This window comes from Acartia tonsa, chromosome 13, assembly GCF_053477335.1.
Source record: "Acartia tonsa isolate MP-2025a chromosome 13, ASM5347733v1, whole genome shotgun sequence".
NCBI lineage: Eukaryota > Metazoa > Arthropoda > Copepoda > Calanoida > Acartiidae > Acartia > Acartia tonsa.
Genome location: NC_137272.1, coordinates 8,149,628 through 8,293,806, shown reverse-complemented (window position 1 = coordinate 8,293,806; position 144,179 = coordinate 8,149,628). Strand labels below are relative to the sequence as shown.

General features: G+C 33.5%; 4 protein-coding genes and 1 pseudogene across 16 annotated transcripts; 1 reads left to right on the top strand and 4 right to left on the bottom strand.

Annotated features, from left to right (window-relative positions):
* Positions 1-59,506: 59,506 nt before the first annotated feature.
* Positions 59,507-73,403, bottom strand: LOC145335463 (uncharacterized). Of its 3 annotated transcripts, none has more exons than XM_080181222.1 (19): positions 73,281-73,402; positions 72,648-72,691; positions 72,245-72,303; positions 71,304-71,363; positions 70,974-71,018; positions 69,967-69,986; positions 69,602-69,665; positions 69,212-69,266; positions 68,299-68,383; positions 67,885-67,945; positions 66,662-66,699; positions 65,450-65,523; positions 64,838-64,896; positions 64,381-64,449; positions 63,764-63,823; positions 62,594-62,643; positions 61,074-61,166; positions 60,542-60,675; positions 59,507-59,868 (listed from the first exon to the last, which is right to left on the bottom strand). In XM_080181222.1, exons 3-18 carry the CDS (start codon positions 72,280-72,282, stop codon positions 60,575-60,577), a joined length of 972 nt encoding a protein of 323 aa, XP_080037348.1. In that variant the 5' UTR covers positions 72,283-72,303; positions 72,648-72,691; positions 73,281-73,402; the 3' UTR covers positions 59,507-59,868; positions 60,542-60,574. The 3 variants fall into 3 exon arrangements, with proteins under 3 accessions (XP_080037348.1, XP_080037349.1, XP_080037350.1); XM_080181223.1 differs by having other exon boundaries at positions 59,507-59,846; XM_080181224.1 differs by lacking the exon at positions 59,507-59,868 and having other exon boundaries at positions 68,299-68,379; positions 69,208-69,266; positions 73,281-73,403.
* A 687-nt stretch (positions 73,404-74,090) lies between these two features.
* Positions 74,091-90,583, bottom strand: LOC145335461 (pseudouridine-5'-phosphate glycosidase-like). Of its 2 annotated transcripts, none has more exons than XM_080181221.1 (14): positions 90,529-90,583; positions 89,953-90,006; positions 89,406-89,504; positions 89,059-89,138; positions 86,769-86,860; positions 86,312-86,371; positions 84,044-84,129; positions 83,569-83,677; positions 83,205-83,248; positions 82,847-82,923; positions 79,406-79,458; positions 79,046-79,125; positions 77,993-78,059; positions 74,091-74,204 (listed from the first exon to the last, which is right to left on the bottom strand). In XM_080181221.1, exons 1-14 carry the CDS (start codon positions 90,576-90,578, stop codon positions 74,106-74,108), a joined length of 1,050 nt encoding a protein of 349 aa, XP_080037347.1. In that variant the 5' UTR covers positions 90,579-90,583; the 3' UTR covers positions 74,091-74,105. The 2 variants fall into 2 exon arrangements, with proteins under 2 accessions (XP_080037347.1, XP_080037346.1); XM_080181220.1 differs by having other exon boundaries at positions 74,091-74,208; positions 77,997-78,059.
* On the bottom strand, positions 90,578-126,393 carry LOC145335457 (acyl-coenzyme A synthetase ACSM3, mitochondrial-like). Of its 5 annotated transcripts, none has more exons than XM_080181210.1 (26): positions 126,332-126,393; positions 124,212-124,333; positions 121,604-121,688; positions 119,043-119,113; positions 118,388-118,450; positions 117,782-117,862; positions 116,835-116,873; positions 114,899-114,974; positions 114,364-114,402; positions 113,000-113,068; positions 112,269-112,346; positions 111,419-111,512; positions 111,037-111,141; positions 110,609-110,717; positions 109,948-110,032; positions 109,057-109,149; positions 108,495-108,540; positions 106,238-106,345; positions 105,521-105,562; positions 105,326-105,360; positions 104,893-104,973; positions 101,286-101,339; positions 95,638-95,710; positions 92,709-92,790; positions 91,968-92,097; positions 90,578-91,421 (listed from the first exon to the last, which is right to left on the bottom strand). In XM_080181210.1, the coding sequence occupies exons 2-25, from the start codon at positions 124,271-124,273 to the stop codon at positions 92,010-92,012; spliced, it is 1,758 nt and encodes a 585-aa protein (XP_080037336.1). In that variant the 5' UTR covers positions 124,274-124,333; positions 126,332-126,393; the 3' UTR covers positions 90,578-91,421; positions 91,968-92,009. The 5 variants fall into 5 exon arrangements, 3 of the variants coding, with proteins under 3 accessions (XP_080037336.1, XP_080037335.1, XP_080037337.1); XM_080181209.1 differs by having other exon boundaries at positions 90,578-91,395; XR_013885225.1 differs by having other exon boundaries at positions 91,344-91,608; positions 91,927-92,097.
* On the top strand, positions 91,277-91,353 carry LOC145305073 (small nucleolar RNA U3; annotated as a pseudogene).
* Usp30 (ubiquitin specific protease 30) lies at positions 126,371-143,108 on the bottom strand. Of its 6 annotated transcripts, none has more exons than XM_080181214.1 (18): positions 141,541-143,108; positions 141,305-141,402; positions 140,533-141,067; positions 140,120-140,194; positions 138,603-138,735; positions 137,996-138,129; positions 137,539-137,602; positions 137,001-137,066; positions 136,718-136,811; positions 135,943-136,073; positions 135,373-135,456; positions 134,675-134,737; positions 134,213-134,281; positions 131,396-131,452; positions 130,545-130,651; positions 130,171-130,432; positions 129,088-129,243; positions 126,371-128,338 (listed from the first exon to the last, which is right to left on the bottom strand). In XM_080181214.1, the coding sequence occupies exons 3-17, from the start codon at positions 140,554-140,556 to the stop codon at positions 129,098-129,100; spliced, it is 1,509 nt and encodes a 502-aa protein (XP_080037340.1). In that variant the 5' UTR covers positions 140,557-141,067; positions 141,305-141,402; positions 141,541-143,108; the 3' UTR covers positions 126,371-128,338; positions 129,088-129,097. The 6 variants fall into 6 exon arrangements, with proteins under 6 accessions (XP_080037340.1, XP_080037341.1, XP_080037339.1 ...); XM_080181215.1 differs by having other exon boundaries at positions 140,533-141,046; XM_080181213.1 differs by having other exon boundaries at positions 141,305-142,092; positions 142,280-143,108.
* Positions 143,109-144,179: the final 1,071 nt, after the last annotated feature.

The window sequence follows — 144,179 nt, the reverse complement described above, 5'->3', positions numbered from 1 at the left end:
ATACCATCGTATTATTGCAGATTATACCAACAACGAAATTATTTCAAAAAAAAATAAGACACAAAGCGTACGAAGGTGCTTTGACTTTTGTGTCAGAACCTAAATTGGGACATGGTGCATTTCATTCTAAAATGCAGCCGTTTTTGAGAAAATTAGATTTGAAAATTTCAAGTTCAATTTTCATCCACTAGGAGTTACCGCATAATCATGACAAGAAAAGCAAATATTATTTATTTAAAATTTTAACAACTTTGCTTTTATAAAGTCTGTCTTAAAACCTCTCTGTCATAAATTTCCGTGACCTTAGCAAAGCAACTGATAAAAATGGCCATGAATCAACTCACTTAAGGAGTGGTTTTATGAAGAACTTTATAAAAACAAACTTGTTCAAAATTTTAAATAAATAATCTTTGCTTTTCTTGTCATGATTATGCGGTAACTCCTAGTGGATGAAAATTGAACTTGAAATTTTCAAATCTAATTTTCTCAAAAACGGCTGCATTTTAGATTTTATTAAAAAGTGAAATGAAGTTACATAAACTAGGGTAATGGAATGCACTATGTCCCAATTTAGGTTCTGACACAAAAGTCAAAGCACATTCAAACGCACTGTGAAGAAACCTAACCGCTATTTTCCGCTGTCATTAGGGGGTAAACACTTATTAAAATTAACGAATTCTTATCTACCCCGCGCCAAAAAAAAAAAAATTTTTAATGTATTTTCCATGTTGTTTATAACTTACCCATTTACGATGTCATTATATCGATAATATGTCAGCCATTACCACTTTTATCAAAAGCTTTATGGACGATATGAATTCTGTCTCATTAAGTTTCGCGGATTTTTTCTTCTAGGGGCAATTTCTCATGGGAGGGTGGCGTTACCCAACCCTATAATTATTCCTCTCCTTGACCTAAAAGAAGATTCATTTCATTATAAGGGATAACCAAAACGGTCCAGTGGTTAGAGAGACACCTAAACATCCTATTACTTTAATACTTGGATGTTCAATCCATTTTTCCCTGTTAAAAACTGCAATGCAAAATGAGTAAAATATGCTAGGTATTCAAAAGAGAGTCCAATGGTTATTTTTGTATAAAAAAACAAGATGTCTTTGTGTCTGTTTGTGTTTAGTGAGGAATTTCGATAACCGTAGGTCCAATATGGTTCTCCTTTACAGCAAAGCTTCTGATAGGTCCAGGGTAGTCTTATTACTATTTTGGGATAAGTCCACCATTCCAAGAGAAATCGCCACATAAAAAATTCTTCCCTTGCCTTAAGAAAGAAAAACTAAAATTGAAAGTTTAGGGTTGACTTTACAAAGTTTTCTTGAATTATTAAACGTTCTCACATTTGTTGGCTTAAAATTTTGTAAACTTTTATTAAATCTTGTAAGTTTAATTCGAACCAGCTGTGTCCCAATTTTTCAATAATCTTAATCGAAAAAAAAGAGGAAACTTTGTTGTCATCACTGGGGATGATTTTTTTCCGGGCAATTGTATTATCCTTTAAGATTCCTGTTAATTTTCAGACACACCCAAACAAACTATTTTTGAGGTTGCTTAATTCTTTCAAAACTGCGAAAGATTAAAAGTTAATAAAAATAAAAAGTAGTCTATAATAAAAAGTGGAAAATATATTTTGGATCATGGAGAGAAAACAAAGTAGCGGGTTTGTTGTATTTTCACAGAAGCCTTTCTTCAATTTCTTGACCCTTCGGGGGGCTCTAACCATAAGGTGCAATCATTAACATTTAAAATAATCTATCAAAAGCTACTGTTAAAATACGACGAAACCCATTACTTCGTTTTCTTTCCATGTTCCAATATTTTTTTCTGTATCAAAATATCTCTGAAATTGCAAGACTGGTCAAGAAATAATTGTTTTCAAATCTGGAATCTCTTTACCAATAAACAAACGTGATAATATACACTATAAAGACTTCCAAGAAAGTTTCGTGCAATCAAGGGGTTGTTGTGAATCTACACCTGAGATACTAATCAAGAATATACTCACATAAATTTTAAAGACCTATAGAGTAGCCTCGCTAATAAATACTACTTTTTTCTGTTGGGTTATAAAAACTTTTTTTGCGGTAAGCCAAAAAGGCAAAAAAAGATTAAATTCGGTGCAAAATTTTATGGTCAAAGATAGCAACAGTAGGGAGAGGGATAGGGATTCGATATTTGAAATACTATTTATGGATCTTAAGGGATAAGACAATGAACGATAGATTGGTCAGTCGCGTGCACAGAAATTCACCATTAAAGTATGAATTTCTTTCTTACATCTTGTTTTTGAGAGGGTATTGTCCTCCAACCCTCCCCCCCTTCCAACAATCCTCTTACGCACGCTACTGGATGGATTTATAAACCTATAATAATGATAAACAAAAATACCCCTTCTGTAAATTGAAATTAAAGGTGGAAAAGTTTGAACACAGCAAGTTTTAAAAGCAAAATAAATTTTAAAAGTTAAATGTCAAAGAACATGACAACGTACATATAAAAACTTTGGGGACTTATTTAATTTACATTGTCCAATGTCCCCGATCCCTCCCTAACACAATGAAATATTTGCGATGATAAACATGAAATTAAATTTACTACTAGATATTTCAAGTTTGATTATGATAATGACGTTTATTTCAACAAATATACTTTTCTAGCTATTATTTTCAGTGTACTTGAATTCAGGGAGGGATGGGACATTGGGCTGTTTATTACACTAGTCTTCAAAGTTTTCCATAACGTTTTCTTATTCGTTGCCTCCATAACTTTGGGGACTTTAATTGAATTTTAAATAGTTGGTTCAATAAGTTTAGTAACTAAACATTTCAACACTAATTGTAATCTACAGAAAGGGTAATTTCGTATATTATCATTGGGGATTAATGTCAATTTATCAGCCATTGTCGTATCCCTTTATATCCCTGACTTAAACTGCTGGATAATAATTTGGTGTTATATAATTGTGTCTGAAAATATTTTTAAGATTGCACATTTTTGCGTCTTTAGCGTTGCAGATTTTATTTTGGTATGCACACATTTCCGCAATTTATACTCGCAAAAAAATACAATTATATAAAGTAGTAAGTTTTTTGTCTGTAGCAAAAGATCTCGCGAATCGCCGAACCGATATGGATAAATCGCCCCTAGAAAAAAAATATTGCCTCTCAAAATTTTTTTTAAAATTAAACCAAAATTTAAAATTAATGGTAGGGGGTGGGGGTGTATACATATAAAGTTTTAATTTTGGTTTATGGTCCGTTACTAACCACTGAACCGAAATGATGTTTTTAATCAAAATTTGTTTGCTCCATAAGGATCTACTAACTAACTACTGAACCGAATGAGTTGTCCATTCTAGAGAGGCTTTACATAGGTCCCACGATAGTTTTAGACTATAAAAGTTTATTGTGTTGAAAATATGCAATGCGTAAATTTTGATACATGTACGAAAGCGAAGGAATAACTTTAATATTTTCTATGGTGCCTTAGTTCAAGCAATCTGTCTTTCTATCTTTAATAAGTTGATTACTATTTTATTCTTTTTCGTTTACTTGTTTCTCATTGTGTGGTGGTTGTGGTACCCTCCCCAATATATCTATAAACTTTCCTAAATTTTAAATTTTTAACTGTGTTATAAACCTTTCGCTGTCTTTCTATCTTTCGTTAAAGTCACTATGATATCTCTATTTTAGAAACTAGTGGCTACGTCATTAGATGCCTTTAGGGGCACTTAAAGTGGGGAAAGGGTGTCAAATTCCCTCATTTGATTTAAAGATTTTTAAAAATTTGGGGAGTGATCAATTTTTTCTAGAGGCGAATTTCCCTCCCCTAAAATAGTTATAAACCGTCCCTTTACCATTGAGAAGCGACAATGTAAAGGAAAACCATATCAGTTCAGCGGTTAGCGAGAGCCTTCGGTACATACAGACACACACAAACCCTTAATATAAGGATTAGAGAGATAGATTTATATTCCATTGTCTTATCCCTGTATCAGCTGGCATTCTTTATTTTAATTATTGTTATGTTCAATCTTGTTTGAGTAGTTTAGGTCTAAATTAGGGGCGTCCACCTGTTTCAAAATAATGGATATAGAATATGTGGATATTGTGACAGATTCTTGCTTACCCTGATAAAATGTTACTTCCAACTGGCTAATATATCGATGCCCACCTCCCCCCCCCCCCTTCTACCTTGTGACTTTACCCTAACACATCCCCTGACCATAGAGAAAAGTATTGACCAATATCTGAGCACTATATTAGCAAAAATGACGACAAAAATTCCATTGTCCTAATATCCGTATATTCTATATTTATTTTTTAAAATATATAGCATACATACATGGTGTCTCAAAGAAAATGATTTTACTAAGATTAGCTCTACAAAAAAGTTATGCCTTTTTTACGTGAAAAAAATATAAAGTATGTCAACAATTTACAAACCCCATAATTTTATTGCATGGGAATGGCTAAAATTCTCAAAATTTTGTGTATACAGACATAAAATCATTCTACTACATTGTCAGATAGACATCCAATTACTGCATAGAAAAACTGGAGTAGTTATTTCTCGCATCATATTATAAACAGCTTTATAGACATTTTTATATCCGATGAAAGCTATTTATAATATGATGCTATAAATAACTATAACTTTGCTTGTAGCTCAAAAAAAGAAAATAAGTAAAATCGGTTAAGATGAATTTTAAAATGAGACCAAATATATTTGAGACTATTGTTCTAGAGGTCCTTGCGACCATGTAAATAATTAGAAATCAGTTAAAATGAAGTAATGGAAAATATAAAACCTTTTTCAAAACAGCTTTAAAAGAATTTAAATGAAAATTTTTGATATATTACAATATTTCATTTAAAAACTTGATGTAAAAATAAATGGCTCAGAATAAACATTTTATTTAATATAACTCTGAATCATGTCGATTTACCACCTTTTACATTAAAATTGCCTTCTGGTGAATTTTTCTCCATTTTAGTATTTAGGCATTTTTTTCATTTTTTCTGAAATTAAAACATGAATATAACAATATCTTCAATATAATTATCACAATGACCAAAGTCTGTGGATGGTTTAAGGCTATTTTTCTGCCCCCTTCCTCCCCTTCCAAAATATTTTACTACTTAACTTTCTTCGAGAAGGTCCTGCGATGGTTTCAGGCTATTTCATTTTGCCTTCACTAAGTTCATAAAACCACTCGATTGTATGGATACAGCTAATATGCGCCATTACAGAAAAACATTAACAAAATTAAAAATTTAAAATAAATCTTTTTTTTTGTGTACACCCTATAATTACTATTCATAGGTTTGTTTATACATTTCTGACTTAACATGAAATAATTAACTCATATTTTCGGCCAGGGATCTAAAGGGATAAGACAATGGCCAATAAATTGATGCTCATCTCCAATGTTAATACACAAAATTACCCCTTCGGTAGATTTGAAACTACTTTACCTACATTTGGACACTCAACTTAATAAACTAACCAATCAAAATTTATTAAAATATCCTAAGTTGTTAAGTCAACAAATAAGAAAACGTTATTATAAAATTTTAGGGACTTGTGTAATAAACAGCCCATTTCCCCTCTCTCTCTGTATTTTAAGGCTAGAGAGATGAAATAACCAGGTATATTAAAAGATAAGACAATGAACTATAAATTGATATACATCCACAATTATAAAAAAAATACTGTAGATTTCAAAGTTTTTGACCTGGCGAATATTACAGTTATAAAACTTTGGGTACCAGTGAAATTTACAGAGTTCCCTCCCTCTCTGTTAAATAATCAGCTACAAAAGGCATAACTTAATACATAATTATTATGGGGTAGATCAATTCATTATTAATTGTCTTATCCCTGCATCCCTGAATATTTTTTAAAGCTTAACTGCAACATAGTTTTAGTTATGATATAACTTTGAATTTATAAATTTACTGCTAAAATTAACCAAACTAGTATTGTCCAACTTTTTCAGTCAATAATTATAATATACAGAATTTTGTTTATCATCTTAAAGGATATATATTAATTTGATATTTATCGTCCATTTTCGTATCCCTCGCGATCCCTGACAAAAAAAAGAATTTACACAAATGAAGATTTCTATAACTATAAAGCATATTCAGGATCGGATGAAACAGTTTTGCCAGCCAAACGGCTTTTAAACACACAAGCAGCTACGCCTCTAGGGACACATGAGGTATGGGGTGTGTAGTCTACCCACCCCCCCTTCTCCAATTACTTTTTAAGTTTTAAAAACAAAAGGTGACTTTACTTGGGATGGTGGTGGTACCCTCCCCTAACATTTAAACCTTTCCAGGACCTATAAAATTGTACACTGTAATCAGAACCATATGTGTTAAGTCATTAACGAGATCCGTTTGTCCCAACTGACAAAGAGCACAGATCCTGCGCTATTCACATCCATTGTTGTTCTTGTTATACAAAGGATGTATTTTTGGGTTATCTTTGTTTTTATTTTGACATTTTCCTCCTTTTTATTTACCTCTAGCTACTATATCATTATCGGGATATAAAGGGATAAGACAATGTAGGAAACATGGTTATGAATCCCTATTAATATTACACATAATATTCCCTTCTGTAGATTACAATAAAATGTTGAAACGTTTGGACACTCAACTAATAAACCCAAACAATCAAAAAAAAAGTTATTATTAAACTTTGGGGACTAGTGTAATAATAACACTTTTCTCCATGCATTTCCCTGGCTTCTATACATCATTATCATGGATCTGAAGGGACAATGCAATGGCGGAAAAATTGTTGTGCATCCCCTAAGATGGAAAACAAAAATATCCCGTCTCTGGATTATAATCATTGTTGGAAAAATTTGTACATTGGTCTGTGCAAAGGGCGGGTTTTGGTCTGTAAATTATACTGGTACCCAAAGTTTTATGACAACGTTATCTTATTCGTTGGGTAAATGCATTTTGGGTACCTTTATCTAATTGTGATTGGTTGGTTCCAAACAAGTAATGTCGAAAGTAAGAAGGGATAATTTTGTTTCGGGATGTATTTTTAACGTTCATTGTTTTATCCCTTTAGATTCAAAAGCAAGTAAAATTCTCCATAGTTTTAGGGACTACAGAATAAGAGAAGGTAATGATAAAACTTTGGGGACCAGTCCAATATCCCCTTCCTCCCTGAAAATATGACAAATTAATATTGAACAAATTATCTGAAAATCTAAATAAACACATCACGATTATTTATCACAAAGACAGAGAGAGTGAGATAGATAGATAGATAGAGAGAGAGAGAGAGAGAGAGAGAGAGAGAGAGAGAGAGAGAGAGAGAGAGAGAGAGAAAGAGAGAGAGAGGAGAGAATGAGATAGAGAGAGAAAGAGAGAGAGAGGTAGAGAGAGAAAGAGAGATAGAGATAGAGAGAGATAGATAGAGAGAGAGAGAGAGAGAGAGAGAGAGAGAGAGAGAGAGAGAGAGAGAGAGAAGAGAGAGAAGAGAGAGAATAAGAGAGAGTGAGATAGATCTTTAGTTATATATATATAGAGAAGGAGAAAAAGAACAAAAACAAAAATTTAAAAGACAAAAAATGTAAGGAAAAGGGAAAAAAAGGGACGTCAGTCTATGTGAGTGTAGCAAAGGATCTCGCTAACCACTGAACCTATATTGTTCTCCTTTATAGTGAGGCTTCTTATAGGTCCAGAGAAGCTTAAGAACTATGGCGGGTAAAGGGCACCACTATCATACAAAGAGTATTTACCCCGAGAAAAAAAACCAACCCCCAAAAAAACTGTATTCTTACTTTTTCTTTTCAAAACTAAGACTAATAATCAAGGACTGACTTTTCCATCCTCCCCCCCCCCCTCAACCTTCACTTAAGTGCCCCTAGAGTAGGTGCTAATAGAAATAAGCTACCTACACTTATATCTACATCAATCTATGTACAAGATAAAGATATTATGAGCATGATTTCTTGGACAAATAACGGAGAGAGTTGCCCCATCAATTCCACACAAAATAAACTTTAGAATCGCAAAACAGCAAATGATTATATAATCCTAGGGATCCTAAGGTATAAGACAATGGAAGATAAATTATTCTACATCCCAATGATAATAAACTAAATTTCACCTTTTGTAGATTGAAATAGTTGATTAAAAAGTTTTGACTCTCGTAGTTTGGAATCAACCAATCAAAATTCAAGAAGAGTACTCAATGCCTTTAGGCTAACAAGTAACTAATGTGTTTATAAAACTTTGGGTACCAGTGTAATTTACAGTTGAATGTCCTCGCTCTATATGGTCTGGTAATTTGCGCTATTTATGTGTCTGCGGAAATTATAACACAGTAACAAAAGATGAGCTATGTATCTTCAATGTAATATTATGTTGGGATCTTAAGGGATAAGACAATGGACGATAAATTAGTTTATATCCCTGTTAAAGATAAACTGATTTTAACCTTCTGCAGATCGAAATCATTGCTTGAAGAGAAGGGTCACTACTTGATTGAAACCATCATATCAAAATTCAATAAAGTACCCAAAGTTTTTGACCTAACGAGTAAGATAACATATTTTTAAAACTTTAGGTACCAGACAGTAATACCCATTTGAATCATGTTATATATTTCTGCGCAATTGATTACACACCAAGAAGAGATGCGCTATGTATCTGCATTGTCATATTATGAGAATTTTCAAAGGAAGAAAGGAATATGTAACTGAAGTGTAGCGAGACAAAGTGTCTCAAAAATCAGCTATGTGACGTCATAAAAATGAGGGATTAATTATCTCTTTTTTAGGGGTTTTCTTCTAAACTTCTCCTATCATCTCCCTCATTATTATGACGTCAGATGGCTAATTTTTGAGACACTTTGTCCCGCTACAACTGAAGTTCCATTCATATATACTCTTAAGGAACAGCAATACTTCCCCTAACCTCATTATTTTTTGGTTTTTTTTTTAAAAATCATGTATAGTTCAATGTAGGACTATGTTTGATTTAAATGATACAATTATTCAAAAAAATCATAGTGTAATATCTTTTCCCCTATATTACAAAAAAGATATTATTTTATCTAAAAACAGTGGATATACGGGACAGTGGCAAGTGCTTTGTTAGACGTCATAAAAATACATATAAAAGGTAAAGATGAGAGGAGAAGTGGGAAAAGAAAAAGAGATGAACAATGGACGTATTTTTATGACGTCACACATGACACTTTCCGCTTTCGATTTCCGGATATACAATCTACCATGTGGCAAACTTATATTTTTCTAATTTCTAACTTTTTCTCATGCCATTGACTTATCCCTTTCTCTCTCAAAAATGATGAGAATTTACATGGGAAACGTGAGTTAGCGTAAAATTGACAATGCCCAAAACGACCAATTTTAAGCATTTAATAAAATCCTCAAATTATGGACTAAAATTCGGAAAATCTATGAATTTTTGAAGCTAATATATTATAAATATGTAGTGGTTTTCCTAAACTTTTAAACCTAATTATACAACATAAAGATTTTTTTTAACAAGGATTATAAAAACATTAGAGAAGCTCAATAAATCACAAAGACGAAGAAATATAAAGTCTCAAATCTAAATCCATTTAGATGTTTTGAGAATTTTTTTTTAAATTGCTTATTTGTGTCTGATTTATAGACTTCCAGCTGATTTTAAAATTGTAAAAGGTTGATTTCCCTGAGGCTTACAGGCGGCTGGCGGTCGGATGCCGAGGCCTGATCTAAATCCTAAATGCGACTATTTATAGCTGACTCATTATGCAAACGAAACGAAAAAAATATGCTCTTTCATACCAAAATCTGTACAAATTTTCAACCAATAACAAGTCAGGAATTTACCTCATCTGTGAACTCCTATTGGCTGATTTAGAGATTATGTCTCTTGACTATCTCTATTATAATTTACTAGGAAGTCGTACAATTAATGTGAATACGCCTTAACAATGCTTAAATACATGATATTTGATTAAGACTTAATTATGGAGATACTTCGCTATAGTATTGTGCCAAATCGTACTAGTAGTGCTCATTCAAGAAACAATATGTTAGGATAATTAAATCATATATGTAAATAAAAGGTAATAAAAGTCAACATGTTTTAAATAAACTTAATGATTATTGAGTGGTTAATATTTCCATAGATTTAAATTTATTATTACAAAAATCGCCATGCAAAGTTCAAAATCGATTAAAAAATTGATTATAACTTTTCTAAATAAGTTATAAAAGATATTCCTTACAGATGGACGGACCAACCAAAATTATAGAAAAACTTTAAAAGTAGTAATAATTTGAAAATTATTGCTATTTATAAATTAGGTTTTTTTTATTATTTTGATTACTTAAATGATCTAACTGTAAAATAGGTTCATTTTAGAAACATATGTTGTTATTTTAGCGTAATTTTTCAAAATCAAAATTGAGCTTTTTATATCTAACAAGGATGACAACGTCCATAAAACTAAAAGTGAAGCTAAACACATAATTCAACAAGGAGAGCGTCATTCATTACGGTGACTAATTTGGGACACCTGCCATACTCGGCAAGGGTGAGGTAATAAAGAGTAGCTCCCTTGAGACAGCGGGTCAAGACATAATGTACTTGGGCGTGGAGCTTGATAGTCCTAGTGGCTATACAGAAGTGTCTCGTCCTTCGCCATGACTAATTAGATCCAAACACTAACAAACAATGGCTACACACACACAGGGGATGGACAAACGAACTTTAACATTGATAGACAAGCATAATTTATTATAGAGAAGAAAAATATTCTAAAAATCTGATAAATAATTAATTCTTAATCTGTAATAAAATTGCTTAAAATGCTGGATAATTTTATACCATGGATTAGACAATGGCCGATATATTAATGTAGATCCCCAATGATAATAGACAAATTATCCCATCATTAGATCACTATTAGTGATTGAAACGTTTAGACACTCAACTTAGTGAACCAACTAAAAAAGTCCCTAAAGATGTCGAGCCAACAAATAAGAAAATGTTAAAATAAAACTTTGGGGACTAGTGTAATAAACAGTCCATTTTCACCTCCCTTCCTGCTTTTACACCCTCTTTGATTTGTAACCCTTTGTCTGTAAGTTTTATTCATTTTTAACTTCCTGATATGATTAGAACGAATGAAAAAGCGGTGTAAAATCATTCCCGCATATTTTCAAATTCGCAATTTGTTTTATATTTGCTAAAAATAGGGAGGGAGGGGGTATTGGGCTGTTTATTACACTATTGTCCCCAAAGTTTTATAATAACGTTTTCTTAATTGTTGGCTTGCTAACTTTTTAGGACTTTTATGAATTCTAATTAGTTGGTTTATTTAATTGATTGTCAAAAAGTTTTAACCCCTAATTCAAACATACAGAAGGGGTAATTTTGTGTATCATAGTTGGAGGCGTATATTTGTATTAATATTGTCTTAAGTATTTAGATCCCTGCATAAAAAAAAAACAAATAAATTTGAATAAGATAATTTGTAAGAGTGCAAAGTGAGTAAACCAAAAGGGGACAGGGATAATAAATGCTGTTGTAATAGCATACTATTCTGCTATTTTGGTAATGAGAAAAATTTAGCGAAAGTGAAGGAATACCTTTATAAAAATCTAGTTTCCTGCTCCTTGGTTCTTAGTGTTTCCACAAAGTAGTAGGGTGTTAGTTGGTTTGTCCCTCAGGGTCTCTAAAATGGCTGTACTTTTTAAATAAAGCTTTTAGCAGGTTTTTGGCTATTTACAGGGATTGGGGATGGGACAAGCCACGATGAAATTGTTATAGCTGATTTAGTTATCAGGAATCTAAAGGGATAAGACAATAACCAATAATTTAAGGTACATACCCAATGATGTCATACAAAATTACCCCTTCTGTATAAGCGTAATATTTGTTGTTAAAATGTTTGAACACTCAATTTTATAAACCAACCGATCAAAATTCACTTAAGTTTCCAAAGTTGTTAGGCCCACAAATAAAAAAAACGTTATCATAAAACTTTGGGGACTAGCATAATAAACAGCCCAATGTCCCCTCCCTCCTTATTTCTATTTATGGACATAATTGTCCTTGTTGTATTATTATATTTGTTGGTTTACTTGAACACCTCTAGAATCTTTATCTGGCAAATCTGCATAACGAAACTTACAACATGCATACATATGGATGTGATTCTAATAATCATGGATGTAGTGCATTTTATGTTATTAGACAATTCGTTTATCCATAAATGCCACTCCTGAATAGAATATAGCCATTATTTTAGGGGTTTCAAAGGGTTTGGAGGAGGTAAAACTCCCCCCAATTTTCGGGGTGGTAAAATCTAACATATGCTAAAATATATTTTGGGGTGCTTAGAATGAAACATGCATACTTATGGATGTAGTTCTAATAATGATGGATATGGTGCATACTGTTCATCTACTGACTTAAAAAATATATGGATATTATCCTAATAATCATGGATGTAGCCCTCAATTATTACAAGAAATTTTATACACATTGCCACTTATATTTCTCCTATTACCTTGTAAGGAAACTAATAGCAACCATCTATCCATATGGATGCCATTATAATGAATGTATGTGTTTCTGTGTTTATTTGTACCGAAGGATCTCGCTAACCGCTGAACCGATCGGGTTCTCCTTAACAGGGTAGCTTCTCATAGGTCCCGGGAAGGTTTATAACTATTTTCTTGGGGGGTAGGACACCCCCAACCCACCCAAAAAATGAAAAATACCCCCCCCAAAAAAAAAAAAATTTTATTTTTTAACTAAAATTAAAAATGAGGGGGCCCCCCCTAAAAAAAAAAAAATTTCCACCCCCCAAAAAAATTTTAATTCTTTTTTGTAAAAGTCTAAAATAAAAATTAAGTTATCAAATTCGACTTCCCCCTCCTCAAGTGCCCCTAGAGGCCTCTAGGGGCGTATCCGCTAGTATTTAAATTTAATAATAGTATTTTCCATAAATGTTGCAATTAAATAGAGGAGCAAATCAATAGCTTTTATGTGTGTGTTTGTTTGTGTGTGTGTGTGTGTGTGTGTGTGTGTGTGTGTGAGTGTGTTTTAGTGTACTGTATCCATATATTTATAAATCTAATACTTGCAAACATACACACACACACGCGCGCGCGCGCACACATAAGGATCCAATGTGCATGAACATAAATACATTTTTCAAAGTGCAACAGTCACACAATTGAACAAAAATAAATACACTCTAAAAAACTATCCTATCGTAAAACGCTGTCTGTTCGTCTGTCTGTCTGAAGTTTAATATCTCGGTAATCGCTGAACCAATTGGGCTCTACTATTTAGAGAATATACCTACGTGACCTGTGGTGGTTTTAGGCAATTAAATTTTGTTGGCTGTAGCTTAATATTTTGATAAGATAAGATTTATTTGCGACACATTAAGCTGTTACAGGTTTTATAACATTTAGAACTACTTAACGGATTAAGTTTTTCTTTTTATGGAAGCTTTAATAGGTCTTGGGATGGTTTTAGGTTATTCTGCACTTCTCTATCACTTTAATTTCAAAGGACGAAGTAACTAGTGAAAGCAAAAAAAAGTTATATTTATATACATCAACAACCAAGTCCCTATTTTAAAAATATTATTCAATTTTTAAATGAATAAGCTTGTTTTATTCATATTTTTAAAAGTAGAAGAAGTTGTTACGTTTTTTTTCTATTGTCATATATCTTGGAAGGATGAACCAATTTACCCTACAAAATAGTATTAAACCAGCCCCGCTATGCATTACTAAAAATTTACTCTCTTGCTCAAGCTGGTTATTTTTTGTCAAAGTGAATTCTTTGAGACATTTTTAGTGTTAGAATTTGGAACTTCTTCCCTGCCTATTTACCTAAAACCTCCAAAATAGCATTAAACCTGCCCTACTGAGCTATAAGCATTCCAAAATTCTTTCTCGGTTAAGCTGTTAACCAAATCTTACAAGACAACCATTTATAAATCTAAAATTTTTTTCGAGTGAATTCTTTGAAACATTTTTGTGTGGATATTTCTTAGTGTCAGAATGTCAAGCTACCATAATAGATATAATCTAGATACATACTTTACTAATCAGCCAATAGGAAAACAGCAAGGAACAATTCATCTATACGAGTCGGCTATAAATAGTCGAAAACTTAGGATGAAGATTTACTTGGGCCAATTATATCGTGTAAAAAATTTTTACCTTGTAATATGTTAAGCACACGACAAAATGTATATAGACAGCTATGAATAGTTGAATTTCTTAGCTAGGACTGATTTGCTTTTGTTTAAAGTTTCTGCTTTGTCATATGAGTTGGAGATTGGCTTCAACTTGGTTGGTATTCTCTTCTTAATCTGAAACTTGGCACGTTTTATTAGAATTAGGAGAAAGAATCAGGACAAGGCTTTTTAGTGTTTAAAATTAACGGATTATGGGGCCAGTTTAACTATCTAGATCTACTAAAGCTACTAACTACCTACCGGGTTGACTCTTTATATTTCCGTATGAACTCAAAACAGTTTAAAGCATACTACTTTCCCCCTTTTATTTTTTTCATAAAACTCTACCCGCCCTCATTTTAAAGCATATAATGGCTTTGTATTTTAGGGGTATTTTATTGAATTAGATCTAGGAAAAATGTAGCCTAAAACCATACCTGTACCTGTGTAGGTAAAGAATCCATAAATAGAAATCTTTAGCTGCAGGCAAAAAAAAACTTTAAATAAGAGAAGTTCTAGGTTAAATAAAAACTTTATTTTAAAAAAGGAAGTACAATAATATAAATCATCTTAAACAGCTTGAAATTTTCAAATTAATATTTTTTATTTTTATCTAATGGGGTATAAAATCATGTTTGCTTCATTTATCTAGATTTTTAGTAGCGAAGCTTCTCTATAATTATACTTTATCTATCCCTCCCTGAGTCTGTCGGTGACGCTAATCTATACATTAATTTGTCCGTCTGTCTGTTTGTCATACTTATTATAATCAAAATTGATAAAAACAAGTATACATTTCTACAGAGTGAAACTATGAAATCTATATACATATAAGAGAAGGGAGGGAAACTTTTAAATTAATTGAGGGTGGTGTAAAAACCAAGATTTATTGTATTGAATCCTAGGGCGAGTAACACCCATCCCCCCCCCCCCCCGCCTAAAAAAACTAATATCATGTCAACTTAATTCCTATGGGTTTAGCTTGGATGGGCTGTCCCTTTCTACAAATAATAGACGGTCGGACGGACAAACGACCATAAAACAATTATAGAGTAGCTTCTCTTCTAATAAAAACAATGACAAATTGGTTTCAATAAAAATCTGCTCTCCATAAATGTTCTCTTTAACACAAATGATTTATACATTTTTATGGCTGGCTTTAACATGGATTTAGGAATCATTAATCTAATACGGCCGGACAGACGGACGGAAAGATGAACAAATGTAGTACATCCCTCTTTATCTGTTTAATTTAAGTTGTGCTTCTTTTTTTATTTCAACTGTATTGCATCATATTGTTCTTTTTACGCCTATTGTTGCTACATTAGTTTTAGAAGCGAAGATATTCAATAATTTGAGTATGTTCGTCCGTATTACAAAGTCAATCAACAAATTTAAAAAAAAAATTTCGGCAAATTACAATTTTTAATAAATTGATTATCAGTCTTTGATGAACTTAATTGGCTTTTAAACCGTGATAGAATTTACAGAGACTGACTGACATTGCAAAATTTACGGGCATAGTACAATGGAGGAAAAAACAATCTTCCACTAAGTTCTTATGTATTAAACTCTGCATTGGTCTGCCATTAATAGAATAGGAGGACTCGTAACAAACCGCATCAGAACTAAAGACGTTAAAAATTATACCTATTGCGGCTATAATACAGGGTGCGCCACATATCTAGGGACTTTTTCTAAATTGTAAACAAATGAACATAAAATCGTCAATTTTAAAGATTTTATTAAATTTTAAAAACTGGGGAGTAAATTAGGTATATGACTATTAGATCATTGAATAAAATCGCCGCCAGTATCAATCACCGCCTCTACCCTCCTCCTCAACCGTCGGCAGGCCAAGGTCAGAATGTAACTGTCCAAGCTGGCGAAGTTCTCCTTGATAGTGGCAATGAGGGAGGTTTTTGTGGTATGGGTACGTCTATTGGTGCATGCTTCAAAGTAGCCCAAGGTCCAAAAGTCCATTGAATTAAGATCGGGCTGCTGGGAGGCCCCATTTTCTTAGGAATGTGAGTAACCGCAGGATCCAAATTCACCCAACTTTCAAGCTACCCTTTGACACTTAGGTCTTTATTTAGACCACAGTTGAGCTAGAACGACGTTCTATACCTTTTTGGAAATGGCAGGAAGATTCATCTAGGGTTGTCAGCGTCATTCATAGTCTAAAATGAGTTTTAAGTTCCATATGGGTCTCTGACGTCGAGAAACGAGAAATTTTCACGATTTTACACGATTTTTGACGTTTTTGACATCTCTAAATCTGCCACGTTTCACTTTGCCGTAGTACTAAAGCCAAGCCATTTTAGATAACGAGCTGTAGCCTTTTCTAGTGTCTTACTTATGTATCTAACAGTATCCCCAGCAAGTTGCATAACTCTAGCTCATCTACAGATGGGCTGAGGTCCGATTTAGTGGGCCCTAGTTGAGAATCCAGATTATACCACCGGCGCACTTCGAATCTGCCTTGTTGAACATAAGCGCGGCCAGCTCGGAGTACGAGCCCATCTTCGCCCAAAGGTTTTTTTTGTGCTAAAAGGTCATTACCTAAGCTTTTTATAGTGGGGTCAAACGTCCTGATTGGTCAAGTAGTTTTGACGCTATGGCCGTTTTAAAAAAGTCCCTAGATATGTGGCGCACCCTGTAGATGCGAGGCATTAATAGTAAAAGTAGGGGGAATATATTGGTCCAAAACAGGCGCAACTTATTACCATGCACAGAACTTAAAAACAATAGACGCGCAATCAAAGTGCCTTTGGACCTGCAATAAAGGTCTGACTCTACGTTATTATCTACCGTCCCTAGAGGTATTTAAAAGTTTATAATTTAACAAAATTTTATTGTTATTATGTTTTAACTTTTTAGAATACTTATTCTTTTTTTTATGATTTGCAAAAAAAAATCAATTCGGCAATAAAAATAAATCAATATTTTTTTATTTATTTCCTTATTAATTTTTTAAAGTTTATTTTAAATTTATTTCAAAATAAATACTCTAAAACGACACCATGGAAACTGTCCCAATTTTGTATAACTTTTGCGGAACATGTTCCAGTTACGTCATATACGTTTCGGGAAAGAGAAAGGGAAGGGGGAAAGAAAAAAAGGGAAGGGGGGAAGAAAAAGAGATGGGAGAAAAGGGGGTTTTCCCCATCTCTTTTGAAGAGGTTTTCTTCCCCCCTTCCCTTTCTCTTTCCCGAAACGTATATGACGTAACTGGAACATGTTCCGCAAAAGTTATACAAAATTGGGACAGTTTCCATGGTGTCCTCTAAAACTAAATTATCAGTTTTGTTATTTCATTAGATTTGATTGACTGCAAATTTCTTGTTTTTGGCGGACTTTTAAAACATAATTCACTATGAACATAGAGCTTATTATTCAACAACGTCAATGATCTGAAGCCAATATTTAATATTCTAGAAACTTTAACTGCTTACAACCAAGGGTTAGACATAGGGGGTAAAAAAATAACTTACTTGGGGTGTCCTTATATAAATTGTGTTAGCTTATAATTGATTCGCTCCTTATGGACATAACTATACTTAGTGGAATTGATATATGATTATTTGGATGTTCGCCTACTCTAAGAAAATGGTCCTTTCAGGCGGCTAATAGAACGATACTTCCCGCCATAGCTTTTACTCCATCCCCTCCCCTCCTATTAAAGGAAATTATTGACCAATAAATGAGCAACCTAAATCGACGGTAAAAATTTCCCCCTTGTCATAATATCCATGTATATTAAATGCATTCTTATTAGTAATTGACCATTTTAACTGCATTTTTAACTATACCATTTGGTTTGTTCTTACACCAAAAATTGCTTCCAATTGTATTATTTAATGCTTATGGTGGCTTCACCCCTAGCCTCCAGGGGCTTAAACCTATAGAGGGGGTTAGGGGATTTTCTGCCACCTCCTCCCGCCCCCAAATATCTTGTTTTGAAAGATAAAGAATATTATTAGGGGTTGAAACTTTATCGTTTTGGAGCCTAAAAAATGTTGAAAAAAACACCATTAAAATCTTTGATTTGAGATAATTAAGTCATTATTCAACTTTGTTGTGCCATTGTTTCCACCTAGATATAAAAATCGCAAGGCCCAAAATAGAAAAATTAGCTATTATCAGTGATCTTAAGGGATAAGACAAAAGCGATAAATTTCCAAATCCCTTCATGATAGTTGCTAATTGATTTGGACGATTATATAATCTGATTTTTGCGATTTTTTGGTTGAATTGATAGGAAATTCATTTTAACTTTTATCTTAAAAGTAATCACTCTGTTAAACCACATTTTTGTGGCATTTCTTTGACAATACTTAAAAAATATCTAATTAAGTATTAAACAAAAAACACCGATAAGAAGCAAAAAAAGCTAAAATTAGTTTGTAAGAAAAAAAGCTATATGTATCTTAACGGATAAGACAATGGATGATACATCCCTAAATATGAAGAGCAAGATTACCCAATCTGTAGATTAAAACTATTGGTTGAAGCGTTTGTAAACTTAACTTTTTAAACCAATAAAAAATTTAACCAATTTTTTGGTAAAAAAAAATTTGGATACAAGTGTAATTAACAATCCAATGTCCGCGTTGAAATGCCTTGTAACTATTGAACGTAATAATTTTGGGGTTTTTTGTGAGATTAATTTTTACAGTTTTGTGAAAGCCCCCTTTTTTCTACTTTTTTGCGCCTCTAGCACTTTTATGGATTGTATAATTTTCATGTTACAATTAGAGAGAGTGATGGGGAGTCTTAAGAAAAAGTTAAAGACTGTATACTTTTTGAGACACTGTGTATATATTCTTCAGTGTAACTACCGAACAAACGGACAAATAAACAAACAAATGGCAAACTTTTGGGGACCATCGTTTTAGTTGTCCACAAGACCATACAAATGACGGGAAAGCATTATTTTTTTTTCTAAATTGGTGGAAGAAGTGAAAACTAAATGCCTTTTTTCGTAAAAGGCATATTAAGTTATTTTCATGGCATAATAACAACATAACGTCAATGATGTTTTGAATTCAAAATATATCAATATAAAAACTATTCAAAATTTTAGGGGGACAAAGTGTCTCTAAAATCAGCCATGTGGCGTCATAAAAATGAGGGAGATGAGAGGAGAAGAAGTGGGAAAGAAAACACTGATAAAGAGTTGGATAATCCCTCATTATATGACGTCACATGACTGTTTTTTTAGACACTTTGTCCTCCTACTTAAATTTTGCAGAAAGTATAAAATTTCATGTGAAATAATTAGCTTCTTTTTGCCGCGCTCCTTATGACCAAAATTGTTCTTATTTTTTATGAACTTTGTCTATGTTTTAGTATAAAGATTAAATATTAACATTAATGCTTTATTTTTTAGTTGCTTTAGGGAAAATTACAAAGGTTAGTGACATAAGAATTTGTTTTAGGGGATCTTAGATAGCGGAGCTACTCTTCAGGTGTATGTTGGTCTATCATTATTTCTCTCTCTCTCTCTCTGTCTCTCTCTCTCTTTCTCCTTCTCTCTCTCTCTCTCTCTCTCTCCTTCTCTTTCTCTCTCTCTCTCTCTCTCTCTCTCTCTCTCTCTCTCTCTCTCTCTCTCTCTCTTTCTTTATCTTTTTCTCTTCTTAGTTTTCATTCTTTGTTATCTCTTCTCTCAGTCTCTCTCTCTCTCTTCTTCTCTCTCTCTCTCTAACTCTCTCATTTGTTATATTCCTACTCTCTACTTTTTTCTCTCTTTTTATCCTATTATATAAATTAAAGTAAGGATTTTTCGCTTGTAGCTTAAGATTTCTCTAAGTAGTGATTTATTTTCTAATTTGGGGAAGCTTTTCTGCCCTTCCTTATAGCAAAAAGTTACTTTTTAGTGTTTAGGCTTGGGTTTAGGTTTTTGTGCTTTGTTGTCATCCTTGTTTTTCTTCAGTATAAATATCCAATATCTTAATAATCACACAAGTATTTAATTACATAGTTTTTAGACAATCCTGTGAGAAATTCTAGGACAACAGTTAAACAATAATAATTAATTCCATAAGCAGAGCAGCAATATGATTTCAGATCAACAATGAAATTTATATCCATATCAGTATCGCAGCAATATAAAACTTTGAATTTCAAAAGGACAATTCTAATATAAAAATAGTAGAATTTCTGTCTGTCTGTGTGTCTATGTGTTTGTCTGTGTGTAGCTTAAGATCTAGCTAACCGCTGGACCAACATGGATCTCCTTTACAGTGAAGCTTCTTTTAGGTCCAGGAAAGGTTGATAGTTACTTTGGGGGAGGGTATCTGCAGGCTCCACCTTCCAAGAGAAAATGATTATATAAGTGCTTCGCACCTTAAGAAAAATATAAGGACAATAAAAATAAGAAAAACGTGGTAAAACATAAAAAGGAAAAATTAAGAAAGAAATATAAAATCAAACAAAGGAAAAAGGGAAAAAACCTTTCATACTATATAATTAAGAGAAGCTTCACATAGGTGAGTCCAATATTGGTTTTAGGCTATTTTGCAATCTTCGAGTAGAGAGCCCCTAGATGCTAGGGGCGTAGCCACTATCCTATAATCTCAATAACTACTCAATCTATTTTAGGTAGGCATCACAGAGGTCCTTTGATGGTTTTAGGTTATTTTATTGTAAGATTCAAGTCTTGAAAGGTTTTATGCTATTTTTCTGGCCCCTACCTAACCCTATTACAGAACCTATAGATGCAAGGGACGTAGCCGCTAGTAACGAATAAAGTAAGAGGGAAAAATAGAGAAAGAGGGGGAAATATTATATAATTATATACATATATCATATTTAAAGGATGGAAAAACGTATAATTTTAAGGAAAATCCAATTAAAATTTTCTTACAAGGTTTTATAATTTTATTTGTCCAATTAAAATCTTGTATTATTGCGTCTTAATTTGACCTCAAAATTTTCTTAAAATTAGATTAAAAACGAAATAAATAGTCAGAATCTCAAATCGGCATCTATGCCTATTTTGTATTCATTTAAAGGATCTTGAACCTAATAAAACTTAAATTAAAGTACCGAAAGCTTTTGAGCCAATTAATAAGGTTTTAAAACTTTGGGTACTAGTGTAATTTCTAGTCTAATGTTCTCTCCCCCCTTGATTTTTAAAAACCATATTTACCAGTTTTAACCACATTTATAAATAACTATTATCACATTATGAAGACTCAAACCTTACCTAAATTTTGAGCCCTGCTTATAAATCTTAAATGAGAAATGTTTTTTACTAGTTATTTATCGCATCGTATGGCGTTGCTACAAAAGACCAACTCTACAAAAAACCAACGCATACAAAAGACCAACGCCTACAAAAAATCGTAGAGCTGGAAGGTCTATAGCTGCAAATGGTGTACCTGGCCTGCCTAGCCGCGGGTGCTCGGCCCCTTAGCCTATAACCTAACCTAACCTAAGCTATGTTAGCCACAGGACATTTATTTAAGAAAAATATCCTCAACTGTTAATACATAGGTGGTTTAGAATTTCGTGGATTTTACAAAAAGTGGTTGGTAGATTTTTACAATTTTTATTATTGTTTTTACAACTTTTAATGTTGTTTTTACAATTTTTATGTTAGGTTAGGTTAGGTTATAGGCTAGGGGGCCGAGCGTCCGCGGCTAGGCAGGCCAGGGGGCCGAGCGCTGCGGCCATGACCTTTATTTGATGTTTATATAACAATATATATTTGTTGGTCTTTTGTAGGCGTTGGTCTTTTGTAGTGTTGTTCTTTTGTAGGCGTTGGTCTTTTGTAGAGTTGGTCTTTTGTAGGCGTTGGTCTTTTGTAGAGTTGGTCTTTTGTAGCAACGCCCATCGTATTATAAACAGCTTTCCGTAGATATCAAAATGTACAATTTTTAGATCAAAACCAGTTTTTGAAGCACGAAATGCTTTAGGCACGCGCTTTAAAAAATTGGTTTAATCATATGATTGTACATTTTTATATTCGCAGAAAACTGGATGGTATACGATGCTTTATATAATTTTTCAGAATATAAAAGAGCCAGTTCGAATCCACCGGATATTAATCGGTTTCAATGCAATGCTGGAAAAAAATTATATTTATGTTTGTGACACATATCTAAGTTGATTCATTAATAAAGAATTGACGCAATTCTATATTAATTGTACTATTTTATATAAATCTAGCAGCTGCGCCCCTAGCTTCTAGGGGCTTTATATTCATTGGGGTAGAAATAGGGTTGAAAATAGCCTAAAACCATCCCACGACTCAAACCTAAAAATTAGATTAAAACCATCCCAATACTAATGCGAAGCCAAGTGGAGAACCTAATCGGTTCAGTAGTTATCGAAATCATAAGCTACAGACAAAAAACCTTATAACTTTATGTATAGGATAAAACTAGCGGTTATGACCCAAGGGGCTTATAGGAATAAGACTTGGACAACATACACAGCCCCAATGATGATAAACAAAATCATTCATATGTAGATTAAATTTAAAAGTTTGAACAATACTAGGGTAAAACCAACCAATTAAAATTATATAAAAGTTCCAAAGATTTTGTGTCAACGAATAAGATAATGTGGTTATAATGTTCCATCCAAACTAGAAAATTACAGATTCGAAAATTCAACTTTTGTTATCAGTAGAATGAACAAGAACCAAAATGAACCATAAGTGCATGGTACGCAATAATGCGCGAAAAAGAACTAAAACAATTCAACCACGCCTGTGATAACTGCTCAATTAATGATCATATATTTGTATTGACAAATAAATGATTCCAAAATGAACTCAATTTATTCAAATATAAAAGCCCGGCAGCAATTTGTCTCAACTCAAAAATAGTCAAATATGCCAAATTGCTTCATTTGATCAGTTTGGCGCCCTAAATCAAGTTTTTCTACGTGGAAACCTAATTTTTGTGAAATGTTATGCTGGTTTAGCTTCTTTGCAACCCTTCTATCTCCCAAATATTTTTCTGCTACTAAAGGCTTTTGATTTTGGCGAAATTTCAAATATTATACATTAGACTTTTTTTTAAATTTTATTTATTACAAAATGGGGCTCTCGTGTTGTGGTAAAGGAAAAGACAATGAATGATAAATTGACATTCTCATTAATAATAAACAAAATGACCCCTTTTGTTATTTAAAATTGTTAGTTGAAAAGATTTGACCATCCAATCAAGATTTAATAAAAGTAGCCTAGATGTTTGAGACCCAAAAAAGAGAAAATGTATTTAGGAAAATTTCTTGGTACCAGTATGATTCACATTCCAATGTCCCCTCCCTCCATTTTCTTATATAAATTTGAAATTAAGCAAAGATTATCTTAAACCTAGCCTCTGAGCAGTAAGACTTGGTTTAGTTATCTCGACTATTGGATAAGCCCAAAAAATTACCCAAGATCATTTTGATATTTTTAGTTCTTGCTGATATAACCTGTTCTGTCGTTTCCTAGTTTATTTTGCCACTAGCGGCTACGCCCCTAGAGGCCTCTAGGGGAATGGGGGAGAAATAAGCCAACCCTCCTCTTTTAACTTTAGTATTAAAAAGAAAAAGAACAAAAAAAGGAGATATTCAATTCAAGGTGCGATTTCTTTTGGAAGGGTGGAGTTGCCCAAATTGTTGTAAACCATCCCGGAATTAAAAAGTTACTACGCTTCCTAAATTGTACCTAACTATTATAGGAATCAACCGGCAAAGTTTGAAATCGATAGAAAAATGTTAACCTGTTTAAATTATTGAATTAGCATTAATTGGTTTATTAAGCTACCCGTTTCCAATCTATAGTTTGTTATCTATGCCTGCTAATAGTTCCTAAAATATTAATGAATAAGTATAATAGAACTAGATCTCTACTCAGTAAATTGAATCAATAAGAACACAGTGTAGGAACAATCTGGCCATACCATTATAAACAAACTACATATTTAGCAAAGAAAGGAAAGTCATTTTTTTTCATTCCACTATAAAAAGCTGATTTTTTTTATAAAGCTAGCTTTCGAATTATTATACCGTTAAAAAATATTAGAAATAATATAATATATAATAAATATATAATATAATAATATTATACCTCTGGTAAAAAATCCTTTTACCTTGGACGGATTATTGTGGCTGGCAGTCCATCTAAGGTTATATATCTATTTATATTTATAAATATAAGAATCCATTAACAGTAAATGTCTCCATTTATACGAATGGGACTTTAAAAGGACAGTATTTACTGTAGTTTTATATGTAAAAACCATAGGGAGGTTTGGGGACATTGGGATGTATATTATACTTGTACCCAAAGTTTTATAAACAGGTTCCCTTATTTTAGAACTTTCATGAAATATTGATACAAACTAGGGCAGTGTCCAAACCTTTACACCAATTAAAAAAAAAACAGAAGGAGTAATTTTTTATCGTAATTGTGGTGTATATTAATTTATCTCCACTGTCTTATCCCAATAAATCTCTGTCAAGTATTTATATATTTTGTCTTTGAAAACAATAAGTTGGCTGTTTTCCTCGAAGTGTCTAGTAAAGCACAGACCCCCCCGGGCCCCCCCCCCTCCATATTTTGAAATAAATTGCAAATAAAGGGGGGTGTTTTTCAGGTTGTCTTGTTATTTTAGGATGGTTTAGGTTAGCTTATATTAGGTACAGGGTAGCCCTCATAGGGTTATTTAAAAAGAAAGAAAAAAATAATTTCTTATTTGATTTATTTTGATATAAAGGGGGTGTTTTTAGCTCGCTGGGTAAATCAAGGGAAAGCACCAATAAATCTTTATGGTTTCCTAATGATGTTGTCATATTGTAAAGTATTGAAGTTTCTCTTTAAACTAATGATTATTAAAACCTTAGAAGATAATTATTGAAAAGATAGTTAATACGTATCTGCTCCTATTCTAATGAAGGGAGGAAATAGTATTTTTAAAAACTATTAATTGCACCACTATCATCTAGGATCAATGTAGGGGAGACAAAAAATAGCCTAAAACTATTCTAAGACCTAAACAATCTTCTACATGAGAAAACTCAGAGGTTACCGAGATCTTAACGGACCTTATCATGTAATATGACATTTTTTCAAAAGAATTCTTTTTTTTACGATTTCTTTTGTAACATGACCGAAAGACTGACGGACCAGTAAGTTGTATGCTGTTTAGTCTTTGGTAGAAGGTATATTCAGAGAGAGAGAGGGGACAATGGGTTGTTTATTACACTAGTCCCCAAAGTTTAAAAAATAACTTTGGGGACGTTAGTAAATTTTGATTGGAAGATTCATTAAGTTCAAGCGTTTAAATTTTAATCTCCAGAAGGGAAAATTTAATCAGTCTATCATCATTTGGAATATAGATCCCTGGGTATATTTTAGAAATCACAAATACATATGCCACATATCCTAACGAACAGACTTACTGGCGGACTGAGTGAAAAAAAGAGCAGCTTCGCTCCAAAAAAAATGGAGTAATCCCCATGGGCAAAATAGAGTTATTTTTGCAATCTAAATATGAAATAAACTGTTATTTGTCAAGGTCTTAGGGATAGGGTTATGAAGGGTAGATTATTCATGAAAGTGAAATATTAGCTGATTTCAGGGAGAAAAAAGGGTTGTAAATTCTATGTAATATAGCATTTATGAAACATACAACGGCCTTAATATCCTTAAAGCTATAATATGTCAGTCGTGACCATTTTTATATTTTCCCATTTAGTCGACATAAATGATTTAAGCATTTAAAATCCTATCACTGCGAATGAACGATCGAATATCTTTAATTTAATGAAAAACTAAAAATCAAAACATTATTAATTGAATAATAAACCAAACTTAAAAATAAATCGAGCAAAAAAAGTAAAAGAGAACTAAATAATTAATTACGAATGTGTCTTTTTAGAGGTGTAGCTACTAAATAAGTTTTATTTAGTGGTATAAATATATAAAGCCTAGATGAACAATTACTTAATTTAACCAGTCGTAACACACTTTCAATAAATCCAACAAAATTATTTGTGTACTTATTCTAGTTAAAAATGGCAATAAATTACAAGTTTCAAGCTAGTAGTGTCCTAAATTTTAAACCAATAATTTTAATCTACATAATTGAGTTTATCATCATTGGGTGTGTACATCAATCTATTGTCCATTGTCTTAACCCTTAGTACCTGTCATTTAGTCATTTTAAGATTGATTCGTTTTCAGGCGTGTGTCTTTTGTGTTACGCTTTGCCTATATGTATTATGTATGTTGTTATCCTTGTTTTTTTGTATCAATTTGTAATTTATTTTGAAGCGTTAAGTCTGCGGTTTCAAAACAATGAATTTTATTTTTAACTCCATACATAATACATATAAAAAACAGCAAAGTAAAATAGTAGAGGGTGCACAAGCTTTATGTAACTTTACCCACGGGATGGTGACCCTGTGCCGACTTTCAATTGGGTCTTTGATAAACGCAGCCAAGTCGCTACAAATGAACTTAAAGCAATTTGCTAGCAGACGAAAAAGGTCTTAACCACTTGGGTAGTTTTCTTAATTATACATCTATACTTATACATTTATCATATAAACTAAGACATGTGTATTATTATATCATTTTTTAGGAAGCTTTTCTACAATTAGGGTCGGTCTGTCCGTTATGACCGTTCTTACGTAACGGATAGCTCTTACAATTAGTTAAAGCATGTTAGAATTTAGATATCGCATTCAAACATGGCAAAATGATTCACGTAACAATTAGGTATAATTAAGAAAGTGTAGCAACTCTTAAAACCATTACAAGAATGATTTTTTTTTACTTTTTAAATCACATTGACACGATTCACATGATTTTTAATACTTATTCATATGACGATTAGGAATAAACAGCACATCTCTACAATGTAAGTCTTGGAATGTCAGTATGTCCATATATCATGAGAAATTGCCTCAGATAAAATTTACATTTAAAAAAAATCGTGTATAGTTCCTTTCGCGACATCGCCTCCTAAGGGGCTTTTCCTATGTAATTGCACCGCAGGGTTAGAGCTCCCCGCAAGGGTTAGAAATTGGAGAAAAGCCACTATGAAAATACGAAACGCTCCTTAAGAGGCGATGTCACGAAATGGACTATACCAAAAAAATTTTTGGGAAAATTAAAAATCTAATCCCCTTTCGAAGCTGCCTGTTATAGACTAAAGTAGTCTAACATGATTTTGTCTGGGTTAGATCTAATTAATTTGTTCCTTTTAATTACTAGATTTACATATTTAAACCCCTATAGACACAGGGATCTAAAGGGATAAGACAATGGCAAATAAACTAATGTACATTCCCAATGATGACACACAAAATTACCCCTTATGTGGATTATAATTAGTTGTTGAACACTCAACTTAGTAAACAAACCAAACAAAATTCAGTAAATGTCCTTAAAGTTGTTAAGCCAACAAATAAGTAAAATTTAGTATAAAACTTTTGGGACTAGTATAATAAACAATAAGAAATATTTTTGGCAGAAACATAATAAACAATTAATAATATGAATAATAATTTATAACAACAAAATTTCCCCCTTTGCAAATTTATATTATCTCTTGAATAGTACCCAAAGTTTGTAAACTAACGTATAAGATAACGTGGTTATAAAACTTTGGGTACCAGGGCAATTTACGTATCCCCTTCATCGCTGTTTTCGGCTGGTTTATTAACTTTATCTTAATTTGAATCAAGCCTAGACTAGTTATTTATAATGCTGGTGGTTGCGCCTTTAGTTTTTTGGTTCCTTGCTTCCAAAGGCATTTTAAAGGAGGATGTTTATCTTGGGAGGATGAAAGACACCATTCTCTTAATAGATAGAAACCTTCCCGAGACCAATATAGAGCATCACTAATCTCATCTTTCAGCGATGCCTTAAAAGTCCAAGAAATATTGGAGAATCATTGTGCCAAGCAATGATTATGACTCTAAGATAAATGATACAGGTCCAGTAGTTGACAAGATATTTTGGTACAGACACACAGACAGACAGCCTTTAACTTAAAAGGCGCTTTACCTACAAGATATGAAGTTTATAATTTTTAGGGTGACGTCCTAATATTCTTATTATGTTTAATTTTTCTTTATGTTGCGTTCAAGTCTCTCAAATTTTTAATTTTTTTTCGATTTTTGTGATTTTTCTTAGGAGGGTGGTGGTACCCTCCCCAAAAATAGTTAAAACCTTCCCGGGACCTATGAGAAGCTACTCTGTTAAGGAGAACCCGCTCGGGTCAGCGGTTTGACAGACAGACAGACGGACAAACACACATCCTGTTACTTTATTTTAAGAATAATAGCAAGCTTAAGTTTATAAGGGTTGTCTTTGAATTGAATTTATCTTAAATAGATTTAATTTAAATTATTGTCTACAAGTTGCATCACCCACAGCCCCTATAAAAGAAAGGGGAGGTTAGGAAAATAGCCTAAAACCACCTAAAGATATTTTATAAGCTTCGCATACCGACCCGCAATTTCTAAGATCTTTAGCATCAGACAATAAAAATCTTACCACTTTTAAAATATTTAATCAAATTATGATAAAATTATTGATAAAATTATGATAAATCACTTATTAAAAATCCCTTGAAAAATAATTATCACTTAAATATTTTATTATAACTTTTTTTTGTACTTCACATTTTAAAAAATGACACTTTAAAATACTTTAATATGCATCTGAACGCAGTTTCTTTGGAACCACCTCAAAGCGTATATTTGCGACAACTGAAGTCTAAAAAGCCCTGCGTCAGTGTATGCGTTTAGTGTGCGTGTGTGTGTTTAAAAGCGTACAAACCACCTCTAAAGCAAGACAAGATAGATAGAGTGTAAGAAGGATGAAAATGGCTATTTTTCTCTCTCTCTTTTTCTCTCTCTTTCTTTCTCTCTCTCTCTCTCTCTCTCTCTCTCTCTCTCTCTCTCTTTCTCTCTTGGCATGAAAACACAGAGATTATAGCAAAAGTACATGCTTGATTTTATTTTTTAAGTTATGAATAGACGCTTCCAAAAATTTTCCTCTTAATTACAGGATTTTTCAAAAAAAGAAATTAAATACATGAAGGGCATACTACATTTTCTTGACTTAATCAATAATCATAGAGATGCTTCGCTCATAACATTGTACCTTGTTGTCCTAGGAATCATTATTCCCAAAATCAAATACAAAATGACAATATATCTGTTGCAGGAATCAGCATGTTAAGTTTGAAATCAGCAGGATGATTCTAACATGCCTAATTTAACAATAAGAGATATTCGTTTCTAATTATAGAAAAAACCTAGTTTTAAAAGAATTTTAAGCATTTTTTTTACATATTCCTTCACCCCCTAAAAATTCGCTCTTGTATTGTAGTAAAGGCAAATCACATTCATAACACAGATCCAATGGACTGCGGCATACAAAATTGTGGGAGGAAGGGGTGGGGAGTAATGTCTTTTGAAAAGGGGTTGTCGCACTAATTTCCAGCGTTTAAACCATCAAAGTATTGTTACGCGCGCCGTATTTGTTTGTGTGCGTGTGAGCTAGTATGTGTGTGTGTGTGTGTGTGTGTGTGTTTACATTTGTAGAGCAGCAAAAGTATCTTGAAACAGAACAGGGCGTTCCCCAAGGTACCCCACCCCGTCCCTCGCATTTTGGCCACACAGAAACGCAGTCAAAGTCTTATTACACAATACTACAAGACCGAAACTTGCATGAATTGTGCTGTTATCTTGTGTTCATGTTTTAGGAAACCATTAAAAACATGCAATGTAGATAGATTTGCTTATATTCTGCCATTATTCCCCACATATGGTTGAATATTATTTGCACATTTTCCCCCCAGATTGAAAAGGATATTTTACCCCATTTTTTTAATAAATATAGAAAGTCAAGATGACCAATCTTTAGAAAATTGTATCGCTAAAAAAGATTGCAGTTGGCTGCATCTGTGGGTTTATATAAAAGGATATTTTTTTTAGATTACATCCACATTATTATTTGAATAAAAGACAATAGAAATAGAAAATATGAATAGGACAATAGAATTAGAAGATAGTAAATCAAAATAATTGGTTCCATGAAAGTTTGAAACTGCTATAGAGTATACAAACAAATCATTTGTCACCCATAAAAAAAAAGTTTTTAGATAAACAAATCATTAAAGGGGTTTCTAACTTTGGGACACAGTACCAGTAACAGTCAATCCATCCTTTTTTTCTAGGCAGATGATTTTGTTGTGGTAAAATTCACCATCTGAATTAGAATGATTATATAGGTAAGAAGAGTTCCAGTAAGAGACACAAGAAGTCCCCTATCAACATTGTAGAATCCACATGCTGATAGAGGTCCAACTAGTTCAAGTCTTGATATAAGAGCAGATAATTCAGGTCTTTTGTCTTCCGCTACCAATGGGTAGACTTGCCTAAAAAAAAAATATAGATGTATAATCAGGAAAACTACCTCCCCAAAGTGGCAGAGACTCTTTTATTAGTAAAGCAAATTGCTTTTTGTTTTTTCTGAATTCAAAGACCCAATACAAACTTGAGACAGGATCACTAAGGGGAGATTTACATATAGCTCATGCCCCCTCAATTTAATTACTTTATTCCTGAAATAAAATTTCAACCACTTGGGTCCTTCTTCAGACAATTATCTTATACAGGGGTATCCTAAACAACTATTCTTTCTAGTTGTAATGTCGTAAATCAACATGTGTTAAGATTTGATGATAAAACACATCTACAATATAAATATCCCTCAATTTTATTGCAAATCCTAAAATTTAGGAAGTATAGAGCTACTTATTGTTGTTATAAGCCTTGGTTGATTATTTTGTAAACCTACCAAATATAATCAATAAAGGCAATTATGAGCTCTTTAAACTCATCAGCAACTACAACAACATATACCAGTATCAGGCTTAATTGGATGCACCAAAATACATCAACTAGATGCTCAGTCACATTTTCTTCCACATTTGGCAAAACAAGTGAGAAATTTCTAATGGTTGTAAAAATAAAGAAAATATCAACAACTGTGATACAAGTAAATATGATGAATAAAGGAGTACTCATTGATTCCTTCATCTCCAAGAAAACTTTAGATTCAATTTTTAAGAACTCAATGAAATCATTGGCATCTCTTTCTTTTGAAGTTAGATTACCAGCAGATTTATTTTCCTTGCAGATAGAGACTGCACATCCAAATAAATATAAATTTGAGAATACAGCTAGTTGAGCTACAGTAAATGTAACAACTATGATAGAATTGAATGACCATTGCAGGTAATTTGTATCCCTTGCAATTATTATACCAATTGAATATGTTGTTGTAGTAAAAAGCCCAGAGACTATGATCATCACTAAAAGGTATTTGTGTGCAGGACCTTAAATAATAGAAAATTAAAACATATATATATATATTATTTATGTTAAACTTGCTTTACATACCTTTATTGTCTTCAAAAGCAAAAGATAGTCTTTTTCTCATTGAATAGTTTAAAAAAGGACAGAGTAATCCAAGAAAGGTGAACATTATATTATTTGTGAATTGAAAAAAACTATATATATTAGAGTCAATTGGATTAAAGTAAACATAAATGAAGTAATTAGCAACAGCTACACAAGCCATCAAATAGGAAACAAATCCAACTATGATCATTTGTAGTTTTGACTTAGGAATGAATCCTATCAAAATTAGGATACTAAGAATATGTGTGTGAAAATTGGTTTTCATGTTGGTTTTCATGTTGGTTTTCATGTTGGTTTTCATGTTGGTTTTCATGTTGGTTTCAAGGTTTGTAGTAAACTAAAGTAAAATAAAATGTTAATGTTGTTAACAGTGAGGTTTTAGTTTTCCAATTAATTAATTTAATGCACTCTTGAAAGGAAATTTCCTAACAACATGGAAAAATAATTTTAAAACTTTTAACAAATAATACTTCATTTAAATATTCTTTTGTAACAACAATTTCTATTTTACATTTACAAGCAGAAGATATAGAAGTTTCTGTTAGTTTCTTTACAGGAAAGTTTTCCTACATAAAATGTTCCATGTTTAAGTTTATTGGTGTTTAATGTTATACAAATAAAATAATTGCTTTAATGAACACTGGAAAGTCACAATGTTTGCATTATGTAAAAAGAACAAACTTTAAACGATACAAATATAATCAGGATAGAAAGCAAAATGTTGTTTTCTTTATTTTTTTATTAATTTTCTTATTAACCAGATCAATTAATCTATGATCAATATCATGCTTGTTGACTGTTAGGTTTAGTAAGAATCTAGAAAAAGCAAACAGGTGTGTAAGATATACATTACAAATAATAAACATTATTTCGAAATAAAATTCATAATCTAAGTTTAAACTGTTTCACACTATCCTTGAGGGATTTAACCTGTGAAATTTCATAAACCCATAATAAATAACTAGAAAAGACCCTGGGATGCTTATAAAACTAATTTGAAAAGCTCCAGCAATGAATCTTCTTTTTAAAATAATTGTATTGTATATTTTAAGAAAAAGAATAGAAGGGGCATAAGCTATATGTAACTCTGCCCACAAGGTGGGGACCTGTGCCGACTTTCAATTGAGTTTTTAAATATCAGCTAGTAGCATCTGAAATATAAACACAGCCAAGATGCTATAAAAGAACATCAAGCAATTTGCTAGCAGGCAAAAATGTCCCCACCACTTAGGCCAGTTGTCTATAATATAAATCAATGCTTATTCCTTTATTGTATGGAGATAGGTATAGATTAATTTCTTTACAATTTTAATACGGCGCTGAAATTTTATCAATTTTAATAAAAAGAAAATTTTTATATCTAAAATCATACCCTGATTCCGATTGTCAAAGATTATCCTAAAATTTATAGGGATAAGGTTTCTTGTTGAGAGAATAAAATCTCAGAAACTGCTGATATGGATGAACTTTACTCTTCAGGGAAGCTTAATAAATGTCTTTGGCTGGTTTAAGCTTTTATTTCTTTACATCCCCAGAAGCTATGGGCGAAGGAACTGGTATACAAATCATCTACAAAGCAGGGAGGGAGGGGACATTGGGCTGTTTATTACACTAGTTCCCAAAGTATTATAATAACGTTTTCTTATTCGTTGGCTTAAGACCTTTGGGGATTTTTGTCATTTTGATTGATTTGTTCACAAAGGAATGTGTCCAAATGTTTCAACTAATAATTGTAATTCATAGAAAGGTTAATTTTGTGTTTCATCATTGGGGATGTACATCAATTTATCGGTCATTGTCTTATCCCTTTTGATCCCTGTCTACAAAGCCTATCTATCCTTAAAATACTTTGCTTGGACGTACAAGGGGGTTTTATCACGTCCGCTAAAGTGCCATTCCTTACAAATGATAAATTATATATATATTATATCCACAAACACCAAAATACCTTATGGGATAAGATAATGGACGGTGTAGTGGGGCTTACTTGAGATACTTATAAAATAAGCAGAATGACATTTTCGATATCTTAAACGAGTGGACAGATTTTTATGAAATTAGTAGCATTTTAAAGCATTTATTTTTCTCTTTTGATTTTACTTTTATTTGCATTTTTAAGCCCACAAATGACGGATCTCGAGTTAAAATTATGAAACATTAGTACTTTTTATATTCTGTGAAATAGTATGATATTATCATGTGAGCTCTGAAAATTTTCCAAGAAATCAATATACATATTTATCTGCGCATAAATATGTACATTTGACCTTTTCATAATCTACGCGTGTAGGTTTTTAGGAGATATCTAACTTATGTACTTTTATTAGAAAGGCTCCAGATATCCAGGGACGCCATCCTCAATGCATCACGGAGATTTCCCCGGCACAACTGAACGTGACTATTCGGGAAACTCAGCATACACTCCGGCCTGCTTAAATGTCATGTGCAGACCTACGTGTATCCCCAGCCATCCCTGTATGATCAGAAACGCCCTCCAATACTCTGTAATTTTCCTATATGTATAATATGTATTCATTAATTTGTGTAAACTATATTTGTCTATTAAAAATATATCAGTTCCGCAGAAGCAGTTGTTAGTAGAGTATCAACTCCAATTTTTATGCAGCTATTACTAGCTGCCATTAATTATCCAGAAACTTATAAATCCCCTGTGGGTACTTGCGAGTAGTTTTGTTCTTTAACTTATCGGAGACGTTCAACCAAAGGGAACAAGTCGCTTCGCTCTTGTATTCTCTCAGCCGCAATGTTACCAACTCAACGAGTAGCGCCGTCACACCGGTCGAGGCGGGCTATCTTGGTTTTTAAAAAGTTAATAAGAACGTCCGATCCGGTACAGTCAAACTGGTGTCAGCTGTGTTTGGATAAACTAAAGTGCTCAACAGGAGATTTACGTGGAAATTACCCCGAGGAACTACGGTAATTTCGGACGATTGTGTGCAACCAGACAGTTGTATGAGAACTGAGGCCAGAAAGGACGAAGAATACTGCATTTGGAAACCAGTGTGGGACCATTCTGACGCTTGGAGCACCAACTTGGTAAAGTTTTCTTTAAATTTTGAAGAACTTTCGTTAAGTTTCAACGATGGCGCAAGCTGCCGACCTAGAACAGTTGAATTTGAATCGTGCGATTCACGAGGCTCAGCTGGAAGGAGCGCCGAATGAGCAGGCTCAGCTCATTGCGCTAGGCAATACCTGGTTGGAAAACCAGCGCAGGAAGCTTAACAAGCAGAATTTCCCTCGTTTTTGTAACCGTGCAGGAGAGGACTGGGACGGCCACAAGACGAGGATGCAGAACGTGTTTAAAATCGCTCGTCATCATCCATCAGACCAGGAGGGCAGGAAAGGCCAATACATCCAGAGTCTCGAAGGGGAAGCGTTCCAGATGGCCAGAGAAGTCGCCGACAACCAAGATTCGCTCAGCTATGACCAAGTCATGGATAGGCTGGACGCTATCTTTTTGGCACCTTCGGATTCAGACATCAACAAGGATGCGTACAAGCAGTTGTCGCAGGGCAAGAACGAGATTCCCCAGACTTACCTTGCTAAGAAAGAGCAGATGTGGTTGAAAGCCTATTCCCCGGACAACCGCGACCCTCAACAATTCCGGAAAGAGGTAACCCTTGGTCTACGTCATCGAGAGGTACGGAAAAGAGTTTTCTGTCAGTTACCTGGAATCACCAGCATGGCCGTCTTATGGGCCACCATCATGAATGAAATTGCCACGCAACGTCAGCTCATTCACCATGGAGATGCTGAGGATACCTCCATGGATGGCCTCGCCACGTCCAACCGTGTTGTCTATCGTAACGACGGCACGGAGGACATGGAGGTCAACGCTGTCGGAGATGGGAACAGTAGCGTCAAGTGCTACAACTGTAACCAGAATGGCCATTACTCGCGTAATTGTCCTAAGAAGAAGCAGCAAGCGAGTAAAGGTACGGGCGGTGCCACCAAAGACAAGCCGAAAGGCAACTGTCGGCGGTGTGGCACGCCTGGCCATTGGCAGAAGACGTGTACTATCCCTGAGGACAGGCTGGCGAACATGCGCAAGAGGAACCAGGAAAAGAACGCCAGCGGCAATGGACTCGGCAGGCAGCAGCAAGACCATGCCCGCAACGCCGTGCGAGAGATGCGTGCCAACGATCCTGGAGACAACGACAGTGGCGTAGGTGATGATGACCAAGCACAATACTACGGGGATGTCAACTGTCTGGAAGCAGTTGGCCACCGAAGCAAGACTTCAAAAAATGGCAGAGAGGGCTCCCGTCGGTAGGGCGGAGTTCCTCAGCAGCTGTAGACCCTACCACCCTCAATCAGATGCAAGGACGACGAGGCGCCCGGGCCATGGTTAAGATCAGCCTGCGTGCAAATGGACCAACTGTGCGGACCTACGGTCTCATCAATACCGGTAATAAATTGCACGAAGGAGTCGCCATAAATGAGGAGTTAGCACGGAAGTTACAGCTGCCGATCGTTCCTTGCAATTTAACAGTAGGAACAGCGGCGAATGGCGGAGATATGGACGTCATCGGCCGTGTTTACAACATCAGCGTCATCTTGGGAGATGACTGTCCTAGCTACATCAGAGAGGCCTTAGTTATACCTGAGCTTCGCACCCCCATCAACCTTGGGTGCAAGTGGGTCGAGGAGATTCGTGGAGTTCTAGATTATTCATCACCGGTGCAGGCGCCGTTAGTCGTGAAGCAGACGAGAGTCCCGCTTGTACAGTCCATCGACTCCGAGGCTCCAAGTGCCTCAGAAGACGAAGAGCGGTCTGGAAAACTGCCGGGGGGGGCACTCGCCCCCCAACCCTCAGATAAGTGTTTCATTACGAGCCTTCGAGGAGCTGAACGCCGAAATAAGTAGCTATAGTAGTGCCTTAAATGTTTGTAAACCCACTGTTAAAGAATTATGTAAAGCTGAAGATAATTTTGCGAATGGTAATGTGCACCATTCACGTGAGTTTTTAGCACTTAAACCGGATTCCGTCGAGTCATATGTTGCGCAACTTTCTTTTAAGCACAAAGCAAAAGTAGATTTTGAGCGCAAAAACGTTTGGACTCGTAATGTCAAGGGACCGCTTCGTAATTCTCAAGGGCCGGCCGTTCGTTTGAAAACCGTCGCAGTAGGTAAGCGGCCGCGTCCCGTTCGTTTGTCCGTCCAAGCAACTAGGATTCTCGCAGCAGAGTCAGTGTCTGTCTTGAATTTTCTTCCTAGCCGAGAACTCCGACCGCAAATGACTGTCATGGTAGAAGAGACCGTTTTAGATGATAGTCCAGTGCGTGTGCTGGAAGGCGTATATAGAGCCCAGCAAAATGGGATTGTCCGCATACCTGTTGTGAACCTTCAGGAGCAGCCGTGTGTCGCATCGGCCGGATGCGTGTTCACCGCCGAGATTTGTGAGGATAGCAGTATTGTGATCAACACCGACAGCTTGGTGTTGAGAGAGCCCCACGAGTATATACAGTCTATGTCCAAGACCAACGAGAGCGACCCCAGCAAGCCTATGACAAAGGAGCAGATGGAGAACCCCACGTTCAAGGAAGTGTGGGAGGACCTGGAGATGGAGGACAACGAACAACTGAACGAGCACCCCGATGTCAAGAAGCAAGTCAAGGAGCTTATTTATGAATATAGAGACATATTCAGTCGAGAGGCCCCTGGGCACACAGACCTGGTAACCATGAAGTTAAAACTCAAGCCAGGAACAGAGCCCATTTGGCAGAGATACAGGGAACTGAACCCTAAGATGTTGAAGGACCTGGAGGCGCAGATGGCCGACTGGCTCAACCAAGGAGTGATCGAGCCAAGTTCATCACCATGGGCGAGCCCCCTTGTTCCTGTGCGCAAGAAAGACGGGAAGATCAGATGGGCAGTGGACTTCCGCAGGTTGAACAGCTGTCTAGAGCAAGACAGCTACCCGCTGCCGAGGATACAGACTCTATTGGACCGCGCAGGAGGGCACCGTGTGTATTCTACGTTAGATGCCACGGCTGCCTACTTCAACATCTCCATCGATCCAGCATCCAGGGAGCTGACGGCTTTTGCCTCGCCAACGGGTTTGTGGCAATTCCGCCGCATGCCCTTCGGCATCAGCACAGCACCAGCAGTTTACAGCAGATTCATCAGCACCGCCATGAACCCGCTGGGGAGCGAGATAGCGCAATGCTATCTCGACGACGTAATATCGTATAACCTGAGAGTTGCTGATCATGTGCCACAGATGCGACAGGTTTTTGAGGCCCACCGCAAGGCTGGAATCAAGCTGAAGGCAAAGAAGAGCAAGTTATTCCAGAAGAAGATACAATACCTTGGCCACATGCTGAGTAAGGAAGGTATTGGGATGGTGCCTGAGTACGTGGAGCGCATCAGGAACTGGCCGCCGCCGAAGACAGTAGCCGAACTGAATAGCGTTCTCGGCTTTTACGGGTACTACAGGACTTTCATACCTGAGTACGCCGACTTGACATGTGAGATGAATGCACAGAAGAAGGCCACGAAGCTAGAGTGGACCTCAGGGATGGACGAGCAGTTCCAGCAGTTGAAGGACAAGTTCCAGAATGCACCCATCCGAGCTGTGCCTGATTTTGAAGCTGATACTCCGTTTCAACTGACAACGGACTATTCAGGACGAGCCATTAGTGCGATACTGAGTCAGGTTCAAGATGGCGCCGAAAGGTTGATCGCCGCCATGGGACGCAAGACGACTGGAGCGGAGCAGAGATATCCCTCGTGGAAGGGGGAAGACTCCGCAGTTATTTATGGCATCAGAAAGTTTCGGACGATCCTGAGCTTCAAGCCGTTCCAAATAAACACGGATAACAGCGCCCTCAAGCAGTTGAAGTCACTGAAGAAGAACACTGGCATGATGGCCAGGTGGACAGAGGAGCTGGCTGGTTACGAGTTCCGTGTGGTTCATCGGCCGGGAAGACTCAACACCAACGCCGACGCGTTAAGCCGGCGTACCGACGCTGATATGCCAGACCCGACAGCCGAGGAAGAGGCTGAGCAGGAGGAGTATATCGGAGCTGTGGCAGACGAGCCCGCCGACGAACTTCCCCGCAGCAGAGAACGGTATAGAGACAGAGTATACCGGCATCAGCTAGACGATCCTATTTTAGAAAAGGTTCGTAGATGGATTGGACACGACCGGCGTGCACCGGATAAGGCAACCTTACGTGGAGAGAGTAGGGACGTGCACCGGCTGGCCGAGATTTTTGACACTTTGAGGATCGCAGAAGATGGAGTTCTAGAGCAGGAGATACAGACCTTCACAGGGAAACGACGCAGGATAATGGTTCCTTTGTCCCTGAGAGAAGAGGTGTTCAATCACTCCCACAGAGTGACCACTGGAGCGCACTTTGGCATGCATTCCACGATATCAAAGTTTTTGAGGAATTTCTACTATGTGGGACATCAAGCAGACATCCGCCTGAGGATCGCCGTCTGTCACGACTGCGTCCAAAAGAACATCAAGGCCAACATCAAGATAGGAGCGCACGTGCCCATCCAAAATGGGTATCCTCTGCAAACAATCTACATGGATGTGGTAGGCAAGTTCGACACAACCCCAGAAGGATACAATTTTATCCTGACACTGCAGGACGGATGGTCGCGCTTTGTTCAAGCGTACCCCTTGAAACAGAAGACCGCTGATGAGGTCGCTACGACGATAATGGACAAGTTTATCTGCACTTTTGGATGCCCGCAGGCATTCCACAGCGACCAGGGGAAAGAGTTCTGCAACACCATCATGAAGATGCTCTTGCAGAAGCTCGGTGTCAAGCACGAGCTAGGCCCCGTGGCGAACCCCCAGAGCAACCTCATAGAAAGGTGGCACCGGACTATAGAAGAGACGCTGAGAACAGTGATCCAAGGACGGGGACTTCATGGCCAGAGTATCTACCTGGAGTTGTCCTGGCATACAACACAAGGATCCACAGCACCACCGGCGTGACCCCCTTTCTCGCCTTCCAGGGTAGAGAAGCTACTCTACCCGCGGATTTGATTTTGCGGTTACCAAACCCCAACGATGACAGGGATATTCCCACAGCAGTGAGAAATTTGTTGGATAGATACACGACCATGTATGAAGCCATGGCGAAGAGTCAAGCAAGCACCATTCGAAGAAATGCTTTGCAGTACCACAACGATCGCGAATTTAGAGTAGGCAAAAAGGTTTTCTATTTGGCACCCAACCATGGTAAAGCAAAGAAGAAGATGACCAAACATTGGAGTGGACCATACTTAATTACCGAGAAGTGTGCCGACGTTTTATATAGAATCCAGACAATACCAGCGGGAGAAAAGGAAGACTTGGTTGTCCATGTTGGTCGGTTAAAACCATATTACCCCCCAGCAATGACAGATGGAGACCCAACTTCTCCCCCAGAACCATTTGAAGAAGACGGAGATGAAGCAGGGGAACAAATTCCCTTGAATCCAGAAAGGCAGGCGAAGCCGCCTAATCCGAGAGTTGATTTCTCAAATGGGGATGATTGCGATGAAGAGGGAGGACCACCCAACGTACCGGGAGGAGCACCGCCACCACCGCCCAACATTGACCCCCTCAACCTTCCCCTACCGGACACACCACCATCCAGATCACCAACGATGCAGCGCACACCGCGCAGAGAGCAGAGTGAGAAGAGAGGGAGGGAGAGAGATCGATCTTGCGAGCCGTCAGGTTCCGGCATCCAACGGAGAGATGCCAAGCGAACCCCCGATAGAGAGAGAAGCTCGAGAAGAGGCTCGCCCCCACAGACACCGCGCCGAGATAGAGAGCGCGAGCGAGCCACATACACATACCCTTCCACACCCCGGGTAGAGAAGCGCGCTCTAAGCGACAATGAGGAGCCGTACACGGACTCACCCGAAAAAGGGGAGAGGGCTAAATCCGGAGGCAAGAAACAGAGGAGTGGGACACTTTGGCAACAGCAAGTGGAAGAGAGCAAAGAGGTGTTGGAAAGCTCGGACGAGGAAATGGAACCGCCAGCAGTGGCGACACTTGCGCGGACAATCAGAATCCCCGTCAAACGCGGAGCAAAGTTGCCACACAAGGGTACGAGAGAAAGTGCGGGCCATGACATATACTGCCCCGCCCACACAATCCTTCCCCCTGGAAAGCAGACTTGCATCCCCCTCAAGCTACACACTCGTGTACCCCCCGGATATTTTCTCAAGTTATTCGGCCGTTCAAGCATAGAACGGGAAGGAGTAATTCTATTAGCAGGATTAGTGGACAGCGACTACACCGGCGAGATACAAGCAGTCTTTTGGAACCTCAGTACCGAAGCAGTGGAGTTCAACAAGAATCAACAAGTTTGTCAAGCGGTGATCCTAGAGACTCGCGAGGTGGAATTTTATCATGTTGATAATCTTCCTACCACTGATCGCGGTGCTAACGGCTTCGGTAGCACCAACTAGTGAGGCTTACTCACTCGACATTATTGATTGCACAAATCCTTCTACCATCAAGAAATTCAACAAGGAAACAATATGCAGAGCAGAGGAACCTACAGAAGAAGTTCCAGTGAAGGAGCGCTACACAATTTTACAACGACCAACCCTGACCAAGGTATATGGATACTCCTGCGAAGTGAGGGTATCCTTATACCATTTTAAGTGCGGAGTTTGGGGCCATCTCAAGTTGCAGCAGGTACCCCAAACGATGAGGCACGAGGAGATTACTGCAGAAAATTGCCGCCGCATGTCACTGGTCCAGGAATATCAAATTTCTGGCTACGGTGACCCGATCAAAGTAAAACTTAACCGCCCTACATATGTTTCGGCAACCCTAGCCGGATCCCTGAAGATGGAAGATGACAAGATCACCTGCATTGGGCAGACCATCCGCATGGGCGACACTATCCACTACAACACCCTGAAGCTAGCTGAGTACCAGATCCTACTCAAAGAAGAAACCTTCTTGGTTAGCAATAACAAGGTAGAGAGCGAAACGGACCATTTATCTCTACCATGTCCATATCATAAAGGGGAGTGCATCACTGGCGCCGCGACCTTCGTGTGGAATATCAACGACAGTTCCTGCACTCTACAGATGGTCAACACCATCAACCCCCTCACCACCATGGACACCTACTTAGTGGACCACCAGCAGCAAGTTTTACTCAATACTACAGGCGCAATGAAGCTAATGCATTGCCCCTTCAATGTCCTGACCACGGACCACGACGGGATCTACCTGGGCAAGACCAGCGAACTCAGCAGACTCGCCACCATCGACCCCGGACAGATAGATGTTAACCTTCAAGCTGCAGTACACTTGAATTATTTAGCTTATAGTATGCGCCAAACCTTCAGTCAACTAGATGTCACACTACGGAAGACCATATGCGAGACCCATTACCACGGAGAGGCAGACCAACCGGTCCTGCTACACGAGCAGACCTATGGACTCTTGAAGGGAGATCTTTTGATGACCTTCCAGTGCACCAAGAGGACCCAGAAGATCAAGGATGACGTCAATTGCTATCAAGATATACCTTTGGATCCTGGTGGCTATGCAGATGCTGCAACTAAGCATTATAAGTTGCATTCTACAAGGGTAACGTGTTCTGCGACTTTCCCCCTGACCATCAAGTCCAAGGAAGGCTGGGTACAGCTGACCCCCGCCATCATCAAGACTCAGGCCCCCATGGAGATGACCATCGACACCCCTCTAGTTAACTGGACGGATTACAGCCATGGAGGAATCTACACGGAAAGAGAGAGAGCTGAATGGTTACACACCCTCACCTTCCCCTCCTACACCGAGGCAAGCCTGAAGGAGATCACCTACGGACTCTGCATTGGAGACGGAAATTGTAACCAACTTTCTACCAACAACCTACCCCTGTACACCCTTGATAATCTAGTGCCCGACATGGAGCGCGAAATTGACTTATGGAGCAGCGTCAAGAGCTGGCTCCATGAATACGGCGATTTAATGGCATTCGCATGCCTGGTCATCCTAGGGCTAAAATTTATTACTGATCTGATATGCATCACCCTCACATTTCTACGTGTAGGCCCTGGAGCCGCCATCGCCCTAGTTGCCCACCTTTACCTTTACAACAAGCATTCCTACCAGAAGCTTATGAGAAAGAAGAAGGCAGATACCAGAACTGAGAGGCGAGAACCTACTACAGCAGCAGAGACAACGTCGCTATTACCAACGACATCAACCCCGAAGATACAGATGACAGAGATACAGCCTACCATATTGGATCCTGCGTCCTTGCCATCGTACAGCACTGCGACTAGATCACCTAGGATATCAACCTTAATACCATGACAGAATAATAGGTATAATTGGCTGTCTAGTCTATTGTCTTTGCCAATTTGAGCGTTATGTTATCTGGCATGTCTGTCTAGCCAGATAAAAAGGGGAGAAAATGTAGTGGGGCTTACTTGAGATACTTATAAAATAAGCAGAATGACATTTTCGATATCTTAAACGAGTGGACAGATTTTTATGAAATTAGTAGCATTTTAAAGCATTTATTTTTCTCTTTTGATTTTACTTTTATTTGCATTTTTAAGCCCACAAATGACGGATCTCGAGTTAAAATTATGAAACATTAGTACTTTTTATATTCTGTGAAATAGTATGATATTATCATGTGAGCTCTGAAAATTTTCCAAGAAATCAATATACATATTTATCTGCGCATAACTCTTATAACTTTATCTGATAACTCTTATATTGAATTAATTGCCCATTGTCCCCTCCCTTACTCCCTGGCAGCTTACACCCCTCTGTAAACACCTAAACTGTTTACATTTTGCATAATTTTTGTGGTTGTGTAAAGTTCGACATGCAATTTTATCTATTTTTAGACGACTATATGCCAGTAATAAGACTGGTCAAAGATGACATTGTATTGTCATAACAAAAAATGAAAAGAAAACGAAGTCAAATTTTCACAGTAACTTCTCTCCTATTTCGAGCTCTTGTGGGGGGCTCTAATCCTGCGGGCAATCATTAACATTTACCTAACCTATCAAAAGCAACTGTGAAAATACGAAGAAACCCGCCACTTTGTTTTCTTACCACGATAACAATATTCTAATAACATTATTATGACTTTTGTTGACAAATATCTACACAAATTTGTTCATAGGGAGACCTTTATAATACAGAGAAAGGGGACAATGGGCTGATTAATACCCCAAAGTTTTATAATAACGCAGGTTGTTGGCTTCACAACTTTGGGGACTTTACTGAATTTTGATTGGTTATCTTAATAAGTTGAGTGTTTCAATGTTTCAGCCATTTATTTTGATCTACAGAGGTAGTAATTTTGTGTATCATCATTGCTGATGTACATGAATATATCGGGCATTGTCTCATCCCTTTAGATCCCTGCTTTTATTAAGACAGATGGACAGACGAACATTTTTATTAGAGATGGCAATATAATTTGCTATAACTGTCTCTCATCAATACTTAAAACAAGGATGATAACAAATGGAGTTGTCATAAATAAGAAAAGAAAGAGAAGAATATGCAAAACCTCAAAGAAAATCACCAAGCTTTTGAAAATTAGGTTTATGTCATGGAAGAATGACCGACAAACAGACGGACAAAACAATATGTAGGCTAGATGTGTATTTGTCATAGGAATCTTCACTAAAAATTTCAGCTATTTATCTTCAATAGCATCGGAGAAAATCACATTTACATAATGTTACATAATGATTGATGAACAGACAGTTGATTGTATAGTAGCTTCGCTACTATGAAACAGTTTTCAACTAATATATAGTTAGCAGATTATAATAAAAGATTAATTGAAAGATAATCAAGTACTTGAGTGGCCATTAGAAGCAAAGCATTGGAAAATAATTAATTGAGAAAATCTTTAATTACTTTTGTAGTGAATTCAATAAAAGTACATTAAGTTTTTGAGCAAACGAGTAAGTATACCATACTTATAAAACTTTGGGTACCAGTGTAATTTACGATTCAATATCTCCTTCCTCCCTAGATAGTAGTGTCTGCATTTATGAGAAGATAAGAGTTTTTCAGTATGACTTCGAGACTCCGCAGGAGTAGAACCAGTTCTCAGTCATACCTAAAAATCATGTATAGTAACGTATTACAGACAATTTTCCCCAAATATTAAAATAAAATCATAATATTGATACCAGTAATGTTAGCCCGGGCCTTTAATTTTATATTTTAATATCCGCAGAAAGCAGTCTATGACACGATGCAATAAATAATTTAACCGCCATAGTTCATTCACTTCATGTGTAGTAGCTTCGCTCATTAAAACTGTATTTTTAATTTCTTTTTATATTGAAAAATAAATCAATAAAGTAATTATTTTATAAGTCATTGTAACTAATTTCAGGCGTTCACATACGGGGGTAAGGGATAAAGAGGGATATACCCCCTCTGACCATTATCAAAGGGGGCTTAATGATCAGGCTTTTTTAAGGAGGTGAACATTCACATTATGGGGGGGAAGTCTACCCCCCCCCCCTCTCTTTTTCAATAATGTGCACGCCGTTGTAACTAACTATTATTAAATCATAAACTGTTAAGATCCTAAATTGAACTTAAAGCAGTTTTATAAAACAATTACATTCTAGATTTTTAGTTAAACAAATAGGCTTAATCCTGTAAAATTTTTATTTTACAAAAATAACCATCAATCTATCTATCAAACCAAGAAAAGCACATAGCCATACAGACAGTCGAACGTACTAGGTGAGTTATGGTGTAGCTCTTCTACTCAAAGAATTGAAATATATAATTTTCTTTAAATAAGATATAACAGTTTATTTTCCTGTTCTATATCTGACAAGTATAGTTTATGTCATAAGTAGCGCAGCTAAAAAAAAGGAAAAGAACAATAAACAGAAATACAGTAAAATATTAAATATCTTATGATATTTATAGTAAATCATAGAACTAATTATGAAAAATTTTAAAAAAAATTTGTGTTTTTAAATTTTTAAATTCCATAGATGAGCAAAAAAAGATATAGAATAGAAATTAAGGAATACGATGATAGACGATAAATAGATATATTTCCACAATGACAATAAACAAAAATACCCCTTCAGTAGATGAAAACTATTGGAACTAATATAGAAAAAATACGGATAAAGATTTTGATCCAACAAAGAAGACAATGTGATTGTAAGACTTTGGGTACCAGTAATTTATATACCAATGATACCTCACGGATACCTCCTTACGGACAGACACTAATTATATAGTAGCTTCGCTACTAAAGAGAAATACTGTAAAATTAAATAAGTATGAATTACATTCAATGAAAGGATAATTAAAATTATAATTTCAACAATAAAATTACATTAAATTAAGTCCCTCTCTCTCTCTCTCTCTCTCTCTCTCTCTCTCTCTCTCTCTTCTCTCTCTCTCTCTCTCTCTCTCTCTCTCTCTCTCTCTCTCTCTCTCTCTCGCTCTCTCTATCTTTATTTCTTTCTTTTTTTCTCTTTCTTTTCCTCTTCTCTTTTTCTTTGTGATTACATATGAAGGAAAATTGGCGTTGCTTTTTTAATACTAGGGAAAAAATGTATAAGTTCAAGTACAAGAGAGTGAGGGGACTTTTGACTGTAAAATATACTAGTACCCAAAGTTTTATTAAAAACATCATCTCGATTGTAGATGTAAAACTTTGGTTTCTATTATTCAAAGATCTAAAGGGATAAGACATCCCCAATGATGATAAACTGCACAATTACCCCCACAGTAGATTTAGATTATATTTTACAAAGTAAGAACGCTGCTAGTATGGAACAAAACGATCAAAATTCAATAAAAGTACCCAAAATTTTTGAGCTAATGAAAACTTTATAGAACTTTGGATACCAGTGTAATTTTCAGTTCAATGTCCTCTTCCTCCTGACTATTACTAAAAGTGTACAAAAGTTTTAACCAATGGCTTTAAATAAAAAATTATTAATTTTCTTATTATTTCATTGGACAATTTTATACAATTTATTGACCATTGTCTTATCCCTTTGGATCCCTGAATTGAATATTCCAAACTCCTAAATTAGTCTATATTTTGTATGAGATAATTGTTCAATTTTAGGCAGACAATTATCTTAATTGTATGCTACCCAATTATTTCTTAAAAGTTGAGTTAAAAATTAATGATCAATTTGTCTTATCAACCTCTTACACACAATCCTTATACTAAAGTAACAGGATGTTTGTCTGTTTGTTTGTCTGTGTATCTGTGTGTCTGTACCAAAGGATCTCGCTAACTGCTGAACCGATTGGGTTTTCCTTAAAAGGGTAGATTCTCATAAGTACCAGGAAGGTTTATAACTATTTTGGGGGAGGGTACCAACACTCTCCGAAGAGAAATGGCCTCTAGAAAAAAATTACCCCCCCCCCTCCCAAATTATTTTTCTTCTAATATAAGTCTAAAAAATAATTCTTGGGATTTAACCCTCCTCAATTGCCCCTAGAGGCCTCTAGGGGCGTAGCCGCTAGTAGGACTATAAAGGAGTAATTTATTTTCTATTTACTAATTCAAATTAAAATTCTGCCTTAGTTAGATGCTTGATTGATAGGAAATTATTGTAAATTAAATTTTATAGGGCTATTATATCACAACCTAAATGTATCCTTTATATAAAGTAAAAGGTTTTTTGTTTTTGTCCGTTATGATTGAAATCTCCATTTTATGGAATCTTTATACAGGTTTCTGTTTTTTTTTTTTTTTGAATAATATCTTTGGTTGGAATTGTTCCATTTTCTTGCTCCTCTATCTATTTTCAAATACATGTCCCCAAGATGTTAGGGTCGTAGCTTCTAGTCCTTATATAAAGTAACATGATGTTTGTCTTTCTTTGTATGTATATGTTTGTTCCAAAATTACTCTTTTACAGTTAAGCTTAAGACCATGAAAGGCTTTTAACTATTTTAAGTGAGGATACATACGCCACCCCAAGAAAAAATTTTAAACTCCTCCCCCCCTTACCTCCCCCTACTTGCAGAACTACAGGGCTTGCTTAATCCTAACTTTTAGTTGAAATAGCTTAAATTTTAAATATCTTTAGACTGGTTATTAAAAAGCAACACCATAAAAATTGTGGCTAATTAACCGACTACTTTTGTGACATATGTAATTGATCTCTCTAACTAGGCATAGACTAAGTATTTTGTCTTAGATTGGATGTACAAAAAGCTTTACTTAATAGTCATAGACAATGTATAATGTATTATGTCATAGAGAAGGAATCAACTTGTACTTTTGTGACCTAAATATGTAATTGATCTCTCTAACTAGGCATAGACAAATTATTTTGTCTTAGATTGGATGAACTAAAAGCTTCACCTAATACTCATAGACAATATATTATGTCATAGAGGAGAAATAAAAATCAAATAAGATCAAATAATACTTTATAAAATGAAATTGTTATCTAAATAGTTTATTCATCTATTCTTACATAAAAGTAATAAGATGTCAATCTATTTTTCCTTCTGTATTGTCAATTAAAGTGAAAATTTACTTTTTCCTTTTAGAATAGCCATATTAAAATCTATCAACCCATCTAAGGTTTTTTATCCATGACTACGAAAATAAAGCGGTAATTAAATAGAATTATCTCAACTCAAAAAAACTATTTATTTAGTAAAGACATATAAAACACCATCAGGATTCCACAGATTAAGTCATAAATCAAGCCTAAAAAAGAAACATTTGAAATTTTAAAGTTGTTAACTATGATTCCACCGGGGATGGAGGATACATTGAACAGTAAATTTCATTAGTACCCAAAGTTTTACAACCACATTTATTTATTGAGTGGCACAAATCTTTGGGTACTTATATTGAATTTTTATTGGTTGGTTCCTAACTTTTCTAACATTAGTATAAGTGTAAAGATTGGGTAATTTTATTTATCATTAATGGAGATGTACATAAATTTACCATCAATTGTCTTATCCTTTAGGTTCCTTTAAGTTTTATCTGCAAGGCAGCTTCAAAGTTTTTGCAGTATGGCTTCGAAACCGATTAATATCCTGAAAAAATCATGTATTGCGTCGTATTAGAGACAATTTTCTACGAATACATAAATGAAAATTATAAAATTAATACCAGTTTTGTTAGCCGCTTATAATTTTTCATCTTATTATCCGTGGAAAGCTGTCTATAGTACAATGTGATAATTAACTATTCTTAATAAAAATATCCCCTCTCCCTGATCGATTTTTGAATGTACTGTAAACAGTTTGAATTTCATACAATTTTTCATACAAAATTTTTGCATTAATTAGAGAGAAATTAACATTGCATTTGAAACGGATAGTATTAAAAATCAAAATAATATTAAAAGTAATCTCTTATAGTGTTAAATGCAAGAAATAACCATGTTAATTTATTCGTTGGCTTAAAAAACGTTGGGTACTTTGATTGAATCTTTTTGGTTGGTTCCAAACTTATCAACCAATACTTTTCTTCAGAAGAGGTAATTTAGATTATCATCATGGGATATAATACTTCAGTTTATTTTATTCCATTATCTTATTTATTTATTTATGTATTAGAAAGGTTTAATGCTATATGCTCACCTCCCCTGCCCTTCCCTAAAGACTAGGGGTAAGACAGCAAGTATATATACGGCACTTAATAAAAATGTATTTGGCTGACATGCTAATTACGATCTAATTTATTCTGTTAGCTACGTATTTCCCTACACAATTTGCCGACTCTCTATCGGGTCTTTGAAAATCAACCAAATGGTAGCGGGAATATTAAAACAGCCAATTAGCAGAAACAATTTGTTAGCAGACGGAAAAGGTTATTGAAAAAGGGGGAAGGTAGTTATCTGTATATGATATATATACATCTATACTATAGATCTGTTATCTACGTAGACATTTTATTAGCATTAAGACAAGAATTCTAATCATACATATACACTATTATTAAAGACCGCCAAACGGACTGTGATATTTGTAGAGTAGCTGTCCTTGATGAAATACAAAAAGAAATTTCAAACAAAAGCTTAAAATAGCAAACATTTTAAAAGAAATATTTGAGTGCGTTTTGCCTAAAAGAAATTCTTGGACAGAAAATTTTTTGTTTGAATAATGATAATTATTATCAAAACTGTTTTATTGTACGATAGAATAGTTATTTCTCGCATCGAGGTGCCGAAGGCACCGGCTAAAAAAACTGGTTTTAATCTTATGATTGTACATTTTTATATTCCTAGAAAGCTGGATATAATACGATGCTAGACATAGTTTTTTTTATGGATGAAGACCGGTTCCTATCCACCGGATTCGAATGAATACGAGAAATTTAATTTTAGCATTTTCTCAAGACTTACAAAAAAGATAGATTATTTTGTATAGAATTTGAAAATTATCCATTAATTATTATTCAATCAAGGATCTTTAGGGATAAGACAATAGACAATAAATTGATATACATACATCCTTAATAATGATAAACAAAATTGCCACTTCTGTAGATTTAAGTTACAAATATTGGTTAAAAAGTTTAGACACCACTAGTTTGGAACCAACCAATCAAAATTATATTCAAAGTTTTAAAGATTTTGACCAAATGAATCATATAAAATATATAAAAAGGAAATACAATGTCCCCTCCCTTCCTGTACAATCAAATGATATTTTTGATGTCTTTTATTGCTGCACTACTTATAGACACAATTGTTCTGTCTGTCGGTCCGTCCGTAGCGCTATGGGGGAAATCTTATTTTCTCAGCTGCTATTCACGATAGCCGGCTGAATTATAAATGATGATTTCCTGATATCAATGAGCATCCGGTATATAATTTTCTTGATCTGTCTGTCTGTCACTCATGCTTATTTATTTCTTATGATGCAAGTCTCTGTTTATTAGCTTTCATCACGATGAGCAAATATTCTTTTAAATAAAAGTTTTCTTTTTATTCGTTGTGGTGAATTTTTGTACTGAGATGGGCGTTTCCACCCACCCATCCTTCAGGCACAGTCGGGTTTTATGCATGTTTTTACAATGTTCATAAAAAAAACCAATTAACCACTTTTTAAAAGCGAAGCTTGACTACATGTAGGGTAATTTGTCAGTACGTCCGTAACAGAAAGTTATTACTTTAGGCATATCAGAATTGCCCAGTCGATTGCAAACTTTGCATAAAGATTCCTCTAATAGTAAGGTACAATTTACAAAGCGTGGCAACTCTATTTGCATTACTGAAAAGTCCGTATGTCAATTATCTATATAAACAATAGATTTAAACAAATATTTTGTAAAAATAGATTAAAACCTGACCAAAATAGTTGTTGTAATTCAAAAACATATTTTAAGGCCTAGTCTATTTCAATGGTTTATCACAAGGAGCCCATTTTAATTCTAGAATTATGAGAACAGTAAATTTCCTCAAAAAAAAGATTTTGATTTTTAGCAGGGAGGAAGGAGACTTTGGCCCAAAGTTTTATTATTCGCTAGCTTAATAACTTTGGGGACTCTTATTGAAATTTTATTTGTTGGTTAATTAAGTTGAGTGTCTTAACGTTTCAACCATTATTTGTATTCTACAAAAGGTGTAATTTTATGCATCATCATTGGAAAAGTACATCAATTTATCGTTCATTGTCTTATCCCTTGAACAGTGTTTTTTTTTTATTTAGCGAAGTTTACCCAATTAACACATAAGGTCTTATTTTGGTGTATCTCTGAACTAAATCTTGCTAACACAGTGCATGATCACGCGGCCAAACGCCCTACAGACAACAGGCCATTAAATTTCACAACAGATCCATATTATAGATATATATACAGTTAACTACCTCCCTCCCTTTCAATGACCTTTTTCGTCTGCTAGCAAATTGTTTTTTGGTACTTGGCTGTGTTAATATAACCGACACCATTGGTTGATTTTCAATAACCCAATAGAGAGTCGGCACAAGGACACTGCGATGGGGAGATATGGTTATTTCCTGGGGCCTCTAGTTCGTTACTCTAATAATTGCACAACCTTTTCTAGAAGTCCCAACTGTGCAGTGTAATAAGATGCACCTATTTTTGGGCTAAGACATTCCCCCTACCCTATCTATTAATGCCATTCACCTAACATAGCTTAAGTTTTAACCATTTTTAGCTTTTAAGGTCATGACACAATAAATGGAAGAGATTCGAATCTAGCACTTTCTCGAAAGCAAGTAGTTGGCGTAAAAAAAACTATTTCAACATTTTTTTGGCCATTTAATTATTCCCTAGTTACTGGGTAATTTGTTAAGGGTTACTCGAGGCTAAATTATCGTTACGCGATTTGACTACTTTATCAAAAATAATTTAACGAATACCCAGGATGAAGGGATAAGGCAATTGATGTAAATTCAGGAATCCAAAGGAATAAGACAATGGCCGAAAAATTTATGTACATCCCCAATGATGACACACAAAATTTCCCTTTCTGTGGATTAGAGATTCAAAATTCAGTACAACAAAATTTGTTAAGCCAACGAATAAGAAAACGTTATTATAGAACTTTGGAGACTAGTGTAATAAACAGCCCATTGTCCCCCACTCTATCTCTCTTTCTGTGACAAATTAATGTTCCGCCAATTCTTATGTATTAAATTTTGTCTTTATAAGTTTATATTAGTCGATATTTGGGAAAAGAAAAGTTATTTATCGCATCGTGTTATAACTGGTTTTCATCTTAAAATTGTACATGGATATAATACGACGCTATACATGTTTTTTAAAGGTGAGCTTTGTAGCTTATGTATAATGTCATCCTTGTTTTATTGAGACCGCCTATTCAAAAAGAATAATCATAGGTTTAGAGATTAAAAGGAGCTGAAAAAATTACAAATTTACGTTAGGGCAATTTTTGGTGATAAAGTAACAGCTTTTAAATCAATTTCAAAGCAGAATCCTATAATAATTATTTCTTTCATCGTATTATAAACGGCTTTCCGCGGATATAGAATGTACAATTATAAGATTAAAACCGGTTTTTTAGCCCCGAGATGCCGAAGGCACGGGCTGAAAAAACTGGTTTTAATCTTATGATTGTACATTTCTATATTCGTAGAAAACTGGATATAATACGATGCTAGACATAGTTTTTTCGTATGAATGAGAACCGGTTCCTATCCACCGGATTCGAATGAATACGAGAAATGAAATTATGTTCTTTTACTGAGTCATATATTTAAGCAATTTCGCAACAAATCTAAGTACGATTTCGTTTAGACTTAGAAATTAAAGTTCTGCTCATCAAGTTCTGACACTCAACAAGGGTTATCGTTTGTCCTTCCTTTTGATTTTAGAGCTTCACTCTTATTGATGTTGTCATTATTGTTCTTATAAGTAATTTTATTAAAGAAAGTAGGGTGGAGTAATCAAGTCATTAAGTCAAGGATTTGGGCAGGAATCTAAAGGGAAAAGACATTGGTGCATTCCCAATGATAATACACTAAATTATCCCTCCTATAGATTGCAATTAGTGGTCGAAACGTTTGGGCACTCAACTAAATGAACCAACTAATCGATATTCAATTAAAGTCCTCACGGTTGTTGAGCCAACGAATAAGTAAACGTCATTATAAGACTTTGGGGACTAGTGTAATAAACAGCCCAATTTCAAAGCTTTGTTATGTTTGTCAACTCTATTTGTAGTCAGAGATCTTAATGGATTATTATAATACTATAATAAATTTTTATAGACTCTTCCATTCAGGGGATATAAACTTTGTGTGCCTTTATATAAACTACCAGTGAACAACAATCAAAAACCTATATCTGAATAAGTTTTTTTCATCAGAATCTTTCAATTGTCCATTGTCTTATCCCTTAAAATCCTTTGTTTTCTTTCTCCCTGCAATTAGTTCAGACAAATTTATGGGCGTTTCCAGGTATAAAAGATAATTAATTCATTCAAAATTATAGACTTGTGTCCATATTTTTAGTAGGGTGATGGTACTCTTCCCCGCCAAATAATTATTACATTCCCAAGACCTATGAGAACCTATACAATATAGGAGAATCACATCGGTTCAGTGGTTGGCGAGATCCTTCGGTACACAAAGAAAGACAAACATCCTGTTACTTTTATACAAGGATGCTGTCATAAATTTACCTGTTTCGTGGCGAGAAGCGTCAATAATCTTTTTAAGGGATTCAGATAGACTAATGGGGTGCAACCCCGAATATATTTAGGGGGGGGGGCGTAAATCACCCCATGTTTATTGAAAGAAAATATGGATGGTAGAAGATGGTGATCATAACTATTTTCAGATATCTTCAAACTGGATTTACCCCTTCTCTTTCTACATTCCCTTTGAAGTGGATATTTCTGGATTATATATTATGTGATAAGGTGTTTATACAAGTGCGCCAATGTTTTTTTTATAAAATTGTTAAAAAATGACATCTGTTTGGTTTTCCTTTGCAATTAAGCTTTTTTTTAGGTACAGAGAAGGTTTTTAACTATTTTGGGAGAGCGAATCTCCACTCTCCCAATTTAAATTCCCCCCTCTAAATTTCTGAATATTTCTTATTAAAACTCAAATTAAAAAGTAGAAGGGCGGTTGACTTATCCCCCTCCCACCTTAAGAACACCTAGAGGCTTCTTGGGAGCGTTCGTTGCCCCTAGTCTTTCTTAAAATAAAAGCTATGTCTTGCATTTTTTTTTCAATTAGGTGTTTGATCACGAATTATATACGGTAAAAATATTTTTCTTATTTAATTGTTATCCTCATAAGATAAAAGTTATGCTTGAAAATTGTTTTAATAGCTATCATTATATGTTGCATTTTCAAAAGAACACGAAAATTGATCATAAATTTGCGTAAATTTTGTACTTATTTGCGTCATTTCTATTTTCAGATTTTTTAGAGAAGCGATCGAAAATATGTCTTTGTCAGTGAGCAGTTTAAGAATCTAAACTCTGTCTTACTCTAATGTGGTGCCTCTGTAGTCCATCCAAAATATTAAAAGAGCAAAATTAGTGAAATTTCTTAATATTAAGCTTTTCTTGAAATTTCGTTATGTTAATACACCACAAAATTACTCTTTATGTAGATTATAATTGGTGGTTGTAACGTAAGAATAATCAATGAAATAAACCAACCAATCAAAATTCTTTAAAATTCTCCAAAGTTGTTGGGCCAACGTTGAGAAAACTTTATTGTAAAACTTTGGGGACTTGTGTAATAAACAGCTAATTGTCACCTCTCTCTTTTTCTCTCTGCGAACTCTATCTAATTTTATGTAATTGACGTAACATATACACAATTAAAGATTTAGCTAATTTGGAAAAACACCATAAAACGATGATTTTGATTTAAATTGAGATGTGTCATTTGCAAGCTAGATTTTTTTGTAGCAAAACATCTCTTGAATTAAAAATGTTCTTCCGTCTGTTGGTAAACAGAAAAGAGGATATTTTATTTTCACTGCTGCTATCAAAGGTAGACAATTAAACTGTTTTGACATTACCGACATGGTCTGATGGTAATGCTAAGGGGATTTTTCTCTTCTGCTATTCAAAAATCTGCAATTATAGACTGCTGAAAAATTGTGTAAACAATCATATGACTTAGTTTATCCGTCTGTTTGGGATGTTTCAAGGGCATTCTACTGGTGGATATTAGGTTAAGTAACATCCAATATGCAACCAACCCTTTGATTGCACCTATCACCTCCCCGACGACGAGCGTATGCGCTACTTGTTCAGCCACGGTCGCGAGTATGCCATAGAGAGATGTTTAAAATTTTAGAATATTTTTTTATTAATAATGAGCATTTACTCTTAAACTCGATTTTTCCTTCCATATGCTTGGCTATTTTTCTATTTTTAATTATCAGGAACTTCGCTACTTACGATTGTTGTCATCCTTGTTTTTTATTATTTACAGACTCTATTCAAGACGATTAACTAAGGCGTTTCTTCGGTTGTGCAGAAAACTATTATTACTAAGTAGCACGGCTACTCTATAACCATTAAAATATTCTTAATTTGTGGAACATATTTCTAGCCCTGCGGAGCCTTTCCCGTTGGGGTATTATTCTTCGAGGGGCTCTACAGACTATACTTTACTCAACCTAACATAAATTAAGCGTCAAAAACCTTTTTTTTTACAAAAAGTTCATTTGTGGTTTATCCAATCATTAAAAGTAGAAAGTTTTTTTTGTCTTTACCTTAAGATTTCGATAACTTAAACTACGGAAACGATTGTGTTTAGGTTGGTTTTAGTCTATTTTTCTATCCTTGCCTGTCTCTTTTTAGGCAGAGCCCCTGATGCTAGGGGCGCAAACGCTAATGGTTGATGAAGAAATAAATAATTTTATTAAACTTTCATATGATTAAATAATTTTATTTGCTGTTAGTTTTGAATGGCGGAATAGTGTAAACATCTGGATTAAACTAGATAAAGAGAAATTATCTCACATTAAATTAAGAAAGAAATCTTCCAACAAAGAAATTTCAGGGACTTTTAGGAATAAGACAATGGACGATAAATTAAAGCTAATCCCCAATGATGAACAAAATTACCCTGTAGATTAAAATTTTTGGAGAATGTCACAAGTCTGAAGCCAGCAAATGAAAGGTAGTGATTTGGGTACCAGTATAATTTACAGTTCAATGTCCACTCCATCCGTAAGGATTTTAAGGGTGAGCAAAAAAAAATGCGTAGATTTTTAAAATTAAAATTGCGCAGCTTGTGGTAATAGTAGAAAAATGTTATGCATACCGTTAGAACCGCTAAGAAGTCTATTTTTAGGAAATATAAAAACGATTCCTGTGCTACGCATAGTTTAGGAGCTACGTGTTAAAATGTCCCAACTGACTTAAAACTTGACTTGCGAGTAAATTTTGGAACATTTTACCACCTAGCTCCTAGATTATTTGTAGCACAGGAACCGTTCTTATATTTCCAAAAAATACAGCTCATAGCGGTTTTAACGGTATGCGTAACATTTTTCTATTATTAACACAAGCCGCGCAATTTGAAATTAAAAAATGTAGGTATCTCTTTTTGCAAAATATCTTCTCTAATTTTTAGTCATATTTTAAAATTTACTCGCAAGTCAAGTTTTACACCAGTTTGGACATTTTAACAAGTAGCTCCTAAACTATGCGTAGCATAGGAATCGTTTTTATATTTCCTGAAAATAGACTTCTCAGCGGTTCTAACGGCATGCGTGCCTTTTTTCTACCATTAACACAAGCCGCGCAATTAAAATTTTAAAAATCTACGCATTTTTTTTTGCTCACCCTTTAGATATATAGATATTAAAAATACTAAATACCTTTAATAAAGATAAGGTCTATGATTTAATTAAAAATTAGAGGCCACTGTCTTAGAGGTCCCTTATCCATACGAAAAACTATGTCTAGCATCGTATTATATCCAGTTTTCTACGAATATAATACGATTTCTGTGCAAAAAACTTATGTTAATCTTATAATTGTACATTTATATCTACGCGGAAAGCTGTTCATAAAATGATGTGATAAATAACTATTTTTAAATTGAATTGCTGGAACAAGTAAAAAATTTTACTGCACGCCATTTTTGTCAGAAAGAAATAAAAAACTCATTTAGCCAACCAAAATTAAAAGACAATGAAATAGTTGACAAAAAAATAAAATGTTTATTGATTGGTACTTTCTTCAGTGATTTTAAGGGATAAGACAATAGACGAAAAAATTATCTACTTTCCCTTCTAAAGAGTAAATTATTGGTTGAAAAATTTGGTTAATTAACAGATACGAAACTTATGCACATTGTTCATAATTGATACAGGAATCGTCAAGCCAAGTTTCAAATTGATTGGACAATTCCAATATGCCTAAATTAACGATAAAACATACGGTCAGACCTACACTAATGTGGAAAAGCATAGCTCAAAATGAAGAAAAAAATGTATGTCGATACTAACTCTATGCAATTTAATCTACTTTAATAAAGAATAATCAACATCGAACATGCCCTGATTATAGAGTAAAGACTGACTGACATTATGGATAAAAGAGGAGCTTTGCTACATCAAAGCTTTCAAAAAGTAAATGAATAAAAGGCAGTCATTAACACCCCACGATTTTCTTTATTTCAAATTCATTATAAAAGCTCATTTAAAAAATCAAGACAGAGACTTTCAATTTGAATACTTGGATAAGAAGCGAAGCTTTAAACTCAAAAGAAGATAGGCCTCGCAAGTGGAGAAAATAGTATCCAAAACAGACAGACTGACGAACATTATGTTTTGTTGAGTAGGTGCTCAATAGACAAATGAAAAAACTTAAGTGTAGTAAAAACAAAGATGACAACATCCATAAAAGCGAAGCTCTGAAACGGTAAGACAAACGGACATTAACACTTGTTTAGTGTCAGAACTGAATAATCAGTATATAAATGTATAAGAGTCGAAGCAAAATTGTAAGTAAATTTGATTAAAAACTGCTTGATACAGGATAATCTTTATTAAGGACATAATTACATTTTTAGGGACTTGATTATAGAGTTGCTTAGCTTATAATATTGTACTTTGCTGTCCCAGGAATCAGCATACCAAAAATCAGATTAATCGGATAAATAGATCACCTAAAAAATTTGTTGTTAAAAAAGTAAAAAATCAACATGTATATAAAATGGACGTACGGACATTCTGATAATGATTGTAGAGTTGCCACGCTTTCTAACTCGTACCTAACTACTACAGGAATCACCCTGCAAAGTTTGAAATCGATAGGACAATTTTAACCTATTTAAATTAACGAAAAGAGCCATCTCTCTGTGACGGACGTTCGGACCGACCCTAATTATAGAAAAGCTTCGCTTTTAAAAATGTATCTAAATAAAAAAGATTTTAGGGTATTTGCAATTTTGTCAGGAGAATCTTTAGACAAAATTTAAACATAACAGAGAAAATCAATTTTCCACTTGAACATTTTAGTAATTAATTTTCGTATGTTCGGACAAGTTTTTAAACAAGTTCACTTGATATTTTATTTTGAATTTTTATCATAAATTTTTTATAGAATACAACTCCCTCCCATTACATTTTTTAATGCATGATAAGAAAATTCATGACCAAAAATGGTTAAAGGCAATCCGATTTAATTTTTCAATTTTTGTGTGAAAAAAACAAAAGATTTTTTTTAATTTACAAAACAAGAATAGTTATTTCTTTCATCGTATTATAAACCGCATTCCGAGGATGTAGAATGTACAATTATTAGATTAAAACCAGTTTTTTTAGCCCCGAGGTGCCGAAGGCATAAATCTGACAGCTGATAAAATTTATAAATTCAAATAATTCCGTCTTATGATGTGTCAAGTCAAGGTTTCAATATAAAATAAATTATTGTTGAGGCCTTTTTCTGCGTATAAAACTGTGCAAGTCGCCATAAAGTTTTAAGAGCACATTCCATATTCAAAAGCGAAAAAGCAGTATATATAATTGTATAAGTCTAAATAATGTTATGTTTCTCAACTGATTAACAGGATACTGTTTAAGGACACACTTCCATGTTTTAATGACTTGAACATAGAGATGCTTTGCTTATAACGCTGTACTTTGATATCCTAGGAATCAGTATTTCAAAAATTAGATGAATAAAAAATTGTTTTAAAAATAAAAAGCAACATGATTTAGATGGAAGTACTGACTTTCTGGTAACGATTGTTATAAAGTTGTTACGTCAGGTTTGAAATCAACTGCACAATTCTAGAAATATACGGACAGAACGCGATTATAGAAAGGCTCTACTTTCAAAAATCTAAATGTTTACATTTATTATATAATTTTATTATCAACATGCAAAAGTAAAATAATTACATTATAACAAAATATAAATGCATACATATATATGTAAAATTATAGTTAAACTAAATCTTTCAGTGCTTTCCCTAAAAGTGCCGGTTGAGCACTGACCACCGCCTCCATATTTCTAAAATACATTGATGTAAAGGGGGGGGGGGGGGCGTGAGTAGTTTTCCCCCCGAGGCCTAACAAATGGAAGTAAGGGGGGGGGGGGGGTAATAATCAAACAAACTAACCCCCCCCCCACCCCAGTATTTTCAATTTATATAAAAAAAATTGGGAGGGGCGGTTTAATGTTTAACAGTCATTCTGAGGAAACCCGTCAGATTTTCTTATTTGGTAGAACAAAGTATCCAAAGATCAAAATATTTTTTATTCATTGTGAAATAATAAATATAATGGACCTAGAACCCTATTCAATACGTTGGGCTTTAAGAAGACAGCACTATAGGCTAATGAAAAAAATATGATTAATTTCAGTAAGTGGCTTTTTCTTTTCATACTAGTTATTTAACGCACGTATTAAAGACAGCGGATATTAAAATGAAATATTTTATGATTAAAGCCAATATTAATTTTCTCGTATTCATTCGAATCCGGTGGATAGGAACCGGTTCTCATCCATACGAAAAAACTATGTCTAGCACCGTATTATAACCAGTTTTCTACGAAAATTAAAATGTACAATCATACGATCAAAACCATTTTTTAGCCCGTGCTTTTGGTATCTCGGGGCTAAAAAAAACTGGTTTTAATCTTATAATCGTACATTTTATATCCACGGAAAGCCGTTTATAATACGATGCGAGAAATAACTATTATAATTATTATTTCAATTTTCCTTGAATTGTCTGTAATCAATGCTATGCATGATTTTTCAGTATGGCTGAGAACTGATTCTAATCAAGCAGATATAAGTCGGTTTCGAAGCCATACTGGAAAAAATATAATTTTATGACATTCATGTAATATTGCTTGTCAAAAATTTGAATTCGATGTTCTACCAATAATTTCTAAGAATAATTATCCTGATATTTCTATCTGATGGTAACAGCCTGCACTGGCAGGTTCCTGTCCAGGTTCTGAGTGGACAGGTTGTCAGGTATTGCTGGTCCAATTTTGCAAGAACTTCTGGCAGCTAAATGTACATAATTATCAGGGAGGGAGGGAATAATGGACTCTAAATTATTATGGTACCTAATTTTTTATGAAAACGCCCGTTTACATCTCAATCAGACATTTTATTTGTCAAAAGGGTAATTTTGTTTATTAAAATTTTGATCAACATTAATCACCACCCATTGTTGTATCCCTTAAGATCCATAATAATATTAAAGTGATAGTTTTATGAAATGACCGTACGACAAAATATAGTCTAGAGTAGCTATGCTATACTAAATATAAACTAACCCTGTATTCCTATACTAATACATGGTTCTTGTGTATATTCCCCTAGTAGTCCAGTCATTAATACAGATATTAAACACAAGAGTATAGAACTAAAGAGTAGCTATGCTTTACTAAATATAAACTAACCCTGTATTCCTATACTAATACACTGTTCTTGTGTATATTCCTCTAGGAGGCCAGTCATAAATGCAGATATTAAACAGTCACCGGCTCCAGACACTAAAAGAAAAATCAGTCAAGGAAGTCAATATACATTATCACAATTTTAAACATTATAGTGTTACTACGCTTGAAATAGCATACCTTATTTTTAAAGGAGCATTAATGCATGGTTTCAAATTGATGTGGCAATTCTAACAAGGGAATATTAAATTAAGGGCTTTCCGATACAAAATTACTAACGGATAAAATAAAACTTTTTAAAAATCTTCGAATTATTTCACACAAAATCTTCGAAATAGTTTAGTTCTAAAATTCTAATGTGTTACAATTTTTTGTGGTGATGTCTTTAGTGCGAAGAGTTGAAAATGTCGGTCATTTTAAACAGGTTCAAGCATACAATTTATGGCAATTTTTGGGAGAAATTGGCCTTACGCTACCCCAAAGAATTCGCCACCTCGGTCTAATGTTTGGAGTGCGCGCACAGGTGACGAAGATTGAGGACAATTATACACTGGTTATCAGACCAAATTTCTTCTTCTATGTCTGCTATCTGGTGGCAAAATTCTTTGGACATTTTGTGGAGAAGGCCTTGATGATACTATATATCGTACAACTGTTGAACCGCCTGGCCTTCTGGTTGGTCGCTATCTTTAACGATATATTTATCTTCTTCTTTACACCAATCACTACTTTACAGTTTGAGTACAATTTTGACGAGCCACTCTCATTCTTTGGTCCAGATGGATTACTGTATGTGCTGGAGGTGTATAAGAAAACTGATACCAGGTATCTTGTGGAGATAACTGGACAACATCAGTTGAGTAAAGACTTGTGGATAAATGTTGAACTCAAACCGGATGGAAAGGTTGTTCTGGAAACTATAAAACAAGAAGGATCCACTGATTATCCAGCCAGTATTATCATGGAGAGAACAGATGAATCTTATATTCTATTGGAGGACAGCTATTCGGAGAATAATGTTTGCCTACAACAAACCCACCAACCACTCGATTAAATGCTGGTTCTTTAAAATAATTGAAGAAAAAACGTTGTTTCATTAAATAAAATGTAATAAATAGAGTAATTAAACAATTCTGTATTTATTCTAGAAAAGGGGTAGTTATAATTATCGTAATTAGTGTGTACTTCCATTTATCGTCTATTGTCTTATCCCTTAAGACTCCTGAGATTTATAAAACAATGAATTGTCGATGTTATTCAAATTTGGACTAAATTTATCGCATCGTATTATAGACAGCTTTCCGCGGATATAAAATGTAACATTATAAAATTGAAACTAGTTTTGTTCGACACGAGGGGCCGAAAAATCGGACGGATATTAATTTTATAATTTTTATTTAAATATTCGCATTAAACTGGCTATAATATAATACGATACATAATTTTTCAGTGTGGCTGAGAACCAGTTCTAATCCAGCGGATATATATCGGTTTCAAAGCCATACTGAAAATAATTTTCTTACCTGAGACAACATTTTTGACAGGTGTTGTGGCATAGTGAACACTGCTGACCCTAAAAATAATTTTTGGTCATTAAAAGAAAACGAAGTAGCGGGTTTCGTCGTATTTTCACAGCTTTTGATATATTTTAGGTTATGGTAATTTTAATGATTGCCCCGCAAGGATAGGAAATATGCTCCGCAAGGTTAGAGCTCCCTGCAGAGGCTAGAAACAGGAGAAAGGCTACTGTGAAAATACGACGAAACGCCCCTTAAGAGGCGATGTAATGAAACCGACAATAACCGATATTTTTCAATAAATGTAGTAGATCTTGATCCCTTATCAGTATATTGGATCAATAATAAGACAGAGTAGGTACAATCTAACCATATTATTGGTTAATACGTGTTCAAAGGGGTAGTTTCACGAAATGCATTTGAACTTAATTTAGTGAACCGCATATTTTATCCTGGTTAAATGGTTAAACTTAATTTATATGGCATATATTTGAAAGAATTTCAATTTTTTACCACGTAGTTTCTAAAATATCAAGACTTGAAAATCGTCTTTTTAAATTGCATACATCACAAAAAGACAATTTTCAAGTCTTGATATTTTAAAAACTACGTGGTAGAAAATTGAATTTTTTTCAAATATATGCTAGATAAAAGTAGCTTAACCCATTAACTAGGAAAAAAATATGCGGTTCACTAAATTAAGTTCAAATGCAGTTCGTGAAACTACCCCTAAGAAAGGGCAATTTAAATTTTGAAATTTTTATTGGAATGAATTTCTTTTAAGTTTGGCGGATTACCTACTGTTTTGAACATCCCATCTAGGGCAGGGAAAAGGGAATGATATTCTAACAATTCAATAGGAAAATTTCCCCACAACCCCCTTCCCCTTTTCCTCTCTTTCTTACCAACCCCTCTTCAATTATATGAAAAAAAACAAAACATACCCCTACCTAACTTTTGAAGGTTTCGTAATTTTTTGTAGAATTGATTGTTAGAATAGCTACCCCTGATCTAGGGTTATAAATCTGTTGTTTTTCCTAGAACATTTTATTCATATAAAGATGTTCAAACTTTTGAAAAAAAAATTTTAAGAATGGGTAATTTTGTTTATGATTATAGGAAATGTACATTAATTTATCTACCATTGTCCTATCCCTTAAAATCCCTGTATTGTACCTGTTTATGTTAAAAGATTCCTTTGTTTTGAATGGCAAAGGCTCTGAAGGAAGTCCTTTCCTGAAAAGCAAAAGGGTTTAATATAAGCATAATGTAGATTCGAATATAAACATAGATTACAACGTTCCTATCTTGCGACGCACAAAACGGACAATGAGATATTAGGAGCATTTGTCAAAATCAAGAATAGATTTATTGGAGACAAAATAACAAAACTTTTCATCACGAAATCTTCCCCGTATTTGTATATTTTGTAGCACGACTGACAGACCGACGGAAAAAGTAAATTACTTAATGGATGCTCATTGTTATGGGAAATCTTCGCAAAAAATCAGTCATCTATCTTGAATGGCTGTGAAAAATCACATTTCCCCCATAGCGTTACGACTGACTGACGGACGGACAGACAAAGTTAATTAAAGAGTGGCTTAATTAAATATCTATAATTCAAAGTATAACAAATTCTGTCCGTCTGAAGAGCCTAAGATCCGATTATGTTTTGCTTCTGAGAGACCATATCTACTGGTCACGTGATGGTTTTAAGCTATTTTAATACCCTGACAATATTATAGTACCGGATAGGACGCAGAAATGAAAGAGCATGAAAAGAAATTTACCTGGTTAATAAAACTCCATTGATACCCAGAGTTAACAAGATCATATCAAATCCAAAGGTTTCCATCAGTCTAAACATTGAAAAGAAAGTACACCACGTCAGCTTATACCATAACTAAATAACATCGGAAAAAAATCACGAAACATATACCTACGTGTTTTTCAGCTTTTGTTGGGGGGCAACACATCGTAAAATTGACGGCCTCTCAATTAGCCCCCCATATATTATTTTAGATTTTTTTCGCTTGTTGGTTATACCTTATACCTGACACCACGTAGATGTGTAATTCAATTAAATTGATACGCCACAGTTTCTGGCCCTATATAAAAAGTAACAGGATATTTGTTTGTGTGTCTGTAGAAAAAATCTCGCAAACCGCTCACCCGATATGGTTCTTTCTAACACTCTTTAACGGCGAAAGTTGTTATTGGACCAGGAAAGGTTTAAAAATATGTTACCTTACAGAAATATCAGACAAATACTTCAGATCTTTCATTGCAGACAAATCTTCTTTTATCTAAATCAATTCCATAGTTATAGAGTACCTGCGTTATAAAAAAAATAATTAAATAGACGGTAGTTATCCTATTACATGGCGTAGTAAGTTTTTTTTGTGTGTTTTAAGATCTCGCTCTTCACTTAAGTTCTCAATTCAAGAAAGGGGTGGTATTAGGCTTTTTTTTACAACCTCCCTCTCCTGATAATTACCGATCCTCTAGATGCTAGAAGCGCAGCCACTAAGTAAGGTTTTTGTTGCATGTAGATTAAGATTTAATTTACTACTGATTTTATAGGGTTATCATTATCAGAGAAGCTTTACATAAGTAGATAAAAGCCTTTAGATGGTGTAAGGCTATTTTTCTTCCCCTTCTTATTAATTTAAATACAAAACTCTTATATCCTAAGGGCGCAGCTGCTCGTAAGTGAATACACTAAATAAGAAGCAGGTGAGAAGATGACATTTAACTAATTAGCAGCTATCACCAAAATAATCACATATAAGACTAATGGGATAATATTATTTAGAATTCATTGTCTCGTCCCTGAATTCCTGATTAAATCAAACTCACCTTAAAACCCTGAAGGTGGTTAGCCATGCTAATAAGTTCATTTAGATTTGGAGAAACATATGTTACTACTTTGCCTAAATAAATACACAAAAATGATTACGTCTAATAAGTGGCGTGCACAGGATTTTGCTTAAACTATAATTGATGGGGGGATGGGGAGAGTGGAAAACAGACATTAAGAGGGTGTTAATTTTATTGTCAGGAGATTAAAGTAAAACAATAGAGAAGAAAGGGGTTAAATAACTGTTTATCCCCTTCCCGAGGACCCTGAGCTGACTTTCAATTGAGTCTTTGAAAATTAACCAATAGCGTCGGGAATATTAACACAACCAAATAAATACAAGAGCAGAAAGCAATTTGCTAGCAGACGAAAAAAGGTCCACAACAGGGGGATCAAGGTAGTTGTTTAATTATGCATCTTTAGTATGATTTATTGTCAGGGGTTGGATATGGATACATCTCCCGGATTTCCAACCCCCCCCCCCCCGCAAGAGTCAAACAAGAGTTCTTAGACTTTTTTATATTATTTATACATTTTATAAAAGTTATGACATGTTAAGACATGCCTATTACATAATAGTTAAATTAAAGATTATATAGTATCCTTTTAAACATTATTAGGAATCTTTAAGTATAAGGCAATGGACGGTAAATTGATGTATATCCACAATGATGATAAACATATAATCCCTTCTGTAGATTAAAATTTTTGTTTGAAAAGTTTGAACACTACTAGTTTGGTACAAACCAATCAAAACTCAATTAAAAACCCCAAACTTTTTTTTTAAGTTAACGATACCTGAAAATTATTTTAAAAAACTGAAATTTTCACCGAACACATTGCTAATGTTTTTTAAAAGTTCATATCTTTGAACTAATTGGCATTATTTGTAATTTTTGAAATTCTTTCCAATATTTTTTATTTACCATTGTCAATTTTGTTCTTATTGTTAGTTTGACATTAGCAAAGCATTTGATGAATTTTCCGGGGTTTTTTTGACAATTGTTTTTAACTTAAAATTTTTTTTGTCTAAAGTTCTTTAGTGAATATTATCGTTCTACTACTGTTTTTAAGCCTTAAAACTAACACTTTTACGGAACCTACTGGTCTCTTTTTAAAGCCAACTAATAATAATTAAAATAGTTATAAACTTTGGGTACAAGTACAATTTACAGTCCAATGGCCCCTTCCTCCCTGAATATTAATCTTACCTAAACATTTGCTTGATAACGGCTTTACTGCTTTTCTGTACAAAATATTAAACTTTTTATTACCGGATATAGAAAATGTGGATATTGTAAGAGATTCAGGCATACTTTGATATAATGTTTCTTCCAGCTGGAAAATATAACACGCCAGGATACAATTGAATCAAGACAAAAGTAAGTGCCGAGCTCTGGGACCTATGTATGGTGAAATTAGACATAAAACCATGATGATTCCAGGTAAAACCAAAATATTTCAGCGGGATCTTTTTGAGAAAATTAGATTTTAAAATTTCAGGTTCAATTTTCACCCCCTAGGAGTTGCCGTATAATCATGACAAGAAAAGCAAAGATTTTTTATATAGAATTTTGAACAACTTTGCTTTAATGAAGTCTTTTTAATAAAACCTCTCTATATATGATTTATTTAGGGCTGAATTTCCGTGACCTTAGCAAAGCAACTGATAAAAATGGCCATTAATTAACTGCCTTCAGGAGTGATTTTATGAAAAACTTTATAAAAGCAAACTTGTTCAAAATTTTAAATAAATAGGGGGTAAAATTGAACTTGAAATTTTCAAATCTAATTTTCCTAAAAAGATCCCGCTGAAATATTTTGGTTTTACCTGGAATCATTATGATTTTATGTCTAATTTCTCCATACATAGGTCCCAGAGCTCGGCACTTACTTTTATCTTGATTCAATTGTAGCCTGGTGTGATAAAGATACCCATTCCCTATTTAACCTGGGAGGTTTTTATTTTATTTTTTTTCCTAACCATTCAGGTACTTATTGACTAAATTCCGAGGAATATATTAGCAACCTAAATTGACGAAAAAAGTCACTTGTTTCAATGTTAAAGTATTTCATAGGTATTATTTTTTTAAAATCCCAATTGAAAGGTGCAATATTCAGTTGCAAAGTTCCTCCAAAATTAGTTATTTGTGTCAAATATGAGTCACGCCTGTAAAACACTTAACAGTCGGCAGCGGATATGATAATGAATATTATATAGAACTAGAAGTTACGCCCCTAAAGGCCTCTTTGGCACTTGTGGGTTGAGGTACCCTCCGTAAAATGATTCCCTGTAAAAAAAAACAACGGTTCAGCGATTAGACAGATCCTTTGCTACTAAAACATAGACACATAGAGACATCCTGATACTTAGGATATAAGGATTAATTTCTGTTTTGTTGGCCCCAAGGGGCGATGAAGTTTAATATTCCTGAGACAAGTAGGTTCATACAGAACAGGAATATTGTTTTCACAACATAGTTGCAGAGCATAATCTAAAATAAAATTGGGATATTAGATATATAAATACAACCATTTTAATATTAATCATTTGATAATCATACAACCGTTAAACTCAATTAAAGTGCCTTACGAGCTCAGAACCCCCCCCCCCCCCATCCCAATTATGAAATAAATTGTAATTAAGGGAGGGTTGTTTTTTTAAATTAAACCTCTACAGGGAGGGATGGCTTGGGGACTAAACCTGCTGACCTAACCTCTAACCATTATAACCTAACCTAAAGTAAATAACAACCACAAGAAAAACTACCTTTCCTCCCTAAGGGGTTGGGGTTTCTATGCTCCACAGGGCCATTGGAGGGAAACCGCCATTGATCAATCTACGTACCTATAGTATCTTCAGGTATATTCCCATCCAGAACCATGAGAGAAGCTTCCTTGATTTTATCTTCAATGCTTGCCAAGTATTCCCTGTAGTTGTTGTCAAGTTCTTTATTTACTAATAGCGGATACTAGAAACCTCTAGGGGCACTTAAGGTGGGGGGGGAAAAGACGCCCCCCTCCCTTTTCAAATTGCGTATTAAAATTAATTTTTTTTTAAATTAGAGGAGGCGATTTTTCTTGGGTGGGTGGAGAAAAGATACCATTCCACAAAAAGGTTAAAAACCTCCCCATGCCATATAAGAAGCTTGAATGTAAAGGAGAACCATATCGGTTCAGCGGTTAGCGAGATTCTTCGCTACAGACAAAAAAAAAAGCTTACTACTTTATTTAATAGTATTATACTCCTACCTAAATCATTATATAAAAGTAACTTAATTGATATCTATATATCTGGAAATTTGTCTGGGAAGGATCACGAAACCCGTTGAACTGATATAGTTCTCCTTTATAGTACAGCTTCTTATATGTCCAATAAAGTTTTATAACTAAAGAAATTCCATCTATTTTTTTTAAAAACCAAAACTAAATGGAGGTGTAAGAATCCCACCAACTTTCCCTCGGGTAAAAGAACATCTAGGCTAAGGACGAATCCATTATTTTAGTAAATATGGTTGGATAATTCTTACATAAAAGTAACAGGATGCCTGTGTGAGTGAATGTCTAATTGTCCGATTCTTAAGATATCGCTAACCGCTGGACCTATATGGTCCTCGTTTACAGTGAAGTTTTTCATAACCCAAGAAAATTGGTCTTGAAAAATTCTCCCAAATTTTATTTTTTATTACTTAAATTGAAAAGTTCAAGAGGCCTCTAGGGGCGAAGCTGCACGTCAAAATTAAATTCAAATAACTTTTCCTAGAAACTTGATTGTGAATATCCATGTCACCAACACCAAATATGCATTCCCCAGACCTTAACAAAAGCATTTAATAAGTACTTTGCACGAATCTTCAGGGATAAAACAATGGACGATAACTTGATGTACATCCCCAATGACAATGCCGATAAACAAATTACCCCTTCTGTAGGTTAGAATTATTGACTGAAAGTATAACCATAGTAGCTAATAAAGATTTAATAAAAATACCAGAAACTATAAGGCAATAAATGAGACAATGTTTTTCAATTTAAACATTTAATAAGAATGACTCAAATACACAAACAAAACATAAAAAATTAGCGGCTGCTCCTCTAGACATAAAAAACAAATTAAAGATAATCTTGCATCATTAATAAAAAATTCTTACCTGTCTAAAATGGCGGTATAGGTTGCGGTTGATTCACCCTCCAATCTGCGAACTAAACTTGTGTCTAAATTTTTATTTAAATCATCTTTTAATTACAAAACTATAAATCTATTCATTCAATGTTTTTCATACTTATTTGAATAGGTTCTGAGCTATTCAATAGGAAATAAGATTAGTATTTTTGAAAACTTACGACTTTAGAATAACTTTTAGCAAAAATAAACAGTTTTGAAAAATTCAAAATTCAAAAAGGATGACAGATGCAATGACATACAATTTGGAAACAACCCTTATGGAAGTCTATAAAACCAAACAATTGGTGGAAAATGCAAAAACCATACGCCTTTTTCTAAAAGAATGCTTACCAATATGTGGAGATTCTCTGTAGATTTAGAAAACATTGCTTTATAAATCAATGCAGCTAGATGTTTTAATGGTAATTCTAGTTTAAAAATAATAAGTAAAAAAATTTTTACTGGAGGGGGACATTTTTTTCTATGGGTGATTCCTTTTAGAAGAGGGGTTGTAAAACCTTCCAAGGATCTATTAGAAGCTTAGCAGTTAGCGAAATTCTTAGCAAAAGACAGAGAAGACATCCTGTCAGATTAATACAAGGATAAAAGTAATATTATTTTAATTATACTAATGTTCAACATTCTGTTGAACAGAATTTTTATCAGGGAGTAAGGGAGGGGACAATGGATCGAATATTCAATTTTTAGGAATCTCAGACTTTGGGAACTGGACTAAAGGGATTGTGCAAGAATTTAGCAGTTTCTGACTGAGTTTGGGTACTAGCGCAAGAAATGCCGCTACTCGCTGTGTTAGTTTTGAATATTGCAGACGAGTATCAATTCGTTATGATATGGCTGGTTTAAAAAAAAATTTCTCCAAAAAATATTATTTCATAGATAAAAACTTTATTGTGATATTTGTTCAATAAACATTCTAAGAATCCAATTAAATTTTGGGTTATGGGGCTATGGGTTGAATGTGTTCCAAGGAGATTTTTATAGTTATTAATTACATAATGATTACGTCAGTCTGATGTGCTGGTAATCTAATTTTCAAATGAATGCTTTTTACTTGGAACTTTTTTTCTTGTTTTATAGTTTTCTGTATTGTAATAACTCTCCCTTTAGAATTTCCTTCATATTTTCTGGATTATTCTGGATTTCATAGTCTTTCAGCAAAAACTCCTAAATTGAATTAATTGCCCATTGTCCCCTCCCTTACTCCCTGATTTTTATGCTTTGTTCTATTTCTTAAGCAATTCCATCAAATTTTTTAAAAATTAAAAATAAAGGGGGGTGGGAAGATTTTTACCGGCTGTTAGATGCATACAACCAAATATGACAAGCAATGTTTCCTGAGAATGTTTTGTCCAGGTTTATCATTTCCAACAGCAGAAATCAACCTAATATTAAATTCTTTTTTTAATACCGAAGCTTTTCTATTAGGATCGGTCCGTACGTCCGTAAGGGATAGCTCTTAATCGTTAATTTGGGCATATAAAAATTTCTAGCGATTTCAATTTTGGCATGATAAATCCTGTAACAGTTAGGTACAATTTAGAAAGCGTAGCAACTCTATAATCGACACCAGAAGATTCGTATGATAATTTAGCATGATGTTATAAGCAAAGCATCTCTATAACTTATTTAAGATGTTATATGTTAATATGTTACTTTTAAGCATATACCTGGTATTATTTCCTAGTCTTGCCAGTGCGTCCGCCAGACTCCTGCCGACACCACCATGACTGGAAATAAGAAAATAAAAATCACTGAAAGTTTCAGCTTTTCAGAGAACATACGGGGCTTTCATTCAACTCAATTTATTGACTAGGTACTCAACCTCAGTATTTATAATTAAAGAGACTTATTTTTAGCTCTAAACAGTAAACATGCTAACCTATGGGGATCTTCTAATCTTTGCTTAACTAAACCTAACCTAAAATACTCACCAAAACAAACCAAGGGGGGGGGGGGAAGTTTTGACACATTTGCGTAAACAGTGAGTATAGGCTTTATCTTTGGACTGAGAGGATAGGTTATTAGGGATAAAATCATTCTTATATGATGAACTTCCCCCAGATTTAAGATTTTTTGGATAGGCCTCCAGGTTCCAGAGCTCCAGGCCTCCAGGTCCTCTCTGTACAGGTAAAAATAAAAAAAAAAAATTTTTTTTTGAAGAGTTAGAAGTCAACCTATGAAACAAAATATGTATATTTTTGAATGTTATTCACATATTTTTTTTTTTTAAATTTTTACCTGTACAGAGAGGACCTGGAGGCCTGGAACTCCGGAACCTGGAGGTCTATCCAAAAAATCTTAAATCTGGGGGAAGTTCATCATATAAGAATGATTTTATCTCTAATAACCTATCCTCACAGTCCAAAGATAAAGCCTATACTCACTGTTTACGCAAATGTGTCAAAACTTCCCCCCCCCCCCTTAATTTGTTTGTAGAATAGCTATTCAGGATTAAAAACACAATATCCTATTATATAAGATAGCGAGGATTTTTGCCTGTTTTTACATAGGTTCCAATATTGTTTTAGACGCATTTTTTTTAAATTTAAGTCACAGGATAATTACTACTAGTTAAAAAATAAAAGGTTTATGTAAAAAAAAAAGAAACCTGTACTGAAGTTTTCCATAATGGGTGGCCCCGTTCATTTCAATATTCTTTTCATCTACCTATAAACATTTAACATTGTTTCTCTGTATCGAAAGATCTCGCTAACCACTGGGCCCAATTTGTCGGTACAGAGTGGCAAAAATAAGGGCCTTCAATTTTAGGACTTGACTATATAGATGATTTACTTGTTATCCTTAGAGAATTTTTAAAAACTCAGATGAATAGAATAATTTCATAATAAAGTTAAAAATATCAACTTTCTTATAACGATTATAAATTTCCCTCGTTTTCTAAACCTTAGCAGACAATTCTTAATTACAAGGGCTATCCGTTACAGACGTGAGTACAAACCGATCCTAATTACAGAGAAGATTCTCTTATAAAAATGTATTTAAAGTATTACCTTTACAACAAAATCAAAGTTTGAGCCTCCAATAACAACAATGTCTACAATAATAATTAACAATGCAGACTCATCACACACACACACACACATAAAAAATGGTTTTTAAAATCATTAGGAATGGGAAAAAAATAATTGCAGAGAAGTAGAAGATATTCAGGGATCTAAAGGGATAAGGCAATGGGCGATAAATTGATGTACATCCCAAATGATGATTCACAAAATTGCCAATTATAATTAGTAGTTGAAACGTTTCTAAACTTAACTAAATGAACCAACCAATCAAAATTCATTAAAAGTCCCCATGGTTGTTAAGACAACGAATATGAAAACGTTAATATGAGACTTTGGGGACCAGTATAATAAAAGCCCAATGTCGCCCCTTCCATGGGAGGTATTGGACTTGAATTATCTTAAAACACTTTCTCCCATTTTTATTGCCTTAAAAACATTGTAATAATTTATCAAATCTTGATAGTATAAAATACTACCTAACTTAATATAAATGATAGTAGTATAAAATCATAGTGTTTAATCTAATCCACCAATAATTTTTTAGGTTAATTTTGTTTATAATAATTGAGGGTTAATATCAATTTATTGTAACAAAATAAAATTATAATATTAATTTACCATTTTTCTTTGAGCTTTGATTATTTGTACTTGATGGTGTTGAGGTTCCTGTTGAGTATCCTGGGGTTAAAGTCTTTTAATTATTGCATGACCATTAAGATCTCAAAAACAGCTATAGATATGCTAGTGTATTCAATCCAAGAGTGGTTTTAGTACAATATATTTAAAATTATAGCTTTATAGATAATGACATATCTTTGAAATTCAAAATTTATAATTTTGGCGCTTTCCGGTACTCAAAGTGTCTTGTCGAGATGAGAAATCCAATTAATTTTAAAATAAGTTGAATTGAAAATAAAGAGGGAGAGTGGTTTATTATTTTAGGTCGGGTTATGTTAGGTTTTATTTATTTGTTACTGGGTCTCCCCATAGGGTTATAACAGGTAAAGGTCCGGCAAGGTTAAGGCCTCATTAAAAAAACCGGGTATAGTCCCTTTCGTGGCAACGCCTCTTAAAGGGGCGATTCGTCGTATTTTTAAAATGGCTTTTAATAGGTTATTTTAGATTAGGTTAGGTTATATTGAGTTAGGTGATTGCCCTGCAGGGTTAGAGCCCCCCGCAGGAAAAATAGGAAAAAAACTACTGTGAAAATACGAAGAATCGCCCCTTAAGGGACGTTGCCACGAAAGGGACTATACCCAAAAAAACTAATAACCCCCTTCCCCCCTGTATTTGATTTAATTTTTTAAAAATGGAGGGAAGGTTCAGTGCACGATACCCACTTTGTGGGAAAGTTCCAAAATTTTGGTGTACCTCTGGACCAAAATTGCCAATTACGCCCTACAGACTACCAAACCGTTGATTACAAAACTTTTGTCTGAAGTCCTAACTAGGTAATAAATGGGACAGAAACATTATTAATAATGTAAAGACTTTAGTTCCTGAAGTAAGTTGAGCTAGGGAGCAGGCGATTTGAGCTCCAACTCTGAGTTTAAAAAATAATTTACCTTCTAGCAGTATTACAAGTGATATATTATTACTTGGATCTAACACCAGATTTTCATGTTCTATAATAAAGTGAACTCTGTAGCGGGCTAAAATAATGATCTCCCCCATCACCCTCCTTTATTCCATTCTCTCCCCTTCTACTGGACAAACGGCCCAACCACTAAAAGCGAGGAGAAATTGCAACCTAAATTGACGGTACATAAATCCATCATTATAGCCAGTTTTAATATCATTAAAATATTAACAGACAACAAGGATGAAAACATCAATAAGTAGCGAAGAGAAATACGGACAGAGTGATTTAAAGAGCAGATGTTCATTGGTCATAAATCAATAGGAAACAGAAAAAAATCACTAAACCTTTCACATCAAATAGGTTCTTCATGTGTTTATTTACTAAGTATATTTGCAATAACTTTTATTTAATAGATTCTTCCAATTTTTAACATTTACAAAACAGCCTGCTTTATTGCTTCAAGATCCATGTCAGATCTATATAGGAAATAAATGTCTATAAATGAGCTCAAGTTTTCCTAGGAATAAATGTTTAAAACTCATAGTGCTTCAATAATCCTCATTAAACTCTCATTGACCAAAGCAATAAGACCTTTATTATATTTGTTTCTGGAATGAATTAAGTTTTTCAATCCACGTTGATATTTGAATTACATTGAAGTATTTAATTTTGATTTAATAAACAATAAATATACGTTCATAATATAGCAAATCTAAGAAAACTCTGTTTTAAAAGAATTCGATTGTGGCGACACTTCCGTAGTGTTCAAATATTAAAACTAAAATTTTAATCATATTAACCCTTTGGTGATGGTAATATAAATAAAAAATATAATTTAAGAAATCTTTTTAAAATCATTTAAAATATTAAATATTTACTTCTTTCTTTTAGATAGTAATGGCGAGGGAGGAAAATTAAATTAAATAAATAGATATGTACTTATAGAAAACTAGCCAATAGTGAGATAGTTATATCGAGCCAACTCTAGTATATTATATTTTTGCAGCATGACTGAGAGACGGACTGGCGAAGTACATTATATGCTCATTGGAATAAGGAATATCCACAATAAAATATTTTAGCCGTCTATCTTGTATAGGATCCGAGAAAATCACATTTCCCCCATAGAGAAACCAGAGGTAGATTCTTAAGAAAAAATTAGGCTTTCTGCTCGCTGACGAGGCAAAATTATTTTTGTGAAAAATCCTCCAAAATCGCATAAAAAATCTACAAAAATTAAAAGTGTTATATACATTATCATATTTTATTTAATTTTTGTAGGTTTTTTATGTGATTTTAGAGTTTTTTACTAATACAATTTTGCCTCACTAGCGAGCAGCGACCCTAATTTACTTCAAAGAATTCACCTCGGGGTTACATAATTACAAAGTTACCGAAACTAAGATTGAAAGAAAATTCTTTGAGTTATTATACAATTCCACTTACGTCAAAACAATTATAAACGTAAAATATATATTAAATTGGTTTGTTAATCCTATTAAGTGTATGGTATCATTTATATGATTTAATTTAACTCGAATCTAAGGATATTAAAATGTTATCATTTAAACCTTTTATCTTTTAAAATTAAATTAGCGAAGCTTCTCTTTTCACTGTGTCTGTTTGTCTATAAAATAAATGCAAAAGTATAAATGTAAAACCAAGACATCAACCTGGTCCAAGTGGTGTGGACTTTTTTCATCCGCTAGCAAATTGTTTACTGCTCTATTGTAGTTACAATTCTGTGATGATATTACCCACACTATTGGCTGATATTCAAAGACCCTATTAAAAGTTAGCGCGGGGTCCCAACCCATTAGATAGATTTACTTATAGCTCGAATCGCCACTTTTTTTACTTTAATGTCCCTTATGACATTTTCAATCTAAATAAAAATTGGGTTATGGAATTCCCCCCTCCTTAAGCGCCCCTAGAAGCCTTTAGGGGCGTAGCCACTAGTATTCTTATATAAAGGTAACAGAATGTGTCTGTGTATAGCAAAGTGTATCTCTCTAACCACTGAACCGATTTGGTTCGCCTTTAAACTGTTTTTAACCTATGTTTAAAACGTATATAAAAAATATACTATGACACCAGTAGAATGAGACTGCAGAGCCTAAATTTGAATTAAGTCCCCAATAAACTTTTTTGGGGGGATTTAAATATTAATTTTTACTGTTGCCGTGATCATTTTGACCGAAGCAAAAGGTCTTTTTTTTATTTGGGTAAAATTCGTAGCTTTTAGAGAGTTTTGCTTCATAAATATTGTATTCTGGTATAGAGTAAAATTAGGCCTTATGATTTTACTTTAAAAATTCACTAAAAAGTTAATTCTTTATAATATATCAACGAATTAACATTAACATGTTTGTGTTCTCTCACTTATTTTAAAAACATAAAAAATAGCTGTAAAGGGTTAAATGACAACAAATGTTTATGCAATACAACAAATTTATTTTTGTCACATATACAAATGTGTTATAAAATAAGATTATTCGAACTTATCTTTTAAAATAATTTTAAAAAGTATGTATCTTTTATGTGTATGGTTTTCATTCTTTTCATTTTAATTAAATAAAAAATATTTAACTACATTGGAAATAAGTCACTTTGTGAAAACACTCTTTTTTTGAATTGTAAAGAATTATATAAATCAAGATTTCTTATTGGTTAGATTTTAGAATTATTTGTTTTATTGTAAATGTTAGATTTTTCAATGAAATTAATTGTTTTTGAGAAAAAAAAATTATTTCCAATGAACAGAGTAATATTTTTTTATTGTATCAATATAAAGTGAATTATATAAAAATGTTCTGTAAGCCACAATATTACCCGAAGTAAAAAAAGAACTTTTGCTACGGTCAAAATGATTACAGCAACACTAAAAATTAATTTTTAAATCCCCCAAAGAAAGTTTATTGGGGACTTAATTCAAATTTGGGCTCTGCAGTCTGATTCTATAGGTGTCCTAGTATATTTTTGACCCCCCATTCAAAAATAGGTTAAAAACAGTTTAAGGTGAAGCTTTTTCCAGGTCATGGATAGGTTGGCTACCTTTTTCGGGGAAGGTTCTTCCAATCCCACAAGGGAAATTGCCTCTGGAAAAAACAAACAACACAATCAAATCAAATGAGATGATTTTAACACCTTTAAAAAATGAGTTAATATTAATAACCCTCCTCAATTTATTATAACTACTTATATCTTAATATCATTTTATAATTTATTTGTTCAGGGAGATAGGGGCCATTGGACTGTAGATTATACAGGTACTCAAAATTTAAAGGCACATTCTCTTATTGATTGGTTTAAAGACCTTAAAGGAGTTTATTGGATCTTGATTGTTTGGTACAAACTAACAGTGACCTAACCATAGATCTACTGTTGTAATGTGATTTGCACGCCCATAAATTATTCTCTATAGGGAGGAAGGGGACATTGGGATGTTATTACATTAGTTCCCAAAGTTTTACAATATGTTTTTTTATTCGTTAGCTCAAAACTTTTGAGACTTTTCTTGAATTTTGATTAGTTGGTTAATTAAGTTCAGTGTCAACCAGTAATTGTAATATACAGAAAGAGTAATTTCATCATTGGGGATGTACATCAATTTATTGGTCCTTATCTTATCTCTTTAGATCCCTATTCTCTTAAAAAGTGTTTTATATATCAACTTCGATATTTGTGGATGTTGTCTTATAGGTTTTCATAATATGTATTGCATCTATTATTATTAGGTAAATTATTCCCTGGCGTTATTTTCCACAAGGGCAATATTGGCACGCAAAGATTCGCCCTTCGTTAACTCATTCAGTCTAAATAAGAAATCATATAATGTACATTATCAACACAGCGTTATAATAAACTTTATTAAAATCTCCAAAACCGTCAATTTTTCTCCTTTTAAAATACGTCTCGCCTTTTACAGTACGTACGTAATAATCCATTGTTTAGGTTATCCTTCAACAATGGAATATCAACATTTGCCAGAACAAATCCAAAGAAAATAAAGTCATAAACTACATACAACAAAGCACCAAATCTTATCCACCATTGCTCATGTCCTAGCATTTAAAGAAACATATCTACAGAACTAATATTGGGACATCCAAGACTTTTTATTATTTATAATATTAATTCAAATGGCTTTTTAACTTTCTTAACAATGGCTTTTAAAACTCTTTATTTTATGTTTTTATAAAAATACAGTATATCTATTTTTATTGAGAATTTTACACATTCCACATTTTAGCATAAGCAAGTGAAAAAACATTTTATTATTCTTAATCAATTTTGAATATTAATATAAACATTTTATTAGTGAGAGAGCCTCTGTTACTTGTACTATGTCCTATTGTGATTGTATCCATCTATTGTCCATAAGATGTATATTCTCTCATTGGCTATGTACAGTTGGTAACAGGGTCTCTCTCACTTCAGATCATGATAACGGATGTTTGAGCGTTTGGTATCACTTTATTCTAATCTGAAAGACCTAAGACCTACAGTAGTGCTGCCAGCGGGAGGAAGTACTGATCCTCCAGAGGCAAGCACACAGTGTTGGGTCAAGCTATATCTTCACATAAAACAAGGTGTGTTTTTGTTCCAATTTACGGTACTATATAAGAAGCCCTGACATATTTGACTTCTAGGTAGTCCTGCAGGGTTTACTTAACTTTTTACTGAACCTAACCTTGCATCTAACCTCCGACACTCCCCCCTAGCTCATCATGAGGTTGTTGCAATAGTAATATTTATAAGCAGACGAATAAGCTTTCAGCTTGTAAAAACAAAGACTCACCTTGAGAGTAAGTAAGGTGTTATAAGTTTCCCCTTAATATTTTTCTTTTCACACTCTTCTAGTGCTGTCTCTATGGCTTTCTAAAATTTTATTATTAAAGGGACTTTGCACAAATAAGTGCAAATTTTTCTAAAGAAGGTGTCTTAACTTTTTTGATTTTTATATAGAATAGCTAGTCGGTGTTTTTAGTAAGTAATAGATGTAAAATGGCCCATAGAATTTAAATATGCAATCGTTTTTTTTTTGTAGACCTCTTAGTTTTGAAGTAATTTAAGTTTTTTAAAAAAATAATTAAGTTGGTTTTAAGGTACTAAACCGCGACAAAATTAAAGAAGAAAATTGCCAATATGAACATCTAACCTGTATTCCTAGTGCTGCATCCTTTACTGGAATAGGGACTCCAACCAACATCCCTTAACAAAGTAAGATTTCATAGTAATCAGGCTGGCTAGGATTCAACTGCTGTAGCTACATTTGATATGCTGCCTCGAAATATTTTAAACATTCCACATAAGAAGCTGCTTTAGCTGTATTACAACAAGCCAAGCTTAGACATCTGCCGTGCTTTGAGTTTAGTAATAATATCCATAAGTAGCATTGCTTAAGAAAGGCAAGGCTTTTCAATTTTAAACCCATCTAAGGCACATTACAGGGCAAGATTATAAACAATTAAAAACCAACCAAATTTATGACTTTTAGAGTAGGTTTGAATTTAAAAATTTAAGTGGTTTAAATTTTATATGAATTTAGTAGAATATATTTTATAATGCCTGAAGAACTTATTTATAATTACAAATTTAACTCTCAAAATTGATATTATTTTATCTCCCACACAAAATGTACATTTCCCTAGTATAAAACTGTCTGTGTATGGAAAAACATCTCTCCATATTTTATATTTGAATTATAAGACCACATTAAAATTTGAATAAACAAAATGATATTGATTGTTTTTACGTACTATACAATACCTAATTTGAAATTTTAATTTATTTAAACGTATTAAATAAGTACAATACTGTGTGTTTCACTGTTAAATAAATAAATCATTTGGTTCATGAAATAAATAAAGGTTAAATAAGTAAATGACTAAACAGGAAGAAGATACAATTTTTTTACAGGTACATGAAGAAGTGAATTTGGTGATTTTTGTTATTAAAAGTTGCATACATCACAAATGCATATGACATTATAAAACAGAAAAACATACTAGATTCCTAGTAACATATGAATGCATTTCTCAAAACTAACCTTTTTTCTATATATTATTTAAATATATAAAAAAAATTTAGCATATTCTAAAACACTAATATAAAATTGTTGCTTAGAAGTTGATATGGATGTGAAAAGTTATGTGATAGTGATGGCATATGCTGTGCTGGTTTATATAATCCCTATCAATCAAGGGACATTACTTAGTCTAATTTCAAGCACTGTTCTAACAATGTGTACTGGATGCTTCCAAATTCTACTAATTATGTACTTTGATTCAATTCCAAGTACCAAACAAACCATTTTAATTTACTCTACAAAGTTATTGATCTATTCTGTATTCCCTACAACTATTAGAAACTTCCTTGTGAATTGCTTGCTGTTTCTTGCCAAAGATTCATTAGTTAATGGATTTCAAAATTATTTTGGTGTGTGGTGTACTATATGGAATCCAATGATCACCTTCTCACCCTACCAAACAGCACAGGCTCTTACAGTGATCTGGAAGATAGTACTGCTAGCCAATCCAGTAAAATTTCTTTCACTGAACACAAAGTTTTATCAAACACTTTGCATAGCTTTTATTTTTCTCCCAGATATGATTATTGTAATTAATATACTTATCTATAACTATGTCTGTCCTTCAAAATTTGTCAAAGAAGATGTGGAAGAGTTACTTGGGACACATCTTGATCTAGATAAAACATTTCTTGAGTCAATTCCAATAGGTTTGCCAGGTTTCCCCTTGATACTTGCATTTGTTCTTATTTGTGAACTAACCACAAGAATTGTTATCTCTACAAAAAATAAAAGAAGAAAGCTAACAACAACTGGCCCAAAAGCTTTGCCTTCTGTATCATTTTCAGTGGAACAAGAAAATAGAGTAGTTATGTCTACAGACGCAGTTTCACAAACTATAAACATTCATGAAGCTTCAAATAATGAATCACCAAGATCTTTCTCTTCCAATTTATCTATTTCACAACCAGCTATACCAGAAGAAGAAATTGATCAAGAAGTAATTCACAAAGGTATAAACAAGTCAATGCCTGCACAAAATTTGTCTGAAAAAAAATCCAATCAAAACTCTTATAGCATTGTGTTGTTGATGCTTGTAGTTAATTTAGCTTTACCATTAGCGTACCTAAAAGTTTTCATTAAAAGTGACAATATCAAAAGAGTTTTAGAAATTATTATGGTATTTACAGGCAGGTTCTTAATGTATGTGATTCCCCTAGCTTGGATTATTACCCAAGCTCAAGTTAAAGTATTTGTTACACATAAACTCAGACAAATGAAAATGAAGTATTTTTAAAAGAACCAATCAATGATTTTCATATATTGCATAAAGTTAAAAAAACAAAAAAAATAGACAGATTTAGTAAATCATAGATTAATTGAAAAAAGCCTATTGTTCTTTTCCTTGATGTAGAACCTGTCATTGTTTGAAAATAGTCATAACATGTAAATTTATTTTTTTAATGTAAGTTCAACCTCTTTATAACATTTGATGGTATAATAATTATTAGTTTAAATGAGCTTAGCAAATAAGAAATAAGTCCCAATTTGTTGTTTTTTCATATCTATTTAATTCTAGATATTTATAATTTTTCTTCAGGACTTCCCTATGATTTATTTTCAGAAACCTAGAACCTAATAAAACTGTTGTAAAATTGTTTTGTATTTGTGTAAAACAACTTGTAAGGATGCAAAGAGGAAATATTTTACCTCTAAATATTTTTCAAATTACATTATTTAATAATAATTTTTTAAAGTTAAATTATACATCTTTGTATTTATATATTTGATTCTTTTACAACTTATGGTACTCAGCACGTGTAGAAAATATGATGTAAAAAATCTTTTCAGAAGGGTAACAAATATTTGAAGTATAAAAAAAATTCCTCTGATTAGTAAAGAATTCAGTTGCAAGGAGTTTTTTAAATTTGTTATGAATTTTTGTGTGTTTTTTTAGATTATTTTTTTAAAAATTTTTAACAGTTCTATAAGTTGAATTTCTATACAATCCAGAATTGAAATTCTCAATATCATTTTAATGATTTGTTATTTGAGGGATGCAGAGCCGTTTGATTTTTGCTGCGGCTCCAGCTCCGGCTACCTAAAATCATGGTTTTAAAAGTTCAATTTTTGAGAAAAATGTACTTGAAAAACTTAAAAGGGGCATTTGCACACGACACAACAGTGTTACCATATTATAATTAATGAAAAATCTTTTGTTAGCTAACCCGGAGCCGGAGCCGTTTTTTAACAAAAATAATGGCTCCGGTTCCAGCAAAAGATGGCGGCTCCTCAGCACCGGCTCCGCATCCCTGGTTATATCTATGTCATTCTACTTAATTTATTGTGCTAATAAATGTTAATTATGTTTAATTGATTATTTTATTATTAAGATGGCAGTTAAAAATTTGTGTTTTAAAATAGTTTTTTTTATCTGTTTAAACTATAATAACAAGTATTTTATCTTGAATCAAATTCAATAGAAAAAATTAAAAAATAAATATGAACACTCTTTCCAAAATATAAAATATAAAGCTTTAAAACATACAAAATAATTTTAGATTATAATACCTGATTTTAAATTAAGATCCATGTTAGCTTTCATAATAGAGGCGGCTTCAAAAGGACTTGCAACATTTAAAGGAGATCTAGAATGTGCAATTTTTTGTAGAAATGATGATAAAAATAAAAACTGAATCTGTACATTAAATTTTTGGTTGAAAAGATTGCTTATTGCTAGTTTGAAACAACTACCTATTAAAGATTTAAATAAATACCCAAAGATTAATAACAAACACTTGTTTCTAAATGTTTCTAAAACTATGGGTAAATTTAGTTTTATAATCTATTCTAAAATTCCTTTAAGTCAAAAAGCATAACTTAAGTATTAATTTTTACAGAAATCTTTTTAAAATATAAAATAAAATACCTAAAACCACTGTCTGGGGTATAAAATGCAGGAAAGTTGGAACCCTAAAATTAAAATAATTTACATATATTTTGCTGAAATCGAATATCAATTAAAAAATATGTTTTGAAAAAGGCAACATTATTTTATTAAAAAAGACATATGACGAAGAACAGGATACTATTGGAGTTTAAGCATGGATCTTAAAGGGATAAGACAATAGAAGATATACTTATATATATTTCCTCAGTAATGATAACAAAAAAGTAAATTATAATTATTGGACTCTTATGGTTAACAATCATCCTAATTTAGGGAAATTAAATTAGATCAAATGTTTTAAAAACTTTGTTAGCTTTTTCAAAAGGTAATGTTTTATATATACCTTAGGCCCAAAAGTGGTGACACAGACACCCATAGTTTCCAGGTATTCCAGAGTTAGGCCAATATCCAGGATAGACTTTACCCCTGCGGATACAACCAGCACTGGAGTTCTAAATGTAATAATCTAAACTTTAGATGCATTCTTTTATCACCTGCCAAACTCAAAAAGGTGACCACTAATATCCATGGAACCAGACTGTACCTACCTGCCCAACTTAGTAAGATCAGCACTTATATCCATGAAAGCAGACTGTACCTACCTGCCCAACTCAGTAAGGTCAGCAATAATATCCATGGAAACAGACTGTACCTACCTGCCTTACTCAGTAAGATCAGCACTTATATCCATGGAAACAGACTGTACCTACCTGCCTTACTCAGTAAGGTCAGCAATAATATGCATGGAACCAGGTTGTACCTACCTGCCTTACTCAGTAAGGTGAGCATTAATATCTATGGAAACAGACTGTACCTACCTGCCTAACTCGGTAAGATCAGCACTAATATCCATGGACACCTCCGCCCCCCTGTGCACACCCCCAATACCGCCTGTCACAAACACCTGAGAAAAAAAACATTTATTTTTACAGTTAATGGAACCCTGCAAGAAATATACTGCTTTAACAACTGAAAGACTGCCATAAGTAGACCAAATACCCAAAATTTGAAGCCTCCAGCTTCAATAACGAAAACGTTATAGACTTTTCAAAATGACATTTTTAGTAGGTACAATGAAAATTTAGAAAGTTTTTCATTGCTAATAATAAAAATTTTATTATTAAAGTATGTCGCATAGAAAGAAAATTATAAGCTTATTTTTGGCAGAAACTTAGAATGCCAGTAACTGATAAAATTTTTACAATAAAAACACCCTTCTTTATAGTCAAAATCATTACAAAAAAAAGGTTAATTTGGGTTGTACTGAGAGTACTGTAGTGCGAGAATACTAGCCTTAAGTGTTTTTATTTGTAAAAATGTTATCAGCTACTGGCAGCCTAAGTTTCTGAAATAAGCTTTTAATTTAGCTTCTAGACAATGTTATTTAATATTGAAATTTCTATCATGAGCAATGAAAATCTTTCAAAATTTCACAGTACTAGAAAATCATTTTGAAATGTCTGTAACTTTTTTGTTATTGAAGCTAGAGGCTTCAAATTTAGGATATTGGGTCTACCTATGGCAGTCTATTAGCAGTTAATGCAGTGTATTTCTTGCAGGGTTCCTTTAAGTAATATAAATAATTTTTACTAGTAGCAAAGCTACTTTGTAAAATCGAATTTTTTTAAAGAAGAAAAAAAGATTAGTTTTTATCAAAAATATTGTCTTCTTTTAAATGAAAATAGTGTCTTTTATTGAAAATGCACAAAATCACAATGGACACAAAAATGCATAATTTGGTAGACATTTTAGCCAGAAAAATGTAAATCCTATGAAAATGATATCATATGGTGAAGGAGTACTGAGCTGGATCTTTAAAAGCGTAGCCGTGGCCGTAGTCGTGGTCAGAGTTACAGCCACCAACCTAATAGCGATCTTTAAATCATATTAACCACGCGTAATCGTGGCCACAAAAAAAAATGCGATCTTTAAATCATATTGACAACGCGTAGTTGTAATTATAGCGTGGTTAACCACGCTAAAAGTGACCACAGTCCGTTGGTGTGGCTAAAGCGTTGCTAAAGCCACGAAGACAGCTGCTTTTGATAATTTTAACGTAAAACTATTGAAAACGTAAATTATAATTGTTAAATGAATGTATGAATAATTGTACGGGCATGGAATATTTTATTTAAAAACTATCATAAAAATATTTTAATTGTGGTTTTTATAAATAATAAAATAAAAGTAAATTATAAAAGTTAGGATGTAGTTTATTTATATGATGTATAAAATAACGTACGGGCATGGAATGATTTGTTAATATTGAACCGTCATGTATGGGTATTGGGTAATACTAATAAAGTATGTTGCCTGTGTTACATAAAGAGACAGTTTTTAGGAAATTAATATGATAAAACTATAAATATACTTAAATTAAATTAAATTCTTTTGGGGATTTATTACTGCAATATTATTGATAAGGTTGGAATATGATTACATTTTTTAAATTTTAGTAATTGAATGTATTTTTTTATTTATATTGAATTTATTGGACTCTCCCTTTGTCTTGTGTGTAGTGGCTGTCTGTCCAGCCGTGCTGGGCAATTGGCCGGGCGTGCAATGTCGTGCTGTGCCGTGCCCCGGCACGATATAGGCCTTACCAGCCGTAGTACCAACTACATTGGCTCATGCCCTTAATAATATGTAAATATTACAAACATTTAAAATGTGTTATTAAAATAGTAATTTTGTATAAAATATAATTTCATTTCTTTGATGAAAATAATTTATTTTTAGGTGGGCCATAAAAGATTTTAGATATCCATAATTCTAGGATAGCCGGCATTGCACTTCTGTAAAATCATTTAAAAATCCATGTTTTATTAGCAGCACTGTGGCGACGACTACGGCTACAGCTACAACCACAGCTACGCCTACGACAACGACTACAACTACAACTACAGCCATGACTACGGCCACGGCTACAGCCACGCCAACGACTACACATTTAAAGATCCAGCTCAATGCTAATTTGTAAAAGGAAAAACATTTTAAACTGTCTATCTTAAAAAGCAGCTGAGAAAATCGCATTTACCGTATAGCAAACAAAGTGAATTATAGAGTAGCTTTACTACTAGTATTACCTTTATCCCAGCCTTGTCTGCTACAATCATGGTTCCAGCTACTGTTGTCCCTCCTGTCAACTAAATACAAGGACAATATTTTCCATCAGATCAGAAGCTTTAACTTGATAAATTTACAATTCGCTTATGAACTAAATATAATAATTACCTAAATAAATTAGGTTAATTTGCAGGGAGGGAGGTGTTATTGGACTTTAAATTACACTGGCATCCAAAGTTTTGTAAGCACGTTGTCTTATTTATTATTTTAAAGACTTTGGGTACTTTAAGTGAATTTTGATATTTGGTTTCAAACTATTAGTGTCCAAACTTTACAACCAATATTTTTCTATCTACTAAAGGGGTAATTTTGTTCAAAAAAATTGGGAATACAATTTGTATAAATTAATCGTCTTTTCCCTTCTTATCCCTGTTTTGTTTTAACTTTGCAAAACGTTTTATGCAAACAATATATCACCTTTTTGCCAACAGCATATGGAAACTCAGCCCTGGAAACCTTTATGACATCTTTGCATTGGGCCAGGTCTGTTAATTCATCATTTGATAAACCTAAATTAATGGAGCGGTGTTTCCTGTTAATATCTGAAGTCAAAAACTATGAGGTAATGAGTGGACATTGAAAGGTAAAATTACACTGGTACCCAAAGTTTTATGACAATGTAATCTTATTTGTTTACTTTAAAACTTTGGATACTTTTCTTCAATTTTGATAGGCAGGTACCAAACTTGTTGTGCCTAAACTTTTCAACTTGCAGTAGGGGTAATTTTCTTAAGCATCTAAATCAATTTAATCCTTTTCCTTAAGTTTACACTAGTCCCCAAAGTTTTATAATAACGTTTTCTTTGGGGACTTTTGATTAGTTGGTCCATTAAGTTGAGTGTCAAAACGTTTTAACCACTAATTGTAGTATACAGAAGGGGTAATTTGTGGATGTACTTCAATTTATTGGCCATTGTCTTATCTATTCATTTTACAATAAAAATAAGACCCATATTTTTTAGGAAATTAAAATATTGGACGTGTTAGAACTCCCAAAGAGACGCTACGCATCTAATTTAAGTTATCAAAGGAATTATTGATGTAATAATAAATAGGAATGTATTTAGAAGTACGCATTTTTTTGAATGGTTTATCTACTTCTAATTATTTTTATTAATTACAAAATATTACATCCTTCACATGCATTCATCTAGTAATTTATTTCAGTTGTTGTTGACGGAAGTAAAAGAGGGGATTGGTATTTATAAAAATAAATAAAAGAATATTAAAGACTTTTAAAAATAAAGGAAATAGTGCCTAGCTTCTGCAATATTGCTTAAAATTGTGTGCAAGCTTCCAGTCAAATGCGATTATTAAGTCTAACTGTTCTTAAACGCACATTTAAAAACAGTTTGACCTAATAAGTGCGTTTGACTGAAATCTTACTCACACTTTACGCAATATTGCAGAAGCTACTATTCTCTTAGTAAATTATACGTGTGAAAGGATGCATTGCATATACCTCTTTTTTTGTCTGAATGTGTCTTTTAGCATAAAGACTATTTGATTTCAGTATATACTATATACAGTAGAAAGCTTTTGGATCTACTGTAGTTCACGTTAAAATATTGCTGGTAAGCAATATTTCCAAAAATCTAGGAATTTTAAAGGCTGCTAGCTGTCAAACGGCTGAACGTACAGATCATACCCGCACACCATAAGCTGCCAAACGGCTGAACATACAGATCATGCCAGCACACTGTTTTAAGCGGCATAAGAATGCCTACAAATAATCTGTTATAGCCAAGATCCAATGATGCAGAGGTAAAGCTACACTGAAGAAAAAACGCGTGAAATAGGTCTTTTTTGCACTGCGAGATAATTATGCATTATTGATTTATGGCTCTTCAATATTATTTGTAGGCCTTCTTATGACGCTTAAAACAGTGTGCGGGCATGATCTGTATGTTCAGCCGTTTGACAGCTAGCAACCTTTAAAATTTATAGATTTTAGGAAATATAGCTTACCAGCAATATTTTACCGTGAACTGCAGTAGATCCAAGCTTTTTTCTTTGTAACAAAAGGATTTCGCTAACTGCTAAACCGATTTGGTTCTCCTTTACAGTGAAAGTTTTTAATGGTGAAAGTGTCCCTAGATGCATCTAGGGGCGTAGCCGCTAGTTAAAGAATAAAATACGTCAATACTAATTTAAAAGGGAGGTTTTTAATGCAACCATTTCGTAATCAATGCGAAAATTGTACTTAGAATCCGACTTTTGTTATGGAACTAGGCAGAAGTAATCCTTGCCTTGTTAGGTCTATTTTCCCAAAATCGAACAAAAAAAAGGGATATCACGACCTTCATAGCATATTTTCTTGTTAGAATACAAATCCTCGTCAGAAGTAATATTTTTATACTGACGAAATCATTAAAAATTTATATGACAGCATAAGAAGCATAAAAAATTAATAGATATATTAATTGAATGCAGAGTAATAAGAAAAACTTTGATGTTTCCCTTTAAGTGTCTGTTAAGCACTGCCTTCCCCCCTCACTTGTTTTTAAAATAAATCGAAAAAAAGGGATGGGTAGTTTTTCGTTTGTTTGTTGATCTTTGGTAAGTTAGTTTATATTGGATACTGGGTTTAGACTGAAATCAAGAGAAATCGGCCCTAGAAAAAATACTCGCTCCAAATTTTTAAAAAAAAATTTCGCTTTATAAAACTAAAATTGAAAGTGTCCTTAGATGTCTAATTGAATCTTACCAACATGAATATTCCCATTAAGAATAGCTATGGTGGCAGGAACGGCCCCTTCACTCCGGACCAAGGTTTCAACTTTCCTGCAGATTTATAATGTTTATCTTTCATAGGGAGGGAGGGGACAATGTACTGCAAATCACGCTGGAATCCAAGTTTTATGACCACGTTTTCTTGTTCGTATGATAAAAAATTTTTCTAGTGGTATCCAAACTTTTTAACCAATAATTTTAATCTGTAGAATTTTTTATTTGTCTTAATAAGGAATGCACACAAATTCAGCGTCCATTGTCTTATCCCAAGAGGTCCCTGGATTGAACATATTTTTAATTCTTTGGATAAACATATTCCTGGCCATTTCAATATTGGCAGGGTATGGCATCCCATGTGTGATAATAGTTGACTCCAGAGCTACTACTGGTTCACCATTTGATAATGCTTCTGACACTTCCCTAAATTTAACAAGGATGACAACATCCATAAGCATAAAAATTATAAATGGACAAACGGACAGTCAGTAATAGAACATATGTTCAGTGTAATTAAATATAAATAGTAGGACTTCTTTTTGTCTAAAGCTAAATATCTCGGAAAATGCTGGTACAATTTCAGGGCAGCTTCACAAATGTTTTATCGCAGTTTTAAGCTATATTCATGACCTACCCCGCCCTCCCCTAGAGTCTAGAGGCGTAGCACTAAAAATTCTAGGAAACTTTATAGACAAAATATATATATGGTCTTCTGAAGCATGACCAACAGACTAAAGAACCAAGTAAATTATTTTCTGAATGACCTACACAATCAAATTCAGCTGTCTATCTTGAATAGTAATCGATACAGATAAAAACAACAGATTTAAAAAGTAGCTGCGCTACTACTAATATGAAAAATATGCTTTACCTTGTATATGAAATATTAGAGAATTTTCTTGCCTCGCATATACTTGGACGAAACCTAGAAAATTTAAAGTTTTATTAGTAACAATATCAAAAAAGTGAAATAATGAAAGTTTTGTCCATAATTAGCACAGCAACTGCAATTCGCAAAAAAAAATAAAAAAGGGTTTATTTCATTTGGCGCTCATTGTGTCATGCTGCGTAGTTATTGCTCTATATTTGGTGCATCCTGTATTTTGCTGTGTATCAATGCTCTTATATCTAGCGCACCCTGTACATTGCTGCATAGAATTTTAGTGTTTGCAAAGCGGACATGCCTTAGTTAAAGAGTAGCTGCAAAACAGAAATGTAGTGAATTTTCAAATAATATTTGTACGTTTTATATACATAGATAGACACGTTTATAAGTCATTTATTTAACAACTTTGGTTACTATTATTAAATCTTATTCTTGAAATAGAATTGTCTAAACTTTTCGACCTATAATTAAAAAGAATAATTTTGTCTTTCATAATTTGGGATGTGAACAACAATTTATCGTCCATTGTCATATCCCTTAGGATTCATGTGTATTATCTACCTGGCGGTTCCAACTTTACACAGCTGAAACATTTTACGTCGAAACCTCATCTGAAAAATTCATTAAATATTTATTTAAATCATATGAAGCTTTTTTTCAGTGCCTATAAAAAAATAACGTTATACTTGCCTACCGTTGGTCAATAAAAAATGTATACTGGCCTTCATTGGTATTTTGGTCTGTGTATTGGCCAAGCATTGGTCATTTGTATTGTATGACGTTATTTTTTTATAGGCACTATAAAGAGCTTCTTATCATATCCAATAATATTATAAATTCAAAGATAAGAGAAGCGAATTCCAAAAATTTCATTCTACAAAATATTTTATGCTGTAAGATTAAAAATAAATGAAAAACATTTATTACCTACTATCAAAGGACGTCCAATGGAGGCGGGTAAAGGGGTGATTACCCCCCCCCCCCTAAATAAATTCAGGTGTTTTTACCTCCCCCCCAAAAAATCAAAAAGCCTATATGATATGTATAAAGATTAGCCCCCCCAATTTTTTTTGAATTTTCAGGGTCGGGGTGGTGGTAATTAACAATTGGACCTCTTATTTTAAGTAAAAAGCTTGAACATCCTTGATTTTTATGGTAAAAACCTTGGGTTTCTCCACCCCTTATAATAAAATAAAAAGTTAATGTTTTTGTACTTTGTTCACGTTTCTGACTATTTCCATTGTTACTAAGCTCATAAAATGATTTTAGGAACATTTTACATAATATATTGTTTGTGTTTTTTTTTATAAAGATTATACTTCACAGAATCATTTCTGTAGTATACATCCTATGTTTCTTTTCGAAACTTTATAATAATCTACAACTAATACTAAACTATATAAGGTTATACAATATTTTTGTTATTTTCTAAGATTCCATATTAAAACGGAGATCTTATGGGAAAAGACAATGGACGATAAATTGATTGAAAAGGCGTACCCAAATTTATATAACAACGTAACTTGTTAATGAGCGTAAAAACTTTAGGTATTTCGGTTGATTTTGTTGGTTAAGAACTAAATAACCAATAATTCTGATCTATAAAAGGGGTAATTTTGTTATCATTATTAGTGATGTATACAGGGGTGTATATTCTACATGGGATCCCCTGCTCAGGGGGGGGGAAAAAAAATTAAAAATAAGTGGTTGGAGGGAAAAAAAATGTAAAAATTAAGAAAACTGAAAGCATTTTTTCCATTTCCCCCCCGTCCTTGGTGAAAAAAACTTTAAAAAAGTGTGGTAGGAGGGATAAAATAAATAAAATATAGAGTTCTTTCAATATTTTTCCATTTCCCCCCTACTTGGTGAGAAAAAACTAGGGGGGGAAGAAAAATAAAAAATTTTGTAGCAGGGGAAAAAAAATAAATCTTGTGCAGAATATACACCCCTGGATGTATATCAAATTATCGTTCATTGTCTTATCCTTTACGATCCCCGACTTAAATTAAATTTCTGAAGCTATGGCCAAGTTCAACTTCCTTTTATTTTGATAGTTCTCTTTCTCTAAGCTCAGTTCTTCTAATCTTACCACTCACTGTCTTGGGCAGGCTGCTTACAAACTCAATTTTCCTGAGAAAAGAATATATTTTGTAGAAAAAAGTATACATATATAGGGATGGGACATTGGATTTTAAATTTATTCTTTTGGTTGCCTTGGACTTTGGGAACTAAAACTGACGCAACTTGACACATTTTGACAAAGGGAGGATTAAGTTGCGCTATAAATCCGTAAATGTGTGAGTTTTAAGGCTTAAAAATAGTAGTAGAACGATAATATTCACTAAATATGTGTATTTCTTATTGAAAAGAACTATACCTAGACAATTTTTTTTTTAAGTTAACATAAATTTTTATCGTTCTACTACTGTTTTTAACTTATAACTCACAACCTTTTTTAACATAACCTACTCCTCCCTTTTTAAAAACTTTTGTCATTCGATCAGAATGACGCTGGATTTGTTATTGTCCTAGCAGCTCAATAGAAACTCAATAATAGCTCAATACAGCCACAAGCAGACAATAAAGTTCATCATAAACAAAATTATGTTCAATGCATGACCGACAGATCAACAGACCAAGTAAAATTTTCACATTGATATAGAAACATGAGAAATTTACGTTTTGACACAAAGACAGTCATTGGGAACTATAGCGTAGCTCTGCTACTGGAACTATAATACCTTGGGTATTTATAAGGAGCAGTGGTGTTCTTGACATGGTTCTGCAGTTCCAACTTCAATTCTTCCTCTTTAATTTTGTCTCCTAAAGATTAGTTAAAATTATTGGCGGTTTTCCACAAAGTGAATAGTCGGGCATAGAAACCTGCCCACCCTTACTTTAAAATAAGAGAGAGGTTAGTATTTCCTTAGTTTGTTTATTGCTTTAGGTCAACACAGGTTATAGTGATTGAAGAAGATGTCCTACGAATTTTTAAAAAGAAATCGAGATTTTTGTTTGGTTGTCTGTTAAAATCACACTAATCACGGAACCAATTGAGTTATCTATACAAGGAAAACTTCACATATGTTATGCTATTTAATTGCTCACTTAAATCTTGTTATGGTTTTAGACCATTTTATTGTTATTCATCCGCTAATTGTAAGGTTGCGCAGCAGCTGGTCACTGGTGTCCTGGATAGAAAACAGGTTTTTTTTGAGTTACGTATGACAAGACCTATATTTCTATGACCGGGCGTGTATGACGGTTCAGCACATAACTTTCATTAAATCACAGCTGATCATTTTTGTGGATTTTTTTGAAAATTACTTTTTTACCCATATTTTCATAGTTTTTCCCAAAATACAATCACAATATTCTCACATTTCCAGCTTAGTTATTCTAAATTCATGCAAAAAAGTATAATAGATGATAGCTATAACAAGATCAATAACCTCAATTGACTATTTTAAGATTTGTAGGTAAAACATAGATCCTGGATGTGATAAAAGTATCCTCTGAGGTTCCACCATAAAAGTTTAAACAAATCAGAATCAGCAATGATTTTGTACAATGTTTTCATTGTAGTATTGACAAGTAAATAACTTCTAGACACCAAGCATATGGAGGACTGGTAAAATTATTTCATTACTGAAACCAGGGAAACTTGACAATTAGGGTTCCAGCTACTGCCCTGTCTCACTTCTTTTTCCTGGCTGCAAGATTCGTCCTTACCTGAATGATGCTGTTAAACTTGCAGACCAACATTATGCTTTCACACAGGCAAGTTCACTACCACTGCCTTACAGAGTATTAAAACCTTAATCAACAACAGCCTAAACAATAAGAAACCAGTTATCAGGACAGTGCCAGTTGCCATTTATCTTTCAAAGGCTTTTGACACTGTAAACAAAGAGGTTCTACTGCATAATATTAATGCAATAGACTTGAATGAGTACATGTAACGTTTTTATGTGAATACTTTAGAGGTAGACAACAATTTGTTGTTATCAGAGGATCTAAATATGCATACAGATCTGCCAAACAGGCTGACCTACAAGGAGGGGTCCTATACCATATACTATTCAAACTGTAAATTTCATAAATGTCAACACTCACTCTAATTACATCTAGTTTCCTCTGCTGACAACTCCAACAGCATAGGTCCCCTTATTTATCCTTATGTCAAGGACATAAAAGCTTACTTAACAGTTCTTAATGATTGGTTAAAAAGTCAGAACCTTTTAATTTCTCCAGCCAAATCATCTACAATAGTCTTATCCACCTTTTCGAATGAAGCAGGCACGTAGTCATAGTTGAAACAGTACCATAAGTCAGACATCCTAAGTTCTTAGGTGTTACATGTGACAATCTTTTCTATATTAACCATCTTGTTAAGGAGCCTAAAAACAAACTAAACCCCCCCAAAAAAAATTCTTTAAGCTCTCTCCACCAGAGAGAAAGAAAAGTAAGTCATAGTAAATACATAAAAAGCAATTTGCCAGTTCCTGATATTCTACTGCAGTTCCATATTTAGTAATGCCAGCTGGGACAGCCTACTGTTTGCTGGAAAAACTGCTCTGAGAACATCCATCTACTGTCACGTCATGAACCAGGAAGCATTCGTTATCTGCAATATTCTACCATGAACTGCAGTAGATCCAAACTCATTACCCAGAACAGCTAAAACCACCCTGTCCTAATACTTTCAGGTTACGATGTTTACCTGAATACCTTAGAATTTCACACAACCACCATCATTTCAACTGCAACCATAACCCATCAAAACCTTTAAAAGCAGCCACAATACTGAACTGTATGTTTCCAATGATGATGAGCAGGAACAAACAATAACACAGGAACTATTTAGACATCAAGTCAGCAAGGAACCAATATTGAGCAAGATAACTTGTCATATTACAAGGAAAACTTTATACAGAATCATTGCTGATTCTGAAGCATGTTAGTTTAAACTTCATTGGTGGAATCTTAGAGGGACATCTTTTTACAGCCAGGAACTATGCTATAGCAATTCATGAGGCATGCATGAGGGACTTAACAAGTGAGTATTTTTTTGTGTTAACTACCAAAACAAACTTAAGTTTTGTTTAACTGTTTAGACATTAATTCAAATAACAACTTCAAATAACTTTTACCCAACTTCTAGACTGCAAATCTTAAATTAGTTAATTGATTCTGAAAGATCTTGTTATTGATAATAACATAATCTTTGGTGCAGCTGTCATCTATTATACTTTTCTTTGAATAAATTTAGATTAACTAAGCTGTAAATATGAGAACATTGTGATTTTTTTTGGGAAAAACTATGAAAATCTGGGTAAAAAAGTAATTTTCAAAAAAATCCACAAAAATGATCAGCTGTGATTTAATGGAAGTTATGTGCTGAACCGTCATACAAGCCCGGTCATAGAAATATAGGTCTTGTCATACGTAACTCAAAAAAAACCTGTTTTCTATCCAGGACACCAGTGTGGTCCTTATATAAAACAGTATGTCTATCTGATTGTTTGTATTGAAAGATCTTGCTAACCGCTGACCCCCCCCCCCCCCCATACAAAAATAAATAAATAGAGGGTAACTCCTCCTCCTCCAACTCAAGGGGCATCTAATGGATATCCGCTACTGATAAAACATTACGACGAAAAAAATTACCTTTAACATGTTGGAAAGGCTTGGAGAGGACCACAAACGCCTTGACTACCTGACCTCTGGCCACATCAGGACTTAAGCAACAGGATTGTCAGTTTTATTCAAGTATGGGACATGGGACTGTTATTTACACTGGTGGTACCCAAAGTTTTAATTATTCGTTGGCTAAAAAACTTTTTCATTTAAGCTTGATTGGATGGTTCCAATATCTAGTGTCTACAGAAGAAGTATTTTGTTTATCATCATTAGAAATGCATATCAAATCATCGTTCATTGTCTTATCCCTTACGACCCCTACTAAGAAAATGGGGGAGTTGATAGTAATATAACAGAACAATATCCCCAGAGATCTAAAGGAAAAAGACTATGGCCGTTAAATTGATGTACATCGCAAATAATGATACCCAAAATTACCCCTTCTATAGATCATTATTAGTGGTTGAAACGTTTAGACACTCAACTTAATGAACCAACCAATAAAAGTTTCTAAAGTTGGCAAGTCAACAAATAAGAAAACCTTATAACAAATTTTACGGACTAGTGTAATGAAAAGCCCGGGGGGGGGGGACACAGTGGAATTTTTGGCGGTTTTGGGGATTTTTTAACTTTACCAGTCACAAATGCCAACAAAAGCTAAAAATTAAATAAAATAAAGTTAAAACCTATCACATACAGTTAATGGCTTGTTTAATATAACATATTATGCACATATTATTGTGATTCTGGATAAGAAAAATGTCCCCAGAACTAACCTACTCAAATGGTAAAAAATTCAAAATTTCTAATTTAATTCATTTTGGAGAGAAAAGTTTTTTAGCACCGACTTATACCTCAATTATAACTTACTATAACTTTTAGGTCTTATTAAAGTGATTACGATTAATATACATAGTTTTTCAACAATATCATACAGGGCTCGGCAACCGCGCGTCAGCCGTGTCTAAGCCACAAATTTAGATCCATTTTGATGTTTTAAAAAAATTTCGGGTATAGTCCTTTTCACGACATCCCTCCATAAGGAGCGATTCTTCGTATTTTTAAAATGGCTTTTTATAGGTTATTTTAGGTTAGGTTAGGTTATATTGTGTTAGGTGATTGCCCCACAGGGTTAGGTAATTGGCCCCGCAGGGTTAGAGCCCCCCGCAGGGGCTAGAAATAGGAGAAAAGCTACTGTGAAAAATACGAAGAATCGCTCCTTATGGAGGGATGTCGTGAAAAGGACTATACCCAAAATTTCTTTATAAGAGGGAATGCCAAGTTGGGTCAAGTTAAAACTTTCAGTTGATTTTTAAAATTGTAAAGGGTTTTCCTGAGGCATACAGGCTGCCGAGCCCTATTATGCCATGAAAATAAAAAAATTGGTGATGTTTATGATTTTACTTACGTTCTCAAATCGATAAACTGATTTTAATTCATGGTGTTTATAGTAAGAATATTCTTCAAATCAAATGAATCTACTTTGAATTAAGTGCTAGTGGCTGCGCCCATGGAGTCAAGGGGCTTTGTATTAAAAGAGACAGAGAAGGGCTAGAAAAATACCCTAAAGTCTTAAATCTAAAAATGAAATAGCATAAAACCAACACGGTACTAATTTAGAGATCCTAATTTCAGTATTTATTGAGATCTTAAGCTTCAGACAAAAAAATTTTGATATGGATGCAGCCTCTAGTAAAATTTATATATTATATTAAACGATTTCAAAGATGATATTTTGACTTTATAATAGCACTTGATATATATAAATAAGATTAAGAATTGTCCATTTTTAAAGCTAATTTATCATTTTGGGGCTATGAGGTGCCAAAAGTTATGAACTAATCTTGAATTATGAACACTTGAATTTAATCAGGGCCTAAATAACTTTTGGCACCTCGTAGCCCCAAGTTAGAAAAACCATTAAACGTAAAAAATACATGTTATTTGAAGATGCAATTTGAGGTGTTCTTGGATTTTAAATTACAGATTTATTACAACTTTTCTTTTTTTTCTTGATATTTTGAAGTAGAAACATCTGTCTATATCAATGAAATATTGTTACATATCATGTAATCAGATTTTTACACCAATTTATTCTAGGAAAAAGTAGGAAAAGCAATGTTTGTATGATGATTTTAATGAAAAAATTCACTTTTTAAAAATATTCCTTTGACCACGTTCAGCAAAACGGCTGTATTTTGCCTAATTTTGTAGTATATAAAAAAATCTGTTGTATGGCAACTTTTGAATGGTAATACTAGCCTTTGGGACATTTAACTCAAATTTGAGGAAATTTAAAAAATGACCAAAAATCCTACTGTGGGGGGGGGACATTGGACTGTAAATTATACTGGTACCCAAAGTTTGAATCAAAAGTTTGAATCATTCGTTAGCTCAAAAACTTTGGTTAGTTGGTTCAAAACTTTATCTAAACTTTCAATTTTAATCTACAAGAAGTAATTTTGTTTATCATAATTGGTGATACCTATCAAACTATCGTCCATTCATGTCCCTAAAAAACCTTGCTGCTCTTAGATCAAGGAAGTTGACAGTAAGGGGGGGGGGGGGGGGGGGAAGTTTTGCCACTTTCGCGTAATCCGTGATTATTAGGCTAGTTATTGATGTGAGACTATAGGTTATTTGGGATAAAAGTTTACTTTTGGGTAGTACTTTACGTATATTTAATCATTTTTTGGATAGGTCTCCAGGTTCAGGTGCTGCAGGCTGGAAGGTGGTTTCTGGACAGGTAAAAAAATTTTAAAATTTTTGTTTGAAGAGTTAGAGATCAAATTATAAAACAAAATATGCATCTTTATGGATATTATTGACATATCAGAAGAAAAAATTAAAATCGGCCTCCAGGTTCAGGTGCTGCAGGCCTCCAGGTCCACTTTGGACAGGTAAAAAACCAAGTTTTTTATTTGAAGAGTTAGAGGTTAACTTATAAAACAGAATATGTATATTTTTTGATATTATTGACATATTTGAAGAAAAAATTAAAATCGGCCTCCAGGTTTTGGTGCTGCAGGCCTCCAGGTCCACTCTGGACAGGTAAAAAACCAAGTTTTTTATTTGAAGAGTTAGAGGTCAACTTATATAACAGAATATGCATATTTTTTTATATTATTGACATATTTGAAGAAAAAATTAAAATCGGCCTCCAGGTTCAGGTGCTGCAGGCCTCCAGGTCCACTAAGGACAGGTAAAAAAGCAAGTTTTTTATTTGAAGAGTTGGAGGTCAACTTATAAAACAGAATATGTATCTTTTTTGATATTATTGACATATTTGAAGAAAAAATTAAAATCGACCTCCAGGTTCAGGTGCTGCAGGCCTCCAGGTCCACTCTGGACAGGTAAAAAATCTTATTTTTATTTGAAGAGTTAGAGGTCAACTTATAAAACAGAATATGCATCTTTTTTGATATTATTAACATATTTAAAGAAAAAATTAAAATCGACCTCCAGGTTCAGGTGCTGCAGGCCTCCAGGTCAACTCTGGACAGGTAAAAAAATAAAAAAATCATTTGAAGAGTTAGAGGTCAACTTATAAAACAGAATATGCATTTTTTAAAATAATTGACATATTTGAAGAAAAATATCCAGAAAGGTAATTTTTGAATTTAGATGAAAGGTATGTATGTATATATAAAATGGCTAAAATAAGATAATATAGTAAAATTGATCATGTAAGGCTTCAAAATGTGTGTCCAGACAGGCTCCAGGTCCTTAAATTTCACTATAATATTATATTTCAACCTTATTCTATTTCAAATTCTTTCTTCTAAATTCCAAAATAACAATTTGAGATTTTCACCTGGCTGGCAACAACCAGCGTTCAACAGGATCCTGGTAAAAGTGTCACTGTCCATATAAAAAAGTATTAATGTATATGATACCTACCATGTTTTAAAACCTCATAATAGGAAAAAAAAATTTGAAAAAAAAAACAAAAATACCTGAAAATGAAAGCCTGCAGCACCTAAATTTGAAGGCCTATTTTAATTTTATCTTCAAGTACATTTATTATATCCAAAACAATGCATATTTTGTTTTATAAGTTGACCTGTAACTTTTCAGATAAAAAGATTTAATTTTTACCTGTCCAGAGTGGACCTGGAGGCCTGCAGGTTCTGAACATGGAGTCCGATTTTAATCTTTTCTTCAAATATGTCAGTAATATAAAAAAGAAGCATATTCTGTTTTATAAGTTGACCTCTAACTCTTCAAATAAATTTTTTTGATTTTTTACCTTTCCAGAGTGGACCTGGAGGCCGATTTCAATTTCTTCTTCAAATATGTTAATAATATCAAAAAAGATGCATATTCTGTTTTGTAAGTTGTCCTCTAACTCTTCAAATAAAAAAATTGATTATTTACATGTCCAGAGTGGACCTGGAGGCCTGCAGCACCTGAACCTGGAGACTAATTTTATGTTTACTTCAAAAATGTCAATAATATCAAAAAAGATGCATATTCTGTTTTATAAGTTGACCTCTAACTCTTCAAATAAAAATTTTAGATTTTTTACCTTTCCAGAGTGGACCTGGAGGCCAGCAGCACCTGAACCTAGAGGCTAATTTTAATTTTTTCTTTAAAAATGTCAATATTATAAAAAAGATGCATATTCTGTTTTATAAGTTGACCTCTAACTCTTCAAATAAAAAAAAAATGATTTTTTTACCTGTCCAGAGTGGACCTGGAGGCCTGCAGCACCTGAACCTGGAGGCCGATTTTAATGTTTTCTTCAAATATGTCAATAATATCAAAAAAGATGCATATTCTGATTTATAAGTTGACCTCTAACTTTTCAAATAATTTTTTTTATTTTTTTACCTGTCCAAAGTTGACCTGGAGGCTTGCAGCACCTGAACCTGATGGCCGATTTTATTTTTTTCTTCAAATATGTCAATAATATAAAAAAATATGCATATTCTGTTTTATAAGTTGACCTCTAACTCTTCAAATAAATTTTTTTGATTTTTTACCTGTCCAGAGTTGACCTGGAGGCTTGCAGCACCTGAACCTGGAGGCCGATTTTAATGTTTTCTTTAAATATGTCAATAATATCAAAAAATATGCATATTCTGTTTTATAAGTTGACCTCTAACTCTTCAAATAAAAAACTTGGTTTTTTACCTGTCCAGAGTTGACCTGGAGGCCTGCAGCACCTGAACCTGATGGCCGATTTAATTTTTGTCTTCAAATATGTCAATAATTTCAAAAAATATGCATATTCTGTTTTATAAGTTGACCTCTAACTCTTCAAATAAAAAACTTGATTTTTTACCTGTCCAGAGTTGACCTGGAGGCCTGCAGCACCTGAACCTGGAGGCCGATTTTAATATTTTCTTCTGATATGTCATTAACATCCATAAAGATGCATATTTTGTTTTATAATTTGATCTCTAACTCTTCAAACAAAAATTTTAAAATTTTTTTACCTGTCCAGAAACCACCTTCCAGCCTGCAGCACCTGAACCTGGAGACCTATCCAAAAAATGATTAAATATACGTGAAGTACTACCCAAAAGTAAACTTTTATCCCAAATAACCTATAGTCTCACATCAATACCTAGCCTAATAATCACGGATTACGCGAAAGTGGCAAAACTCCCCCCCCCCCCCTTGAGCATAATTATATCCCACTACACAATATTTGAATAAAACTGGTTCCTAGAAACGACAGCTGATTCTGCAACAGATGGATGCTCAAACAAAGCTGACTCTACCTAAAATAGTTGGCAATATGTCAGGAAATTTGTCGGTGGTTTCCCTTAAAGCGCTTTGATAGACCCACAGCCTACAGGGTTATGGCACCATAGTTATAGGCCCCACAAGGTTAGGATCTTTTAAATAACACCTAACCTCTTTCAGTGCTAGAGAATTTTTTTTTATTAACAGAATTTGCATTTTTGCATATTACTTACGGACTGACGGACAGTGTAAAAATGTAAAAAGCATAAATCTAGCTCATTACCCTTTCACGTTCTTAAGAAAATTTCAAAATTCAAAACTAAAAGCTTCTTTAATTAACAAGTAATAGAATATAATTTTGGGTATAGTCCCTTTCGTGACAACGCCTCTTAGGGGGCGTATCGCCGTATTCTCACAGTAGCTATTGATAGGTTATTTTAGGTTAGGCAATTGGCCCCGCAAAGGGCCAGAAATAGGAGAAAATCTACTGTGAAAATACGACAAAACGCCCCCTTAAGAGGCATTGTCACGAAAGGGACTATACCCGAATTTTTTATATAAAATTTCCATCGAAAGTTTTTTTTCTTGTCATCAATTTAAATAAGTAAGGGATAATTATGAAATTATTTAAATTTTGTAAAATAATGTTTTTCATAAGTAAAATTCACGTAAAGTTAATAAAATTTTATTATTACAATAAGATACACAATAGGTAAGTAATTTTCATTCAGATAAATTAATTTTGCAAAAAAAAAAGAAATTTATAAAATCATTGATTTTAATTTTTTATAAAACCTGAACTTTTCTAGGTACTAATTTTATCTTGACATTTTCATAATATGTTATTTAAATTTAAGCTATAATTAATTAAAATTTTAGATCTGTTGCAGTCCCAAAAGTTTATAAAAAATTATTTACTAAGTATATTTGCGATTACTTTTATTTAATAGATTTTTCCAATTTTTAACATTTACAAAAGGGCCTGCTTTATTGCTTCAAGATCCATGTCAGATCTATATAGGAAATAAATGTCTATAAACAAGCTCAAGTTTTCCAAGGAATTAATGTTTAAAACTCATAGTGCTCCAATAATCCATAATAAACTCTCATTGCCCAGAACAATAAAACCCAATATTTTACTTTATTAAGAATAAATTAATTTTTTTATTTCATCTTGCTATTTACATAATATTGAAGTATTTTATTACTATTCTTAAAAAAGAAAATTTAAATTCATAATATAGTAAATTTAAGAAAACTTAGTTTTAAAATGAGTTGATTCTAGCGCCCCTCCCTAATGTGTCCAAATTTTGAAACAAAAATTAAAAACATTTTAACCCTTTCCTGACGGTTATAAAAAAATATATATTGGAAAATAAATTCCGTAATTTAAATTGCATTTTTGAAAGAATGAAAATGGCTTTATTAAAATACGTATTTGAAGATTAAATTAAGAAATCAACAGAAAATAGAAGAAAAAGCAAGTTAGAGAGAGGTTTTTTTTTAAAACAAGAAAACGCTAAGGCAGAATGTTAATACGTTCATAGTATCAAAGGCTTTTATTATAAAATAAATAACTAAAATCAGCCGGACAGAAATTCTAACGTAAGTAGTTGAACTTGAAGTAATCTTTATGTGTAAGTTAATATATTTATCTCTTTCTATTCTAAATGCATAAGAATATTTTAAACTAGCGGATGTGTACCTAGCATCCAGAGGCTCTCAATTAAAAGAGGCAGAAACAGGCCAGTAAAAATAGCTCAAAACCATCTGAAAATGAAATAGCCTAATACCATCATGGGACCTATTTAAAGCTTACCTAAAATAGAGAACCCAATTGCTTCAGTAGTTATTGAGATCTTAACCTTCATAAAAAAAAGTGGAAAAACATATTTTTGCAGACAGACTGACGGGCCAATTGAGATGCAGAGTAGATGCTCATCACCCTGTAAAATTTTACCAGGGAAAAATTCATCTTTCTATCAATCAAATGACAATCAGAGCATTACCGATAGACTGACAGACCAGGTAAATTATATAATGGATGCTTATTTGTAAAGGAGAACCATATCGATTCTGCGTTTATAGAGATCTTTTAGTACAGACAGACACACACACACACCGAGATCCTTTTACTTTATTTTAAGGACTATAGGCTAGACTTCTATTTTCAATAGAAGAAAAGGCACATTTCCCTTCAGAAATTGATGTCATCTGGAGGGTTACAGACAGACTAACCGACTCAATAAGGTAGAGAGTAGATATTCAATAATCAGGAAAATCTTCTCTAGAAAAAATCAGTCGTGATCGTCTATCTACTTTATAATTTGATAAATAAAATTTTTACATTTTAAATTAAATGCCTTGCAGGGTATTTCCGACAGGCTGATGGAATAAGTAAATCACATATTGGATGCTTAAAGGTATAGGGAATATTCACAAAAATTAAAACCGTCTTTCTTTAATAGCAGATGGTGAATTATGTTTTACCCTCAGACGGACATTTCTAATTAAAGAGGGGCTTCGCGTAAAAAGTATTATATTTAATAAAAAAGCAAGGTCAGTTAAAGTGAGGATTAGGGAACATATAGAATTTCTTAGAAATTTTAAAGCTAAACAAGGATGACATCATTTATAAGTCCTTAGTAAAGCTAATAAACATGGAAATCTTTACAATAGAATTTATATAATATCTTTGATAGTAGATGCATGCATATCAAAGCATTCCAACAGACGGACGGACAAAGTAAGTTCATCAGTATGGGGATGTTTTTAATTCCAGCCATTGATCTTTTATAACTGAAGAGAAATTTACGTTTACTTCTTTACGGTTTCTTTCAGACAGACAGACAGACATTTCAATTAGAGTACCAAGAAACATATGATAACACCCATAAACTTTGTGAAGTTCATAAAAATCTAATAAAGTAGACGGACAATATGGTTAAAACATTAGATGTCAATAGAAATATATACAGTAAACTTAAAACATAAAATACCATAAAATCTAATTACTAAAACTTTAGCATAATGGACGGACTGACTGACAAAGTTAATTAAATATATATGATGCTTTTTAGTCAGCGAAATCCTCACAGACAAATTTGCTTTTCATTTTTAATTTTAAGTAAATCATAATTCTGATTTTGTACCAGACAGACATACAAAGTTCAAGTAAGATTTTCTGCTAAAATATTTTTTAGTACGGATATCCTTTCCAGTACGGATATTTAATATTCTCAAGAGCATTACAGACCAGCGAACAACGTGAGCTGTAGGCTAGTAATATTATAGCACTGATCACCTACCCATCAGGTATCTTTTTTCAAATTGAAAATACGTGATTTTCTTTCATTTTTCTTACGCTGCCCCAACCCTGCGGAGCCACCCAGATACTCAAAATAACCATACCCAACCGAACCTGCGCCCTTAAGTATTAAATAAACAAACGAAAAACGACCAACCTCACCCTTTTTACAATTTATATTTTATTTTTATTTAAAAAAGAAGGGGAGAGTTTTATGCTCGATAAAATCTTTGCCGCAAAATGCCATTAATTCTTTACCATTTTTTCAATAGTGTTCCTACCTCAAAAGGTCCAATCCTATAGCCAGAAGAAATAATAAGATCATCTGTGCGGGACTCGAACCATAGATATCCATCCTCATCCTAAATAGATATAACCCTATAACCAAAAGAAATATTAAGATCATCAGTGCGAGACTCGAACCAGAGATTATATTCATCCTCATCCTTAAAATAAACAAGAATAACTTTGTCCAGAAGTAGCTCAACTGCAAGCTGCAATATTCAACAATAGAGGCTAATGCGCCTAGAGTCCTTCAGGGTATTTTTTGGAAGGGGGGGGGGGGTTTCTTGGAGGAATGGTGGTCCCCTCCCTTACAGCCTGGAAATCAGAGTAAAATCAGAGAATAGCTTAACGCCTGGACCTACTTTAAACATAGAAAAGTTTAGCTAAAAAATCAACAAAATTTTAAATTTTAAAGTTGAAACAAAATACCTGTCTAGCCCTATCACCAGTCAAATAGTAATCACCTAAATATAAAAAGATTATGAAAATTTCAGATATTACATTAGAAGATTTTTTTATTTTGAAAAAAAAAGAATGAATAGGTATTTTAGGTTAAAATTAATTTTTTTATAATAAAAATTAAATTTCAAAACTTTATGAACAAATAGCTATAAATAAAATTACCAATAAATGCATAAGAAGTTCCTTCTGTATCATTTAAATAACCTAAAATATAAAAAAAATACATTAAAACTTTATATTTATATAATCTATGACGTCAAACTTGCATATAACAGGATAATTTTTATTTATATTTTGGAATGGAATATATTGACGTGATTTAACCACATTTCAGCTTCTTACGACCATTAGCGCATCCGCTAATTATTGTGTAGGTGTCAAGTTCGAATTTCGACCCTCCTGCTGCAATGTCATGTGCCTGCCATTAATAGAAATAGTAGGAGAGTGCCTAACCAAAAACAAGCACAACTCATTAACATGCACAGCTAGGACCTTCAGACAAAGGGTTGGTTGTCGTAGGACGTTTGACCGCGTAATCATGCACTTCAATAACAAGATTTGGTGCAGAGACCTAATAGTGTATCCTATCATTTGGAGGTTATCCAGGTTAAAATTTGTCTTTTCTTCAAGGGAGAGAGGGGACATTGAGCCGTTTATTACACTAGTCCCCAAAGTTTTAAAATAACGTTTTCTTATTTGTTGATTATTTACTTTGGGTACTTTCATAAATTCATTGAACTTTGATTGGTTAAGTTGAGTGTCAATCGTTTCAACAAATAATTATAATCTGCAGAAGGGGTAATTTTGTGTATAATTATTGCGGATGTACATCAATTTATCGGCCAATGTCTTATCCCTTTGGATCCCTGATATGCTTACCTCTGAACAATCCAGGTGGAAAGTGTGGCTTGACCTTGACCGCCAGGTTGCCCTGTTCCCCAGTAGCCACCTCCACACCCATGTTGTTCACCACACGGACATCATACCCTGCATAACCAGAGAGTCAGTGTGCTTTCCCTTGAAGTGCCTATCGAGCACCGAAGAAAACAACCCTCCCTTCCCCCTCTTTAATCTTTAAATAAAGAGTAGTTGCCTATGCCTAACCCCTGCGGGGCTATTTAATACCCAATAAAACCTAACCTAACCTGAACTAAATTTATAAACAGACAAACGAAAAACTAGCCTCCTCTACATTTTAAATAATTCAATATAATGGGGAGGGGGAGGGGGGTTCTAAACTCGACTTTTAGGGAAATTAGGAAAAGTAAGTTCATCAACAATGTGAGCTATTTATCCATTACCCTTTATTTTATTTTTACTATGTTAACAATTCTATTCATTTTTCTGAATAAATATTGAAATTTTAATTCATTTTATCATAAAAGAAGATTTTTTTATAAAAGGCCGTTTGATCTCTAGTGTTGCTTCCAACACGCCTAGGTCTATCTTATGTAGATAGAATTTTTTTGTGATAAGCTTATGGTGGTTAAATAAAAAATTTGGTTCGACCCTCCACACTTTAATTTAAGTTTTAGAAAGAAAAAAATTGGAGGCGATATTTTTCCAGGGAGCGATTATCCTCCCAAGAAATAGTTTTCTCGTATTCATTTGAATCCGGTGGATAGGAACCGGTTCTCATGAATATGAAAAAACTATGTCTAGCATCGTATCATATCCAGTTTTCTACGAAAATAGAAATGTACAATCATAAGATTAAAACTAGTTTTTTTTAACCGGTGCCTTCGGCACCACGGGGCTAAAAAAACTAGTTTTAATCTTATAATTGTACATTCTATATCCGCGGAAAGCCGTTTATAATACGATACGAGAAATAACTATTCTGGACCTATTAAAAGTCTCATTGTAAAGGAGATCCATATCTGTCCAGTGGTTTGCGAAATCCTTTAGTGAAGACAGACAGACACATCCTGTTACTTAGAGGATTTTTTTTCTCACAAACGAGAAAACACTTTGACCATTGTTGATCCAAATATTATGTGAAAGGTCTAAGCTCTAAATCCTACCTTAAGCCAATAATCTTTAATATCAATAAATTATCTATCAATGAATTTCTTTAAAAATGATTTTATAAAGAATATTCATTAATATATGCTATACTAGCGGCTTCGCCCCTAGCCTCTAGGGGCATTGCCCCAAGAGGTAATTAAAAAAAAAACATTAGGTACGTGCCTAAAAAAATGAGGTGTGTATCGAAATAATTACATCTTCATTACCTACCCAGCCGAAAAAATTTGCAAATAGGTCGCAAATTTTAGCGAATAAATAGCGAATTCGCAAAAATCGAAAGTTTTTTTTTTTTAATTGGGGAGGGGATTTTTTTTCATATTTTGGGGGGGTTGGGAGTATCTCACCCCCAAGAAAATAGCCTAAAACCACCACAGGACAAGTAGGTATATTCCCTGAAGAGTAGAATCCGATCGGTTCAGTGGTTACCAAGATCTTAAGGGACGGACGGACAGACAGACGGACGGATGGACGGACGGACAGACATCATTCTACTTTGTATTATAGATAGGCATAACCTGTACTTTATATCTGTTCAAATTAGCCAGTCTTTATTATTAATGTAAGTGGATGTCTATCTGTGTAAACCTAAAGATCTCGCTAACCGCTGAACCGATTTGGTTCTCCTTTACAATGTAGCTCCTCATAGCTTATTGGAAGGTTTATAACTATTTTGGGGGAGGGTACAATTCGGGTTTTAAATTGTGAATGTGATTGTACTGTACGGGTTTTTTTCAAATTGAACTTTGGATTTGGTTTTGCTAATTTTGAATATAATTGTTCTTGTTTATATTTATTTATAATACAAAGTAGAACTATTTCTGCCTGAAGCTAATGATCTCGCAAACCGCAGAACCGATTAGGTTGTGCTTTTCAGGGGATATACCTTTAGGTCATGTGTAATTTAAATCTATTTTCATTTGATGTTAATTACTTTAGGTTAGGTTATATATTTGGTTTGGTATTAGGTGGCCTGTCAGGGTTGGGGCTCCCAGCAGGGGTAAGCAATGTGCACTGGGGAAAATATATCCACATTAGTTAAATTTGTTTAAAAAGTAAGAGAATGGCGACTAGGCACTTTGATTTAAAGCACCAGGTCAATCTAGTTTACCTGGAGCGGGTTTTCCCATGGATCCTGGTTTCATCCATTTATTCATCTAAACAAGACAAGTTTTCATGAAAACTGATGCCTTTTTGAAAGGGAAAAAGGAATAATGCCCTTTAGTAAACAGTAATACCAACAAACCCTAAAGAAAGAATGTCTAATTTATTTTCTCATACCTTATTCAAAAAAAAGTAAAATTCGATTGTCCTTATTAAAAGAAATTGAAAATTAGATGGGAATCTGAAAGATATGCCAAACAGACAGACAGGAATACTTTTAAAACTTTTAAGGCCATACATATGAAACAAAAGCTTTAAAAAATATCTTATTGGTGGAAAAATATAAGACTTGTTTTTTAATTATGCCTTATTTTTTTATCCATATCTTTTTGAAAGTTCCACTTAATGAAGTGGTTTCAGTTTGTTCATAAACCTCTTTTATAATTTTTTAATTAAATAACCCATTGTTTATTACCTAGCCTACGGTTAAGATAACGAGATCATGAAACTTTTTTGTAATTTACAGTCCAATGTCCCCTCCCTCCCTAAATAATAATAGCGAACTATACCTTTTTAAAAGTTCCACATAGCAAAGTTGTTTCAGTTTGTCCATAACCTTCTTTAATAACAATACCAAGAGCTTCTTCCCAATTATAGATAACCTAACAATTAACAAGAATGATAACCACCATAAGTTGGATAACAATACCCAAAGCCCCTTCCTAATTGTAGATAACCTTAAAGTTATCAAGAATGACAACAACTATTAGTTTGATAACATTACCCAAAGCTTCTTCCAAATTGTAGATAACCTAAAAGTTATCAAGAATGATAACAACCATAAGTTTGTCTCTAACCCTTTTTGATAACAATACCCAAAGCTTCTTCCCAGTTGTAGATAACCTAAAAGTTATCAAGATTGAAAACAACCATAAGTTGGATAACAATAACCAAAGCTTGTTCCCAATTGTAGATAACCTAAAAATTAACAAGAATGATAACAACCATAAGTTGGATAACAATAACCCAGAGCTTCTTCCCAATTGTAGATAATCTAAATTTCAACAAAGTTTTTAAAAAACCATATAGGTTTAGGTATATAGTAGGCAAAGGCATTTGCAAAATTAGTAAATGTTTTCCGAGACTGATACTTTCATCATTTTCTTTGGTACACCTTTTTTGAGATTGGCGTTTTCTGACATCATTATTTAAAATTCGGACAGATTTATTTAAAGAGCAGATGTTAAGTTATCAAAAATCAAGGAAAAGTTAGATGGAAAAAAATACGAAACAATTCATATTGTTGAAGCAGGATTAACAGACAGAAGGACCAAATATATAATAAACTGAATGCTCATTAGCATCGAAAATCTCTACAAAAACTTTTAGCCTTGTGTCTTGAATAACAGCCGACAAAACTAATTTAAATTAAGATCGAATCTTCGATATAATTGACTGACCTCTTCATTTACTGGCTCTCCAGCGGACACACAGTGACGTAGCTTAGAGATTTTGTATGCTTTGATGTCCTCTTGTAACAAACTCCTGGCAAGAAAAAATTTATTACTCATTCTCATTACTGTAAAACCTAAATATTGGCTACCCCTTCCCAGCTAGTACCAAAAGTAAGGGAGGCAGTAAAATGGCCATAATAAAAAAAATAATTTTAATCTAAAATTATATTTTCTTGTCTAAATTACCAAGAAGAGCCATCAACTGTCTATCAAATGCCTATATTAAGTCAAACTTACAATACATTGATATAATATTATATTAATTCACGAAATCCTTACAAAGACTCAACTAGCGCTTGCCTATAAGATGAGGGCAGTTAAATAGCCTAAAACAATCACAAGACCTATATTATAAAAAATATAAACGTCTAAAACTTACCCGGGACTAACTTGCCTAAAATAAAAAAAAACTAAATTGTTATAATAGATTTAGGAGATCTTAACCGTCAAACAAACAAAAAACTTACTAACTACTCGGTATAGTAGGATTGGGAATGATTTGTATAGGTCATACAAAACGCGGCATTTTAAGCAATTCAATCAATCATTTAAAACCTGTTTGTTTCATTTATTTGCGACATTTTATGTAAAATCAATAAATCAATACCTGTATAGAGTAGGCGGAGCACAAAGTGTTGTGATGGGATATTCAGCAAGCACTTCAAGAACAGGCTTTGCAAGAAAACGCGGCATTCCATGCACAAACACAGTACACCCTAAAAAATATGTACTCAGTTCTTCTCATAAAAAAGGCAAATTATAAAATAATGTTTGTCTGGAGGAAAATAAACAAACTATGAGTAAAAAAGTAGGTATTTTAACAACCTTTTTGTATCTTGAAGGTATCCAAAAAGTATATTCTTTTACATGAAATCATACAAAATGTACATTTTAATATACATGCAAAGAATTTGAATTTTAACTTAATACAGGAACAAAAAGTGCACATTATCAATTTTAATGTAATTAACCTGTTTATTAAACTAATATATATCCTTAATTACCTAAGTTGTAAGTCCCACAGTGATTTCCTACCTTGTGAGAGTGGACCAAATAGGCTTGACCAGGCACTCTTACCCCAACCAGGATCAGAAATATTCCAGTGGACATCTTCTGGAGTCAAATCCAGCCAATATTTTCCTTCAATGAAAAAAAATTATTGGTGGTTTCACTATGAAGCCCTGAAAACCACCCTCCTCCCTACCCTTATTTTTTAGTATAAAATGAAAATAATGAAGGGGGGAGGGAGTTTATCATTTGTTTGTTCATTGATTTTAGTCAGGTTAAGTTAGGGTTTATTTCATGTACCACCCCCACACCGAAGATTAAAGAAAAAATGACCCACCCCCCAAAAACTTAATTGTTGTTAATTAGTTGGCTATAAAGTAAAAGCCTATCAAAGATTTATATAGAATACCTGTAACAAAATGGCAGTATGCATAAGAAGTATGGGTATGGGGGACCATCTTAGGGGCTCCCACGGTACCACTCGTAAAGAAAATCTGGCTTATCTAAAATTTAAAAAATCCGATACCTAATGAAATAATAGTTAGTTTTCATGAAAAAAATATGGGATCATGTAAAGAAAACGTATTATCGGGTTTCGTCGTATTTTCACAGTAGCTTTTGATAGGTTATTTTAGGTTAGGTTAGGTAAAGTAAATGTTAATGATTGCCTCGCATGATTAGGAAATAGGCCCCACACTGCCACAGGGTTAGAGCCCCGCGCAGGTGCTAAAAATAGGAGAAAGGCTACTGTGAAAATACTACGAAACTCACTACTGCGTTTCTATTCCATGATCCAAAATGTTATTTAATTTTTTTACTTAGTTTATCGTTAAGCTGTTAAACCCTATCCTTTAAGGGTAACAGGAACGAAAAAATATAGCAAACCTAACATTTAAAAAAAAATGAAACTGTAATCATTCAGTTTCAGTGGGAATTTTTACTTTCATAAAAAGCTTACTTCTATTATAGGAGGGTTTTATCTTTCTTGTTTTAGCTACTGAAGCATATTTTTAAATGTTATACATTAAATAATAGGAATATAAATAAGGAAAGCTAAAATGAAAGTGTACACTAATTGTACGGCTAACGAGCAAACAGAACCCTCGCCCCATTATTTTAGAAACAATTAAAATTAAAAGGGCGATGGTATTTTTTCGTGTTTATTTATATTGAAAACATAGTAGGTATCCCCGTATAATAAAGGGAAGGGGTATCTGAGCTCGCTATGTACTTTAAGATAAAGAATTATTTGAACTTACAGCATCTTTATGAGTTTTACAAGGTGCATGATTTGCATCCATAGCAGAAAATATCTCATTCCAACTGACCCATCCATCCTGTATAAAAATTAAATTAGATTTTGAGGGATAAGACAATGGGCGAAAAGTGCCAAAAGATTATAACAGAAATAATCCTTTGGTAGATTAAAACTATTAGTGTAAAAGTTTGGACACTAATAGTTTGAACCAGCCTATAATATTTTAGGGAATTGAAAGAGGAGATAGGAGGCAGAAAATGACCTATTTCAATCCCAAAAATTATATCCTTATACTAAATTAACAGGATGTTTGTGTGTCTGTGTGTTTGTTTGTACCGAAGGATCTCGATAACCGCTGAAACGATCGGGTTCTTCTAAACAGGGTAGCTTATCAGGTCCCAGGTTTATAACTATTTTCTTGGGGGGTGGGTAAAATAGTTTTAAACGATCCTGGGAGAGGGGGGAAGAGAAGTCGACCCTCCATTCCTAATTTAAGACTTCAAAAGAAAGAAGAGTTCTTCGGGGCAGGTGAGGTTGTGGATTTTTTCTAGAGGCGTTTTCTATTGGTAAGGTGGAATTTCACACTCACGAAATATTTATAAACTTTCCCTGGAACTATTAGATGCTCCACTGTAAAGGAGAACCTTTTCGATCTAGCTGCTAGCACATACAGAAACACAGATGGACAGATAAGGACATCCTATCACTTTTACATAAAAAAAATGTTGTTACCTGTAACCTAGCATTATCTCCAACCAAAATCTTTGTCTTAACATTTACTTCTCTTGCTATCTTGTTGAACTAAAATAATGAAACAACCATTTGAAATAGATTTTTCTTTAAAAAAATATACTTACTGTTTCCTGTTGAAGTATGAGAGAAAGAGGGAGGTCATTTTCTAGTAAATCCCGTAAAGGTGTGTGTTATAAGGCCTAAAAATAGTAGTAGAACGATAAGGTGCTCTATATATTTGTATTCCCTATTGAATAGAACAATAGGGAAATGTTGTTGTTTTTTTTGATAACCGTACCTGGAATATCTTTAAAAAATAAGAAATTTCTATCAAACACTTTGTTTGGCTCAAACTGACAAAAATTTAAAAAAAAATAAAATTATAATAATAATGTTTTCTATAGGTACAAGGTAAAGGTTAAGAACAATCTATACCATTAAACAAAGTAAGAAGCCATTCTTTACAGGTTGATTTATTATAATTAAGAAATTTCTATCAAACACTTTGTTTGGCTCAAACTGACAAAAATTTAAAAAAAAATAAAATTATAATAATAATGTTTTCTATAGGTACAAGGTAAAGGTTAAGATCAATCTATACCATTAAACAAAGGAAGAAGCCATTCTTTACAGGTTGTACGAGCAGTGAACACTAAAATAAAACTTTAACAAATCATTAATACAATGACTTAGTGAAACAAACCAACACAACAAGTTACATACAGACAATTTTGAAAACATTCAGATATACAATCTATATAAGAAGGTAAGAGATTCAAAGTGGAGGTTGCATGTCAATGGCTTTTATAGCGTTTAATTTTCTTACTTTCATTTTTATTTAGATATCATAATCTTTATTTCTTTATTTTGTAATTTTAATTTATTTGTATTCTAAGATACTTTAAATAAATCAACCTGTAAAGAATGGCTTCTTCCTTTGTTTAATGGTATAGATTGTTCTTAACCTTTACCTTGTACCTTTAGAAAACATTATTATTATAATTATATTTATTTTTTATTTTTGTCAGTTTGAGCCAAACAAAGCGTTTGATAGAAATTTCGTATTCTTTTAAGATATTCCAGGTACGGTTATCAAAAAAAAAAAAAGATTTCCCTATTGTTCTATTCAATAGGGAATACAAATATATAGAGCACCTTATCGTTCTACTACTATTTTTAGGCCTTATAACACACACCTTTACAGGATTTACTAGAAAATGACCTCCCTCTTGGTGAAAAGTCAACAAGTATACCTACAAGTCACTAAAGTACTTAAATTATTTAATGACACATTACACAATGTTCCATTTAAAAAGGTTACTTACAATTCTACATCTATTTTAACAAAACATTATATCAATTACCTTTTCGGCTGTTTCGGGATCCGCAATTATGCAATCAACCTAAAAACATTAAGGAAAAAAATAATTTCATTGAAGCAGATTTAAAAAATGATGATCTGTTCTTGAAAACAACATAACTGCTATCATCTATCCGTGGAAAACTGTTTACAATACGATACATGAATTTTTAGTTTGGCTCACAACTATGACAAATATATTTTAACCTACATTAAAGTGCCTACCTATTAAGTACGAAAAATTCCCCCCCCCCCTCACCACCCAGTATTTAAATATGTTTTTTTAATAGGGGGGGGGGGGAGGAGTTGTTGCTGTTTCCTATGCCTAACCCTTGCAGTGACCACGCGGGATTTTCCAGTACCCAAAAACGTACCTAATTTCAACCTGACCTAAAGTAAAAACACATACAGCACAAAAACTGTCTTCTCTCTTATTTTCATTTTATTTCAAAATAAGAGAGAGAGAAGTTCTTATACTTGACAAGGCACCTTGAGGAAAACAGCAAAAAATTGTTATTATGAATATGGGTAAAACTTACATTGGAAGCTTTAATTCTAGTAAGAATATCTTTCTCTTGAAGTTGTGTGGTTCCAGGTAGAAGTATAACATCTTGTCTAAATATAAATAGAATTATTACACTTAGATGGTAAATCAAACACAATCACCCACCCAACGTTAAATGCAATTTAATTAGCCAGGGATCTATAGGGATAAAACAATGGCCATTAAATTATTGTACATACATCCCCAACGATGATGAGAAAAATTATTCCTTGGTTGAAACGTATTGACGCTAAATTAAATTAATCAACAAATCATAATTCATTAGAAGTCCCCAAGGATGTGAAGCCAACGAAGCCCCCCTCCCTGATTTCTAGCAGACAAAGACTTTTGTAATAGATTTATTACCCCAGATTGATAATGTAACTCAATCTTTCGTCCAACTTTAAACATTTATTACCCTAGATGGACTATCATTATCAGTAAAAAATCCGTACAACTTAAAAAATACCTTTAAGCACACGAAGATAAGATTTTTGTAATAGATGTATTACTCTTAGATGGTAAATTAGACACATTAATCCGCTTTTTTATTTTTATATTTCGTCACATATAATTATACAATTCCATTAGAGCTGTGAACTATTTGTATTTTATGATTTTCATAAGCTTACGAAACACATTTAAATCAATGACGCCTCCTCAAAGGAAAAGGGCAATGACGTTTAAGAAACAACCTATCAAAATTTAATCAAGTACCCAACGTTTTTGTGTCAATGAATAACTTGAATGTAAAACTTTGGGTACCAGTATAATTTACATTCCAATTTCCCCTTGCTCCCTGATTATAAGTCACGTGTCTCCTACCTCCCTACCCCCCTAACACCATATTGAACTTTAAAATTTGTGCTTTCACACTAAGTGCCTGTGGAGCACTGATATCCCCCCCCCTCACTCCTTTATTTTTGAAATAAATAGATTATAAAAGAGGGGGTTAATTTTTTATATACTTAACCTTGCGAGACCTATACTTGCTGTGTTCTAACCCTGCGGAACTTCTCAATTCATAATATAACATAACCTAAGCTAACATATCCTAAAGTAATTAATAAACTCCCCAACTTTTTCAGCTTATTTAAAAATAAGGAGGGGGGGGGGGTCAGTGCCTCCCAGGGTACTTAGTGTGAAAACGCCTATAAAATCTAAATCCCTTTTCTATCGACAGCTAGACTTAAATATGACATTTGATGGACATATTTTAAACTAATGGTCGTACTTATTAAAATGTACCTATTTTAAATCCTATATTTTCCATGTATATGTACTTATAGGTGCGATTTTTATATAAGGGTGGGAGTTTTAATGCCACTATCTCGTAATCAATGCGCAAATCAGCAGGGTTTCGGATCCGCATTGATTTTTTGCGGATCCGGATCCTCCAAATTTGGTCAGTGCGGATCCGGATCCGGTTCCGGATCCTTGGCAATAAAAATAAAATCACCAAACTTTTCAAAAAATATTTATTCTTTAATTCGAAGTCAAAAATACTTTTAATTTTCAAGTCTGACCCTAAACCTTAAAGATTGGCTCTCATCAAGAGAATGTCTGAGATTTTATATAAATTTAGGTAGATTTTTCCATTTTTTCCGCATTTTTTTGAGTCCAAGGATCCGGATCCGGATCCGCATTTTTTTGCGGATCCGGATCCTTAGACTCGAAAATATGCGGATCCTTGCGGATCCGGATCCGAAACCCTGCGCAAATGTCACTTAGAATCCGAAATTTGGTATGAGTTCCTTTGTAGGTCTATTTTCCATAAATCGAACAACAGCCGTTTAGCCATTTACTTGAAAAATCAAAACAAAATTTGGATTCTAAGTGCCATTTTATTTTAAATTTAAGGGAATAGGTTTCCAATGTTCAATGGGCACTTTTGAGGGAGAGCACCAATTTAATTAATTGTAGGGCATTACCTGATAGTTGCCAAGTTGATAATCCACCATTCTGGTATTCTAAACAACAAATCTTCTTTTAAAAACTGGTGTATAATACGCGTTGTAGAGTTGACTTCATACGCCTTACAATGACCTTTGAATTATATGTGTTTGTAGAGCTAGATTAGATATTTATTTTATGACACACATAACAAGTAAAAATAATAACAGTGTTATAATACAGGTATTAAATATTCATATACAAACAAAAAAATTGAATATGAATAAAATATTAAGGACAGATCAAATAATAATTATGTACAGTGTCAAAGGACTAAACAATCTCGTGAGAGTAATGATAAAGTAACAGGATGTCTGTGTGTGTGTCTGTGTGTTTGTCTGTATGTTTGCACCGAAGGATCTCGCTAACCGCTGAAACGATCGGTTTCTCCTTAACAGGGTAGCTTCTCAATAGTCCCGGGAAGGTTTATAACTATTTGGGGGGAGGGTACCACCACCCTCCTTGAAGAAATCACAGAAAACCAAATAATTTATTTCTTCTTTAGGAAACTTTGTAAAACAACTATCCGTCAGTCCGTCGTGGTCTTCATACCAAAACTAAATTAAAGCTTCGCTCCTAAAAACCTCTAGGGGCACTTTAGCCAAAGATGGGTGTCGATACACACAAACATACACAAGACACACATCCTGTTACTATTAAATCAGTATAAAAGAAGAACAATAACTGTCCGTTCCTCTCTTCTCTGAAGTTATCACCTACCGTTGGTTTTAAACTTTTTTTTGAGAAATTCTAATTGAAGAAGAGAGGTCCTCTCGCTAAAAATAGATAAAAAAAACCTTCCGTGGAACTATAAAAGCTTCACTGTAAACAAGAACTATAACGTTTGAGCGGTTAGCGAAATCTTTTACTATAAGCAGACAGACAAACACATATCCTGTTGCTAACATTTTCTGATCAGGCCTACCTTGGTAAAATACAGAGGGCAGACTTGACTCCAAGTGTTTTAAAAACATTTGCTCCCTTGGCGCTTGCTTCAGCAAGATCTCTGAAACGGCATAATTTATAGTAAGGTAAGACAGAGATCATTGACTTTCCAGGAGGGTTAGAGTCGTTCTAAAGATGTTAAATTTTAGATACACATAAAAAGAATGTAAAGAGTAGATGTTTATTGGTAATATGAATCTTGACACGAAATTTCAGACGCATATCCTTTTTAAGATCAAAGTCAATCCTATATGGCAAAGTTAATTGGCTAAGAAAATTTTAAAAAAACAAATCATTTTATACAAAAATTGAGTAAGCAAAAAAACTTGAGGGGGGAGTTGAATCCCAAAACCCTTTTTTTTAGTTAAGTTTTTTAAAAATATTTTTTGTTCGTGGAATGAGGTAATTTTTTCTGGGGGAGATTTCTCTTGGGAGGGTAGTGGTACCCTTCCCCAAAATAGCTATAATCCCTCCCGGGATATGTGAGAAGCTAGTCTGTTAAAGAGAACCCGTTAGCGAGATCCTTCGGTACAAACAGACAAACAAACAAACAGACATCCTGTTACTTAATTAGAAAGATGCATACCTGTATGAAAATTTTTGTTCATTATTATTATCGTTCACAAACCAAAGACCTACTTTGTCCCCTAATCAATCAATCCATATTCATATATTATGTTTAGAAGATCGCTAGATAAACAAGAATGACAACATCAACAGTAAGTGAATCGCAATAAATCATAGATGGGCTAACGGACAAAGTGACTTATAGAACAGGTGTTCAGTGGTAATAACGGGATGTAAAAAAAATGTCATGACAAATGGACATTTCGCATTATAGAGTAGGGTCGCTTTTTAATTTTTCGTAGGGAAAAGGAACCGATGAAAAAACATAAATATTATGGAAAATAAAAAAATTAGGAATTTAAACTTATTAAAAAGATTCCTAGAGAATACTAAAACAAAAATGACAACATCCATAGCTTATCACAAAAGAGAGAGAGAGAGAGTGTGAGAGAGAGAGAGAAAAAAAAAGAGATAAGAAGAGAGAAAAATTAAATAATTAACTTCTTTTTTATGACATGATTTGATTATAATTTATATTACAAACTGTTTAAATAAATCAGAAAATTTACCACAAAAAAACAGAGATAAATAAAAAAAAGTCTTACCGACCGACAGACACAAACACTAATAGAGTAGCTTCGCTACCAAAAAAATATATTATGAATATTTTTCCTGTTTGATCGGCAAACTTTTCGATGACGTCACCAGTAAAATTAAAATAATCCGGGACATTCCATTTGAAATCCTGATAAATACATATTTGGTTATTTTATAAAAAAAAAACTTTTCCAGAATGGCTCCGAATCTCATTAAAAACGGGTTTGGTGCAGAAGAATCATGTATAGTATCACATTTCAGGGTTTTCGGCGTTCTCCTCTTAGAATTTTTTTTTTCAATTTTGAAAATTTGAGACCCCCCCCCCCCGCCAACGAACAACTATTTTAGTTTTAGGTTAGGTTAGGGTAGGTTATAGGCTAGGGAGCCGAGCACTGCGGCCAGAGTTGTTGGTTGCAAAGCTTGAATGTTGCAAGCAAATTTGTCAATAACTTCACCCCAGCCAGGAAAGTCACATTAGGATACGATGATAAAAAAATTTAATTCTACATTCTCTAAAATGAAACAAAAAAAGGTTCAAGCTAAAATCTATTAAACTGTCTTAGAGTAGGATAAAGTGAGGGGTAGGTTTCTGGTAGAATCCGTAAAGGTGTGTGTTTTATGTCACATCTTGGACACAAGCTCAACACAATTGAAACCTGCAGGGTTAGCCCCCTCAGAGTGAGAGTACCTGGATCCCCATCTGGCTCAGACTGTGGATACCTCTCATCTCCCTCCCTGTCACCAGCCAGCCTACCATCCCCACAGGGCTTGCTACAAATCAGCCCCTCCATCAAGTCCCAACACAGCCCTGTATGGAGACCATTCTAAATTGGATGTTTTTTCCTCAACCTAAATTTTGTCTTCCCAGCTCTCATCTGTGATATTTTTATATGTTGAATATTGATAAAATTCGTAATATAAAGAAAAGAAAATATATTTATTGAATCTCGAAATTAAAAAAAAAAGGTCTATCTGCAAATTCATATGAAGGAAAACTAAAGGAGTTAAAGCTTCTCAGCCTACAGGACAGAAGAGTTAAAGCTGATCTTGTTCAAACTTACAAAATTTTAAATGGCCTGGACAAAGTAGACCCGGCCACCTGGTTTAAATATGTTGACCCTTCCCGACCCACCACCAGAAATATAAACAACGTGAACTCTTTACACATAGAACACAGGAGGACTGAGCTTGGAAATAACTTTTACAGTACCAGAGCTGCAAAGAAATGGAACGAACTGCCAAATGATATAAAAATGCTGCCTAAACTGTCATCATTCAAGAAAAGAGTTGCTGAATATCTAGCCAACCAAAACTGATGACTGCTGCCCAGTAAACCTCTTATTATAGCCCTATGTTTGGGCTCTCAAGAGTATTATCAACATAAACATAAACAAGGCTTAAAAATAGTAGTAGAACGATAATATTTACTAAATATGTGTACTTCTTATTGAAAAGAACTATAGACAAATTTTTTTTTTAAGTTAACATAAATTTTTATCGTTCTACTACTGTTTTTAACTTATAACACATAACCTTTATGGATTTTATTAGAAACCTAGCCCTCTCTTTCTGACAGCCCATCTAGGGTTATCCTATAACATAAAGATATAAGCTTTTTTTGTTTGGAGCGAAGGATCTCGGTAACCGCTGAACCGATATGGTTCTTCTTTACAGTGAAGACTCTTATATACTCTGAGATGGTTTTAGGCTATTTATTTTTTTTTCAAATAAGTCTGGTTATGGTTTTAGGCTATTTTTTTGCCCTTCGAATATAGAGCCCCTAGATGCTAGAGGCGCAGCCGCTAGTGAATCTATAAGCTACAATTTACATATAATTAGCTGTAGGTTTAGTACATTCAATTTATATAAGTGAGCGTAAGCCGGGATTTAAAGATTATAGGATTTGGCAAATAAAATATGGTTTGAATCTAATTTTCATTTCAACATGTTAGTCTCTAGTGGAATCAGGAAGGGAGGGGATATAAATTTGACTGTAAATTACACTGGTTGCCTTGAAAACGTTGGGTACTACTGGTTGGTTGGTTCCAAACTAGAAGTGACCAAACTTTTCAACTAATGTTTTTATCTGATGAAGGTTATTTTTTTTATCATCGTTGAGGAATATATCAATTTATCGTCAATTGACTTGTCCCTTTAAATCATTTTCAGATTTTCCTCTATTTTTGTACTTTGTATCTTTATAATGTACTAGTACCTGCGCTCCTAGCATCTAGGAGCTTTTTATTCGAATAGTAAGTAAAGAAGAAAATTAGCCTAAAACCAGCCAAGAACCTGTAAAATCTTCTATAAAGTCAAAAACGCACTCAGTTCAGTTGATACCGAAATTTTAAGCTACAAACAAAAAACATTTCTGCTTTATATAAAAAGATTATTTTTTTGGTGAATTAACTTAGTAAGGTGAAGGTTTACTCATCAAAATTGTTAAAATCCTTTTCTGGACCTATGCAAAGCCCTACTGTTAAGAACGATATCGGTCCAGCGGTTAACTAGATCTTTCTCTACTAACAAACAGATAGACATCCTGTTACTTTTATATAAGGATTAGGGCTATAATTTTTTCTGTACTGTTAGATCCAACTTTAATTATAGAGTATCTGCAAAAATAAAAATTATTTACCCTGTATAGATCTTCATAATTATACTGATTTCCGACTGCAAGATTCTGCCTTATATAGCCAAGCTTGGAACTTGAACTCAGATTTCTAAAATATAATATAAAGAACTTTATTACCAACTGAAATCTTAATGGATAAGACAATCGACGAGAGGAAAAACTAATAACAAAATTACACAGTTTATTTGTACATGATCCCATATTATTTTTTGTGGCAAATCTAATAAAAATATTGTCCGTTAAAAAAATCACTTTTAAGTGGCTCCGGTCCAAGCCTTTATGGGCTATGATCTAAAGGCAATGAGGGGAGGGGTCAGTATTCCCTCTCCAAACTAAAAATTATAGGAATGACTTAGAGCGTAATATTTCGTAAAATTAGGTGCAAGCTTCCAGTCAAATGCGCTTATTAGGTCAATCTATACTTTATTCTAACACATATAATTAAGAAAAGTTTGACCTTATAAGCGCATTTGACCTAATAAGCATGCACACAACTTTACGGATTAATGTTCAATTAAATGACGCTCTTTATCGTCCTTTGTCCTACCCTGTAAGACTGAATAATATTCCTTGAATTATATAACAAAACTCAGCGTACTCACTAGCATGATAATCATTTTAAATACATTAATTTACCAAGTAAATTACGATAGATATGTTGCATAGCTACTCTACAAGGCATAATTGCTATACATTCAACATGAGCTTTTTTATTTTACTCTCTCCCTCATCTCCCAATTTCCTAGTTATTTTAACCTTCTATTTTGTCCACCTATGTAATAAATTTTAACAAACAAAAAAAACCTCCAAATGTTCGTCCACTCATCTGAAAGAAACATAAAAAGGAGAAACGTTATTATCTTGGCGGGAGTAACTATGACTCTTTTAAGGTAGCCAAATGCCTCGTCAGATAACTACTGACGCGCATGAACGGATTAACGAGATTCCCACTGTCCCTATCTACCATCTAGCGAACCCGCAGTCAAGGGAACGGACTTGTGGATATTAGCGGGGAAGGAATACGTTATTATCTTGGCTGCCATTTAGAAAAACGGTAGATTTTGTTAGTGGAGATTCTCATGCACGTTTGTGTGTACGTCTTTTATCTTTTATGTTATTGCTTAACCCTTTATGGTCGGGCCCCTCACATTAATCATTCGGAAGGGGGGGGGGGGGGCATTCAACGCCCACTCCCCCTATTATCTCAGCTCAAATTAGAGCTAGAGAGCTAAAAAAAATTTGCATGTTCCCTGTTATTTAATGTGAGTCGTAGTCAAATTTCGCTTCCTTCACCCTTTAATTTAACAACCGTTGTTTTAAGGTCCTTTTCTAAAAGCTCCGCTACTTTTGAAAATAACCGACAATCTCGAGCGTCCTTGTCAACTACAAAAGTATGAAAATCTAAGAAACAAACTTATTTATGTTTCAGTGTCATATATATTCAAACTTGAAATATGACTTTGAAAAGTTTAATTATAAAATGAAGGCTAGATTGGTTTAAGTACAAAAGAAATTGTACACAAATTAAGCACGTTTGTTTATCCTATTCTTATACCTATATAAGTAACAGAATGTCTATCTGTAGGTGTGTCTATCTGTACCACAGGATCTCTGTAATCGCTGAACCGAATGGTTCTCTTTTAAAGTGAAGGCTCTTATATGTCCAGGAAAGTTATACAGCTATATTAGGGAAGGGTACTTTCATCCAACCAAGAGGAATCAACCCAAGATATATATCCCCCCAACTCAAATTGTTTTAAAAAAAACTTAATTGAAGGTCACCCATATTCACTCTTCAATTTTAGGGGCTCCTAGAGGAACCTAGGGGCGTAGTTTAGCCAGGGATCTTCAGGGATAAGACAATGAACGATAAATGGATACACAACCCCAATAAAGATAAACAAAATTACCCCTTCTGTTAAAGTTATTGATGGAAAAGTTTGGACAACAAATGATTTGGACCCATACAAAAATTATTGTAATTTCCTAGTCATAATAGGACAGGTATCTTAAGAGATAGGACAATGGACGATAAATTGATCAACATCCCCAATGATGATAAACAAAATTACCTTTTTTTTTATAGATTATAGTTATTGGTTGAAGTTTAGAATTTCAAAATTCAATAAGACAACCTGATTATAAAACTTTGGGTACCAATGTAATTTACAGCCCAATCCCCCCCCGCCCCCCCCCCCAGACTATGAGAGATGCATTCAGGGTTGTCAAATCGGGCGGGCGGTTTTGGGTCGCCCTTTATTGGTCCTTTTGGGCAGATTTGGGCACCCCAAAAAAGGGGAGTTGGTGAAAAAAGAGGGGGCGGGGCTATATCTTTGGGTAATATTAACTATTATATAAATTAGTAAGCTTTTTTGTATCTAGAGAAGGATTTCGCTAACCGCTGAACCGATATGGTTCTCCTTTTCAATGGATCTTTTTCAATGGTTTCAGGTTATTAAATATTTTCTAACCTTTTTATATGCTTTTTATGACATTTGCCCAAAAGGGTGTCCAAGACCCCTTTTGGGCGCCAAAAAAACCTTTCTGGGCAATTAGGCGGCCCGTTATTGAAAAAAATGCCTAATAGTACAACCCTGAATGCATTACATACCTGTGTATGAGATTCTTGTTGATTTTGTTGAGCAAAGGACGAACACAGATTCTTAGCACCATAGTTGTTTTATTAAGCGTTTCTATTTTTCAGAATATAGGTTTCTTAGTAAGCTCTTCAGTCTAAAATATAAGGTTGTTTCATATTATTGAACCAGAATAAAAGGATTTTTGTCTGTCTATATGTGTGTTGATTAAGATCTTGCTAACCGCAGGTTCTCCTTTTCTGTAAATCTTCTTATAGGACCAGGAAAGGTTTATAACTATTTTGAAAAAATAGTCCCCCCCCCAAAAAAAAACTTTCTTTATACTTTAATGAGTTTTACCCCTCACAGCTTACATAACTTGTTTTAACATTACAATTTTTCCTTTTAATATCCGCGGAAAGCTGTCTTTTACGCGGTATCTATTCTCGAGCGAATATTTTTTACTTGGAATCTTTTTGATAGTCTTTTTTATGACGTAGTGTTGAAAGTAATACCTAGATATTAGTTTAATTATTTATCGCATCTTAGGTACTACAGACAGCTTTTCGCGGATATAAAAATAAAATTTTAAGAATAAAAAAACATTTTTGTTAAACCCGAGGGGCAGAGGTCCAGAACTAACAAAACTGGTCTTAATATATGATTTTTTTTATTTAATATTCATGGATAATTGTCTGTAAAACTATGCTATACGTGATTTTTCAGTATGACTGAGAACCGGTTCTAATCCAGCGAACAAGGGATACAGGGACGGGACAATGGACAATTATTTCAATGTAAGAGTTTTCGCTGAAAGGCCATGAAAACTAGATTTATCCAGAAAATTTGAAGAAAATTGTAAAGTGTTATTGTTGAGCTAATTCAAAAACTCAAAAAAGAGAAAAAAAATCTAAGAAAAAGCATTTTCTTGAAAATAAGGTTATCAGTACATCACAATGAAGTAAACATTCTGAAATTAACACTTTAGGTGAGACTCCAAGGTTTGAAATATATTGAACTAGCGGCTTCGCCCCTAGCCTCTAGGGGCTTTTTTCTAAAGGTTTAGGGGAGAATTTTAAAAATTTTGTTTACATTTTTTTTAGATATTTTCTGTATTTTATAACATTTTATAACTCTTTATATCAATTTATAACTCTTTATAACATTTTATAACTCTTTATAACTTTTTATATTTATTTATATTATTTAAAACCTTTGAGTTTTTCTTTTTTTTATTGTTTTTTAAATTTCTTTGCCATTAGCCTTTTTGGGGCTTCGCCCCTACAGGAGAAGGAAGTTTTCACAATCTTTTTGAATTTGATAAAACAAAGTTTAAAAGAAGAAAAGAAATTTTAAAAGAAGAAAAATAATTGAAAATATAAAGAAAATATAAAAAAGTATAAAAAAAAATATAAAAAGATATAAAAAGATATAAATATATATAAAAACATAAAAAAACATTAAAATTCGAAAAAAATATAAAAAAATTTTTTTGGGAGGGGGAATTTTCATTTTTGGGGGGGTTGGGGGGGTGTCCCACCCCCCAAGAAAATAGCTTAAAACCACCACAGGACCAATAGGTATATACCCTGAAGAGTAGAATCCAATCGGTTAAGTGGTTACCGAGATCTTAAGCTTCAGACGGACGGACAGACAACCTAGATCCCTGGATCTTAACAATTCAATGATTTCTCTTCATGCAAAAAAAAACATTTTTATCACACTTTTGCAACACAAACATGCCAGTTTTTAAGTATTCAAATACTGTTAGTAAAAAATTAATCCACTACTTTAGATAAATAAGCATCCAATAATAAAACTTAAAGACATGAAAACAACAATATTTTGTGTTAATCTTGCCTTAAACTTTTCAGTCTAAATAAATGAAACAAAAGACATGGACGATAAACTGTAATGCATCTTCAATGATGATAAACAAAATTACCCCTTTTGTAAATTTAAATTACTGGTTGAAAAGGTTGGACACTACTAGTTTGTAACAATCAATCAATATTCTGCCAAAGCACCTAAAGTTTTTTTTTATTCAAAGTAAAAGATTAAGTAGTTATAAAACATTAGGCACCAGTGTAATTTACAGTCCAATGTCCCCCCGATTAGTCCCCATTAATTACTGTCTAAAAGCACACATTTTTACCTAAAATTAAGCTTCTACCAAAATAAGCATTTCTATATCTCTGAAAGACAACTATAATATAATTATCAAGACTACAATTTTAATCTACTTTATTTTATTTCATTTAAATAATAATTAATAAGAACTATATCAATAAAATTCATATTTTGATAATACATTTATTTATTAATATCAGAGTCTAAGTATAATTATTCAATGTTTTTTTCCATTGTTTTTGAGCTTTAAAGAGTAAATTCTGTTTAAGTAATACAATCATAATAAAGATTTTAGACGTTGATTTTATAAATATGTTTATATTTTTAACATGGCACGCTGATTAAGTCGAAGTCTTTAACCTTTTTTTTACCTTAAAAATGCACAAAATGCTTAAAATCCGAAAAAATATACAATACAATGCATTAAAAATATCTTAATGGCACAAAATATTGGGAGAGGGAGATGTCACCAGAATAAAAAAAAACATTAATTTTGTTATTATTGTCTTTTTTCTTGATTAAAAACAGACTTCTAAGCTTTGGAAATGTTTTTTTTTCTAGTGTCATACGCCCGCTATCCCTGCTAAGATCTTAAGAATGACTAGAAAGAGAATGGATATATAATAAGTGGATAATATAACATTTTGTCAATTTATGTTGCTACAATGGTTATCGTTCATTGGTCAGTTCGTTCCTCTAGTATGAGGGACGGGGGTGTGGTATTGGGGGTGGGGAGAGGTAAAGTTATATTAGCCAGTTGGAAGTAATATATTATCACTATCAGTGTATGCAAGAATCTCTCACACTATCCATGTATTATATATCCATTAAGTAGAAAGAGAAATATAAAATTCTGTATGAATGAGTTTATTTTCTTTATCAGTATGTATTAGAAATTATCAATAGTATATTAGCTGCTTTCCTTCAAAGTGCCTTATCGAGCACAGAACCCCCCCCCCCCCTCTTAATTTTAAAATAAAATTGAAAAAAGTGAAAGGGGGGGGGGTGGAGGTTAGTATTTGTTTATTACTTAAGGTCAGGTAAGGTTATGTTATAAAAGGTAAACGTCGCACCGCTGGGTAAGGACCCCGCAGGGTATATACATGGGGAAATAAAGAAAGGGTCAATGTTCGATAGACACTTAGAGGTAAATTCTAATCTTTGGCCAAATGACTTCTTCGTAAGTGCAGGATTTCTGTGCAGATTCTTTCAGGTTAGGATAGTTCCTTACGAGGTGGGGGGATAGTGCTCCCGTCAGTGTAAGCCTGCTTTTTCAGAGGGGGGATCCACTTGGAAAAATTATATTTAGCCAAGATATATATAAAGAGATATGAGAAGTAACTATAAATTAATCTTCAACCCATATATTATTGTGGTAACTCTTTATTAATGGAAAGAAGGAAGGGGGGCAGATTAATCTAATCGTTACTGTCCTCTATCTCCCTGTCAAACATGTCAATAAAAGCTCGAATTTTTGCGTAATTTTTTTTTCATAGAAATTAATAACAAATTTGTTATAATTTGACTTGACTGAAACTTTAATCATATAATTGAAATTAAAAAATGAGTATAAAATAAATTAATAGCAGAAAAGGTAACTTGCTAACAAAAATTTTAAGAGGGATAGAGGGGCAACTTTCAATGTATTTGTTGATTGTAAAAAAGTGATTAAATTGCTTTTAAAATGAAATCCCTTTGTGTGTTAACATCATACATGTCAAAGGCTTTGTTTCAGTCTGAATTTTCAACACATGTGCAAAATGCAGGGATAAGACAATGGACGATAAATTGATATATATTTATATATATATTCCTTGTTGATAAAAACAAAATTAGCCTTCTTGTAGAATGAAATTATTGGTTAAAATTCAATAAAAGTACTAAAAGTACGAATTGAATAAGATTTAAACACACCTGTGTAATTTACAGTCCAATATCCCCACCCTACTCGAAAAATGTCCAAAGATTTTGAAAAATAGCAACCCCATCCCTTTTTAAAAATAATCAACTAAAAAAGTAACAAAAACAAATACAGGGTGTCCCACGTAAACTGTTTTTTTTGAAACGCTTATTACTCCCTTAATATTTGAGCTATCTTAGTAAAATAAAAAGTATTTGGCAGCCTACTACTGACCATTTTATAGAATAATGATGAAAAATCCACAAAATAAACAGGAAAAAATCCACGAGGTATTACATAAGAGGTTCATTTTATTGAATTTAGACTAACCCACAAGAAAATATTTGCTTTGTGGACTTTAAGATTAGTTTGGGACTGCTGGTCGCGCAGACTTTCTAAGCACAAAAATAGAACAATCTTGACATGGCATACTAGAAATTCTCAATATTTAAGAATCTGAAGTGTAATATAAGTGAATAATATGTAAAAATAGGCATAATATTGATCTTCTTTATTAATTTTTCATGTGAGCTCGCTTTAAATGCACACAAGAACCTGAAATATACCACATTTTTTAATTAGACTAAATGCCAGTTCTTATAATGTCAGAGTAAGTCTTTGAGATCCACCGTTTGACCACCAGCTGCGTTAAAAGTTAACTAAGGCATACTTTTCTTGTGGATTAGTCTTATATTCACTAAAATCAGCCTGTTATGTATTACCTTGTAGATTTTTTTCTGTTAACTTTGCGGATTTTTCATCACTATATCATTAAATGGTCAGTAATTTGCTGCCAAATACTTTTTATTTTACGAAGATAGCTCAAATATTAAGGGAGTAATAAGCGTTTAAAAAAAAACAGTTTACGTGGGACACCCTGTAAATATAAATCTACTCTTTCTCATAGAAAAGAATATAAGCGCAGCTTCTCGACACTTCATCAAAAGTAACTTGTCTGACCACACTATCCGACGTATAGTACCACTTTTTCTCTCCCTTGCAGCCAAAGGGTCCGCGTCTGTAGGTTATATAATGTCCTGTTTTTTTGATAATATTAATATGGGATTTTATTTTTATTGACGTTTCAGTGGACAATTTCTATAAAAATTTAAGATCTGGTTTTCATTCATGAACTAGAAACAGTTTTATTTCAACCTCTTGAAATTCTATAACATAAAAAAGGGTTTCCTTCAAAGTGCCTATCCGAGCATATTAACCCCCCCTCCCCCCATATTTGAAATAAATTGATAATAAGCAGAGATTAGTATTTCCTTTGTTTGTATATTACATACCTTTAGGTTAGGTTATATTGGATACTGGGTAGCCACGCAGGGGTTAGGCATATTAAAACTCAAACCTCCCACTTATTTCTAAATTATTTAAAAATAATGGGAAGGGGTGTTCAGTGCTCGTTAGTTTCTTTGAGGGAAACCGCTAAACTTTCAAAGACAAACTGCAAACGGAATTGTTTCAATTATATATTGTTGGAAAAGTTGATTGAAATACTTAATTTAAGTTCTGTCTCAGTATAGTTGTGTAAGAGAGAAAAAAAGGAAAGTTGTGACGCATTTTTTGCGCTAAAAATAAAAAGAGTTGCATCATAGCCAAAGTTTAGGGTTATGACATGAAAATAAAAAAAATGAATACTTTCTTTAATGAAGTAAAACCTATATTTAAAAGCATTTCACCATTCTGAGGTACATTTTAGTATAGCGTAGTTTATCATATTGAAGGGATCCTGCACGAAATATACCGCTTTAACTGCCGAAAGACTGCCACAAGTAGACCCAATACCCCAAATTTAAAATGCCTATAACTTTTTTGTTATTGAAGATGAAGTCCTCACGTTTGGGGTATTGGGTCTACTTGAAGCAGACTTTCAGCAGTTAAAGCGATGTATTTCTTGCAGGGTTCCTTTAGTTGGGTAACAATAAGTAATAATATCTTTATTCCATATTATAAACCTGAATGAATTCCGCCAGAATGAACTATCACCGCCCTCAAATTATACAAAACTCCGCCTCCGCCGCCCGACTGATACACCTGCTGTTGCGGCGATTTTCCCGCCAAATCTGTGTAGGACCGTGCCGCGCCATTGCTGCCAGCCAACATGGCGGCGCCCGCCGCACTGCTGGCCGCACTCATGGACTTTTGTTTGATCAGCTGTCGCGAGTACACGTATTTGTCCATGGATAAAATAGCGGGAAACTCAACATACTCGTGACGCTAGACAAATCCTTTATTTGAAATGTGATTTTAAATACAAAGAAACTGTCATTATCCCTCCCCCCTAAAATTAGGTATTGAAAAACATTTTTTCTTAAATAAAGGATCATGCCTTGTATGGTTGGCCGGCAAACCCGGTTCTCTGAATGTGTAGGCAGAGACAGTCGGGTAGTTTACCGAAGGTTAGCTGCTTGATAAAGCTGTTGTCGGGTTTGGCACCTTTTTTTCAAAATGGCGGTTGGAAAAAAGCAAATTCTTTATTTTTTAAAATATTTTAAATTAATATCATACTTTAATTACTTACAGTTTTCTCTTAATTAAAAAGGCTAGGTATGTAATTAAATATGATGGCAATTTTTCTCAAACTGCCTAGGTAGTCAAGCACAGAAACCGTTCGTCATTTATTTTGAATAAAAGTGGGAGGATGATGTTTATTAATTGTTTTATCACTTAAGGCCAGGTTAGGTTGGGTTAGGGACCGCAATTATACAGAGGTTATTTATGGGGGAGAAAATCACCGCTCCATTCTACTTATTTTCAAATTATTTCAAAATAATTAGGGGGGGAGGGGGATATTACTTTGCTAAAGGGGGTACTTTGTTTGATAGAGCCATAATTGTTTAAACTGACAATAATAACAATAATGCCAATTATTTCAAAGATATCCATTCTCAAAAACATAATTTGATTGTCCATGGTAATTCTATGTATTATATGTTAAAAATTTATTTTTGTCAGCTTTACATTAGCAAAGCTTTTGATGAATTTTTCAGGTTTTATCAACAATTTTCAGGTATCGTCAACTTTTTTGTCTATAGTTCTTTTCAATAAGGAATACACATATTTAGTGAATACTATCGTTCTACTACAGTTTTTAAGCCTTAAAACACACCTTTACGAATTTTACCCACAACCTACTTTTCCCTTTATTATTTTTTTTGTTTTTTTTCCAACTGCCTAAACCTTGTACACGTTCTTGAGAGATAAACATTTGCAGCAGAGTATCCAGTGTTACATAACCTTGTACAATACACAACATTTAGTTTTTTTAGTTTCCAGGACAAACACAGGAGTGTCAAACGACGAAGTAAAAAAATGTCAGAGTGTCTTATTAAAAAAATGAGCTAATTAAGTTTTTTGGTTAGGTTAGGTCAAGATATGAATATATAAATAATTGAAGCATTTCAACTGCTGGACTGATACACAATGCAGCAAATGTACGTTTTTTTTTGGACATTTTAACTATGTTTACTAAAATCTTTATAAATCGATCAATTCTTGGGATAAATCAATGCAGAATACCAATTTAGAATCGCCAATGCAATGAGAACAGTAGATCCATTTTTTAATTAGCTAATTATGAATTTTATTATTTTTCAACGTCAAAACATAGCCTAAAATAAGTTATAAAATTTTGTTTAAATTTACCCTTTTAATAAAGTAACAGGATCTGTGTGCGTCAGTGTGTACTGTAGGATCTCGCTAATCGCTGAACTGATATTATTATCCTTTACAATTTAGCTTCACACAGATACTGGGAAGGTTTATAACTATTTGGGGGAGAGGGGGCAACACCCTCACAAGAGAAATCGCCCCTAGAAAAAAAATACTTATCCCCCCAAAATTTTTTTCTTCAGATTTTAATTTTAAAAACTAAAATAAAAAATGGGATAGGTCAAACTCATCACCCCCCCCCACATAGCCGCTATATACTAGTTATAAATAAAACAGAATTGTTTAGTCTAGCGGTTTGTACCACAACTATTCTTCAACTGGGAGTTGTCAGTAGGTCTATCTGTCCCTAAAAGATATGCAGTAAAATAATTATAGTTCGTTGTTTGGTGACAGATTTTAAATCTTTAAATGCTTAATAACTTAAAATTATCATAGGAATCTCTAAAAAGTGTCAAAATTGTTGATTTATTAATAAGCTTCCCAAGGAATGACTTTCTTTTATTGGTCTGGTACTTATAGACTTTATCATTCTAGCTAATTAATATGCAATACATTAAAATATATTTTAAAAATCTAAAATTAAATGTAAACAATCCTTTATAAATAAGTTTAAAAAAATGTTTGCCTGCCTGTATTAAGAGAGATCGCTAAATGCTCATGCAGCTTTTTAATGTCAGGCTAAAGTTTAAAATATTATGTGTAAACTGCTTCACCCTACCAAGATAAACCGTCCTTGAAAAAATTACCCTTTACCCAAGTTTTAAATTTAAAACAAAAACTAAGGAGAAGTCGTGACATTCCCTCTTTTCTAGGCGACTAAACTCAAACAGACGAACAAATGAGTTACAGTGTAGAATAGATGCGCCATAAAGGTTTCATCATAAAAAAATTCTCCAATCTATACACATACACAACTAAAGATATAAATTTCACCCTAAAGTCCATAATAGAACATCAAATCTAAAGAAACAAGGAAGTAGTATTTTTCACAGAGACTTTCCATGACTCTCTGAGCATTCTTGACGGACTAAGTGAGATATATAAATGATGCTTAATCTTATATAATTGTTAGGGGAAATGTTAAAACAAAGATAAAATTTCTATCTTAAATAGCACCGAAGAAAAATATTTGACATTTGAAATTATAAGAGTATCTTCGCTAATAGGATTGTAAATGATTTTATTATAATGAAAACCAAACTTTTTTTTTCTCAAATCGTTGCGGGTATGATATTAATTACCTACCCTTCCCTTTCAATAAAGGGGACAAAAATATTTCCTTTTGTATTTTTATTGTTCTTGTATAAAGAAATAGGGTTATTCATGTTGGTTTTCCTTTGCTACGCTAAATATAACTGCTAAGATAAATTATCAAATGCTTTGATAAAGTCAAATATAACACACTTTCTCACTAAGTAGGGACTGTATAAAAATGTGAATATACGAAAAAAAGCCTCTTGGGTAAACATTGGACCCACTTTTCTTCATTATTATAACCTTGCTAAATTATAAATGTATGTGGGAAGGTTACCCAAGCGGCATTTTTTGAGAAATAACCTAAAGAACATAAAATAAACGTAAAAATTAAACGTATGAAAAAACAATTATTTAAAAAAAATGCCTTTAATTCATAATAATGATATAAAAAATATATCTTTTTCAGGTTTTTTATTTAGTACTAACATAGCCATTACTGATTTTAACAATTAAAAGCGACTAGAAAAATAATTTATATGTTAAAACATTGCTCAATTGACATAAGGTCGAAATTTTTAAATTCCTTGAATTGAGATAATTTTTTGTTTAGGTAGCCAACTTCAACGAGCTGGTACTCAGTCAATTATAAATATTTTCTAAAAACTTCAACTGCTAGTTTCATCATTATGTTCATATTATATATTAATTAAAAAATAAGGTTCAAATTCGATGGTTAAAAAATTTGAAATGTCCAGCTTTGCTGCACTGTGTGATATGGTTCTCTTTTACAGTGAAGCTTCTCTTTGGTTCAAGGTAGACGTATAATTATTTCTTTCATCTTTAAAAAAGAAATTAAGTGAAGAATCGAGTGCACCCTCCCCCCCCCCCTTCCCTATAGTGCCCTCGAGTTCTTTGACAGATAAATGTAAAGTTACGTCGCTACTCTACACGTGGGGCTTAAATACAGTTTAATATTTTAATTAATTATCAAAAGCCTACTGCACTCAACTAAACTATCTATCTATGTATGCATCTATTTATCTAGCTATCTATCTATATGTCCATTTGTCTATCTATCTATATGTCCATTTGTCTTATCTATCTATGTATCTAACTTAAATGTTGTGCCTGCAATTTGAGTTGGTAGGTTGAGAGTAATATTGTTGAAGGTGGAATAATTCACAGGAGAGTTGTCCTTGGGTCGTACATGCACTTTTAAATACCAGACACAAGTACGGAAGAAGGGGAGGGGGAAGGGCACATAGAAATGTAAATTACACTAGTACCCAAAGTCTGAATAAATCTTTCATTGGATGACTTAAATCTAAGGGTGCTCAAACTTCATTAAATCTTGATTGGTTAGTTAAAAATTGCAGTGTCCAAACTGTTTAGTCGCTAATTCTAATCTACATAAGGGATAATTTGGCTTACCATCATTGGTGGACAAAAATTATTGTACATAGTCTTATCCCTATAGATCCCTAGGGGAGGGGGGAGGGCTAAGATGTTCTTTATAAAGGTGCACAACGGAAAAGGGAGAAGGAAAGTAATAAAATTTGGCAAACGTTTTGTTAATATGCATGTATTCCTGCTGGCAGTCGCCATGAAGCCGCTGGTCTGCCTGGCTGCTAGTTAGTTTATTGGTCAACATTCCTAAAAAATTATCATTCAATCAACTATCAACTAGGTATTTAAAATTAATAGCAATTGAAAAATTAAAATTCTCCAAACCCATAGAAATCTCAAATACCTACTATAATAGGTATAAAATTATCCACAGACCGACAAAAAAATGAATACCTAATTGACTGAAAGCACAAAGTCACTTATGGGGGTCTTTACAAAAATGGTGGGTAACATCCAAAGTTTTTTTTTTGTATTTTATTTTCAAAATAGCTTTTATGCTTATTTTAGGTTAGATTAAGTTAAGTAAGGGTTAGAAAATAGCCGGTGTAGAGGCTAATATTTTTATTTTAAAAAAGACCTTTAAATATATTGCTAGAATCTGCAATCCGCATTCCGAAAATTCGTAATCCACAGATTTGGATTTTTGGCGGATTTATGCAAGAATCCAAATCCAAATCTAACTAAAAAATTGGACGGATTGCCAGCTCTGGTTTACAGGTATTTATTTGTGGAAGGGCACCTCCACTCTCCCAAGAGAAATCACCCGCAAATGTTTTTTTTTTTTAACTTTTAAAAGTTTCTTTATCAATACTAAATTAGAATTGAAGGGTCGAATCTCCCCCCTCCCCCTTACTTCAATTGACCATAGAGACCTCTAGTACCTGTGAAGGGTGAGAGCTCCTCTTTAGTTGAGTTGCAAACTTGAACTGTATCCTGGGAAAACTCTCCAAATCTGCTAAATACACCTACAACATTGCACCATTAAAGCTTCGAAAATAGCTAAAAACAATGCATCCCAATACCTCTATGTGAAGCTTATCTAACACAGATAACTTAATCTATTAAGAAGTTGGCAAGATCAGACAGACAAACAGGTATTATCCTCTTAGAATTTTTTTTTTCAATTTGAGATCTTTATGGACATGCATCATACAGATAAGGCAACGAGAACGTGTTACTTTGTAACAAACTAGCGGCTGCGCCCCTAGCATCTAGGGGCTCCGTATTTAAAGTGGCACAAAGGTGATGCTAGAAAAATAGCTTAAAACAATCCGCAGACCTCTGAATCTTATAATGAATTAGCCTAAATCCATCACTGGACCTATGTTAATCTTACCTAAAATAGAGAATCCAAGCAGTGCAGTAGCTACTGAGATCATCAGCTTCAGACGAAAAAACCTTGCTACTTTATGTAATAGAAAAACTGTATATTTTTAAAATCTAATTTCTACCTGAATTTGACCGTCTGTGACTGCGCTTGTCCAGTGAGACCGGGCTGGTGTCCCTGGACACAGCATGGCGGGTGGGCACCCCACCCTTCGCCTTCAAGGCTTCCGGCGGTAAACTCGTTCCTCGCATCAACCTTGGATAACAAAATGAGTTGCTGTGTTAGTGCTATCAAAGCCAACATAAGATAAGTGGAAGAAAAATAGATTCATTTCAATATATTATTACCACAAAATGAACATGGTAAGAAGTTGCGACTGTTTACAGGCCAAGGCATTCTCCCTACTTTTACTATTATTGTCACGCGTCTGACAGAGCAGCAGTAGATATTTTAATCATCTCTTCACTAGTATGACCCAAGTGTTTCAAGATTTAACACCTTCCCGACGCTAATTCCACGGGTAATACCTGAGCTACAGAAAAGCGCGATCACTAGTCAAAAAGTTTGCAAACTCTTGATTTCAGATATTAAAGGACTCCTAGTCTACTATTATTGAATTTAGAATTTTTAAACCAATAATTTTAATCAAATTTGTTTTTCCCTTTTTGTTTCCTTAAAATTCAAAATAAGAGAGTAATTCCGTAATTTTGGGTGTTGGTTTGTACTCAAATGCTTTTATTAAGTCAAAGTGTTCTCCATTATAACCAACTAAACTATATATATATGAAATGTTCCATAATTTAGAACAGTTTGACTCGATAAGAGCATTTGACTACAAGTACAACCTAACACCCAACTTTACGGAATCACGCAAAAAATGACCCTCTCAAAATATTTACCTGGGACTTAAGGACATATTTAATCTCTGATTAGCATATAGGTCGTCGTCATCATCATCAATACCACTAGAGTCGTCATCAGAACTTTCAACTCCTTCAATTTCAATATTTTCATGTAATACAGAAACGACCGCAGTCATTGTGGAAGCATAAATCCGCCAAATTTTAGAAAATTTGCTGCCAAATCTATGGTACAGCTGCAATTTAATGCAGCAAAATTAATCCTTATTCGCTTTAAAAAAATATTTTAACGTTTTGAACGTATTTTGTAATATATGAAAACCTAATTGTGAAATATCTAGAAGCGAGGCATGAGTTGGTTTGGTGGGTGTCACAGCATTTTTGGTCTGTACGTTATTTCATTCAATTTTATTCTCATAATATATTGATTGGTAGATGCAAATTAACAATCAATGTCTTTTTCCTCAAAAAACCCGTATCGAAGCTCTTAAACATGAAGAGCTTGAATCCTTAAATAAAAGTAACGAGATGTCTTTGAGTTTGTCTGTCTGTGTGTCTGTTTGTACCGAAAGATCTCACTGTAACTGCTGAACCGTTATGATTCTCCTTTCCAATGTAGCTTGTCATAGGTCCTGAAAGTTTTATAACTATTTTGGGGGAGGGTGCAAACTACCCCCCAAGAGAAATCGCCCCAAAAAATGATCCTCAGACAAAACTGATCCCCTAAAAAATATTTTCTTCTACCTACTTTTCTTTTTAAAACTAAAATTAAAAGTGGTGGAGGGTCGAATTACCCCATCCCCCACCCTAGAGGCCTCTAGGGGCGTATCCACCAGAATTAATGTAATTGAATTATTCCTTAATTTCTTCTTCAATGGTGGTAAGAATAGCATTGAGTGCTTCATGTGAGTCTTGTTCTTCACTAATGACAATTTTGGATGTATAAGATTCTTGTTTATTTTGATGCTTTCTTTTAAAGTAAATATTGAGCCCCAACCCTCCTTTATTTTTAGGAAGGTTTTTTCCAATGCTCATCCCCTACGTGGGGCAATAACCCAGCAGGGCTACCCAGTCCCCAAAATAATCTAACCTATTCTTAAGTATGAAACAAACAAACAACAACCCCCTTCCCCCCTTGTTTAAATTAATTTAGAATAAAAGGTAGGGGGGGGGGGGGCCTTGTGCTCGACTAGGCTCTTTGAGGAAAACCTCCTTATTTAATTGATATTACCTATTTATAGTTTAACAATGAACTAGGTGAACAACTATTTAACCCCACACATTATATATGATAAAATATAATCTTATAACATCCCTGTTAATAACCCAACCATGGGCTCTTAGTGCACACATTACGAGATATGGTGAATAGGGGTTCCCCTCTATTTCTATATTGTTTAATATTGCTAATGTTTTCAGTAAAGCAGAACATAAGTTGATTTTCTTCCGGTCTACAAATTGCTTGGGTCAACTTTCTTATAAAAAAATCTTAAAATTGGGAAAGGTAATCATAAAAGTAAATAGCATTACTAATAGTATATCCTCTCACTCCAAAGATAAAGCCTATATAATCACTGATTACGCAAATGTGATTACGAAATTTTAAAATAATTGCATCATGTTGCTGTAAATATCTTTTATATATAATAGGTATCAAGCTTTGTTAAGATTTTCAGGTTATATTTAAAAAAACAGTCCTTTTTCACTATAAATAACAAACCTCACTTTTACAGAGCAAGTAAACGACGAATGAACATACATTAATATAGAATAGCTCCAAAATGAAATAAGGAAAAAAATAGCCTTTAAGTTGACCACTCTATGCATTGCCAAAAATATTTGACGGGCGGAAGAATAAATTCTCGTTATAAAATAAGCAGCTGCGAAAAAAAGGGTAAAATAGCTTAAAAGTTGGCCACCCTGCCTGTGCATTGCCGCTGCAGCCAAAAGTACAAAGTTGGACAGGAGGCAAGTGCCTGGAGCACACTGTTGAGAAAACATGTGTTGCCAATGTTGGAGAGGCCAACAACTCCTTGCTTGTTGGAAGATCCTCCTACCTGAAGAGTACAATAACTTTGAAATTTAAATTTTTGATTTAATTTTCTCAGTGTTTTATTGAGAACAGAAACTAACCCCCCCCCCCCCCAACTCTTGTTTTTGAAAAAAATTGAATATAAGGGGGAGTAATTTCCGTTTGTTTAGTATTTAGGTTAAGTTTTATTAGGTCCTAGAGAGTCCCGCAGGGTTATGCCACATGCCGACCTAACTTTAAATCTATTGAAATAATAAGTGCTCGATAGGTACTTTGAGTGGAAATTTGTTTGACTAACTGTAATATCTTTAAATTGTAGGTATAAATGTTTGCTTTTGGATAGTTTTCAAATGTTATCATAAAGTCTAAAGTGCACAAATTGGGTTTAATTTCTAGAACTATATATCCGTTTTATGAATTGTAATAAAAATAGCAAAATATTTAGAATGCTTAAAATGAATAAACGGACTTTCTGATTATAATTATAGAATTGCTTTGCTTTCTAAATTGTACATAGCTGTTAACGTAATCATTATATATAGTTTAAAACTTAAAAAACAATAAAACATGCATGAATTAACGATGAGGGCTTTCATTTTATTATCCGCGGGCAGCTGTCTATAATAATATTGGATGATTAACTGTACCTTAACAGGTCCATAGAGGATATAAAAGCTGGCAGCTGTCTATAATACTATATTAGATGATTAACTGTACCTTAACAGGTCCATAGAGGATATAAAAGCTGTCTATAATACTATTACTAGATGATTAACTGTACCTTAACAGGTCCATAGAGGATATAAAAGCTGTCTTTAATACTATTACTAGATGATTAACTGTACCTTAACAGGTCCATAGAGGATATAAAAGCTGTCTATAATACTATTACTAGATGATTAACTGTACCTTAACAGGTCCATAGAGGATATAAAAGCTGTCTTTAATACTATTAGATGATTAAATGTACCTTAACAGGTCCATAGAGGATATAAAAGCTGGCAGCAACTATCCGCGGGCAGCTGTCTATAATACTATTATTAGATGATTAACTTTACCTTAACAGGTCCATAGAGGATATAAAAGCTGGCAGCAACTATAATACTATTGGATGATTAACTGTACCTTAACAGGTCCATAGAGGATATAAAAGCTGTCTATAATACTATTACTACGATTAAATGTACCTTAACAGGTCCATAGAGAGTATAAAAGCTGGCAGCAACTATAATACTACTGGATGATTAAATGTACCTTAACAGATCCATAGAGGATATAAAAGCTGGCAGCAACTATAATACTATTACTAGATAATTAAATGTACCTTAACAGGTCCATAGAGGATATAAAAGCTGGCAGCAACTATCCGCGGGCAGCTGTCTATAATACTATTGGATAATTAACTGTACCTTAACAGGTCCATAGAGGATATAAAAGCTGGCAGCAACTGCAACTGTTCCCAAAGCAAGGCTTGCCAGATGAGTCTAAATGTAATGTTTTTTTTAGTACCGAAGATGCTGTTTGTTGATGTATCTCGGTCTGAGGTATAATTGTCCTATTCTTTGGGCAAACCTTTTTTTTGTTTTTTTTTGCATATGACTACAATAATTATCCTATTCCTTCAAAGTTTAAGTTATCTTCAATGGATCCGTTAAACACAACTCTAAACTAACATTAATCAAACAGATTTACATTTGGCACCCGCAAAAGTTTTAGGGGAGAGGGGCTAAAAATTGTACCCTACCGCCCCAAAGAAAAAACAAAGCTTGAAAGCCCCTGAACACTGATAATTAATAAGCTTGTTCACTCTAAAAATATTTACCTCTACAAACTTGGAAAGAGACATTATTTCATCTTTATTTTTTGATTATCTGAAAGCTGAATGGACATTTTAATAAGTATCATTAATTTATTATCATCATATTGTCATATAAGAAGCAAATTAATTCTGTTAGCTAATTAATATTATTATTATTATTTATCGTGGTTTATACAGTTTTAATAGATTTTTTTTCATACCATCTTCAGCAGCTGATACATACATAATTTAAGTCACTAGGAATAAAATTCTAAAAAAAAACATAGTTCAGTTTTGAGGGATTTTGTATCTTAAATAAAACTTTTTTTCCTGCTACTTTCAACAATTTACAAACAGCTTAGTATGGCATGCTACTGTAAAATAAGAAGCTGAAAAAATGTTGTCGAAAAAGTCAATGTTTTTGAATGGTAACGTATTGGCAAATTCTTTTTAACTGCCTTTTAAAAAACTATGAAGTTATTTGATCTTTAGAATAATGTTCCCTCCCTAATTATTTCTTGAATCCCATTTATATTTACTACAAGGCACAGTTTAATATCTTTAAAAAATACACAATAAAAAATTTAGGGGTAGGACAATGATAATAAACAAATTAAATTAACCCTTTTCATAAATTAAAATTATTTGTTGAAAAGTTTGTATACTACTAGTTTTAAACCAACTAATCAAAATTCGATAATAACACCCAAACTACTTTGGATAGTACTATGATTTACAGTCAATTGTTCCCTTCTTCCCTGAAAAAAATCCAAATTGATATTTCTAATTTTTTTACCGTGTATTCTTTAATTTTTAGAATCTATGATATAAAATAGTTAAGGCAAGGTTTGATAAGTATAAGACAGGATAAAAGCCAGGGCTCGGCAGCAGCGCCTAAACCGCGCAAAAGACACAAATTTAAAGCCGCTTGTGTGTAAAAAATGAAATTCTAGAGAAATATATTGTCTGTTAATGAAAGGTTTAGACATCCAGCTGAATTATATGAATATAAACGATTTCACTTAAACTTACACGCAGCTGACGCGCGGCTGCCGCGCCCTGATAAAAGCTCATTCATAAAAATGATAAATGGGATACAAGAAACATCACGAATGTGTTTAGCATCCAAAATAGAATCACAGAAATTAAGGGATACAGATATTGAACAAAAAAAGTTAAATAATTTGATTCTTTTGTAGCGCAGCTACTCTATAATTATATTTATAGATTAGCAGTAAACGTACATCATTTGCTTTAAATCCAGTGCTATTAAAGAAATGATATTTTATAAATTTTATTAACAAAAGTTCCCAAAATTAGTATTTTCAATGCCTACTTATGGCTTTACGTTTATCTTTACGTTGTTTTTTTCCTTTCTGCAAATGGATTATGGACACAATCTTAATTTCAATTTTTAGTGTTCTACCATTTGTTTTGCAAGCTCTCAATCCCTCTCCCTGATCTATTAAGATATTAATCAACAGATTTATTAATGGACTGTTAGATATTTTATTAAGTCTTTCTTCGTTATTTTATTATTTGTGTTATAATATATTTATCAATAAAAATAATTTAGGAATGTCCCTTTCGTAACATCGCTCCATAAGGGGCGATTCGTCGTATTTTTTAAATGACTTTTTATAGGTTATTTTAGGTTATGTTAGGTTATACTGGGTTAGGTGATTGCCCCACAGGGTTAGGTAATTGGCCCCGCAGGGTTAGAGCCACCCGCAGGGGCTAGAAATAGGAGAAAAGCTACTGTGAAAACTACGAAGAATCGCCCCATAAGGTGCGATGTTACGAAAGGGTCTATGCCCAATAATTTTAATAGCAGCAAATTATTATTAAAATTAGCTGAAAAAATGCTATAAATATTTGACTAAATTATTAAAAAATTAAACGTAGTAAGATACTGAAAAATAAATACACTGGGTTAAGTGACTTTTTAAAAATATGCGAAAACTTGCAAAAATGCTTTAATATCAACTTTTTATGCTTTTAAAATCAAATATACATAAATATTAATACAATTCTAAAAAATATAATAATAATCGATTAAGCTAAGTGGTTAGAATTTAGTTTTATATCTGGTGTTTAATTTAATTTCTTAGTATAAATACATTCACGGTAGAATTTATCATTTTTTTTATGCAAAATAAGATTTTTTCATTGAGCACGTTTTAAAAGATCATTTTTTGGATAACTGTAGCAGTGTAGAGAGGAAGGGCAATTTTACAAAATGTGCCAAAATTTGTTGATTTAATAGAAACTCACAACTGTTTCTGTGTTTAGCAGACAAATTTTAACATTTAAATCTATTTCAAATACAAGCTATAAATATTAGGGATGCCAATCCGTCTAACTTTTGGACCGGATTCGGATTTTTACAAGAACCCGTCCAAAAATAAAACGAATTCTCCGCGGATTCCGGATTCTTATTTTTTAAAAGGCTTTAAAAAAATAAATTAGGGGATTCAATTTTACCGGGTACTGTGCAGAATCTAAAGCTGCGTATTTTTATATTTTACAAGTAGCTTTTATTCTATTTCTAGACCCTACAGCGGCCGAAATGACTGTTAAAAACTAAAATATATATTCGGACCACAAAAACTCAAGACGCTAATTTTAGCCTAACAATTAGGAATCTGAATCCGCTATTAAAAACGTATTCCGGATTCGGATTGCCTACCCTAATAAATATAGACATATTTTTGGTAGCATAAGCGGCATTACACACAAAACAAATTTTGACATTATTTGTTTAAAAAGCCCTTCATCTCCTTAAAAACAAATAAGATCGGGTATTAATTTAGGTATCATTTGTCATTATTAATAGACAGTGAATTTAAGCACTTATAAGTGATACATATATCTAAAATGGCAATGGGGTAATAGGATTCAAAGAATTCTTGTAGATTTCAGAGGTGGATTCTTAAAAAAATTTGCCCCACTAATCGCTTAGTGGGGCAAAATTGTTTTCGTGAAAAATCCACCAAAATCACATTAAAAATCTACAAAAATTAAACAAAATCATAGAAGGGTTATTAACCTAAGATTTTAAAATTTTTTTGTAGATTTTTTATGTGATTTTGGAGGATTTTTCACGAAAACAATTTTGCCCCACTAAGCGATTAGTGGGGCAAATTTTTTTAAGAATCCACCTCAGGTATATAATAAATAAGGACAATTAGAAACATTACACATAGCTTAATTTTAGTTATTTATCGCATCGTATTATAGACAGCTTTCCACGGATTGTAAAATAAAATTTTTAAGATCAATTCCTGTATTGTTGGATGTTTTTTGGCCAACAAACTCAGGCATTGTTTTGTGATTTTTATTTTAATATTCGTGGAAAGTTGTGAATGATAAGATGCGAAACATGATTTATCAGAATGGCTCGAAACTGGTTGTTGTACAATTGTATTTATCAGTTTCGAAGTCATTAAAACTTTAGCTATGTTTCTTAGTGTCGCGTTCATAATTCTTTTTAATAAAGAAAAACAAAACAGATCACATTATTTTTTACCCAAATGCCTAAATATTTATATTCCTTAATAAAGGGGCGGTATGTGCATTATACGGCAGACATTACAAGTAAATCATTAGATAGACACTTACAGTGCTTGCCATTCGGAAATCAGTGTTTTTTATGACACAAACTTAAAAGA

Excerpts from the sequence above, each read along its gene's own strand:
- Usp30 (XM_080181212.1), bottom strand. The coding sequence starts at position 140,556 with ATGTCTCTTTCCAAGTTTGTAGAG. Across the intron at positions 137,067-137,538 it reads CACCATTGAAGAAGAAATTA|AGACCAAAAATGCTGTGACA; the intron begins AGGAATAATTCA and ends GAAATAACGTAC. Across the intron at positions 136,812-137,000 it reads TCTAGATATTTCACAATTAG|GAGTTGAAAGTTCTGATGAC; the intron begins GTTTTCATATAT and ends TTGAAATTGAAG.
- LOC145335457 (XM_080181210.1), bottom strand. The coding sequence starts at position 124,273 with ATGGTGCTAAGAATCTGTGTTCGTCCTTTGCTCAACAAAATCAACAAG. Across the intron at positions 118,451-119,042 it reads GAAAAGTTTGCCGATCAAAC|AGGGGACAAAGTAGGTCTTT; the intron begins AGGAAAAATATT and ends GATTGATTGATT. Across the intron at positions 92,791-95,637 it reads GCCTTTCCAACATGTTAAAG|GAGACAAAATTAAAGAGGAA; the intron begins GTAATTTTTTTC and ends ACTAATCTTTAG.
- LOC145335461 (XM_080181221.1), bottom strand. The coding sequence starts at position 90,578 with ATGAGGTTTCGACGTAAAATGTTTCAGCTGTGTAAAGTTGGAACCGCC. Across the intron at positions 83,678-84,043 it reads GATCTTACCGAGTTAGGCAG|AACTCCAGTGCTGGTTGTAT; the intron begins GTAGGTACAGTC and ends TATTACATTTAG. Across the intron at positions 79,459-82,846 it reads GGATCTTAATTTAAAATCAG|GGATGTTGGTTGGAGTCCCT; the intron begins GTATTATAATCT and ends TACTTTGTTAAG.
- LOC145335463 (XM_080181224.1), bottom strand. The coding sequence starts at position 72,282 with ATGAACGGGGCCACCCATTATGGAAAACTTCAGTACAG. Across the intron at positions 71,364-72,244 it reads TATGGAAAACTTCAGTACAG|TCATGGTGGTGTCGGCAGGA; the intron begins GTTTCTTTTTTT and ends TCTTATTTCCAG. Across the intron at positions 60,676-61,073 it reads TATTAGTATAGGAATACAGG|CTGCCAGAAGTTCTTGCAAA; the intron begins GTTAGTTTATAT and ends ATGTACATTTAG.